This window comes from Cnephaeus nilssonii (genome assembly GCF_951640355.1).
Source record: "Cnephaeus nilssonii genome assembly, chromosome: 4".
Lineage (NCBI taxonomy): Eukaryota > Metazoa > Chordata > Mammalia > Chiroptera > Vespertilionidae > Cnephaeus > Cnephaeus nilssonii.
In genome coordinates this window covers 5,816,451-5,960,629 of record NC_137075.1, presented here as the reverse complement: position 1 = coordinate 5,960,629, position 144,179 = coordinate 5,816,451, and the positions used below count along the sequence as shown (strand labels likewise).

At 41.4% G+C, this 144,179-nt stretch overlaps 1 pseudogene across 1 annotated transcript; it reads left to right on the top strand.

Moving 5' to 3' along the window:
• The first annotated feature begins 123,289 nt into the window (after positions 1-123,289).
• LOC307098156 (small nuclear ribonucleoprotein Sm D2-like) lies at positions 123,290-123,636 on the top strand (annotated as a pseudogene). Its single transcript has one exon. The product of its transcript is annotated as a small nuclear ribonucleoprotein Sm D2-like (transcript).
• The last annotated feature ends 20,543 nt before the right edge of the window (positions 123,637-144,179 follow it).

Below are 144,179 nucleotides of genomic sequence, written 5' to 3'. Positions count from 1 at the left end.
GCGTCCCTTGTGCCCTCACATGACACCCCCATGTCATCACAAATGGCTGCCCCCACTTCGTCACAAGATGGCCATTGTCACAAGATGGCTGGCAGGGAGGGCAGTTGTGGGTGATCAGGCTGGCAGGGGAGGGCAGTTGGGAGCAAACAGGCCAGCAGGGGAGGGCAGTTAGGGGTGACCAGGCCAGCAGGAGAGGGCAGTTGGGGGCAAGATCAGGCCGGCAGGGGAGGGCAGTTGGGGGTGATCAGGCTGGCAGGGGAGCAGTTAGGCATCAATTAGGCCATCAGGGGAGTGGTTAGGGGGCAATCAGGCTGCAGGCAGAAGTGGTTGTGGCAATCAGGCAGGCAGGCAGGTGAGTGGTTAGGATCCAGCAGTCCCAGGTTATGAGAGGGATGTCTGACTGCCAGTTTAGGCCTGATCCCTAAACCGGCAGTCAGACATCCCCTGAGGGGTCCCAGATTGGAGAGGGTGTAGGCTGGACTGAGGGACAACCCTCCAGTGCACAAATTTTGTGCACTGGGCCTCTAGTACTGACTATAATAATGTCTGAACTCTGTTGGGAATATATAAGTGAATAAAATACAGTCCTTGCCTTCAAGAAACTTCTAATTTAGGAAAGAGAAAATACACTTATAAAAAGCTAACTGTACCAGGACCATTAGGACCATATAAGTGGTCCAGACAGTCAGTGTGGTTTAAGGGCAATATATGAATACATGCAGTACTGCTGACTATTTTTTCTTTGCTTGTGATCACCAACAGTCTGTGGCCTGAAGCTTCAGTAAAAGTGTTAATCATAAATATCAGATTCCTGCTTATAGCTTATAGTGTAGAATTCTGCACTAATAAAGTATTTTCTTCTTTTTTAAAACATCTTTATTGTTGAAAGTATGACATATGTCCCCTTTTTCCTCCATTGACCTCTCCCAGAACACTGCTGCCTCCAACCCTAGGCCTTCACCACTCTATTGTCTGTGTCCATGGGTTATGTGTATATGCATACAAGTTCACTGGTTGATATCTTCCCATCCGCCCACCCTCCCCTGCCTTCCCTCTGAGGTTTGACTGTCTGTTCGATGCTTCTATGTCTCTGGATCTAGCAAACTATTTTCAAGTTCCAAATGAAATCCCTTGAGGTACTATGTGAAAAGGACCCATATTTGCTAAAGCTGCTTGGAGTGAAACTTAATGTCTGGCAAAAAAAAAAAAAAAAAAAATCCCCTATGGGTGAAGTGTGGGAAGTGCCCTCCCTTTTCCTCACTTCTTTTATTCTCGTTCCCTTTTTTGTCTCAGTTCTCCCTCATTTCTCCTGACCTCTTTGCTCATTTCAATGGATTTACTAGTCTAATTGGGATTCTCTGTAACAGAGGGTCATTAAAGGCTAGAAGAGAAAGGAGGGATATTCTGAGTGAAGGCAGGACCTTATTACAAAAGCAATTTGCCCCTAAATGAAATTTTATATCTAACAAATATACTGCCCTATTTCAAATTCACTGAAATTAAAACTCAACTGCATTACTTAAGTGTACTAAGCTAAATATATTAACTCTTGGGATATAGTTTTGAGGGTAAACATATCCATTAACCCTTGATGAATGAAATACACAGGGTCTCAAAGAATCAAATTCTATTATTCTTCTGGATGATCAATTAATTCATACAAGGGAATAATTGATTGAAATGATTGATTGAGAAATACTTGTGCATAAATGAAAGGGGCTAAAAAGAAAACATAGAAAAAGAACACGGCTGTATGATTGTGGACAATGAATGGGTTCATTTTTATTTTAGAACCCTGAAAACAATATTGTGGGCTAAGAGAAGTAACATTTTGGATAGATACTTACCTGCAGGAAGGGTAGGACATCTTTTAATAAGTAATTATAAAAGGTGGAGTTAAATGTTAGAACTTTGAACTCTAGTTGCAGGGCAAAATATGGGGAAGTGAAATATAAAATGATTATTTTTCACACCATTGAAACCTGTTACAGATAAAATCTGATACTCTTTTTTGTTGGGGATACTATTAATGTTGGTTTTCCTTATACAACTGTTTCCTACACTTTTATTAGTTATGGAATGAATATGATATTTTTTATGTTACAGCATAAACTCTTCCATTTCCATTGTCCTTCCTAAGGTCAAGGTCTCACTAAGCTTGAATTACTACAGAAAAATCTAACAGTTAAATATACTAGCCTTCACATGTCATTATTACAAATGAAAGAATCTAGAGATAGGCCCTTTCATAAAAATATTCCACAATAACAAATAGGAAGTAGTACTGTGCCTACAGTATGCACTCTCAACAGGGCAAAAATTAGTTGTTGGGAGTAGAGCAAAAAAAATTTGATATTCAATGGTGTATGATCCCCCAAAGGGCCTTAGTGCATACACTGATATGTAGTATATCTGTGGTACTAAAATCTTATGGGGTTGTGATTAGAAAAATATATATATCTAAAAGACTCCTTAGGAGGGTGATAGTGAAAGACTAGCTAGGAAACTCTGGTAAAGAATGAGGTATGATCTAAAATGTATAGCATTAAAACATACTTGATGATACTTCTGCATGGAACATGAAAATAATTCATTACTTTTTTCAAAAGAAAATAGAACTCAGGCATTTTTTGATATTAGAAAGAGTTCAATAATTAAAACTGTGACAGAACTACCTTTAAAAAATGGAAGAACCTGGAGAGTATTATGCTAAGCAAAGTAAGCCAGTCAGAGAAAGACAAGTATCACATGATTTCACTCATATGTGGAATCTAATGAACAAAATAAACTGATGAACAAAATAGATACAGAGACATAGAAGCATGGTATGGATTTTCAAATGTCAGAGGGAAGGGGAGGTGGGTTGGTGGGTGGGAAGAGATTAACTAAAGAACTTGTATGCATACTTAACCTAATGATACAGACAATGGTGTGGTAAAAGCTTGGGGAGGGGGGTGGCTGCAGGCCAGAGAGGGTCAATGAGGGGGGAGGGAAACAGGACATTTGTAATACTCTCAACAATAAAATTAAAAAAAATACCTTCTTTGGAGCACAGAAATCTTAGTGGCTCCAAAATTTTCTCTTGATTACATTATGCTAAGTGACATAAGTCAGTCAGAAAAAGCTAAGAACCATATGATTTCACTCATATGTGGGATATAAAAGTGAAACTCATGGACACAAACAGCAATGGTTGCCAGAGGGAAGGGGTTGGGGGAGAAGGTGGTCCTAATATGTGGTGAAAGAAGAAGATTTGACTTTGGATGGTGGGCACATGGTGCGATATACAACTCTAGTAACTTAGAAATCCACACATGAAACCTATATGTTCATGTTGACTAATGTCACCCCAATGAAATTTAATAAAATGCATATATGGGGGACGATGTTCTGTACCAAGAAAATGGACAAGGATAGTGCCTGTAATTCTCAATAATGTGTAGATCCTGAGGAAGAAGGTAAGCCTGACAATCTAGGCATTCATGGGGGGGAAAATAGATGATATGGCAAAAAGGAGTTACTTTTTATGATGACTGGATCAAAATATTTTAAAATGTTATTTGTATTTCCCAGAATTCTTTGGAGTGTTATTTATTTGATAATACCCAAGCTTTCCATATTTTAGAATCTACCATTTTTATTGCCCTGAATAGTAGAATACATTATTTTAAGTATATTAAAAACACTGTCTAGCAATGGCTATATTTTTGTAAGAGGATGTCAAGCCAAGTGTTTTGGTTTACTAGAATAGCCTCCTTTTTTGAGGGAAAATTTTTGATAATGAAACAGAGAATAGTATTAAAAATAAGAAGTTTAGCTCAGCCAGTGTGGCTCAGTGGTTGAGTGTTGACCCATGAATTAGGAGGTCATGGTTCGATTCCCAGTCAAGGCCTGGGTTACAGGCTCCATCCTCAGTAGGGGGCATAAATGAAGTAGCCAATAGATGATTCTCTCTCATCACTGATTTTTTTCTCTCTCTCTCTATCCCTCTCCATTCCTCTTCCTGAAATCAATAAAAACATATTAAAAGTATAGTAAGCTTATGTACTATGAATTTACTATAGGAACTTGAACATTGATACATGAAGAGTTGGCTTTTTAGTCCTTCAGAAATTGTCATATAGGCAATTCTGGCCTAAAGTGAAGGAAAAGGTTAGATTTAAAAGTTGAAAAGCAGAGAGCAGAAAATGGTGGCTGATTAAGTTGAAGCTAAACTGACTCTCCCGGGACCAAACTAGAATTAAAATTAAAATATAGAAAAACCATCCTGAAGACTAGCTGGAGAGAATCTTGGTAACCAAGGATGGAAAGTGGAGACTGCCTAGAGACTGATAGGAAGTGTGGAGTGGGAGGGGGATGGCTGGGCTCCCACAGACAACAGTTGAGGTTCCAGAGGGATATCCCCTGAGAACTCTGGGGTCTAAACCCCAATCTGGGCTCCCCAGCCCATAACATGAGAACTGAGAAAGGTGCCCATATAATATGTGGTTGTGAAAAGAAGCAAGGTTGCTGTCTGCCTGGGAGAGATGGCAGAAAATACATGCATCCTCTCAAAGGGACAATGCACAAAATTTTGTGTACAGCCACTCACCTTGGGAAGAGTGGTCTAGAGCTTTCTGAGGAGAATCCAGTGTTGGGTGCTCTGGGGATAAAACTCAGAAGGCAGCTGCCCCAGTTTCCCACTCTGAGTCATTCCCTCATACTGCAGAGGACTTCTTTCTCAGGCAGACATTTAAAATCCAGGCAGCTTTTGCATAAGGGGTAGCAGGAAGTAATTGTCCCACACTGTTAGAAAACCTCTCACCCCACTGTGCCGTGTCCACTCCATGCTGTGGCCTATAGCCTGGGGCATACAAAGACTGAGAATAACAATCAGACTGCAGGCAAAGGTCATTTTTTGAGGCTTTGAGTCTTTGCCTGATCTCCTTCTGGACCTGAGGTTAGGAGAAGCAGACTTTGGTGCACATCTTGGCCCTTTCCAAAGGCAGCAAGCCCCAGCAGAGGGTGCCACAAGCTGTGGATTGCTCATAGCTCCAAACAGGGTACTCAGGGCCAGTCACAAACAGTGTGTGACATTGTCCTGTGCCAAAGACTTGGAGTTGTAGCAGATCTACCTAATACATAGACACAAACCAAAAGAGGCAGCCAACATAGGGAGACAAAAAAACAAGCCTCAAATGAAAGAATAAGAGAATTCTCCAGAAGAAGAGCTTAATGAAATGGAGATAAGAAAGTTATCATATATGCAATTCAGAATAATGATTACAAGAATACTCAAGAGCTTGAGAAAAGATATAGAAACTATGAAAAATGACCAGTTGGAAATGAAGAATGACATCACACTAATAAAGAACCCACTGGAAGGAATACACAGCAGATTATGGAAAGCCAAGGATTTAATCCATGAATTAGAAGATAGGGTAGAAAAAAATCACTTAATCAGAAAATCAAAAAGAAAAAAAATTAAAAACCAAGAAGACAGCTTAAGGGAGCTGTGGAACAAAATGATATGTAAAAATGTTCACATCATGGGAAAGCCAGAAGGTGAAGAAACTGAGCAAGGGATAGAGAATTTGTTTGAAGAAATAATGGCAAAATAATTCCTTAACCTGGTGAAGAAAAAAGTCACACAAGTTCAGGAGAAACAGAGAGTCCCAAGCAAGAAGAACCCAAAAAGCTCAAGCCCCAACATATAATAATTAAAATGTCAAACATTAAAGACAAAGGGAGAATATTAAAGGTATCAAGAGAAAAAGGAATTTTTTAACTACAAAGAAGTTCCCATAAGGGTGTCAGCTGCATTTTCATCAAAAACACTATAGGCCAGAAGGGAATGGCATGAAGTACTCAAGGTAATGAGAAGCAAGGATCTGAAACCAAAAGTACTATACCCACCAAGGCAAATATTCAAAATAGATTGTGAAATAAAGAGATTCCCAGATGCACACAAAAAAGGCTATAGGAGTTTATCACCACCAAACCAGCATTGCAAGAAATACTAAATAGACTGCTGTAATAAGAAGAAATAGAGAGAGAAACAAAGGCACAAATAAATATTCTAGGACTGACCAGCAGACTCTAAGCGATGGATGAATGGATTACTCTGACACATGTTTCTGTGAAAGAGAGGGCTAAGGGGCTGCTCGGCTATAGGGACCACACAGCCCCATTCACCTGGCTCCTTAGGCTTTTATCATAATAGCTTAAACTAAAATTAACCTCTAGATACAATCAGCAGGTTAAGTATCCTTGAGAAAGCACATGCTTCTATAAGGTCTGGTCTAAAGACTAAACATAGACATTCCAGTAAAACACCTGGGGCCTTGGATTTATTTGGAAAAGTCAAGGCAGGGGCTGCTGCCTTCAGCAAGGTCTCCCTAAAGGCCCCCAACCTTTCAGAGAATCCTCCTTACAGACTTTTCAACCAAGTCCTGTGCTTCCCCACAGAAATAAATAGCAATAAATAAGTATCTATCAATAAAAGCCTTGAATATAAATGGATTAAATGCTCCAATCAAAAGACATAGGTTATCTATAAGGGTAAGAAAACATGACAAATATATGCTGTCTACAAGAGACCCACCTCAAAACAAAAGATTTACATAGGATGAGAGTGAAGGGATGGAAGAATACTTTCAATTAAAATGAAAACAACAACAAAAAAGTTGGGGTATCAATAATCATCAATAACAAAATAGACTTCAAAATTAAGGCCATCACAAGAGACAATAAAGGTCACTACATAAAACTATAGTGATCGATCCAACAAGAAGATATAACCATGGTGTCCCTGGTATACATATATGCACCCAATATAGGAGCACTTAAATATATTTAAAAACTTTTGGAGGACTTTAAGGAGAGATTGAAATCAAAACAGTCATAGGAGGGGACTTTAATACTCTACTGATTTCACTGGATAGTTCTGCCAGACAAAAAATCAACAAGGAAACAGTGACTCTAATTGACACTTGGATGAGATATATTTAATTTACATTTTCAGAATATTTCACACCAAACTTGAAGAATATCCATTCTTCTCAAGTGTACATGGGTTATTCTCAAAGATAGAATACATGTTAGGACACAAAATTAATCTCTGCAAGTTCAAGAAGATTTAAATCATGTCAAGCATCTTCTTGGATCACAATGGCATGAAATTAAAAATCAACTACAGTAAACACATTCACAAACATTCAAACACATGGAGGATAAACAGCATGTCATTAAACAATGAATGGGTTACCAATGAGATCAAGCAAGAAATAAAAAACTTCCTGGGGAAAAAATTAAACTGAACAGAAAACAAACAAAAACTTATGGCACACAGTGAAAGCATTCCTGCAAAGGAAGTTCTTACCACTACAGGCCTACCTAAAGAAATAAGAAAAAGTTATTAATAAAATATTTAACTCTAAAACTTAAAAACTTAGAATGAGAACAACAAGAAAACCCAAGGTAAATAGAAGAAATGAAATAATATAGATTAGAGCAGAAATAAATGACATAGAGACTAAAAAAACAATAGAAAGGATCAATGAGACCAAGAGCTGGTTTTTTGAAAGTTTAACAAGACTGATGAACCTTTAGCCAGACTCATCAAGAAACAAAGAGAGAGGACCCAAATAAATAAAATCAGAAATGAAGCTGTAAAGTAACAACTAACACAACATAAATTAAAGGATTGTAAGAAAGTACTATGAACAACAAGCTGGAAAATGTGGATGAAATGGATAAATTCCACACAAAAAAATACAGTCTTCCAAAATTAGATCAGGAAGAATCAGAAAACCTGAATAGACCAATAACAACTGATGAAATTGAAGCAGTAATAATCCTATATAATAAAGAGGTAATATGCAAATTGACCATCACTCCAACACACAGATGGCTGCTCCCATGTGGACAAAAGATGACCGCCACAAGATGGCCAGCAGGGGAGGGCAGTTGGGAACGATCAGGCTTGAAGGGGAGGGAAGTTGGGGGGGACCAGGCCTGGATGGGAGGGCAGTTGGGGGTGACCAGGCCAAAAGGGGAGGGCAGTTGGGGGCGACCAGGCCAAAAGGGGAGGGCAGTTAGGGACGACCAGGCCAGCAGGAGAGGACAGTAAGGGGCAACTAAGCCGGCAGGGGAGGGCAGTTAGGGGTGACCAAACCGGCAAGGGAGGGCAGTTAGGGGCAATCGGGCTGGCAGGGGAACAGTTAGGCATCAATCAGGCTGGCAAGGGAGTGATTAGGGGGTGATCAGGCTGGCAGGCAGAAGCAGTTAGGGGCAATTAGGCAGGCAGGCAGGTGAGTGGTTGGGAGCCAGCAGTCCTGGATTGTGAGAGGGATGTCCGACTGCCCGTTTAGGCCCGATCCCACTGGGATCCGGCCTAAATGGCAGTCGGACATCCCTCAAGGGGTCCAATATTGGAGAGGGTGCAGGCTGGGCAGAGGGACAACCCCCCCCAGTGCACGAATTTTGTGCACCGGGCCTCCCCAAAATTAAAGCCTTGGTCTATATGGCTTCACAAGGGAGTTTTACCAAACACTCAAATAAGAACTAACACCTATATTCCTGGAGCTATTCCAAAAAATTCAAGAAGAATGAACAATTTCAAGCTTTTTTTATGAAGCCAGCATCACTCTAACTCCAAAACCAGATAAAGACACTACAAAGAAAGAGAATTACAGCCAATATCCCTGATAAACATAGTTTCTAAAATCCTCAACAAAATATTAGCCAATCAGAGCAGGCAATATATTAAAAAGATCATATACCATTACCAAATGGGACTTATTCCAGAGATGCAAGGCAGGTACAATATTTGCAAATCAATAAATGTGAACAAATTGAAAGACAAAATTTACATGACCATATCAATAGATGCAGAGAAAGCACTTGACAGATTCCAACACCCATTTTTATTAAAATTCTCATACTTCAACATAATAAAAGCCATGTATGTGTAACCTACAGCCAACATCATACTCAATGGGCAAAAACTAAAACCATTTTACATAATAAGAGGAATAAGACAGGGATGTCCACTTTCACCACTCTTATTCAACATAACACTGGAAGCCTTACCCACAATGATCAGACAAGAAAAAAAAAAAAACGTAAAAGGCATCCAAATTGGAAAAGTTGATATAAAATGTTATTCTTCACAGATGACATGCTATTGTACATAGAAACCCCTTAAAGATTCCACCAGGAAACTACTAGACTTAATATGAAGTTAGCAATGTAGCAGGATACAAAATTAACATCCATAAATCAATGGCATCTTTATACATCAATAATGTATTCTCAAAAATAGAAACTAAACAACAACAACAAAACAACACAAAAAATCCTGAATACCACTGCAACAAAGCAATTAAGATACTTACGAATAGGGCACCGCGTCCTCGCTGAGCTGTGGCTGCAGTAGCTGGGGGTCGATTGCGTGGAGCGTCCTCTTCGCCTGCAGTGAGTGGCGGTGGTGGCCTCGGGTGAGGTCTGGTAAAGGGCAGCAGGGAAGTCTGGGGCCAGGAGGGCCTGGAAACTCTCTGAGTGGCCATTGGCCACCACTGCCCCTGACCTGAGGATGGCTTTTGCATCCCGACGTCACCACCTGGCCCTCGCCTCATGGGTTGCAGCCCCCACATCACCTCTCCAGACATACCCACATACTTACTGCCTGTGAGGCTGTTTCCTGACACCCACCAGATGCCAAACGCTGTGTGGAGTTACTTAGATTTTTGTAACAGCCCTGCAAGAAGAACAAGTAAAGGTTATTTGAAAATAAAAATAAAGGATGAGGAAAGATGGCGGCGGAATAGATGGACGTGTCCTGAGCCTTGTCCCAGAGCGGGTAGAGGGAGCAGCTGAAACGAGTGGAATTCAGCCTGAATTTGGCGAGGAGATGCAGCTGGTGAGATAGTTTGCACCCGGGAAGGGCAGAAGTCACTGGAAAAAGGTAAAATCAAGGATCTAGGCAGGAGAATCTGCCGAGCCTCTGTGGCCAGAGGGGCAGGGGGAATCTACAGGATGCCGGGCCGCATCCCTGAGGACAGGCAAAGCATCAGTCTGTGGAAAAAAAAAAAAAAAAAGGACCACGGGAATGCGGGAGGTAGGGAATTTTGGACCTTGGAGTCTGGATTTTGGATCTGAGCTGAGGCAGCTCTGAAAGGCTGGCCAGACCACGCAGTGCAAGCAAGAAAGGAGCTTGTGGGGACGTGGTCCCTCCTCACCTGGGGCCTGTGCCTTTCCCCACTGAACCTGGTTCGTGGGACCTTTCGGATACAGACACTTACCCGTGGCTGAGGTGTGGGAGAAGGTGTGGGCTTGTGGAATCTGGGGAGAGTAGGTGGGGGTCCAGGGGAGGTGGTGGCGGGTCTAGTGCTGAGTCATCTAAGCCCCGGTTGCCATTTTCTCCTGAGAGATAGCCCCTCATTCTGTCTCCAGGCAACCAATATAGCCACACCCAGACCACACCTTGAGTAATACCAGGAATCTGAATACACCCTGAGGACATAGGATGGGCCTAAAGAGTAATCTTTAGCCCCAGCAACTGGAAACTGACAAACAGAACAGTACAGACAAATGGAATCATAAGCCAGTCAAAGGAAGGCACTCCACTTATTTTCACTTTTATTTTTATTATCCCTTTTTTCTTTCTTTTTCTTTCTTTCTTTCTTTCTTTCTTCTTTCTTTCTTTCCTTTTCTTCTTTGTTTTCCTGTTTTGGTTTGTTGCTTTTTTTTTTTTTTTCTGTTCACATTATTTTTCATCACTATTTTTTATTTGATATTTTTAATTTTTTATACCATTTTTGAAATCAATTTTTTTGGTAAATTTATTATTTTTTCTTCTCATTCTCCTTTGTCTCACCCACTTATTGCCTCTCTACTTCCTCAATACTAAATTGAGGACCTCCTCATATTCATCCAATTCTTAATCTTATTTTCACTATATAAGCTCAGCCTCTACAGATTCTGCCCCAATCCTCTTATTTGTCTTTTATACCATATCTTTTTCTCTCTCTTCCATAGCATTTGTGCTCTCTTTTCCCTGTCTTATCTCTCTTTTCTCAGGTGGTCACTTATATTGGGGTTATTGGTGTCCTGAGTACATTTGTGCTTAGTTCCCTCGGCGTTGTGTCTTGTTGAGGTGAATTTTATCTGGTCAGACCAAGGGGCTTGAGAGCAAGCCACATAACCAGACACATGGAGAGGAAACTCCATCCACGAAAGGGTCAACAACACCCCAGACCCAACTAGAGAGGCTGGAAGAACGCGGCAGTGAGGGAAAGAGCATGAGTGAGTGAGGGAGTAAAAGAGGAGCGTGTGGTCAGGTGGGGTATGTGTGTGTAAGTGAGTGACTGAGGCACAGTTAGATCCCACAGGACCTTCAAGGGCAGGCTAATCAGGCTTGCCTAACTAGGCAGCTACTGCTACCATTGGAAACAGTTCTGGAAGGCCAGCTTGTCCTAAGGGGCCTAGCCTTTTTGAAGGGGAAAGCTGCTGTGTCCGGGTTCCCAAACTCAAGTCCAACCAGAGTGCCCTCAGATAACACCTGGGACTCTACAGCCACCCCTGCCAGGGACATGCTACCTAGGCTGTGATTCCATGGTCAACGAGGCTCCAGCTGCCCAGGGCGCAGGCTCCTGTGAGTTCGGAAGCAGGTTCCCCTCAGAACAGCCCAACGCTTTAGCCCAGGGCACTGCAACCACGTGAACAGCAGACACGTGAGCAGCCTGCTCCTGTCCAAGGAGCAGGAGACCCGCGAACAACCCACCACAGGCCTAAGAGCAGCAGCTTCACGTGGCCTGCCCCTGTCCAAGGAGCAGCAGCTGTGGGAGCAGCCAAATCCACAGCAATCTCATAATCAGCCCACCCCATCCAAGGAAGAGCAGCTATATGAGCAGCCACCCCCACCAGCCAGAGGAAGCACCACTGCTGCGAACAGCACCCACGAGAAGAACCACTGCCAACTGAGAAGCAGCTGCTACCATAACCACCCAAGTAGCAACTGCATCCAGAGAAGCTACTGCCACCCAAGGAGTAGCGCCTGCACAGCTCGACATCTAGATCAGTTGTTGAGACCAAAAATGGGTAAACAAAGATATCCCCAATGGAAAGGAAAGGAGGCAACACCAGAAAAGCAGCAAAGTGAAACAGGGGCATGCCATATGTCAGTAAAAGAATTCAGAATAAGGGTCAAGAAAAAATGGATGAAAAAATCAACAACTTTTGTAAGAATCAAGAAGAAATGAAGAGTGATATAGCTGCAATAAAAAACACCATGGAAAGTTTCAACAGTAGACTAGGAGAAGCGGAGGACCAAATTAGTGAACTAGAAGACAGGGAAGCAAAACACACCCAAACTGAATTGCAATTGGAGAAAAAAATTAAAAGACAGGAGAAGAGCCTAAGGGAGATATTGGACAATATGAAATGAAGCAACATACGAATAATAGGGGTGCCAGACCAACAGGAAGAAGAACAAGGGTTAGAAGAACTATTCAAAGAAATAATGTCAGAAAATTTCCCTGATGAGGCAAAGAAAAAAGTCACACAAGATCAGAGAGTCCCAAACAGAATGAACCCGAAAAGACCCACACCAAGAAACATCACAATTATGATGGCAAATATTCAGGACACAGAGAGAATCTTAAAGGCTGCAAGAGAAAGACAGAAAGTTACGTACAAGTGAACTCCCATTAGATTATCAAATGATTTCTCAACAGAAACACATCAGGCCAGAAAAGAATGGAAGGAAATCTACAAAGTGATGCAAACCAAGGCACTGAATCCAAGAATAGTCTATTCAGCAAGGTTATCATTCAAAATTGAAGGGAAAATAAGGAGCTTCACAGACAAAAAAAAAAAAAAAAAAATGATAAGGGAGTTTATCACTACCAAGCCAGCAATGCAAGAAATGCTAAAGGGACTGGTGTAAAAAGAAGAGATAAAAAGGTAAGAAGAAACACAGCCTCAAAAAATAAAAATGGCTACAAACAAGTACCTTTCAATAATAACTTTAAATGTAAATGGACTAAATACTCCAATCAAAAGACATTGAGAGGCTGAATGGGTAAAAAAACAAGACCCATATATATGCTGTCTACAAGAGACCCACCTCAGAAAAAAGGACTCATACAGATTGAAAGTGAAGGGATGGAAAAACATCTTTCCGGCAAATTGAAATGAAAAAAAAAGCTGGGGTAGCAGTACTTATTTCTGACAAAATAGACCTCAAAGTAAAGGCCATAACAAAAGATAAGGAAGGCCACTTCATAATAATAAAGGGATCGATACAACAAGAGGATATAACCCTGATAAACATATATGCACCCAATGAAGGAGCACTCAAATACATAAAAAAAAACTCCTGGGAGATATCAAGGGAGAGATCAACAACAATACAATCATAGTAGGAGACTTTAATATACCACTGACATCACTTGATAAATCCTCTAGACAAAAAATCAGCAAAGAAACAGCAATTCTAAATGACTCACTAGATCAGATGGACCTAATTGACATCTTCAGAGCATTTCACCCCAAAGACACAGAATATACATTCTTCTCAAGTGCATATGGGACATTTTCAAAAATAGACCACATATTGGGTTACAAACAGTCTCCCCAAATTCAAAAAGATTGAAAGCATATCAAGCATTTTCTCAGACCACAATGGCATAATATTAGAAATAAACTACAATAAAAACATTCCAAAAAATTCAAACACGTGGAAGCTGAATAGCATGCTATTAAACAATGATTGGGTTTACAATGAGATCAAAGAAGAAATTAAAAACATCCTGGGGACTAATGACAATAAAAACACAACAATGCAAATGCTATGGGACACAATGAAAGCAGTCCTGAGAGGAAAATTTATACCTCTACAGGCCTACCTCAAAAAACAAGAAAAAATGGTAATAAATCATCTAACTCAACAACTCAAAGAATTAGAAAGAGAGCAACAAGAAAAGCCCTCAATGAGCAGAAGGAAGGAAATAATAAAGATCAGAGCAGAAATGAATGACATAGACACAGCTGATCCTCACAGCCAATTGGCCTGGAGGTCAACTCCTCCCACTGATACCAACAACAATCAAGACTTAACTACAACAAGGTTGTACACACAGTCGACAAAGGGGTGCACCAAGAGTGTCCACCTCAGGTAACTTGGGAGGCCGAGCCACTGGCCCATATAGTACACCTAGCACACAAAGCTACCATGCCAACTCAGGGAAACAGCGAAAATGCAGAGACAAAGTAATAGACCAAAAAATAAAAAATGGAGGAAAACGAACGACTGGATATAGAGTTCAAAAACCACGGTTATAAGGTTTTTCAAGAATTTCCTAGAAAAGGCCGATAAATTTAGCAGGACCCTCGAGGATATGAGAGAGACCCTCAAGGATATGGAAAAGGACCAACTAGAAATTAAGCATACACTGACTGAAATAAAAAATATTATCCAGACACCCAACAGCAAACTAGAGGAATGAAAGAATCAAGTCAAAGATTTGAAATACAAAGAAGCAAAAATCACTCAATTGGAAAAGGTAAAAAAAAAAAAGAATTCAAAAATTTGAAGATAATGTAAGAAGCCTCTGGGACAACTTCAAGCATACCAACATCAGAATTATAGGAGTGTCAGAAGAAGAGAGAGAGCAAGATACTGAAACCTATTTGAAGAAATAATGACTGAAAACTTCCCCCACCTGGTGAAAGAAATAAACTTATAAGTCCAGGAAGCACACAGAACCCCAAACAAAAGGAATCCAAAGAGGACCACACCAAGACACATCATAATTAAAATGCCAAGAGCAAAAGACAAAGAGAGAATCTTAAAGCAGCAAGAGAAAAACAGTTAATTACCTACAAGGGAGCGCCCATACGATTGTCAGCTGATTTCTCAATAGAAACTATGCGGGCCAGACGGGAGTGGCAAGAAATAGTCAAAGTGATGAATAGCAAGAACCTACAACCAAGACTACTCTACCCAGCCAAGCTGACATTCAGAATTGAAGGTCAGTTAAAGAGCTTCACAGATAAGAAAAAGCTAAAGGAGTTCATCACCACCAAACCAGTATTATATGAAATGCTGAAAGGTATTCTTTAAGAAGAGGAAGAAGAAGAAAAAGGTAAAGATAAAAATTATGAACAACAAATACATATCTATCAACAAGTGAATCTAAAAATCAAGTGAATTAAAAATCTGATGTACAGCCGAAACCGGTTTGGCTCAGTGGATAGAGCGTCGGCCTGCGGACTCAAGGGTCCCAGGTTCGATTCTGGTCAAGGGCATGTACCTTGGTTGCGGGCACATCCCCAGTAGGGGGTGTGTAAGAGGCAGCTGATCAATGTTTCTCTCTCATCGATGTTTCTAACTCTCTATCCCTATCTCTTCCTCTCTGTAAAAAAAAATCAATAAAATATATTTAAAAAAAAAATCTGATGTACAGAATAAACTGGTGAATATAATAGACTCCGGGGCATAGAAAAGGAGTGGACTGACAGCTCTCTGGGGGAAAAGGGTGTGGAGGGTGCGGGAAGAGACTGGACAAAAATTATACACCTATGGATAAGGACAGTGTGGGGGAGGAAAGGGAAGAGGGTCGGATGGGAACCAGGTGGAGGGGAGCTATGGGAGAAAAAGAGGAACAACTGTAATAATCTGAACAATCAAGATTTATTAAATTAAAAAAAAGAAAAAGAAATGAATGACATAGAGACCAAAAAAACAATACAAAAGATCAATAAAACCAACAGCTGGTTCTTTGAAAGGATAAACCAGATTGATGAACCTCTAGCCAGGCTCACCAAAAAGCAAAGAAAGAGGACACAAATAAACAAAATCAGAAATGAAAGAGGCAAAATAACAAAAAACCCCACAGAAATATAAAGGATTATTAAAAAATACTATGAACAACACTATTCTAACAAACTAGACAACCTGGAGGAAATGGACACATTCCTAGAAAAATACAACCTTCAAAAACTTACTCAGGAAGATACTAAAAATCTCAATAGGCTGATAACTATGGAAAAAATTGAAGCAGTCATCAAAAAGCTTCCAGCAAACAAAAGCTCGGGGACAGATGGCTTCACAGGGGAGTTTTCCGAAACATTCAAGGAAGAACTAAAACCTATCCTCCTCAGACTATTCCAGAAAATTCAAGAGGAAGGAACAATTCCAAGCTCCTTCTATGAAGCCAGCATTACCCTAATACCAAAACCAGATAAAGATAACACAATGAAAGAGAATTACAGGCCAATATCCCTCATGAACATAGATGCCAAAATCCTCAACAAAATTCTAGCAAATTGGATCCAGCAGTACATCAGAAAGATCATACACCATGACCAAGTAGGATTTATCCCGGGGATGCAAGGATGGTACAATATTCTCAAATCAATAAACATGATACATTACATAAACAAATTGAGAGATAAAAATCACATATTCATATCAATTGATGCAGAAAAAGCATTTGACAAAATCCAACACCCTTTCTTGATAAAAACTCTCAGCAAGGTGGGAATAGAAGGATCATACCTCAACACAATAAAAGCCATATATGACAAACCCACAGCCAACATCATACTCAATGGGCAAAAACTAAAACCATTTCCCCTAAGAAAAGAAACAAGACAGGGATGCCCACTCTCACCACTCCTGTTCAACATAGTGCTGGAAATACTAGCCATTGCAATCGACAAGAAGAAGAAATAAAAGGCATCTGAATTGGAAAAGAAGAAGTAAAACTGTCCTTATTTGCAGATGACATGATACTGTACATAGAAAACCCTAAAGACCCATCAAAAAATTATCAGACTTAATAAATGAATTCGGCAGAGTTGCACAATATAAAATTAATGCCAAGAAATCTATGGCATTTCTATACACCAATAATGAACTTACAGAAAGAGAGACTAAAAAAGCAATCCCATTTACCATCACACCAAAAAAATTAAGACACCTAGGAATAAACGTAACTAAGGAAGTAAAAGACCTATACGCGGAAAACTACAAAACACTGAAAAAAGAGAGAGAGGAAGACATAAACAGATGGGAGAACATACCATGTTCATGGATTGGTAGAATCATCATCATCAAAATGTCCATACTACCCAAAGCAATCTATAAATTCAATGCACTTCCCATTAAAATCCCAAAGGCATATTTCACAGACCTACAACGAACTTTCCAAAAACTCATCTGGAATAAAAAAAAGACCCCGAATAGCTGCAGCAATCCTGAGAAAGAAGAACAAAGTAGAAGGGATCTCAATACCAGATATCAAGCTATATTACAAAGCCACTGTTCTCAAAACTGCCTGGTATTGGCACAAGAACAGACATATAGATCAATGGAATAGAATACAGAACCCAGAAATCCATCCAAATTGCTATGCTCAATTAATATTTGACAAAGGAGGCATGAACATACAATGGAGTCAAGACAGTCTCTTCAATAAATGGTGTTGGGTAAATTGGACAGATGCACGCAAAAAAAAATGAAACTAGACCACCAACTTACACCACACACAAAAATAAACTCTAAATGGATCAAGGACTTAAACATAAGATGGGAAACCATAAAAATACTAGAGGAATCTATAGGCAGAATAATCTCTGACATATGCTGAAAGAACTTCTTCACTGATACTGCTCCCAAGGGCACTGGAAGCTAAAGAGAAAATAAACAAATGGGACTACATCAAAATAAAAAGCTTTTGTACAGCAAAGGAAACCATCAATAAAACAACAAGAAAGCCCACTGCATGGGAGAACATATTTGCCAATGATATCAATAATAAGGGTTTAATCCCCAACATTTACAGGGAACTCATGCAGCTTAACAGAAAGAAGATAAATAACCCAATCAAAAAATGGGCAACAAGAGACATACGAAAACTTGCTCAAAGTCACTAATCATCAGAGAGATGCAAATCAAAACAACAATGCGGTACCATCTTACACCTGTCAGAATGGCTATTATCAACAAGTCAACAAATGACAAGTGCTGGTGAGGATGTGGAGAAAAAGGAACCCTCCTGCCCTGCTGGTCGGAATGCAGACTGGTGCAGCCTCTGTGGAGAACAGTATGGTGTTTCCTCAAAAAACTAAAAATGGAACTTCCATTTGACCCAGTGATCCCACATCTAGGAATCTATCCCTAGAAACCTGGAACATCAATCAGAAAGGATATATGCACTCTTATGTTCATAGCAGCACAGTTCATAGCTAAGATTTGGAAACAGCCTAAGTGCTCATCAGCAGATGATAGGGTTAAAAAACTGTGGTACATCTATACAATGGAATACTACACTGCGGTATAAAAGAAGAAGCTCTTACCATTTGCAACAACATGGATGGAGATGGAAAACATTATGCTTAGTGAAATAAGCCAGGCAGAGAAAGATAAATATCACTTGATCTCAATCATTTGTGGAATATAATGAACAACATAAACTGATGGGGAAAAAAATAGATCCAGAGACAGAAAAACATCAATCAGAACGTCAAACCTCAGGGAAGAAATTGTGAGGTAACCAGAAACCCAAGAATGCCTGAGAATGCCTTTCTAGCCATGCTAGCAATCATCAGATATATGGTAAGATTACCTGCGGTAAATGGGGAAGTATTTTGGACTCATGCTCCTGACCCTTCATGGGTAAGACCCCTTAAGTGGGCTGATCCCCCGCCTAATATAGTCACCAATAATACCAAACACCTTGGTCATCCAGGATGACCATGGGTGGGGAAAGAAAGTATAATTTCACAGGGTTCTCCACCCAGCTTCCCTTTTGTATGACACAAAATCAAAACACTGCCCCTTAGTGTGTAAAATTAAAGAGAGGTTTCTGGCTTGTGTGGACACCAAAGAAAGGGTGTCACTACTATCACTACTTGCTCCTGGGAGAGGTGCAGAAAATGTAATTAAGACCTTGTCTATACAAAAAGAAATGGACAGCCAGTTTGAAAGAGAATTGCCATGGCCTAGAGCAAAGAAAATATCCTTACATGATATTATTCCACAATGTCATTAAAATTTTTCCCAGATTTGTGTTATCCCCATTACTTATAATAGTACCTTGCACCCTTGGGGATCAATAAAAAATTATATTTTTGGTGCTTGGAGACAAAGGTAATACATCTCTTGATATTTTAGAATTACAACAGCATAATATACAATTATCCCAAGCAAACTTACAAACTAATTCTTTGAATGTCTGGCAGAAATTTAAAAAGGACATGAAAGGATTTAATCCCTTCCATTGTGTAGAGGGCCCCTTGGGAAGGCACCTGAGCATTCTATATTGGCCCCTCTTCCCCTTTTTGCCAAGAGGGACCCTCTTCTCACAATCCAATTGCCACAGCTGTTGCCTGAGCTTTCTGTTCCTGCTGATGTTGAAGCCTCGTGATGGCTGATACCATGGATCTGTCTCTCGCCCAATGGGGCGAGCTGGGCCCTCCCTGGAGAAGAAACCCGGGTTCCCCAAGATATGTGATCAGTGCTGGGACCCTGCCAGCAGGCGAGGGGATCCCAAGGCAGGTGCTGGGCGTGGAGGCCATAGGGGCATAGGGTACCAAGGAGACAAAACTGAACCTCACGTCACCCTGCTTGGCCCCGGAGGATGGCTGGTTAGCCAGAGACAGGTAAGATTCCTCAGGGAAGGAACAACCTAAGACAGGCACAGTCACAGAGGGGCCATCAGGAGAGAACTTGGGGGTCAACAGAGGTGGGGCACAGACCCTCACCCCCTAACTTTGCAGGGGCCTGAACCCTCACCCCTTCTGAGGGAGGTCTCCTGCCTCCATGGCTGCTTAGCTTCCCATGCCCAGCTCAAATCGGGACCTGGGTAACAGACAGAGACTTGGCCGACAGCAGCTGCCCTCTCACTGCAACAAGACTTGTTTGAGTTGTCTTGTACCCATGGTGAGGGGAAGTGGGTTTTTGATATCTAAATCCAGCCTACCACCAGGAATGCTCAGGGCCTACTCAAGAAGGCAAATAATCCTTTCCACTAATATTTACAGGGTAAAATAAGATTGTTGTTAGAGTAATAAACTTGACAGTAAAATAGTAATCAAGTTTTCAGGTTAATTTAAATGGCTAATTGAAATAAGCGAATATTCTAGAAAAATTAATTGTACTGGACAAAAAGCAGTTCTTAAAGTGTTAACTAAAAATTTTATTGTTAGTTCATCTCATGATAAAATTGTGTAACATGTAATGAACCTAAAGAAGTCATGTTATAGTGCAAAAAAATAAAATTTAAAAGCTATCAAGACTACATTATAAAAATTTCAAAAGCCTCCTAATATTTAAATAAAAAAGGGGGGATAGTAGAAGAATATCATGTAAGGAAAAATATCCTGTAAGTAAATTACATCTAGAAAACTTGTACTTTAGAAAATTAATTGTAAGGCTAAAAGCAAGACACCCATGAAAAACACACATGGTGTCAAAACAAGCCAGAGGAAAATCATTTGGGCAAAAAATGAAAAAGGATCCCAAGTCAAATTTATAGAAAATATTCCTTTATTAACTTTTGGTCGAAAATATGTTTGTATATTTTCAGAAAACAACTCCGAGACCATGTGGATTCCGGCAAAAGAGAGGAATTGACAGGACTACTTCAGCCATGAAGACAGAAGAGAAGCAGTCCAGAGATGGAAGACGCTGACGTCACCTTTCCATACTAGCAGTCAGCAGCTGTGCGTCACTGCAGGTTGCCCAGGACTAAACCAGAGAGGGACGGACCTGCATTACCACCATTTGTCCACCATCCAGAACTGAAATATCATTGCTGACGTGTGCACATAAGGAACTGTTTGACATTGAAATTGGGTCTCAAAAGAACTTTGGCCCAGAAAGAAACTCACTACAGACTGATTCATTTGCCTTTCAGCATAACCATTATTGCTTGTCTCATTTTCGGTTCTTATAGGTGTATTTCCAGTAGGACATGATCTCACTCATCTAGGGGAAATGATGAACAACATGGACTGATGAACAAGAACAGACCCAGAGACAAGGAGGCATGGATAAGACTGTCGGACCTCAGAGGGAGGGTAGGGGAGGGTGGGGATAAAGGGGAGAGATCAACCAAAGGACTTGTGTGCATACATATGAGCCTAACCAGTGGTCAAGGACAACAGGGGGCTGGGGGCATGCGTGGGGAAGGGTTTGGGATGGGAATGGGGAGATGAGGACAAATATGTGATACCTTAATCAATAAAAGAAATTTAAACAAAAAAAAGATACTTATGAATAAACTTAACCAAGGAGGTAACAGATTTGTACTCACAAACTACAAGACATGGAAAAAGAGATAGAAGATATAAACAAGTGGAAGCATATACTAGGTTCATGGTAGAATAACATCATTAACATGTTCATATTACCCAAATCAATCTACAGATTCAATACAATCCCTATTAAAATACCAACAGCACATTTCACCGATCTATAACAAATACTCCAAAATTTTATATGGAATTATAAAAAACCCCAAGATAGCCACAGCAATCTTGAGAAAGAAGAACAAAGTTGGAGGAATCATCATACCAGATATCATGTTATACTACAAAGCCACTGTAATCAAAAGAGCCTAGTAATCATAAAGAATAGGCATATAAATCAATGGAACAGAACCTAGAACCCAGAAATGAACTTATGCAATTATTCTCAATTAATATTTTTCAAAAGGGGAAAGAGCATACAATGGTATAAGACAGGCTCTCAATAAATGGTATTGGGAAAATTAGACAGATACACACAAAAAGATTAAACTAGGACACCAACTTACACCATACACAAGAATAAACTCAAAATTGATAAAATACTTAAATGTAAGTCATGAAACCATAAAAATCTTATAGGAAATCATAGGCAGCAAAATCTGACATTTCTCATATCAGTATGTTTGCTGATACATCTCCACAGTGAAGGGAAAAGAGAAAATAAACAAATGGGTCTACATCAAAATAAATAGCTTCTGCACTTCAAATGGAACCATCAACAAAAATAAAAATGGAGCCCAATATATGGGAGAACATATTTGCCAATGATACATCTGGAAAAATGTTAATATTCAAAATATATAAGTAATTCCTACAACTTAACAAAAGGTAGAAAAAATATCCAATAAAAAATGGTCAAATGAACTAAATAGACAATTCTTCAAGGTGGACATACAGATGGCCAAGAGACATATGAAAAAAATGCTCAAAGTCACTAACCATCAGAGAGATGCATATTAAAATGACAACGAGGTATCACTTCACTCCTTCAGGATGGCTATTATCAACAAATCAACAAATTAAAAGTGGTGACAAGGATGTGGAGAAAAGGGAACCCTGGTACACTGCTGGTGGGAATGCAGACTGGTGCAGCCACTGTGGAAAACAGTATGGAGTTTTCACACAAAAATTAAATACGGAACTGCTATTTGACCCAGTGATCCACCTTCTAGGAATATATCCTAAAAAAACACACACAAAAAAACAAAAAACAAACAAAAAACACAAAAACACAAAAAACACCAATCAGAAAGAATATATTCAACTCTATGTTCAAAGCAGCATAATTTACAATAGCTAAGTGTCCATCAGCAGATAAGTAGATAAAAAAAGCTGTGGTACATTTACACCATGGAATACTATGCAGCATTAAAAAAGGAAGCATCTCTTATCCTTTGAGAGAGCATGGAGGGATCTAGAGCAGTGTTCGGCAAACTCATCAACAGAGCCAAATATCAACAGTACAACGATTGAAATTTCTTTTAAGAGCCAAATTTTTTAAACTTAAACTTCTAATGCCACTTCTTCAAAATAGACTCGCCCAGGCTGTGGTATTTTGTAGAAGAGCCACACTCAAGGGGCCAAAGAGCCGCATGTGGCTCGCGAGCCTCAGTTTGCTGACCACGGATCTAGAGAGTATTATGCTAAGTAAAATAAGCCAGTCAGAGAAAGACATGTATCACATGATCTCACTCATATGTGGTATCTAATGAACAAAATAAACTGATAAACAAAATTGATACAAAGACATTGAAGAATGGAATAGACTGTGTAATCTCAGATGGAAGACAAGAGTGGGTGTATGGGAAGAGATTAACCAACAAACTTTTTTTTTTTTTTTTTGGTTAGTCCTCACCCAAAGATATTTTTCCATTGATTTTTAGGGATAGTGGAAGAGAGAGAGAAAGACAGAGAAACATCTATGTGAGAGAAACACATTGATTGGTTGCCTCCTGCACACACCCTGACCAGGACCCAGGCCAGGAAGGAGCCTGCAACCCAGGTACATGCCCTTGACTGGAATCAGTCCTGGGTCCCTTTGGTCTGTAGGCCGATGCTCTATCCACTGAGCCAAACTGGCAAGGGCTGAACTTTTATGCATATTTATACTAATAAAAGGGTAATATGCAAATTGGTCATGATGCCCTCACAGTAACAACCAAACAGCAGGCTGCGTGGGGTGACAAGGCTGGCAGGGGTGTCAGCGAGGATGACCAAACAACTGACCAGCAAGCTGCGTGGGGTGACCAGGCCGGCAAGGGGGGCAGTTGGGGGCAACCAGGCTGGCAGGGGGGCAGTTAGGGGCAACCAGGCCAGCAGAAGGGGGCAGTTGGGGGTGACCAGGCTGGCAAAGGGGTAGTAAGGGGCGACCAGGCTGGCACGGGGGGCAGTTGGGGGCAACCAAGCCGGTCGGGGGGGCAGTTGGGGGTGACCAGGCCAGCAGGGGGTGCAGTTGGATGCGACCAGGCAGGCAGGGGGGCACTTAGGGGTGATCAGGCTGGCAAGGGGGCAGTTAGGGGCGATCAGGCAGGCAGGCAGGTGAACAGTTAGGAGCCAGCAGTCCCAGATTGTGAGAGGGATGTCCCACTGCATTCGGACATTCCCCAAGGGGTCCCGGATAGGAGAGGGTGCAGGCTGGGCTGAGGGAACATCCTTCCCCCCGCCCCCCCCCCCCCCGTGCACGAATTTCAGGCACCGGGCCTCTAGTATCCTATAATTTAAAACTGAAGGAGAAATAATGAGCTTCAATAAAAGCTAAAGGAGTTCATTACCACCAAACCAGCATGCAACAATGTTAAAGGGTCTTTTTTAAGCATAATTTAAAATTTTTAAAAGAAGAGCAGGGTTATAAAGAACAAAATGGCAATAAATATGTACCTATTAATAATCACTTTAGACAGCTGGTGAGACAATCCGCAACTGAAAAGGGCAGAGGATGCCTGGAGAACGGTAGGATCGGGGATCTGGACTGTAGAGAGATGTGTGGCCACCAGGATGAGAGGGTGAGAAGGAACCTGTGCAGCACCAAGTCTTCATCCCTTGGGGACAGGATTAACACCCAACTGTGAAAGGGCAGTCCACAGGACTGCTGGCAGCTGGGGAATCTAGATCTAAGTCCATAGCTGCCAGAGGCTGCTCTCAGAAAGCTAAAACCAGTTCATAGGACCTTTCAATTACAAACACTCACGGAGCTGCAGTGGTGGAGGTGCAGTTTTGTGGAGGCTGGAGAGAGGCTGTGGAGGGAAGCAGGACAGGGAGAGGTGACCAGGAATGTGGCACTGAGACATTCTGGACCCTCCAAACCTAAGCAGCCATTTTTCTCCTGAAGAGCCAGTCCCTCCCAGCAGCCTCAGGACAGCTCATGCAGCTGTTCAGCCACACCCAGTCTCCAGCTTTGCAGAGGAAATAAAGACTTGGAATAGCCCCATCTAAAGTCCTTGTCAGAAACAGATGCTTGAGTTATTAAGACTGACAGAGGCAGACAGGTAAAGTAGGCAGATTGGTCCCAGCTGCTTGCAACCAAGGCTGCGAAGACAGACACAGAGGAACGGAGGATTGCTTGGAAAGTCAACAGGAAACAGAAGTGGCAGACGGAACAGAAGAGTGGGGTCTTAAACCACCCTCATGGGGCATTAAAACTCGGCTGAAGTGAACGAAACCTCACTGTTTTTATTTTTTATCTTTTATTTAAAATTTTTTTATTTTTTTATCTTTTATTTTTTGTATTATTTTTCTTCATCTTAATTTTTAAAGCATTACTTTATTTTATTTTTTCCACCCTTTTCTTCCTCACTTCTTCCTTTCTCATCCTGTTTTCTCCTGTCCCCACTTTAGCTTTTCTCTCTCCTTTCTTTTTTACCCTTTGTTAGAAATTGATCTTCTTAATCTGCTCTATTGATGCTTTATTATAATTGTAGTCTCTGTTGATTTACTCATATATCTACTAGTAATTTCCTCTCCCCTGCTCCAAGTTCATGCAACTTTCCCTTTCTTTGCTAGCCATTTTTTCTTATGCTTTTGTTTTTCCTCTCCTCTCTTGCTCTCTTCTTCTCCTAATTGTTTATTTAGTTTCACTCATTAAACTCAAGCCAATCTGCTCTCTCTTCTATTCTCCTTTTCCAAAAATCGGTGAATAAATAGATAAATTAAATTTTTTTGTTTTATCTATTTTTTTGTTTTGTTTATTGATTATTATTTTTTTTTTGTTTTCTTCTTATCCACTCAATCTCTTTCTACATCCTCTATACTGAACCATGATCCTTCCCTTATTCATTCAATTTCTTAACTTTACTTTCTGTACAGATTCTGTCCCCCCTGTTTTCATTTTTTGGTTTATTTGTTTGTTCTGTGGTGTTTCTCCATATATATATTCCCTTCTTTATTCTTCTTTTTCTTTTTTCTCTTACCTTATTTCCTTTTTTCAATATCATTTTTGCTCTCTTTTCTCTCTTCTAATTCTCTTTTCTCTGGTCATCACTTTTATTGGGCTTATAGGTGTTGTGAATACATTCATGTTTTGTTCCCTTTGTGTCGTGTCTAGTCGAGTTGTATTTTGTGTTATTCAGTCAACATGATAGACAGTGAGCCACATAACCAGACACCCTGAGAGGAGACTCCATCCACAAACAGGACAATAACACTCAAGACCCAACTACACCAAGAGAACCCAAATATCCCAGGTAGGAGGCATCCCTAGAATACCCAACCCAGAATACCTAAGAGATTGCACCACTGGGTCCCACAAAACATCTACTGTATGAGACAAACTCAAAAATCTCTGAGTGACATAGAAGTTTGCTCTAATACATAAAAATAATCACAAAGGAACAGCAAAAATGGGAGATAAAGAAATAACCCCCACACAAAGGAAAAGGGGGAATCACCAGAAAGGAAATACATAAATGAAATGGAGACAAGCAATTTGTCACAGAAAGAATTCAGAACAATGATTATAAAGACACTGAAAAGGATGTAAGACAAATTCAACAGCACATGTAAGAATCAAGAGGAAATGAAGAAGAATCAAGAGGATATCAAGAATGACATAGTTGCAATAAAGAGCACAATGGAAAGTATCAGGGAAAGGAAGATGGCAGCTGGCAGGAGTGCAGTGAGGGAGAGGGTATGATGAGTGAGGGAGTGAAAGGGGTGTGTGTGAACATGTATGGTATGTATGTGTATGAGTGAAGGACAGTTCGATGCTTCAAGAGTATCAGGCTGGCAGACAAGGCTCTCCTGGATGCGGAGCCCCTACCACTACTGCGAACACTACCAGGGCTGCGGAGCTCAGGCACAGAGCCCATGCCATATTGAAGGGGAGAGCGATCTCCACTAGGAACCCAGCCTCACCACTACCCAGACTTGCCTTGGATGCTGGCCAGGACCCTGCAGCCACTCCAGCCAAAGTCGTGCTGCCTCAACCACAGACCTGCAAACCCCAGGACACCCACCTCCAAGAACTCAGGGTCCCGCAAGAGACACAGCAACTTCACCCTCCTCAGCTGCTGGCTTCTGGATACCACAGTCGCACCACAGCATGCGAGCCCTGTGAGCTCACCATCCCATCAGGCAACTTCTGGGAAACTTGATGAGTCACCACTGGGCTGGCACCTCACCAACAAAGGGTGCATGGCTCCCTCAGCAGAAACCACAACTTAAAGAACACACTGCAATAAAGAAGGAAATGAAAAGTTTCAACAGTACACTAGAAAAAGCTGAGGACTGCATCAGCAAGTTAGAAGACAAGGTAGAAAAATACCCAAGCAGAGCAGCAACTGGAAGAAAAACTTAGAAAGCAGGAGGAGAGCCTAAAGTAGCTTTGGGACAACATGAAACAAAACAACATCTGCATAATAACTATGCCAAAAGGAGAGAAAGCTGAGCAAGGAATAGAAAAAGTGTTTGGCCCTGGCCAGTTTGGCTCAGTGGATAAGTGTCAGCCTGCAGACTCAAGGGTCCCGGGTTCGATTCTGGTCAAGGGCATTTACCTTGGTTGCGGGCACATCCCAAGTAGGGAGTGTGCAGGAGGCAGCTGATCGATGTTTCTCTCTCATGGATGTTTCTAACTCTCTATCCCTCTCCCTTCCTCTCTATAAGAAAACAAATATATATATATATATATATATATATATATATATATATATATATTTTAAAAAAAAAGAAAAAGTGTTTGAAGAAATGATAGAAAGTTTTCCTGATTTTGGGAAGACAGAAATCTATGGCTTTTTAATATACCAACTAAAGGCCTGATGAATGAAATTTGTGCACTGATGGGTGTCCCTCAGCCCACCCTGCACCCTCTCCAATCTGGGATCCCTCTCACAATCCGGGACTGCTGGGTCCTAACCACTCGCCTGCCTGCCTGCCTGATTGCCCCTAACCGCTTCTGCCTGCCAGCCTGATCGCCCCTTAACCACTCCCCTGATGGTCTGATTGATGCGTAACTGCTCCCTTGACAGCTCGATCGCCTCAAACTGCCCTACCCTGCCAGCCCAATTGCCCCCAACTGCCCTCCTGTGCTGGCCATCTTGTGGTGGCCATCTTGTGATGATGTGGGTGTGGCCATCTTGTGATGACATGGGGGTGGCCATCTTGTGATGATGTGAGGGCGCAAGGGCCACCTAGGCTTTTATTAGTATAGATAATAAAGTCACAGAAAGAGAAACTAAAAAAAAAAACAATCCCATTTACGTTGTAACAAAAAATTAAGATACTTAGGTATAGACTTAACTAAGGAGGTAAAATACCTGTACTTGGAAAATTATAGGAAATTGAAAAAAGAGGTAGAGGAAGACATAAACAAATAGAAAAATATATGGTATTTATGGATTGGTAGAATAAACATCATTAAAATGTCCATACTACTCAAAGCAATCTATAGATTCAATGCAACCCACATTCAAATAGCAATGGCATATTTCACAGACCTAGAACAAACTCTCCAAAAATTCATCTGGAATAAAAAAAGATCCCGAATAGCTGCATCAATCTTGAGAAAGAAGAACAACATTGGAGGGATCAGAATACCAGACATCAAGTTATGCTACAAAGCCACTGTTCTCAAAACTGCCTTGTACTGGCACAAGAACAGACATATAGACTATGGAACAGAACAGAGAACCCAGAAATTGACCCAAGCCCACTATGCTCAAGTAATATTTGACAAAGGAGGCAAGAGCATACAATGGAGTCAAGACAATCTCTTCAATAAATGGTGTTGGGAAATTGGACAGCTACATGCAAAAAAATGAGTTAGACCACCAACTTATCCCATACAGAAAAATAAACTCAAAATAGATAAAGGATTTAAATATAAGATGGGAAACCATAAAAATGTTTAAAGAATCCATAGGCAGCAACGTATCAAACATATGTCATAGCAATAGCTTTATTGATACAGCTCCTAGGACAATGGAAACTAAGGAGAAAATATACAAATGGGACTACATCAAAATAAAAACCTTCCGCACTGAAAAACAAGCCATCAAAAAAACAATAAGAGAGTCCACTGCATGGGAGAACATATTTTCCAATATTATATCTGATAAGGTTTAATCTCCAACGTTTATAGGAAACTCATAACGTTGCAGAAGACCAAAGAAGAACCAAGCAACACTTAGAGAGATTGGAGTTCCACTTTATTATAGTTCCACTGGTGGGCCCAGAGAAAGTGTCTTTCAAATTCTGAGCAGCACAACAAGCAGAAGTTTTCTTTTTATTAAAGAGCCAGCCCTATGTGTGCTTAGTGGTTATCTCGCTGGAAGCTTATGACCTTGAAAACAACACAGTTCTATTCAATTAAAAAATACATCTGGCAGAACATGGGAGTATCTAGTCTCTGGCCTACAAGGTCAGACAGCTAAGTTTATCTTCCTTATTATTCAAGCAGGCTAGAAAGCAAAATTACTTTTTCAGAATAAGGGGCTGTCTAAAAATTGCAGAGTTGACTTTACAGAATAAGGAACTATCTAAATAGCAGAGAATTTCAAACAGTAGTTTTACAAAATAGGGGTTAGTCTTCTCATACTCCCCATCCCACTTTGTCCCACAAGCTTTTTAGCCTTGTGGTACAATAACTACAGGATGTTATGGTGAATAGGGATGACAACCACTCTTCAGTTGCTTCCTGCTGAAAAGGGGCGATGACCAAGGGGTCAGCATCCCGTTTCTTCCTCTCAGAGGGGTTTGTAGGGAATTCTTCTGGCTTGTAGGGCCATTTGAAATTTAAAGGCATCTAGACGAGATGAGATAAAGTGAGTTAACAGATTTAGAAGACATGGTCCTAAGGTTACGGCTATGAGTAGCATTAACAGTGGTCCTGTCAATGGAAGGAGCCATTTTCAGATCCCCCTCCCCCATGCAACCCAGGTCTCGGATAACTCCTGTCTTATTTTTGAAGCTCAATCAGATAGTTTCTTAGCCACATCCCTTACAATACCAGACTGGTTAGCATAAAAACAGCACTCTTCCTCAAGGAACAGGCACAACCCTCCTTTCTCCACTGTGAGAAAGTCTAGTCCTCTTTGATTCTGGAGAGTAACGGCTGCCAGTGAGTCAATCTGATCCTGTACTGCAACAATCCTTTGGGCTATTTCTTCTAAGCTGTCAGCAAGGTCTTTGGGTAGGCTCCGATAGTAGGAGAGGGAAGTTGCCAGCCCCCCTATTCCAGTGCTAACCCCTGCTGAAATGCCGAGTGTTATAAGGAGAGGGATTAGCTGGACTGCTCTTTTGTATTGGATATGGTATGTTACAGGGACAGGCAAGGACTAATTATTGGGGGCTATATCTACATTGGGTGAGAGATAGATGAGAGTGCAAGTACCTGCCCAGTTTGTGGGGAGACAGATATACGTGTTTTGTCCACAGAGGAAAAATATTCCCTGATTATGGAGACAAGCTGAAAGATGCAGAGAAAAAAGGTGAGTTGCAGGGTATGGGGGTCTCTGTCCTGATTCTGTGCTTCAAACCGAGAGGGTGGCTGCCATGGCGCTTCTGATGAGGGGTGACAGGTGAGAGGTTGAGACTCTCTTGCAGTGAAAATTGGCAGGAATACTAGTATGAGGTGTCCTGTGATTGGGAGAGAGGAAAAAGCCACTTTAGCAAGAGATTGAACATAGGTACGAAAGAGAAGGGAGGCTTGGTTTGCCTGGGCAGTAGGATAATCACCTAAGAGGGTGTCAGCTATTTCAGAAAATATATTCCCCTTCTCTTTCTTATAAACCAAAGTGATTTTTGCTTGGTTCTATCCCTTAACGGGTGTAGGGATGGCTACATATGCTGAAGAAGAGAGGGAAAGGCAGAGCCAGCACTCCCTGGCTAAGGCTGGGTTGGTCTGATTTAAGAGGGAGAGGGTGAGGTTAAGCATTCGGTAGAGATAGTGAGGATTTAGGAGGCTCTCAAGAGGCAGAGTGTAGATCTGGGAGCTGTCGAGATTAAGAGAGTTCAGTAACAGTAAAAAATTAGCCTTAGCCTCATCTTGTTTCTTTGCTGTGTAGACCGTGGTAATTTTATGGTGCTTTTGTATCACAGCAAGGGCAAAGGAGTTCTCCTCCTGGAACTAGTCTTGGGTTCCCGGCAGCACTCATAAAAAGACAAAATGAAAATTATTAGAAAGATGAAAACAATTATTATCCAGAAATACCAGAGCATATTGCCTTTAGGAGAAGATAAGAAAGAAAGATTAGTGTAAGGAAGAATTCAGCAGGGTGTTTCTGAATTCCTTGGAGCAGGTTGATCAGCCAGGTCCATTGTCTTCTTGAGGGTGATCCGCAGGGGGTGTTTCTGGTCAGAGGTCACCTTGCATTCAGGCTGGGCATCACTCAGCTGGTGGGCTGCTTTTACCTGGGAGTGGTGAATCCAGGTATTCAGTCGTGCAACCTTGAGAGCTGTGGGGGTGGTTAGTATGACTGGATAGGGTCTCTTCCATATTGGCTTAAGGGGCTCTTTTTCCAGTTTTTTACCCAAAACTGGTCTCCAGGTTTATAAGGATGTACAGCTGTTCCTATAGAGATGGGTAGTCAGTCAGTAACCCATCTGTGGACCTCAAAGTCAGGGCCTGTGCCTCAATTGTCTCAAAGTTTGATACTACTGCATACCCAGCTCATCTTTTTTCTTTATATAAGAAGCTGCTGCTGTCTGTGAACAATACCAAATCTGGGTTTTGTAGGGGCTTATCCATTAGATCTGGCCGGCTGGAATAAACCTCCTCTAGGACTTCCAGGCAATCATGCTCAGGGGCCCCCTCAGCAATGGGTAGAAAAGTGGCAGGATTAAGAGTCCTCACTGCTTCTAGTTGTACCCTTGGATTTTCACATAAAAGCCCTTGGTATTGAGCCATCAGAGCATGAGTTAGCCAGTGCTGCCCCCTAGCTTCCATTGGAGTAATAACAGAATGAGGTACTTTTACATTTAAATTTTGTCCTAGGGTAAGCTTATCTGCTTCTTTGACTAACAATGCCATGGCTGCAAGGGCCCTGAGACTCGAGGGCCACCTGGAGGCAACTGGGTCAATCTGCTTGGAGAGATAGGCTAGTGGTCTTCGCCAAGGTCCAAACTCCTGGGTTAGAACTCCTAGGGCTACCCCGCTGTTCTCATGTATGAAGAGATTAAATTCCCACATCACATCTGGTAGCCCTAGTGCTGGGGCCTCAGTGAGCTTTGCCTTTATGCTGATGAAGGCTTTCTCCTGCTTGGGACCCCAGTCAATGGGTGCCTTCTCTTCCCCTTTAAAAGCTTCATAAAGAGGCTTGGCCAGGTCTGAAAACCCTGGGATCCAGATTCAACAGAACCCTGCTGCTCCCAAGAATTCCCGAATCTGCCGCCGGGTGCTAGGGATTGGGATGGCACATACTGCCTGCTTTCTTTCAGTCCCTAGCCTTCGTTTCCCTTGGATGATTCAGACAAATCTTGGCTTTTTTCTGACAAATCTGTGCCTTTTTCTTGGACACCCGATAACCTGTTTCAGTTAACAGTCTCAGGAGGGCTCGCGTCCCCTCCCAGCACTGAGCTCTTGTGGAGCTGGCCAGTAGGAGGTTGTCTACATACTGGAGTAGAACACACCCCAACTCCTGTCCTGGGAACTTAGATCAGATGCTAGTGCGCCACTAAAGAGAGCAGGGGAGTTCTTAAATCCTTGTGGAAGTCTGGTCCAGGTGAACTGCTCCTTGGCCCCCATAGTTGGATTTTCCCCACTCAAAAGCGAAAAGGGGCTGACTTGAGGGGGCTAACTGGAGGCAGAAAAGGGCATCTTTCAGATCTAGACATGTAAATCATTCCGCCTCTGATGGAATGAGTCCTAGAAGTGTGTAGTGGTTAGGCAGTGCTGAATGAAAGGTTATAACAGCCTCATCAACAGCCCGAAGGTCCTGCACCAGGTGGTGATCATTAGTCCCAGGCTTTTTGACAGGCAAGAGAGGAGTGCTTCATGGTGACTGGCATCTTTTAAGGAGTCCGCACTGAAGTAGCTGGTCTAAGTGAATCTGAATTCCTAGTCGTGCCTCCCTTGGAATTGGATATTGGCAGATTTTGACAGGCTGTGCCCCAGGCTTTAAGTCAATTAGTATTGGGGCATGGTCTTTGGCCAGTCCAGGGGGATTTCCTTCTGCCCAGACCAGCGGAAATTCTTCCTCTAATTCAGCCTCTAAAGATGAGGTCTTTAACTGAGGGGTATAAAGTCTCCATTCTTCCTCCCTGGGCACTGTTAAGGACATGATCATTGGAGAAGTCTCCTCACCTAGATGCAGCTGTGCTGAGCCATCTGGGGGAAAAGTGATCTCTGCCCCCATTTTGGCTAAAAGGTCTCTACCCATCAGAGGTACTGGACAGTCTGGCAAGTACAGGAATTCATGAATCACTTGGTGGCCGCCAAATTGGCATCGGCGAGGCCGGCAGAATGGTCTACGGGTCTGGTCCCCAGTAGCTCCAATAATGGTGACTTCCTTTCCTGAGAGAGGTGCTACTTACTGTGTGACTACTGTAGCTCCCATATCAACCATAAAGTCCACAGTCTGGCCCCCAATTTTCATTCTGACCATGGACTCATGGGGGCCCAGCTGAAAAGAGCCTGGTCTGTCCTAGTCAGAGTCAGCTGCCACCAGCCCAATAAGGTGGGCTTCAGGTGGTTCTGGTTGATAGGGACTAGGCAGAAAGGGGGCCCTGTTTTCTTGCTTTGCCATTTGGGACATTCATTTTTCCAGTGCCCTGTTTCCTACCAGATAGGCACACTGGTTTTATCTCAGGCTTGCTCTTCCTCTCCCCCCGATCTGTCTTCTTACTTCCCTTTTTGGGCTGTCTGGGGGCCCAAACCTCTAAAAGCTGCTGATATTACATTGGCCCTTCTTTGTATTCTCTTTTCTTCCTCCTTTCTTGCTGCCCTGTCTCAGTTGATGAAAACCTTGTTTGCTATCTCTAACAACTCAGTAGCATTTTTTCCTGCAAACCCTTCCAGCTTCTGTAATTTTATCCTTATACTAGAAGCCCGGTGCACGAAATTCGTGCACGGCGGGGGGTTGTCCCTCAGCCCAGCCTGTACCCTCTCCAATCTGGGACTCCTGGAGGGATGTCCGACTGACGTTTAGGCCCGATCTTGGTGGGATCGGGCCTAAACGGGCAGTCGGACATCCCTCTCACAATCCAGGACTGCTGGCTCCCAACTGCTTGCCTGCCTGCCTTCCTGATTGCCCCTAACCGCTTCTGCCTGCCAGCCTGATCACCCCCTAACCACTCCGCTGCCAGCCTGGTTGATGCTTAACTGCTCCCCTGCCAGCCTGTTTGCCCCCAACTTCCCTCCTCTGCCAGCCTGGTCACTCCTAACTGCCCTCTCCTGTAGGGTTGATCACCTCCAATTGCCCTCCCTTGCAAGCCTGGTCCCTCTCAACTGCCCTCCCTTGCAGGCCAGGTGCCTCCCAACTGCCCTCTCCTGCTGGCCATCTTGTGGTGGCCATCTTGTGTCCACATGGGGGCAGGATCTTTGACCACATGGGGGCAGCTATATTGTGTGTTGCAGTGATGATCAATCTGTATATTACTCTTTTATTAGATAAGATAGAGGCCTGGTGCACGGGTGGGGGCCAGCTGGTTTGCCCTGAAGGGTGTCCCAGATCAGGGTAGGGTTCCCTTGGGGCGTGGGGTGGCCTGAGCGAGGGGCCTGTGGTGGTTTGCAGGCCGGCCACGCCCCCTGGCAACCTAAGTGGAGGCCCTGGTATCTGGGATTTATTTTCCTTCTACAATTGAAACTTTGTAGCCTGGAGCAGAGCCAAGCCTGCTGTTCCCTCCGGGGCAGCAGCCATCTCTGTGGCAGTTAATTCACCTTCTACAGTTGAAACTTTGTAGCCTTAAGCGGGTGAGCCCGGCCAGGGTGTGCGGAAAGCTTTGCTTCCCCTGTTGCCGCCGGCAACCCTGGCCTGCTCTCTCAAGCTCCATTCTGTTGCCATTTGTTTGAATTTGTTTACCTTCTATAATTGAAACTTTGTAGCTTGAGTGGAGGCTTAGGCCTGCAACGGCTATGGAAAGCTTGGCCTGCTCTGTTACCTGGGAAACCTTGCTCTCTGTGGCTGTAGCCATCTTGGTTTGGGTTAATTTGCATACTCGCCCTGATTGGCTGGTGGGCGTGGCTTGGCTGGTGGGCGTGGTTTATGTAGCGGAGTGATGGTTAATTTGCATATTACCATTTTATTAGAGAAGATCAGGCTGGGCTTGGCCTACAAAAGTGGCATTTGCCATGGTTTGAATGTCTGGGGCCTTAGGGTTAAAGGGGTTGTAGATCCCGTATGCCTTACACAGTCTCTCATAGAAAGCCACTTGACTTTCATTAGGCTTCTGGAAAACCTAGGAAATTTTAGCTATATTGATGGGCTTCTTGGCTCTGGCCCTGACCCGCTGGAGGAAAGCCAGCCAATATCTTTCTAGCCTGGTCCTTCCATCTTCTGAATTCGGGGACCAATTGGGTTCCTCATCAGGGAAGGCCTCCCTTGCCCAACTGTCTGCATCTAATGTCCCTGCCTGCTCTTCCTTTAACTGCTCCTGCCCTGCCTGCCTCTTTACTCCTGCTACTAAAATCTTACTCTGTCCCTTCTTATACAAGCAGAACCGCACCCGAGGCGGCAAGGTTTGAGAAATTTCTAACCAGCTGTCTATGTAGGGAAACTGATCTGGGTGTCCGGGGTCCCCTTCCCCTGTGACTACATTCCACACAGCCCTGACCAATCCTTCATCTAAAGAGCCTTCCGATGACCAGTCGACCCCGAAGGCTGGCCATTCTAATTCACAGAATTTCCTAAGTGTTTCAGTATTCATTTTAATACCATAATCCCCATTGAAACCCTTTTTAAAAATTTTCAACATACAATTGAGAACAGTGGGTTTACTCTGTTCTGACCCCATGATGATCTGTGGCACGAGACAGAAAAGGGAGGGGATGACCTGTTTTCACAGATCCTCACTCAGATGCCCACCTGGCCACGTCCCTTGGGAGCTTAGATTCGTCTTAGCTAAGGTGAACCCGTATAAACCCCGGGCCTGCTCACCTCCACATGGGGGTGAGTCACTGTTATGCCATATGACAAATCACAGAACTGCAGGTGAGGGCCCACTCAGACTCTGTAACCGAGGTCGTGGAGCCACACAAAGGAGAGAAGAGGGCAGGCCCTTTCCTTCCACACTCACACACTTTCAACAGTAATTCATTCAGAGTTTAAACAGTCCACCGGATTCCTGACTAATTGCCTGAGGAAGTCGTCTGATTTCTGGGGAGGTGATCAAGCTCCCCCTTCCACTCACTTGGAGTGGGCCTGACTCACTGGGGCCTTTACCTTACCGATTCTGTTGACAGGTCTAGAAGTGTCCATCCACTTTCTCTAGATGCTGGCTGGGTCCATGGCTGAGATCCGGGAGTGCCTGGAGTCCCACGGTTTAATTCTGCTAAGATCAGCAGTGCGCGCGCCTCCTGGAGGCCTTGTCTGGCGCCCACAGGCCCCAAACCCGGTCCACTCACCGGAGGCCAAAAGACCAGCGTGGTTGGTTTCTAGGTCAGGAAATCAATAATGTTGCAGAAGACCGGAGAAGAACCAAGCAATGCTTAGAGAGATTGGAGTTCCACTTTATTATAGTTCTACTGGTGGGCCCAGAGAAAGTGTCTTTCAAATTCTGAGCAGCACAACAAGCAGAAGTTTTCTTTTTATTAAAGAGCCAACCCTATGTGTGCTTAGTGGTTATCTCGCTGGAAGCTTATGACCTTGAAAACAGTTCTATTCAATTAAAAACTACATCTGGCAGAGCATGGGAGTATCTAGTCTCTGGTCTACAAGGTCAGACAGCTAAGTTTATCTTCCTTATTATTCAAGCAGGCTATAAAGCAAAATTATTTTTTTCAGAATAAGGGGTTGTCTAAAAATTGCAGAGTTGACTTTACAGAATAAGGAACTATCTAAATAGCAGAGAATTTCAAACAGTAGTTTTACAAAATAGGGGTTAGCCTTCTCAATACAACTTAGCAAAAGGAAGATATACAATCCAATAAAAAAAATGGGCAAAGGACCTAACTAGACACTTTTTAAAAGTGGACATACAGAAGACCAAGAGACATATGAAAACATGCTCAAAGTCACTAATAATCTGAGAGATGCAAATCAAAACAACAATGTGGTACTATCTTACACCTGTCAGAATGGCTATCATCAATAAATCAACAAACGACAAGTGCTGGTGAGGTTGTGGAGAAAAAGGAACCCTTGTGCACTGCTGGTGGGAATGCAGACTAGTGCAGCCACTGTGGAAGACAGTATGGAGTTTCCTCAAAAATATTCAAAATGGAACTCCCATTTGACCCAGTAATCCCACTTCTAAGAATATATCCCAAGAAACCAGAAACACCAATCAGAAAAGATATATGCACCACTATTTTCATAGCAGCACAATTTACAATAGCTAACATTTGGAAACAGCCTAAGTGCCCATAAGGAGATGAGTCAATCAAAAAACTGGTGACTTTCAACATGGCAGCTGATAGGATAGCATGGAGAGAGAGAATGTGACAGAGTGAAGATGTGAGAGGGGCATGTGTGGACTTGTATGGTAGTGTGTGGGTAAGCAAGGGACAGATCGATATCTCAGGAGTACCAGGGACTGACAGATCAGGTTCTCCTCGAGGGGGAGCCCTTGCTACCACTACAGGCACCCCAGGCCAGCTCAGCTTTGGCATGTAATACATGCCATCTTATAGAGGGGAGCAACAGAGGCCAGGAGTGCTGCCACATACAGACTGATCTCAGATACACCCCAGGACCTGTGCAAGGAGCTTCTTGCAGCCATAACCCTCATGGAACCACCACCATGTTCCAGCAGTGAGCAGTGTGGTACCACAATGTGGATCCCAGACATCTGCAGTGAGAGGGCACCAGACAGAACTCCTGAGATGTGCCTCCTAGCAGGAGCCCAAACCCAGTGTCGCAGGTTCTCCCACTTCAGGTCCCCACACTGTGAGTGCAACCCACGGGTACTCCATTTCCTGCTCCATTTCCTGTCCCAATACAGAATCATAGCCGGGTGCATGCTACACTCCCTCCACCCACCCTGTGCAGACAGAGCCCTTGCTGGGCTAGTGACCCATCCCCGGCACACACAGAGCAAGCTCCGCCACTAGCACAGACAGACACTTTAGCTGGTGTGCACCACCCCCTCCCACCCAGCACAGATAGAGCCTCAACCCAGTGTGTGCTACACCCCGGCAGAGACAGACCCTTTGGCCGGTGGGTGCTCTGCCACCAGCACAGACAGAGCCTTTGGCTGGTGCACACCCTGCCCTCAGCACAGATAGAGCTGTCACCCGGCATGCCCAACTCTCAGCCCAGGTCAGAGATGCTGGTGCGACCTGGTGTGCCCAACCAGCAGTTACAGGACCATGTTGCAAGTTCACTGCCAGAGGGATAAAGGGAACCATCCCACCTTAGGGGCTGGGGCTGCACAGTGAATTGCATGCCAGAGGGTTCTGTGCCCTCACAGAGAGTCACACACCAAAGGAACTGTGCACCCATCCCCGCCAAACCCAAGAAACAAATAAGTGAGGGACCAGATCTGTGGGAGAAGTGGGTACAACTCAGAGCAGAGACAATAAAGGTGTGAAAATCAAGGCAGACCCAGCCCAGGGGATAGCTAGTCCAAGACAATTGGATTGTGAAGGGCTTTAATCTGTTGGACTCCAAGCAGGGAGCCCAGGGCCAGAAAGAGACAGCAAAAATTGAGAGACAAAGAAACAACCCCCAAAGGAAAGAAAAGGAGGAATCACCAGAAAAAGAATGAAATAAAACAGAGGCATGGAATATGTCAGAAAAAGAATTCTGGGTCAAAAAGTTCATAAATCAGATGGATGAGAAAATCAACAACTTATGTAAGAATTAAGAGGAAAAAATACATATCTAGAATAAAAAACACAATGAAAGGTTTCAAAAGTAGACTAGAAGAAGTGGAGGACTGAATTAGTGAGTTAGAAGATATGGCAGAGAAACAGTGCCAATCTGAACAACAATTGAAGAAAAAAATAAGAAAGCAGGAGGAGAGCCTAAGGGAGCTTTGGAACAACAAAAAACGAAGTAACATACATATAATAGAGATGCCAGAACAACAAGAAGAGGAGGAAAGAATAGAAAACCTATTTGAAGAAATAATGACAGAAAACGTCCCTGGTTTGGGAAGAAAAAAGTCACACAAACACAGAAAGTCCCAAACAAGGTGAACCCCCAAATACTTACACCAAGTCATGTGATAATTATGATCCCAAATGTTAATGACAAAGAGAAAATATTAAAGGCTGCGTTAAAGAGGCAGAGAGTTACCTACAAAGGATCTCCCATTATGTTATCAAATGATTTCTCAACAGAAACGCATCAGGCCAAAGGGAATGGAATGACATATAAGTGATTCAAAGCAAGGGACTGAATCCAGGAATACTCTATTCAGCAAAGCTATCATTCAAAATTCAGCAGCTGTGCATCACTTCAGGTTGCCCAGGACCAAACCAGAGAGGGTTGGACCTGCATTACCACCATTTGTCCACCATCCAGAACTGAAATATCATTGCTGACATGTGCACATAAGGAACTGTTTGACATTGAAATTGGGTCTCAAAAGAACTGTTGGCCCAGAAAGAAGCTCACTACAGACTGATTCATTTGCCTTTCAGCATAACCATTATTGCTTGTCTCATTTTTGGTTCTTATAAGTGTATTTCTAATAGCACATGATCTCACTCATCTAGGGGAAATGATGAACAACATGGACTGATGAACAAGAACAGACCCAGAGACAAGGAGGAATGGATCAGACTGTCGGGCCTCAGAGGGAGGGTAGGGGAGGGTGGGGATATAGGGGAGAGATCAACCAAAGGACTTATGTGCATGCATATGAGCCTAACCAGTGGTTAAGGACAACAGGGGGGTGGGGGCATGCGTGGGGAGGGGTGTGGGATGGGAATGGGGGGATGAGGACAAATATGTGATACCTTAATCAATAAAGAAATTTTAAAAAAATAAATTCAAAAAAAAAATTAAAGGGGAAATCAGAGCTTCACAGACTAAAAAAGGTTAATGGAGTTTATCTCTACCAAGCCAGCAATGTAAGAAATGCTAAAGGGATTGTTGTAAAAAGAGAAATATAAAGTGAAGAAGGAAAACAGTCATAAGGAATAAAAATGGCTACAAACAAGTACCTATCTATAATAAACTTAAAGGTAAATGGATTATATACACCAATCAAAAGATATATAGTGGCTGAATGGATAAGAAAACATGACCCATATATATGCTGTCTACAAGAGACTCACCTTAAAACAAGGGACTTACACAGACTAAAAATGAAGGGATGGAAAAAATTAAGAATGGAAATGAACAAAAGCTTGGGTAGTGATTCTTATATCTGACAAAGTAGATCTCAAAGTGAAGGCCATAATAAGAGATAAGGAAGGCCACTTCATAATACTAAAGGGATACAACAGGAGTATATAACTCTGATAAACATATATGCATCCAATGCTGGAGCACCCAAATACATTAAAAAAAAAACACAAACAAACTTCTGGAAGATATCAAGGGAGAGATCGACAGCAATACAATCATGGTAGGGGAGTCTAATACCCAACTGACATCACTGGAAAAATCATCTCAACAAAAAATCAGCAAAGAAACATCAATCCTAAAAACTCACTAGATCAGATGGACTTAATTGACATCTTCAGAACATTTCACCCCAAAGCTACAGAATATACATTCTTCTCAGGTGTGCATGGGAAATTTTCAACAAAAGGCCACATACTGGGTCACAAACAAAGTTTCTTCAAATTTAAGAAGATTGAAATCATATCAAGCATCTTCTCAGACCACAATGGCATAATATTAGAAATGAACTACAATAAAAAATTTTAAAAATGAAACACTTAGAGGCTAAATAGCATGTTATTAAACAATGATTGGGCTACCAAAGAGATCAAAAAAGAACTAAAAAACATCCTGCAAACAAATGACAATTAAACACAACAATCCAAAATCTATGGAACAAAGTGAAAATAGCCCTGAGAGGAAAGTTCATAGCATTACAGGCCTACCTCAAAAAACAAGAAAAAATGGTGATAAATTATTTAACTTTACAACTTAAAGAATTAGAAAGAAAGCTACAAGAAAAGCCCAGAGTGAGCAGAAGGAAGGAAATAATACAGATCAGAGTGAAAATAAATGACATAGAGACCAAAAACAAAAGACAAACAAACAAAGAAAAAAAAACACAAAAAAGATCAATGAAACCAAGAGCTGGTTATTTGAGACGATAAACAAGATTGATGAACCTCTAGCCAGGCTCACCAAGAAGCAAAGAGAGGACCCAAATAAAGAAATTCAGAAATGAAAGAGACAAAATAACAACAGACCCCACAGAAATACAAAGGATTGTTAAAAAATACTATGAACAACTCTATTCCAACAAACTGGTCAATCTAGAAGAAATGGACATGTTCCTAGAAAAATACAAGCTTCCAAAACTCAATCAGGAAGGATAATAATAATAAAAAAAAACTGAATGTGCCTCTAACTATCAATAAAGTGAACCAGTAATTAAAAAAACTTCCAGCAAACAAAAATCCTGGGCCTGACAAATTCACAGGGGAGTTTTATCAAACATTCAAAGAAGAATTAAAACCTATTTTCCTCAGACTATTCCAAAAAATTAGAGGAACACTTCCAAGCTCCCTCTATAAAGCCATTATTACCCTAATCCCAAAACCAGATAAGGACACTACAAAGAAAGAGAATTACAGGCCAATATATATGATGAACACAGATGCTAAAATCCTCAACAAAATTCTAACAAATAGGGTATAGCATTAAATTAGAAAGATCATACACCACGACCAAGTGGGATTTATTTCAGGGATGCAAGGATGACACAATGTCTGCAAATAAATACACATGATACATCACATAAACCAACTGAGAGATAAAAATCTCATAATCATATCAATCAATGCAGAAAAAGCATTTGATAAAATCCAACACCCTTTCCTGATAAAAAACTCTCAGCAAAGTGGGAATAGAGGAATCATATCTCAACATAATAAAAGCCTTATATGACAAACCTACAGCCAACATCATACTCAATAGGCAAAAACTAAAACCTTTACCCAAAGAACAGGAACAAGACAGAGATGCCCACTTTCACCACTCCTGTTCAACATGGTGCTGGAAGTGCTAGCCATAGTGATCAGACAATAAGAAGAAATAAAAGGCATCTAAATTGGAAAAGAAGAAGTAAAATTGTCACTATTCTCCGATGACATGATATTGTACATAGAAAATCATAAAGACTCCATAAAAAACTATTAGATTTAAAAAATGAATTTGGCAATGTAGCATCATACAAAATCAACACCCAGAAATCTATGGCTTTTTTTATACACCAATAACAAACTCACAGAAAGAGAAACAACAAAAACAATCCCATTTACCATTGCACCAAAAAGTTAAGATACCTAGGAATAAACTTAACTAAGGAGGTAAAAGAGCTGTACTCAGAAAACTACAGACATTGAAAAAAGAAGTAGCGAAAGACATAAACAAATAGAAAAACATATCATATTTATGGATTGGTAGAATCAACATCATTAAAATGTCCATACTACTCAAAGCATTTTATGGATTCAATGCAATCCCTATTCAAATACCAATGGCATATTTCCCTAGAACAAACTCTCCAAAAATTCATGTGGGATAAAAAAAGACCCTGAATAGCTGCATCCATCTTGAGAAAGAACAAAGTTGTACTGGCACAAGAACAGACATATAGACCAATGGAACAGAACATAGAACCCAAAAATCAATCCAAGCCCACTATGCTCAATTAATATTTGATAAAGGTAGCAAGAGCATACAATGGAGTCAAGACAGTATCTTCAATAAACGGTGTTAGGAAAATTGCACAAATACATGAAAAAAAAAAGAAACGACTTACACCATATACAAAAATAAACTCAAAATGGATAAAGGACTTAAATGTAAGACAGGAAACCATAAAAATCTTAGAAGCAAAACATCAGATATATGTCATAGCAATATCTTTACTGATACAGCTCCTAGGGCAATGGAAACTAAGGAGAAAATAAACAAATGGGACTACCTCAAAATAAAAAGCTTCTGCACAGCAAAAGAAACCATCAACAAAACAACAAGAAAGCCCACTGCATGGGAGAATATATTTGCCAATGTTATATCCGATAATGGCCTAAACTCCAAAATTTATAGGGAACGCATACATCTTAACAAAAGGAAGTTAAACAATCCAATAAAAAAATGGGCAACCGACCTCAATAGACACTTTTGGAAAGTGGACATAAAGAGGGCCAAGAGACATATGAAAATATGCTCAAAGTCACTAATCATTTGAGAGATGCAAATCAAAACCACAATGAGATACCATCTCACAACTGTCAGAATAGTTATCATAAACAAATTGAACAAATGACAAGTGCTGGTGAGGATGTGGAGTAAAAGGAACCCTCATGCACTGCTGGTGGGAATGCAGACTGATGCAGCCACTGTGGAAAACAGTATGGAGTTTCCTCAAAAAATTCAACATGGAACTGCCATTTGACCCAGTAATCCCACTTCTAGGGCTATATCCCAAAAAACCAGAAACACCAATCAGAAAAGTACCCCTATGTTCATAGCATCACAATTTACAATAGCTAAGAGTTGGAAAAAGCCTAAGTGCCCATCTGCAGATGAGTGGATTAAAAAATGGTGTTACATCTACAAAATGGGATACTATGCTTCTGTAAAAAAGAAAGAACTTTTATCATTTGCAACAGAATGGTTGGACATGTAGAGCATTATGCCAAGCAAAATAAGCCAATCAGAGCTAGATAAATATCACATGATCTCACTCATTTGTGGAATTTAATGAACAACAGAAATTGATGAACAATAATAGAGCCAGAGACATAGAAGCATGTAACTGACCTTCAAATCTCAGTGGGAATTCAGGGGAGGGTGAGGTGGGGTAAGAGAATTACCAAAGGACTTGTATGCATGCATATACACATATCCAATGGATAAAGATACTTGAGGGGTAAGGGCATGTGCTGGGGTGGGACTGGCCATGGAGAGGTCAATGGGGGAAAAATGAAACATATGTAATACTATATATAATACTTTAAACAGTAAAGAATTTTAAAAAATAAAAAAATTGTGGTACATCTACACAATGGAATACTACACTGCTATAAAAAGAAGGAACTCTTACCATTGGCAACAGCATAGATGGAACTGGATAGTTTTATGCTAAGTGAAATAAGGCAGTTGGAGAAATAAAAATATCACATGATCTCACTCATTTGTGGAATATAATGATCAACATAAACTGATGAACAAAAACAGGTCCAGAGACAGAGCAGCATCAATCAGTCAGTCAAACCTCAGAGGGAAGGTAGGGGAGGGGAGGGGTAAGGGGGAGAGTCCAACCAAAGGACTTGTATGCATGTATATAAGCCTAATCAATGGACACAGACACCAGGGGGGTGAGGGCATGAGTTGGGGTGTGGGGGCAATGGGGTGATAAGGACACATATATAATACCTTAATCAATAAAGAAAAAAAAATAGATCCAGAGACATAGAATCATCAAACAGACCATCAAACCTCAGAGGGAAGGTGGGAGGGGGGTGGTGGTAAGAGAACAACCAAAGGACTTGTATGCATGCATATAAACATAACCCATGGACACAGATAGTAGGGTGGTGAGGGCATGTGTTGGGGGATGGAAACAGCTGGGGAGAGGTCAATGGGATGGGGAGGGAAAGAAGACATAGGTAACACCTTAAACAATAAAGAATAAAAAATAATAAAATATAAAAAAGAAAAAAACACAATTAAAAACAACAAAAATCAAAACACGCACACACACACACACACACACACACACACACAGAAATCACACACACACCTGCACAAAAACCTTTGGGTCTGCTATTTATGGAACTCACTGGATTTTGCTCTGATGTTGTCAAATCTTGTCCCTTGATGTGTCTAACCTGGGCGTTCCAGGAGCTTCTTTGGTGCAGGCCAATATCTCAACATAATAAAAGCCTTATATGACTTGACTGAGGCCCAACAGGTTGGAGCCCTAAGTAATTCAGTGGGTGGGGCCTCCTTAGCCCAGAGGCTGGGTCTGCCTCAGGTCTCACACCTTGAATGTCCCTGTTTTGAGCTGTTCTTCCTTCCCCCACAGAGCTATGCTCAGTGAGGGTAACCTGATCTTGCGTGGGTTGGTTTGATCAGACTCCTGTTGGGGGTGGTTTCAGTAACCTGTAGGAGGAAGGACAGGTACTTCCTTTCCTTCCAATGCCTCAGCTCTGCCTGGCTTGCTAGCACCTCCCCACTGCCACCTGCAATGGTGCAGATTTCCAGCCCTGGGCTGTTTCCTCTTGCATCAGGTCACTGCAAGGTGAGTCAGAAGCAGCTGTTTTGCCAGAGGAAAAGAGGCAACTCCCCTGTTCTCCAGGTAGCAGTCCTGATCTTCCTTCCTGGTCCTATTGTCCAGTCCCTTTTCTGTTCAATGGCACAAGTTCCCCCAAGAAATAAATGGTCCCCCAGATTCCTTCAGACCACTTCATTGGAAGCTGACTCTGAGCCCCACTGCATGGCCCTTCCCAGTGACACAGATTAGGATGAATTTCCCAGGCTGGATGATGGTGGGATGCTAGTGCCACTACATCCAGGGACTTCAGCCCAGGCTACTACTGCTGCAACCACTGTGGTCCCCTCTGAGCCACCTCTCCCAGCACCCTCTGGGCTATCTCTGTCTCAGGAACTCCCATCTCACCCACAGATCTGCAGCCTCTTCAGTCTCTATCACATCTTCAGTTCTAGTAGGCCCAAGTTGGGGAGACTACACTCAGAGCACAAAAAGGAGGCAACCAATCGATGTATCTCTCTTACATCAATGTTTCTCCCTGTCTTTCACTCTCTCTTCCACACTCTCTAAAAAAATCATAGCAGCACAATTCACCATAGCTAAGATTTGGAAACAGCCTAGGTGCCCGTCAGCAGATGACTGGATCAGAAAACTGTGGTACATCTACACAATGGAATACTATGCTGCCATAAAAAAGAAGGAATTCTCATCATTTGCAGCAACCTGGGAGGAATTGGAGAACATTATGTTAAGTGAAATAAGTCAGTCAATGAAAGAAAAATACCACATGATCTCACTCATTTATGGATAATAAAGAACATTATAAACTTGAACAAAAAGATAGATACAGAGACAGTAAAGCATCAAACAGACTGTCAAATTACAAGGGGAAGGTTAGGGAGAGGTGGGGGACATAAGAGATCAATCAAAAGACTTGTATGCATGCATATAAGCATAACCAGTGGATGCAAAACTCTGGAGGGTGGGGGCATATATGGGAGTGGGGTGTGTGGGGGGGGCAATGGTAAGATATGTACACATATAATACCTTAATAAAAAAATTGAAAAAAAAATCAATGGAAAAATATCATTGAGGTGAGGATTAACAACAGCAAAACAAAACAAAACAAAACAAAACAAAAAAACACATCCTTGGGATGGGAGCCAAGATGGCGGCGGAGGTGAACGGCTGATCTGTTGCTTCGCATGGCATTTTCGGATATACAACTAAAAGATGGACTGGTGAGCGAGGCGACTCCTGCTCGCGTCTCCCCAGGCCGGGCGGCTGCTCCTCTCAAACAGCACCGCAGCCAGGGCCATGAGCTCGTGGGCGCCGCGGCAGCTGCTGTGGCGGTGGCCGCGGACTCGGCGCAGCGGCTCTCGGTGAAGGAAGAGACCATCTTTCTGCTGGACGGGCCCATCCGCGTCACCGACCTGGCCCAGCTCCCCACTGAGATCCTCGGGGGGGCCCCGGAGACCGCCAACAACAAATTAGAGGATTCTTAGGACTTCCTGTCTTACACTCAAGTCCTCTAGCCATTTTGAGAGAGGAGAACCAAGAAGGCAGCAAAGTTAAACAAAGGAACTTTGCCGCACACAGAGCGTCTGCCACCCAGAACCACAGGAGAGCTGGCTGAATGGTGGATTTACAGCTAAGAGAGAAGAGGAAAGAGCGAACTCTGGAGGAGCTGAGGTGCGGAGGCGCGTGGGTCGGGCTGGGGGTGGGGGAAGGGACGTGCGGCTTTTGTTCCAACCCTAGGGGAGATTAGCTCCCCAGACGCCTGCGGGAAGAGGCTGGACTCTCGGCCTTCCTGTCGGAGAGTGGGAGTGACTTCCTTGCGGAGGTGCGCCCAGCAATCAGTGTTTGCTGCGCTGGAGTGCGGAACGAGGGGGCTTGGAAACGTGGAAAGCAGAAAAAGCAGACTTGCAGCCAGTGCGGTTCGCCACGCCATGGCATGGTGGCGCCCTGAGGCCCCGCCCCGCCCTGAGACCCGCCCCGCCCTGGGACCCGCCCTGCTCGTTTTGCAGGCCCGCCCCACACGTTTTGCAGGCCCACCTGGGCTCCAAGCAACGGCTTTTGCATGTGGGTGGCCTGCCCTATGGCAGCTTGACCAGATAAACTGCGGTTCTAGTCGGACTGCTCCAGGGACGCTCAGACAGGAGGAGGAAACTGCAGTTTTTGCTGCAATTCCTGCTGAGTGGCCTCAGGCAGTAGCTGACCTACACACCATTGGAGACCCAGAAACGAGGGCATCTAGTGGTCGGTGTGAGATGACACCAGATTTCAACCACTCGCATAAGGGACACATTCAAGAGGCAGACTCAGTGAGCACCAAAGCCTTGCTGCACCAAGACCCGGCCCATAAACGTGTCTCCTACACAGCAACTCTTCCTTTATAGACACAGAGGATCCGCACGGCCAATTGGCCTGGAGGACAATTCCTCCCAGCGACACCAACAACAATCAAGACTTAACTATACAAAGGAGGACCAAGATGGAGGCATAGGGCGGAAGCCTGAGTGTTGCCTACCACAACAATTTTGAGTCTACGACGGGAGAGCAGAGCAGACACCATCCAGAACCACCGGAGGGCTGGCTGAGCAGATGCTCTACAACTAGAATAAAAGAGAGGGGTACTCGGGATGATGCTGATGCCGGTGACCCAAAGATCACACTTTAAGAACTACGGCTCAGGCGACACAATGGCGGCCTGGAACGTGCTCGGCGCAGTTCCCCCGGCGGTCTCTGGCTGAGGGGAAGGCCCCACTCGCTGTCGAGCACGGACAGACAAGCCACTGGGAGACATGGGGTGGGAGACTCCGCGCTTGCTGACCTCCGAGTCCTTCAAGAATCTCAACGCCCAGGAAGCAGCCAGGTGCGCACGCTCGGCGCCCGGCCACCGCTGCAGACCCAAGGGCCGACGCAGCCACCCCGGACCAGCCCGCCGCCGCGCACCGGGCACACCGGAGCTTCGCCAAGCCCGCCGTCCAACGAGTTCTGCGGCGGCTGCCCTGGAGCTCTGAGAAAACGGCCGAAGGAATTGCTGAGAGGGAATTGACCAACAGGAATTGGGATCAAGAAGACGAAACCCCGCTGGGTCCCGGATCCGGGTGAAGCTGCGCACCCCTGGGTCCGGGTGAGGCTGGGAACTGGGTCAGGGTGAGGCTGGGTCCCGGGTCCAGGTGAGGCCATGCTCCCCTGGGTCCGGGTGAGGCCATGCGCCCCTGGGTCCAGGTGAAGCTGAATCCTGGGTCTGGGCGAGGCCGTGTGCCCCTGGATCCAGGTGAGGCTGGGTCCCGGGTCTGGGTGAGGCCGTGGGCCCCTGGATCCGGGTGAGGCCACGTGACCCTGGGTCTGGGAGAGGTCACATGCCCCTGGGTCCGGGGAAAGCTAGATCCCGCGTCCGGGCGAGGCCGTGTGCCCCTGGATCAGGGTGAGGCTGGGTCCCAGGCCCGGGAGAGGCCACGCGCCCCTGGGTCCGGGTGAGGCCATGCGCCCCTGGGTCCAGGTAAAGCTGAATCCTGGGCCTGGGCGAGGCCGTGTGCCCCTGGATCCGGGTGAGGCTGGGTCCCGGGTCCGGGTGAGGCCATGGGCCCCTGGATCCGGGTGAGCCTGGGTCCCGGGTCCGGGTGAGGCCGTGGGCCCCTGGATCCGGGTGAGCCTGGGTCCCGGGTCTGGGTGAGGCCGTGGGCCCCTGAATCCGGGTGAGGCCACGCGACCCTGGGTCTGGGAGAGGTCACGCGCCCCTGGGTCCGGGTGAGGCCACGTGCCCCTGGGTCCGGGGGAAGCTAGATCCCGGGTCCGGGCGAGGCCGTGTGCCCCTGGATCCGGGTGAGACTGGGTCCCAGGACAGGGAGAGGCCACGCGCCCCTGGGTCCGGGTGAGGCCATGCGCCCCTGGGTCCAGGTAAAGCTGAATCCTGGGTCTGGGTGAGGCCATGTGCCCCTGGATCCAGGAGAGGCTGGGTCCCGGGTCCGGGTGAGGCTGTGGGCCCCTGGATCAGGGTGAAGCCGTGCCCCTGGGTCCGGCCGAGACCAAACCAGAGGGAGTCGGACCTGAATTACCACCATTTGTCCACCATCCAGAGCTGAGGGGTCAGTGCCGACATGTACTCATAAGGAACTGGTGGACATTGATATTGGGTCTCAAAAGAACTGTTGGTCCAGAAAAAAACTCACTACAGACTGATTCATTTGCCTGTCAGCATAACTATTATTGCTCGTCTCACATTCAATTCTTATAAGTATATCTCTAGTGACACATGATTTCGCTCATCTAGGGGAAATGATGAACAACATAGACTGATGAACAACAACAGAACCAGAAACAAGGAGGCATCGATTGGACTATCGGGCCTCAGAGGGAGGATGAGGGAGGGTGGGGGGAGGGGGGAGAGATCAACCAAAGGTCTTGTGTGCATGCATATGAGCCTAACCAATGATTAAGTTCAACAGGGGGTTGGGGCATCCATGGGGAGGGGTGTGGGATGGGAATGGGGGGATGAGGACAAATGTGTGACACCTTAATCAATAAAGAAATTAAAAAAAAAACACACATCCTTGCCTTGTACCTAATTTTAGAAAAACTCTCAAGTTTCTCACCATTTAGTATGATATTAGCTGTAGGTTTTTTGTTTTGTTTTGTAGGTAGTCTTTTTCAGGTTGAGAATGTTTCCTTGAATTCCTAGCTTTCTGAGAGTTTTTATCATGAATGGGTACTGGATTTTGTCTAGTGATTTTTCTGCATCTCTTGATTGTATCATGTGATTGTTCTTCTTAGCTTGTTTATGTGATGAATTGTGTTAATTGATTTCAAAATATTAAATAAGCCTTTGCACACCTGAGATAAGTCCCATTAGGTGTGGTATATTATTCTTTTATGTAGTATTGGATTTAATTTACTATATTTTGTTGAGGATTTTTTCATCTATGTTCATAAGAGGTATTTGTCTGTAGTTTCCTTGGCTGGTTTTGATATTATTGTAATGCTAGTTTCATGGAATGTATTAGGAAGTATTACCTCTGCTCTATCTTCTGGAAGAGACTGTTAAGAACTAATATACTTTCTTCTTTCAATAGTTGGTAGGAGGATTAAAAATGGTGGCAGCGTAAGTGGATGCTTCATGGACTTGCTCCCAGGAGCAAACTGGAATTACAACTAAAATACAGGAAAACTTCCTGAATAATCAATGGAAACCTCACAGGAGAGAACCCTGATAACCGAGGACTGAAAATGGAGACCACACAGAGACTGGGAGGAGGGATGGAGGTGAGAAAGGGCTGGCCAGGCACCAACAGACAGTAGCTGAAGTCCTGGAGAGATATCTCAGCTGTGGGGGTTTCCACTGAGAACTCTGGGATCTAATCCCCAAGGTGGGCCCCCCAGCAAAGAGCACCAAAACTGAGGAGGGTACCTACATAACATCTAGCTGTGAAAAGCAACAGGGTGCTCTCTGCCATAGAGTAACAGCTGAAAATTCAGGCACCCTCTTAAAGGGCCAATGCACAAAATTCCCTGTGGAGCCACCCACCTTGTGCTCTGGAAGAGGGAGGGTGAAATGATCTGGAGATATGAGAGCAGAAGCAAGGACTGGGGATTCAAGAGATAGAGCTCAGAAGGAAGACACTCCAAGTTTCCTGGGCCAAGTCATTCCTTCATGCAGCAGAGGACATCTTTCCCACATAGACATTTGACTTGCCTTGGGGAAATACAGCTGATACACCCTATTGGAAAACACCTTGCCCTGAGGCCACTTAAAACATTAAAAATAACAATTAGCCTTCAGGCAGAAGCAACTGCCTCACTCTGTTGAAAAAAAACTCTCCCACACCTGAGGATGATTGCTTGGGAGGCAATTCAAGTCAGAAAACTACCAGTCTGTAAGCAGAGGCCACCTCTGGAGGCTTTGAGCCTTTGCCTGATCTAATTAGTCATAAAAAGCCTTTAACACTGTCCTGCACTAGAGATTGAGAGGTGTAGAGGATCTACCTAATACATAGTCACAAACCCAAACAGACAGCCAAAATGAGGAGACAAAGAAACAACCCCCAAAGGAAAGAGCTAGAGAAATCTCTAGAAGAAGAGATAAATGAAGCAGAGATAAGAAATTTATCTGAAACAAAGTTCAGAGTAATGATGATAAAGATGCTCAATAGCATGAAAAAAGACATAGTAACTATGAAAAAAGAACAGTCTGAGATAAAGAATGACATAACACAAATAAAGAACACATTGAAAGAAATACACAGCAGATTAGGAGAAGCTGAGGATTGAATCAGTGAATTAGAAGACAGAGGTGAAAATATCACTCAATCAAAGAACCAAAAAGAAAAAAAAACTGGAGGATAGGTTAAGGGAGCTGTTAGACAACGTGAAACGTAATGATATTAGAATAGCAGATGTGCCAGAAGAGTCAGAAAGGGGAAAAGGAATAGAAAACGTGTTTGAAGAAATAATGGCAGAAAACTCCCTTAACCCGGTAAAAGAAAAAGTTCAGGAGTCACAGAGAACCCCAAGCAAGAAGAACCCAAACAGGCCCATGCCCAGACACATCATAATTAAAATGTCAAAAATTAAAGACAAAGAGAGAATCTTAAAGGCAGTAAGAGAAAAGAAAACTGTTACCTACAAAGGAGTTTCTAAAAGGCTGACACCTGATTTCTAATCAGAAACTCTACAGGCCAGAAGGGAATTGCATGAAGTACTCAAGGTCATGGAAAGCAAGGATCTGAGACCAAGATAACTATATCCAGCAAGGCTATCATTCAAAATAGACAGTCAAATAAAGAGCTTCCCAGGCAAAAAAAAAGTTAAAGAAGTAAATCACCACCAAGCCAGCATTACAAGAAATGCTAAAAGGACTGCTATAATGAGAAGAAACAGAGAGAGAAACCTAGCCATACAGAATTAAAAAAGCAATAAATAAGTACCTATCAGTAATAACCCTGAATAGAAATGGAATAAATACTCTATTCAAAAGGTGTAGGGTAGCTGAATGGATGCAAAAACATGACCCAACTATATGCTGTCTACAAACCCACCTCAAAACAAAAGACAGACAGAGGATGAGAGTGCAGGTATGGGGAAAAAAAATTTTCCATGCAAATGGAAAAGAAAAAAAAAAGCTGCAGTAGCAATACTCATATCTGACAAAATAGTCTTTAAAATGAAGGCCATCACAAGAGACAACAAAGGACATTACTAATACTAAAGGAATCTATTCAACAAGAGGATATAACCCTGGTAAACATATATGCATCCAATATAGGAGCACCTAAATATATAAAAAAACTTCTAGAGGACTTTAACGAAGAGATCAACAACAATACAGTCATAGTAGGGGAATTTCACAACCCACTGACTTCACTGGATCAATTTCCCAGATAAAAATTTAAGAAGGAAACAGAGACTCTGGATCACACTGGATCAGATGGATTTAATTGACATTTATAGAACATATCACCCCAAATGCAGCAGAATATACATTCTTCTCAAGTGCACATAGATGACTCGCAAAGATAGACCACATGTTAGGAAACAAAACAAGTCTCTACAAGTCCAAGAAGTTTGAAATCATCACAAGCATATTCTCAGATCATAGTGGAATGAAATTAGAAATCAACTACAGTAAAACCACCCAAAAACATTCAAACACAAGGAGGCTAAATAGTATGTTATTAAGCAATAAATGCGTTACCAACGAGATCAAGAAAAAAATCAAAAAATTCTTGGAAACAAATGAAAATGAACACACAACAACCCAAAATCTCTGGGACACCACAAAAGCATTCCTGAGAGGGAAATTCATAGCATGACAGGCATATCTCAAAATAAAAGAAAAATCAGCAATAAAATATTTAACCCTACAACTTAAAAAACTAGAAAAAGAATACCATGAAAAGCCCAGAGTAAGTAGAAGAACAAAGTTGGAGGGATCATAATTCCAGATATCAAGCTATTTTACAAAGCCACTATTCTCAAAGCTTTCTGATACTGGCACAAGAACACACATATAGACCAATGGAACAGAACAGAGAACCCAGAAATCCACCCAAGCCCACTATGCTCAATTAATATTTGACAAAAGAGGCAAGAGCATACAATGGAGTCAACAAGAGAGTCTCTTAAATGGTGTTGGGAAAATTGGACAGATACATAAAAAAAAGAAACTAGACCACCAACTTACACCCATACACAAAAATAAACTCAAAATGGATAAAGGACTTAAATGTAAGATGGGAAACCATAAAAATCTTAGAAGACTCCAAAGACAGCAAAATACCAGACATGCATCATAGAACTATCTTTACAAATACAGCTCCTAGAGCAATGGAAACTAAAGAGATAATAAACAAATGGGACTACATTAAAATAAAAACTTCTGCAGAGTCAGAGAAACTATTAACAACAACAACAACAAAAAAAGAAATCCCACTACGTGGGAGAACATATTTGCCAATATTATCTCTGATAAGGGTTTAATCTCCAAAATTTACAGGGAACTCATACAACTTAACAATAGGAGGATAAACAATTGAATCAAAAATGGGCAATAGACCTAAATAGACACTTTTTGAAAGAGGACATACAGAAGGCCAAGAGACATATGAAAACATGCTAAAAGTCACTAATCATCTGAGAGATGAAAATCAAAATGACAATGACGTACCATCTCACACCTCTCAGAATGGCTAACATCAACAAATCAACAAATGACAAGTGCTGGCAAGGATGCAGAGAAAAAGGAACGCTCCTGCACTGCTGGTGGGAATGCAGGCTGGTTGAGCAACTGTGGAAAATAGTATGGAGTTTCCTCAAAAATTCAAAATGGAACTCCCATTTGACCCAGTAATCCCACTTCTAGGACTATATCCCAAGAAATCAGAAACACCAATCAGAAAGGATATATGCATCCCTATGTTCATAGCAGCACAATTTACAATAGCTAAGATTTGGAAACAGCCTAAGTGCCCATCAGCAGATAAGTGGATTAAAAAACTGTGGTACATCTACACAATGGAATACTACGCTGCGGTAAAAAAGAAGGAGTTCTTACCATTTGCAACAGCATGGATGGAACTGGAGAGCATTATGCTAAGCAAAATAAGTTAGTCAGAGAAAGATAAATATCAGAAGATCTCTCTCATTTGTGGAATATATGAACAACATAAACTGATGAACAAAAATAGAACCAGAGGAAAAAAGTATTTTAGAATATAATAGAAGTAATGCTGTTAATTGTTGATTTTTAATATTTCCTACAACTTTTGTGATGTTATACTATGTTAGTACAGTTTTGGTAATATTATTATCCTACCTAATAAAACGGTAATATGCAAATTGACTGAACCTTTGCTACGCCTAAGCCATGCCCACCAGCCAATCAGGGCAAGTATGCAAATTAACCAAACCAAGATGGCGGCTAATTTGCATACACTGAGGGAGGGAGGAGTGAAGACTGAAGACAACATAGAAGGAAAAGGGAGGGAAAGTAGAAAGCAAGGCGGCTGCTGGAGGGAAAGCGCGGGCGACGCGTGCAGCCACAGAGGCGGGCAGCGGCAGGCGGCAGCAGCAGGCACAGCGGGTCGGGGAGCGGGGGGCGGGGCGCGCCGCGGAGGCAGTGACAGCAGAAGCATGGCGGGGCCACGGAAGCGTCGGTGGTGGCCACGGAAGCGTCGGTGGTGGCCGTGGAAACGGCGGCGGCGGCCGCCTCTGCGGTGGGGTGAGCACAGGTGCGCTCCGCCCGCCCCGCCCACTGCAGCGGGAGAGGTGGGGGGGTGGGAGAGGTGCTGGTGGCGGAAGGGAAGCCTGCAGGAAGTCTTGCAGGAATGTTCCTGCAAAACGGGCCCCTAGTATTTATAATCTTTTTTCCTTGAAATTCTAATGTTTATTGCATGTAATATTATATTTAAAATATTTTTCTTAAAATATCTATGTTTATTGCTTATAAATGACTAATTATTTTGTATTTACAATCTGGTAATAAATTTATTTTGTAAAAAAAAAATTGTTGGGAGAGAAAACCAAGATGGCGGCATAGGTAAACACCTAAACTGCTGCCTCGCACAATTTCCAAATTACAACTAAAAGACAAAACGGACATCATCCAGAACCACAGGAAGGCTGGCTGAGTGGAAATTCTACAACTAGAAGGAAAGAGAAAAGCACACTGAGACTCATAGGAGCTGCAGAAGGCAGAGGTACAGAGACGCGCACACGGAGAGGGCTGGCAACTGAGTACGTGGCTGGCTCTCTCAACCGGGAGGGAGACAAAAGCTCCCAATGGCTCTGAACTCCAGTTCTGGGAGAGACTCTGAGGACACAGACTCATTTGGGGAGAAACTGGACTTTCTGGCAGTAGGCAAAACTCGAGGGCGGCTTTCTCTCAGAGGTGCTTGCAGCGATTACCACGTGACACTGAGACCCAGGGGCCTCGTAGGGCAGGGCTGACGGGAAGCCATTGCTGTCTGCTCTGCCCTGAGACTCTGCCCCATTGAAGCTGAGCACAGAGGCTTTTGCAAGTCTTGTCTCACAAGGGTGTCTCCAGCACAGACGTTCTCCCAGCCTAGATACAGCTGATCCTCACAGCCAATTGGCCTGGAGGTCAATTCCTCCCAGTGATACCAACAACAATCAAGGCTTAACTACAACAAGACTGTGCACACAGCCCACAAAAGGGTGCACCAAGTGTGTCCACCTCAGGTAACTAGGGAGGCTGAGCCACTGGGCCCTATAGGAAACCTAGCACACAAAGCCACTCTATCAACTCAGGAAAGCAGCCAAAATGTGGAGACAAAGAAACATGTCACAAATGAAAGAAATGGAGGAAAGCAAATGACTGGTTGTAGAGTTCAAAATCATGGTTATAAGGTTTTTCAAGAATTTTCTAAAAAAGGCAGATACATTTAGCGAGATCCTTGAGGATATGAAAAAGGACCAACTAGAAATTAAGCATACACTGACTGAAATAAAAAATAATATACAGAGATCCAACAGCAGACTAGAGGACCACAAGAATCAAGTCAAAGATTTGAAATACAAAGAAGTAAAAAAACACCCAACCAGAAAAACAAAAAGAAAAAAGAATCCAAAAATATGAAAGATAGTGTAAGGAGCCTCTGGGACAACTTCAAGCATACCAACATCCGAATTATGGGGGTGCCAGAAGAAGAGAGAGAGCCAGATATTGAAAATCTATTTGAAGAAATAATGACAGAAATCTTCCCCCACCTGGTGAAAGAAATAGACTTATGAGTCCAGGAAGTGCAGAGAACCCCAAACAAAAGGAATGCAAAGAGGACCACACCAAGACACATCATAATTAAAATGCCAAGATCAAAAGACAAAGAGAGAATCTTAAAAGCAGCAAGAGAAAAACAATTATTTACCTACAAGGGAGCACCCATACATCTGTCAGCTGATTTCTCAAAAGAAACTATGCAGGCCAGATGGGAGTGGCAAGAAATATTCAAAGTGATGAATAGCAAGAACCTACAACCAAGATTACTCTACCCAGCAAAGCTATCATTCAGAATTGAAGGTCAGATAAAGAGCTTCACAGATAAGAAAAAGCTAAAGGAGTTCATCACCCCCAAACCAGTATTATATGAAATGCTGAAAGGTATTCTTTAAGAAGAGGAAGAAGAAGAAAAAGGTAAAGATAAAAATTACGAACAACAAATACATATCTATCAACAAGTGAATCTAAAAATCAAGTGAATAAAAAATCTGATGAACAGAATAAACTGGTGAATATAATAGAATCAGGTGCATAGAAAGGGAGTTGACTGACAACTCTCAGGGGGAAGGGGTGTGGGGGGTGCCGGAAGAGACTGGACAAAAATTGTACACCTATGGATGAGGACAGTCTGGCGGGGGGGGGGGGGAAGGCAGAGGGTGGGGTGGGAACCAGATGGAGGGGAGCTATGGGGGGAAAAAAGAGGAACAATTGTAATAATCTGAACAATAAAGATTTATTTAAAAAAATTGTTGGTAGAATTCACCAGTGAATCCACCTGGGACTGGTGCTTTCTTTTTTGGAAGGTTATTAGTTATTGGTTTAATAACTTTAATATATAGGCCTATTTAGATCTTCTATTTCTTCCTCTTTTAAAATGTATTGATAATAGAGAGAGAAAGGAAGGGAGAGAGAGAGATAGAAACAACAATTTGTTGTTTCATTTATTTATGCATTCATTGGTTGGCTCATGTATTATGCCCTGCCCGGGTATTAAAACCACGACCTTGGCAAATCAGGATGACACTAACCAAGTGAGCTACCCTGCCAGGGCAGAGATCTTCTATTTCTTGTGGTATTGGCCAGTTGTGTCTTGCCAATAATTGGTCCACTTCATGTTAATTTCCATGGGGTCTTTAGCGATGTCTCCTCTTTCATTTCTGATAATTTGTATTTCTCCCTTTCTTTTCTTAACATGTCTAGAGGCTTTTTTATTTTATTGATTTTTCCAAAGAACTAATTTTTGGCTTCTATGATTTTCTGTAATTATTTTATGTTTTTACTTTTATTGAGCTCTGCTTTAATACTTATTATTTTCTTATTATTATTTTAAACTTTATTTGCGTGTAATTTGACTTTTTTATCTCTGGTTGCAACTAAGTATTTCTCATTATTACTGTTTATTTTTTATTTTATTTTATTTTTTATTTCTTTATTGATTAAGGTATCACATATTTGTCCTCATCCCCCCATCCCCATCCCACACCCCTCCCCACACATGCCCCCACACCCCTGTTGCCCTTAACTGCTGGTTAGGCTCATATGCTTGCACACAAATCCTTTGGTTGATTTCTCCCCTTTACCCCCACCCTCTCCTACCCTCCCTATGAGGCCCGACAGTCTGATCCATGCCTCCTTGTTTCTGGGTCTGTTCTTGTTCATCAGTGTATGTTGTTCATTATTTCCCCTAGATGAGTGAGATCATGTGCTATTAGAAATACACTTATAAGAACCGAAAATGAGACAAGCAATAATGGTTATGGTGACTGGCAAATGAATCAGTCTGTAGTGAGTTTCTTTCTGGGCCAACAGTTCTTTTGAGACCCAATTTCAATGTCCAACAGTTCCTTATGTGTACATGTCAGCACTAACATTACAGTTCTGGATGGTGGACAAATGGTGGTAATGCAGGTCCGACTCTCTCTGGTTTGGTCCTGGGCAACCTGCAGTGATGCACAGCTGCTACCTGCTAGTATGGGAAGGCCACATCAGCGTCTTCCATCTCTGGACTGCTTCTCTTCTGTCTTCATGGCTGGAGTAGTCCTGTAGATTCCTTTCTGTTGCTGGAATCCACATGGCCTCTGAGTTGTTTTCTGAAAATATACAAACATATTCTCGACCAAAAGTTAATAAAGGAATATTTTCTATAAATTTGACTTGGGATCCTATTGCATTTTTTGCCCAAATAATTTTCCTCTGGCTTGTTTTGACAACTTGTGTGTTTTTCATGGGTGTCTTGCTTTTAGCCTTACAATTAATTTTCTAAATTATTAATTTTCTAGATGTAATTTACTTACAGGATATTTTTCCTTACATAATATTCTTCTACTATCCCCTCCTTTTTTGATTTAAATGTTAGGAGGCTTTTGAAAATTTTATAATGTAGTCTTGATGGCTTTTAAATTTTAATTTTTTGCACTATAATATTACTGTTTTAGGTTCATTACATGGTGCACAATTTTTTCATGAGATGAAGTACCAATGAAAATTTTAGTTAACACTTTAGGAACACCTTTTTGTCCAGTACAATTAATTTTTCTAGAATATTCGCTTGTTTCAACTAGCCAATTTAAATTTGCCTGAAAACTTGACTACTATTTTATTGTCAGATTTATTACTCTAACAACAATCTTATTTTACCCTGTAAATATTAGTGGAAGGGATTATTTGCCTTCTTGAGTAGGTCCTGAGTATTCCTGGTGGTAGGCTGGATTTAGATATCGTAAACCCACTTCCCCACACCATGGGTACAAGACCACTCAAATAATTCTTGTTGGAGTGAGAGGGCAGCTGCTGTCAGCCAAGTCTCTGTCAGTCACCTGGGCATGGGAAGCATGAAGCAGCCATGGGGGCAGGAGACCTCCCTCAGAAGGGGCTAGGGTTCAGGCCCCTGCAATGTTGGGGGTGTGAGGGTCTGTGCCCCACCTCTGTTGATCCCCAAATTCTCTCCTGATGGCCCCTCTGCGACTGTGCCTGTCTTAGGTTGTTCCTTCCTTGAGGAATCTTACCCATCTCTGGCTAACCAGCCATCCTCCGGGGCCAAGCAGGGTGACGTGAGGTTCAGTTTTGTCTCCTTGGTAGCCTATGCCCCCGTGGCCTCCATGCCCAGCACCTGCCTTGGGATCCCCTCGTCTGCTGGCAGGGCCCCAGCACTGATCACATATCTTGTGGAACCCGGGTTTCTTCTCCAGGAGGGCTCAGTTCGCCCCACTGGGTGAGAGACAGATCAATGGCACCAGTCATCACGAGACTTCAACCTCGACATGAACAGAGAGCTCATGCAACAGCTGTGAGCAATTGAATTGTGAGAAGAGGGTCTCTCTTGGCCTGAAGGGTAAGAGGGACCAATATAGAATGCTCAGGTGCCTTCCCAGGAGGCCCTCTACACAGTGAAAAGGATTAAATCCTTACATGTCCTTTTTAAATTGCTGCCAAACATTCAAAGAATTAGTTTGTAAGTTTGCTTGGGATAATTGTATATTATGCTGTTATAATTCTAAAGTATCAAGAGATGTGTTAAGTTTGTCTCCAAGCACCAAACAGATGATTTTTTTTTCCCCAGGGGTGCAAGGAACTATTATAAGTACTGGGGGTGATCCAAATCTGGGAAAAATTTTAATGACAGTGTAGAATAATATCATGTAAGGATATTCTTTGTTCTAGTCCATGGCAATTCCCTTTCAAACTGGCTGTTCATTTCTTTTTATATAGACAAGGTCTTAGTTACATTTTCTGCACCTCTACTGGGGGAAAGAAGTGATAGTAGTGACACCCTTTCTTTGGTGTCCACACAAGCCAGAAACCTCTCTTTAATTGTACACACAAAGGGGCATTGTTTTGATTTTGTGTCATACAAAAGGGAAGCTGGGTGGAGACCCCTGTGTATTTATACTTTCTTGCCCCACCCATGGACCTCCTGGCTGACAAAGGTGTTTGGTATTATTGGTAACTACATTAGTTAAGGGATCAGCCCACGTAAGGGGTCTTACCCATGAAGGGTCAGGAGCATAAGGCCAAAATACTTACCCTCTTATCCCAGTTAAATTACTGTACATCTGATGATTGCTAGCGTGGCTAGAAAGGTGTTCTCAGGCATTCTTGGGTTTCTGGTTACCTCACAAAGTCTTCCCTGAGGTTTGACGTTCTGATTGATGTTTCTCTGTTTCTGGATCTATTTTTTTGTATTTCTCATTATTACTGTTTATTTTTTAAAAATTTGATTATAACGTGCTTTGGTGTCCTTTTTACATTTTTCTACTCGAGTACACTTTTTTAAATTAAATTCTGGGATTACATTTTTTCATCAAATTTTTAAAATTGTATTTTATTTCCTGATTTCTTCACCTTTCCTTAGGAATGCAATTACACATATATGAGGCCAGTTGATATTGTTCTAAATATTACTAATGCTCTGTTCTTATATTTCCACTTTTTTCTGTATTTTATTTTGGATACTTTGCTTTCTTATGTCTTTCAGTTCACTGTTCTTTTATTCTGCATTATTTAATATATTGTTGCTGTCAGCCAATATTTTTCAATAAAAATATTTTAGTTTTCATCACTAAAAGTTCCATTTGTATATTTTTACATTGTCCATTTTCCTCCTTATCGTGTATTCTTTCTTCTACCTTTTTGAGCATATGGAATATATTTTAACAGTTATGCTATTGTATTTGCCTACAAATCTATCGTGTGTCACCTCTGGTCAATGTCTACTATCTATTTCTTTTTGTTTCTTTGAATGGCTGATTATTTTTGTTTGGAGGCTGTTGGGTGTTGGCTATTTTTTGTACTTCTTTAAATATTTGGGACTTGGTTTTGATACTTGGAATCAACTTTATTCTTTTAAAGATTATTACTGCTTTTAGGTGAGCCTGGAATAGCCTTTGTCTGGGCTAATTTGTCCCCATTACTAAGGTAATACATTTCACAGGATCTACTTGATAGCTCATATATTATATAACTTTTGGCTATGACTATGCAAATATGAACTATTTCTGGATTCATGTGTGTTCTAGGGATTGTTCTATTTACTATTTCCACCTCCCCCCCCCCCCCCAAATCACCACTAATACATTTATTTGAGGAAGAAAGGTTCAAATCTTATCAGGATCTTTTAAACTGGGTAGGGCTAGAGACAATGTCTGCCTAACTTCTGGGTGTTCACAACAGCACAGGTAACCAGATCTGGAACATGAGGCATCACCATTAAACCTGTGAGCACTTAATGAGGAGACACATTCTGTGTAGTCATATGATTTTCTACTCAGAAGTTTCTGCCTTCATATTAAAAATAGTGTTGAGAAAAATAAAGGCAGAACCTAGCAATAACTTCCTAGCACAGGCCTGGACATGATGGTGGTCTCATGAAAAAGGATCACATCCTACTTACAAGCAACAGAGTGGTGCTCCCAGTTGAGTTGCAGGATGAGTAATAGGACTGACTTGGGAATGAGTGGGAGTGGGATCTGACATTATTAGCCTTTTCCCATACAACCTGGTACTCCACACGCCATTCTCTGGCCCCATGTGCAAAGCAGACTCAAAAATTCTATGAGATAAAGGGATTCTATTCCATTTCTCTAGCCTTGGCCCACCTTTTCCAGGTCTAACAGGTGACTGACAAATCCACTGGTTATGGCTTCACCTCCACCCATCTCCTACTATGGACAAACATGGACACGAAGACCATCAGGGCTGGGGCACATCTAGGTGTTGCTGGGTTGGAGTTGTCTCACCTACAGCAGCCAGGCTGAGATGGCTTGTTTTAGGACATCCAAGGCAAAGCTTGATCCTCAAGATACCCAAAGTAAAAGGAGGCTGGAGCAACAAAAGAGCTAAATCCACACACTCAGGTACTTCCATCCTTGGATCCAGGATTTGAACATTGGGGAGTAGTGGGGAGCTCAGCCTACAGCCCACAGTTGTTGGGATCAACAACCAGCAGATCATCAACCAGTAGGAAAAGGTAGGTCAGCAAACTCACTGCAATTACCATAAAAAATTGGTTTAGCTCCAGATGGCCAGGGCCTGGCTAAACTTGAAACCTTGGTTCTGGGTGTTTCCCAGCCGCCTGCCCACCCTGAGGTTTCACTTATGTGGTCATCCACCAGTTAGGCATTAATGAAGTAGGCCAACAGGTTACAGCCCCACAAGAAAACCACAATTCCCAGAAGGTGAGGGATGAAGCTGATAATGTGTTCCAGCAGCCCATCCTTTTTGAAAATGTTCCCAGTGAAGCTCAGCATACCACTGTACTTGGCCTCGTATCATACAGATAGGACCATAAAGCACATTGAGAATGTGAGTGTGAGGACAAGAAAAAAGCCTCTTTTTCCTTGCCGTAGCCTTCCACAATTTATGAAAAGCACCTGGTAATTAAATCCCAAGATTGTTAACTCCTCTTATTCAAACAGCCCATTTGTTCAAAATGCAAGACAAATTATTTTCAAGGCTACATTCTTTTAAAAATTTATTTATTTATTGAAATCTTTATTGTTGAGAGTATTATATATGTCCCTCTTTCCCCCCGCATTGACCTCTTCTAGCCTACCTCGCCCCAACTCCAGACCTTCACCACCCTATTGTCTGTATCCATGGGTTATGCACATATGCATACAAGTTCTTCAGTTCATCTCTTCCCATGTACCCACCCTCTCCTGCCTTCCCTCTGAGGTTCAAAGTCTGTTCCATGTTTATATGTCTCTGGATCTATTTTGTTTGTCAGTTAATTTTGTTCATTAGATTCCACATATAGTGAAATCATGTGATACTTATCTTTCTCTGACTAGCTTATTTTGTTTAGCATAATACTCTCCAGGTCCACCCATGATCTTGAAAATGGTAAGAGTTCTTTTTTTATAGCTGCATAGTATTCCGTGTGTAAATATACCACAGCTTTTTTATCCACTCATCTGCTGATGGGCACATAGGCTGTTTCTAAAACTTAGCTGTTTTAAATTGCACTGTTATGAACATAGGGGTGCATGTATTCTTTATGATTTCTTAGGATATATTCCTAGACGTGGGATCACTGGGTCAAATGGGAGTTCCATTTTGAATTTTTTGAGGAAACTCCATACTGTGTTCCACAGTGGCTGCACCAGTTTGCATTCCCACCAGCAGTATACTAGGGTTCCCTTTTTTCCACGTCCTTGTCCACACTTGTCATTTGTTGATTTGTTGATGATAGCCATTCTGACAGGTGTGAGTTGGTACCTCATTGTTGTTTGATTTGCATCTCTTTGATTAATGACTTTGAACATTTTTTCATATGCCTCTTAGTGTTTTGTATTTCCATTTTAGAGAAGTGTCTATTTAGGTCCTTTGCTTGTTTTTTTAATTGGATTGGTTGTCTTCCTTTTGTTAACTTGTATGAGTTTCCTATGTGTTTTGGAAATTAACCCCTTATTGAATGTGTCATAAATATGTTCTCCCATGCAGTGGGATCTCTTGTTATTTTGTTTATAGTTTCTTTTGTTGTGCAGAAGCTTTTTATTTTGTTGTGGTCTCATTTGTTTATTTTCTCCATAGTTCCCATTTTCCTAGGAGATGTATGGGTAAATATATTGCTATGAGAGATGTCTGAGATTTTACTGTCTATGGGTTCTTCTAAGATTTTTATGGTCTAAGATTTTCATGTCTTACATTTAAGTCTTTTACCCATTTTGAGTTCATTCTTTTGTATGGTGTAAGATGATGGTCTAGTTTCTTTTTTTTTTTGCATGTACCTCTCCAATTTTTCCAACACCATTTATTGAATAGACTGTCTTTACTCCATTGTATGCTCTTGCCTCTTTTGTCAAATATTAATTGAGCATAATGGCATGGTTCTACTTCTGGGTCCTCTCTTCTGTTACATTGATTTATATGCTTGTTCTGTGCCATTACCAGGCTATTGTGAGTACAATTGCTTTGTAGTATAACTTGATATCTGGTATTGTGATTCCTCCAACTTTGTTCTTCTTTCTCAAGATTGCTGCAGCTATTCAAAGTGCTTTTTTGATTCCATAAAAAATTTGTCTCTGAAATGTTCTGTTGGTATTTTAATAGGGATTGCACTGAATCTATAGATTGCTTTGGGTAGTGTGAACATTTTAATGATGTTGATTCTACCAATCCATGAATACAGTATATTATTTGAAAGGATAAACAAGATTGATGAAGCTCTATCCAGACTCACCAAGAAGCAAAGAGAGGACCTAAATAAACAAAAGCAGAAATGAAAGAGGTGAAATAACAACTGACCCCACAGAAATACAAAAGATCATAAAAATACTATAAATGATTTTATTCCAACAATCTGAAAAACCTGGACGAAATGGACATATTTTTAGGAAAATATAATCTTCTAAAACTCAATCAGGAAGAATCAGAAATCCTGAATAGGCTTATAACTACTGATGAAATTGAAGCAGTAATAAAACTCCCCGCAATAAAAAATCCTGCTCTGGAAGGCTTCACAGGGGAGTTTATCAAACATTCCAAGAATACCTACCCTCCTCAAACTATTCCAAAAAATTCAAGAGGAAAAAATACTTCCAAGCTCTTTCTATGAGACCAGCATTACCCTAATTCTAAAACCAGATAAAGACACTACAAAGAAAGAGAATTACAGGCCAATATCCCTGATGAACATTGATGCTAAAATCCTCAACCAAATATTAGCAAATCAGATCCAGCAATACATTAAAAAGATCATACACCATGACCAAGTGGGATTTATTCCAGGGATGCAAGGCTGTTATAATATTTTCAAATCAATAAACGTGATACATCATATAAACATATTGCAAGATTAAAATCAATGCTACATTCTTGTATACCTCTCCTCTTTGCTATTTTTACAACTCAGGAGTAATTTGTATCAAGGAGTCTCTAGTTAGTAGAAACTCCCCCTTCCTCCCTCCCAATAAGCCTCTTTTGAACTCTTCATAACTTTTACTATAAGCATGTTTTACAGGCTTGTGAAAAATACTGATAAAACACTTCCCTAGGACATCTGCAGGACTGTTTCAAACCCAAATTCCCTTCCTTTCCCTGTCACATAGCAACAGTAGCCATTACCCTTTAAAAGATTAGGCCACTGTTTATTACTTGTCCTTGAAATTATTAGTAATGCATTAGCCCTTTGCCTTCAGGGAAAGTAAAATAAATTTTCTCTCTGCATCTATTTCTTCTCTCAGTTGTGAATTCTTTTACAGACTGCATCATCATCTCCTAGGAGGTCTGCTTCACCACTTTCCTCAGAAAAGTCTTCATGTCACCCTTGTTGGAAATCTGCATGATCTCTTCTGGAGGAAAAACGTTTTCATGTTTCATGTTTTCATGTTTCCCCATGTCACAGTGGAGAGGACATCAACTGGGGGCTCAGGTCTGGAACAGCCCTATCTTTCCATCCATTTGAACAATGTCCTTGGCAAGGTAAAGAAGTTCAGTGGATAGAGGAACTTCCTCCCCAACACATTGGTCCCAAATGGTGGGAGGCATCGTGTCATGACCTACCTGGATGAGCAGTTTCATGTAGAGCAGTAAATGACTGAGCACTGTCATAACCATGCCCAGCACCAAAAGAGCCATGGTGGCCGGGCTGCCTGGCAGGTCAAGGATGGCACAGGTGTATGGCAGATGGTGAGCCAGACCTTGCCACTGTTGGGCAGGGAGATCCAGCTCTGCCTTCAGCCATCCCTAGGGCACTGCCCAAGTTCAGTACCTGTTCTGTATGCTTGTTCATGGCTCTTTCTCTGGTCTGGGTAATTTTCCTATGTGCATTTGTACATAGTACTGAGCCAATAATTTAAGGTGTGAACTCTGAGAAAAAAGACACCTACTAATAAGGGTGTTTAGTGTTTAACCTGGCTCAAATAAAAAAATTCTTGCAGCCATTTCTACATAGGGCCTCTCGTACAAATCACACTTTAGGTAGAGGCCTGCAGTAAATCATCTGTCTGCCTGTGCACTGAGCTGCCTGCCTGCACTGTGTTTCTGCCACCTGAGCCAGCTATTGTAGATGAGTTCCTGGAATCCTATTTCAACCAATAGGACTGAGGCTTTCCCCATCCAATCAGAGCTGTGCAGCTCTGACCAACCAGAGCAGCTCTATTCTGACTAATCAGAACAATGCCTCTTGGACCAGTCAAACTGCAAGAATTTGGAATCCTCATTTGCATAAGGACAGAGCAATCAGGGACCAGGTGTGGGCACTTCAGTCCATATTAGCCAGCTCTCCCCCCCTCTCCCCCCAGCTCTGGAAGTACACTTTCCTTTTCTACCCAAGCTCCTCCCTGGTTGAGCTGAAACATCTAAGAAGATGTCTCACTACAGTAGAGCACACCAGTGCAGGCCAGAGCAGACTGGCACAGAATGAAGCATGCCAGCTTGGAATTGAACAGATCTTGGAGGAGCAGAGCAGAGCTGTCTAGCAAGAGAGGGGCCTGGCCACAGGGTCAGGAGACTCATGGCTGTGCTGTTTTTGCAGCCATGCTGTGTCACAATTTAGCTGTTTTGTACTTAATTAAGTTTCCTCCTTCAACACATACCAAATTCGGGGTTCCTGTTGGGGTTGAATTGGTTCCCACAACCATCTGTTGACAAGGGGGTCCCTTTTTCATATCTCTGTAGTTTTCATTTAATGTAGCTCCTACCTTTTCATTACTCTGCCCTATAAATTCTGTCTACCTTAGTCCCCCTAAATTCTAAGCTCTGTCACCTCCAATAAGTAAGAATGCTAGACTATATTTTGCTTCCTCTTTTTTTTTTTTTTTTAACATTGATACTTGGCAACTCTTCAGGTATTGATCTGGGGGCATTTACAGAACTAACCTCATTTGTTTTTCTTTTTTTTAAAGGGATCCTTTTTTTGCACGGCCTATTTTCCAATGTTTGAAAACAGTTTTTTTGTTTTGTTTGTTTGTTTGTTTGTTAGTTTGTTGGTCTAGTTTCTAATTAGTTAAGGCAGCAGAGTAAAGTCTGGTCCTGTTATTCCATCATGGCTTAAAGTGAAATACCATCACATAGCAATCACCTAGTGCACATTATTCCATTTGTCCAGGCTTACAGTATTCTATGTGTTCTTTCACATTGGGATAATATTGTACAGGTTTTTATTATTTAGACATTAATGTATTATGGACATTTATACATGTTACTACACATTCTTACAGAATTTATCCTTCTTGTGACTCTCCCTCTATGTTATAGTAATAGTGATAAGAATAATATAGAATAAATATTAAAGTGTAAAATTACAGTGTGATATTAAAGTGTGATGTTAAAAAGTATTGAATGTAATGTAAACAGGTTGATAAACACCCCTGAGTGGCCTGTATGTAAAAAATAGATAAAGTGATCTGTTCCCCATATATAAAACCAGATATGCAAGGTTCTTGGGATTTGCTGATAAGACACACTGAAGACACCTATCTAGGTACATAAAAAGAGAAAGTACCAGAGAAAGATCAGAGAGGCATGCTCTGCTCCTCTACAGATGGTCACTCTCTACCTCTCCTCCTGCAATCTGCCTAAGTTCTGCTGTGGATTGTGAGTCTAAATAGTGAGCCGGAAACTGAGGCCTCAAAAAAAACACTGAGCCGCAGTTACAACGTTCAACGTCCAGTGTGTGTGTTTGTCGGTGCAGATTCCCAGGTGGTTTGCCGAGGTCTAGAAACTACCAAGACTCTGGTAAATAAACAGTGTGTGATTCGTGTATTGCATGTCTGTCTTCTGTGTAATTTATGCTCGGTCAATATTAAATAAGTACCTTGGGTAGTATGTGTTAGTATCTATTTAGAGACTGGCTGAGGTACCCTTGGTCACCTGTACTTACGTCCCTAAAAAAAAAATTAAAACACTCTAGCTGTGACTCTTTAGATTCTCTGGAATACACAGAGAATGTGTATATTTTATTAATCCTGCACTCTCTTTTCTTCTTTCTCTCGCTTTTCTCCTTCCTCTCTCACAACTCTATTGTTACAACAAAGAGTGTAGATTTGATCAGGAATTTCTGCTAGCCAACACAATGAATATTGTTATGCTAAAGATCTGGATATCAATATTGCCCTATATCTTTGTAACTCAATTCCTTATCAAAATAATTTCAAATGTTGGCCCCAGAACAAGGAGGTAGGTGGTATTTTTGTTACATCAAATTTGAGGAGCTTGAGATTCAATAAACTTAAATTGAGAGACAATGTAATGAGAGTGTGGGCTCTTGTAGTCTGACTCTTCCTTGGTTTGAATACCACTTCTTCACCACATTGTGCTGTAGTTTCTTGATCTATAAAATGGGCTAATAATAATATTTACTTCATAGGGTTATAAAAAACATAAAGTTAAAAATAAAAAATAATAATAAATAGTACTGATGACTTTACACATATAAAATCATCATGGCAGTGCCTGGAATATAAATCCTCAATAAGTGTTTGTTATTAATTGTCACTTATATAGTCAAGCATGGAGTACACATCAATTTAAGTTTAACTTTAGCTATTCTAACTGAAAGTACATAATTTTTTTTCTTTATATGAAATTATGTGACTCTATAAATTATGATTATTAAAAACCTTGATGAATTATTTTCTATTTCCTCCTTGGTTGCTAAGCTCATAAATTTATTTTGAGGTTCAGCTTAGTCGGTATGGTTCTGAGTTGTTCTCTAATGACTGTTTCCTTGCATATCACTCCATCAAAAGTTAGTGAAATAATTTATATCTTTGTTGTTCTAGGGGCATTCCTTTCAATGGTTTGATACCAAATTTATTCCTTTTTTCTCATTATGGCTGAGAAACTTATTGCATATCACTAAAAATACTAATTTCACACTTCCTGATAGAAATTAATGTTTAGTGTATGGGCTTGTATATATAAAAGAAATGATATCAAGACAGTTAAAATGGATTTCAGAATTTTATATCTCTGGGTTTTCATGATACTTCTCTTGCTTTTTTTATTAAGTTAGGGAAGTAGAACTATTTATACTGTGTTCTATATCTAGACAAAAATCTAATTAGCTAAATCATAAGTTTAACTTTGCTGGGACCCAAACTTAGCTTAGTTTTTGGTTGCTGATATATTTAGAAACTGTATTCACTTATTTTAATTGTATTTAAATTAAGAAAAAGGAGATCAATATCTTCCATATTAAAGGAAGTTGAATGTGGGCTTCATAATCTATATACATTATCTCTTTAAAAATTCCTTGATTTTTTTCTCTTCCTTGGGAATTTGAAAATAGTTTTTGATTTTAGAAAATACCACCCTGCTAAATTTATGGTAACAGAAAATCTTATCAATCCTCTCTCTTCTTTAGCAAACAATGGAATGCCTCTCTTCTACTTTTGTTTCAGAATAGGCTCTTTATCTGTTAGGATAAGGAGCTCTTGGAGATCTGTTTCTTTTCTTTTTTTTCTTTCTAGTTTAACAATTGCACCAGCATGTGCAGAAAAAGAAGACCCTTTGATTACCATTGTCTGCTCTTCCTTTGTCCTCTCTAGGAACTGAGCTACATTTTTTCCTAGTTGTTGGCAATTGCACTTCTGTAGTGATACGGGGAAGCATTCTAAAGCCCTCTAAGTTGTCAAAGTGCAAAGTAAGTACTGCAAATATACTGGGAATATCCTCAGGATGTGCAATGGCTTCATTCACTTTCCTGATAAGTTGTCTCAGGAATGATCATTATTGCTTGGGCTCATGCACAGCCTTAGGTATATAGCAAGCTATATGGAAATATATAGTATTGCAACTACACAAGTACACCTCTACTAAGAAAGGACTTATTAGCTTACACTCTGAAACTGGTATTATCTATCTGGCTTATTGTCAATGAGATCATCATAAATCCTTGAGTCAGTTAAAACCATGAAAACAGAGATGTAACAACAGTTTGAAAATGCATTTTTAAAGATGACCTTGGGTTGCTTGGTGAAACCAATCTCTGAAAGCAAATCTCCAGAAAACCTGGGATCAATACTCTTTCTCAGGCTTAGGAAGCATATAATCCATTTAAGATTTATTAATTAAAACTAGTAGCCCGGTGCACGAAATTCGTGCACATTGAAAGGGAATTAATTAGATGAAATATTTTAATATTGCTATTTGCCCTTTCTCTATAATAAAAGTGTGAGAGATAAAAGGAAATGAGTACAATGTATAGGAAAATAATACATAATTTTATTAATAACTAAACAATAACAAAATGATATAACAACAATAACAAACTCGTAATAAAAAAACAACATTGATGCAAATAATGACTGATAAAGTGATTAAACTTATTCTAATATCTCCCTGTATACCACATTAAGAGTAAAAACACTTTCAGAGTGCTTGACTAATTTCCCTTGAGATAAAGTATTTACAACTTTAACTTTAACATAACATGCTCTTTGAACTCAAGAGAAAGCAACAGCCGTAACTGGTTTGGCTCAGTGGATAGAGCGTCGCCCTGTGGACTGAAAGGTCCCAGGTTCGATTCCAGTCAAGGGCATGTACCTTGGTTGTGGGCACATCCCCCGTAGGAGGTGTGTAGGAGGCAGCTGATTGATGTTTCTCTCTCATCGATGTTTCTAACTCTCTGTCCCTCTCCCTTCTTCTCTGTAAAAAAATCAATAAAATATTTTTTAAAAATACTTAAAAAAAAAAAAGAGAGAGAGAGAGAGAAAGCAACATTAACTGACCATGTCCAAAAACGGGTTCAGGTAGGAATATTCCTACTCTGTCTAGAGTTTGTCCTTGTGATTTATTAATGGTCATCACAAATGCTGGCATAACGGGAAACTATCTTTGAATTAATTTAAATGGGTGGCCAGTGGGGACAAATCAATTCTTGGAATCAGAACAATCTCTCCCTCTGCAGATCCTGTTAATATTTCAGCTTTGATAATGTTAGGTTGCAATCTTTTGATAATAAATCTGGTACCATTACAAAGACCCCATTTACTATTAAGATTTCTCAATAGCATGATGATTGCACCCACTTTCAATTTTAATTTATGACACGGTATTCCAGAAGGAGTAATACTATTAAGAAATTCAATAGGAAAATTTTCCTTTTCAGCATCATCTACTGAGTCAATGGAATCATCACTCAAATAGGTGTGAAAATCTCCATCAAGTATATCCAAAATTTCTTCATTTAATTTTTGAACGTGCTCATTTTTTGAACAAAGAATTGCACGTTTAGATATATTTTTAATATTATCTATAGATATACTATTTCCAAAGGTGGCTTTAATAATAGATCCATTAAAAATCATTTCATGGGGAATTTCAATAATATCCATTCCTAAATGAAAACTGCTATCAAGTTTGCCATCTCCAAGTTTTACTAACCATTCACTATAAGCAGAATCCTCTGATCTTATATTTGTTTTAAGAGACAACTATCTGAAACATCCCCAAACACTACAGTACTTTAAACTTATTTGTACTATGGCCAATCGTATAGCATAGTGGCACAAAAATCCCCTCTGAAAAGAACTTTCCCACCAAATGCAACATTCAAAGTAGCGCCAGCGAGAGCTTTATATGTATGGCACATGTGCGAGTCAAAGTTTATTTTTAAATTTCCAGTGTGTGTCATATGTACTGGTTGGTCAGATGGATGGACAAATGTCGGTCACTTAGCCTTTTATCTATACAGATTATGAGTCATGATTTTACCTTTTTAAAAAATTATCCTTTAATACCTCCAAAGCACAATGAGTAAGAATCTGAAGGTTTATGTGGCTTCTATTTGGTTTCTAGGACAAAGTTCTTTCCTTTACCCATCACTCGCTTCTCTCCTTTTATTCTTGAATGTTAATTCCAACATAATTTTTGTAACACCTCTTGAAAAGGATCCCACCAAGTTTTTGATAGTCCACATGATAAAACTTACAGAAAAACTACAGCATGAGACTTTCATTCTATCACTAACTTTTTCCTATAACTGTAATTCCTCAGTCTCTATAGAATGAAAAAGGAAAATAACAGTGCCTTCTCTCATTCCAAGGCCTTTCTCAGTCAGGCAACCATAAAAAGAATGAGCCTACAATTCATGCCATGTAATCTCTATCAGGCATAATTCAAATCAAATCCCATCAGGCAAAGTCTGGGATAATTAAAATGTATAAGAGAACAGTGGTGACCTGGGGGAGAACTTATGAAACCTTGTCTCCTGCTTTTGCTGAATATTATTTTTGTTATGCTAGACTCCAAGTCCCTATCGGGGACCTGGTCAGGCGGCTGCAGGCTCTAACCCATGCTGCCTGCCCTGGTTCGTGATCCGTGATGGCGGACCTGGGCAGGCGGCTATGGGCGCTAACCCACGCTGCCTGCCCTGGTCCGTGATCCGTGATCACGCCGCCTGCCCAGGTCCGTGATCCATGATGGCAGACCTGGGCAGGCGGCTGCCTGTGCTAACCCACGCCTCCTGCCCTGGTCCGTGATCCCTATCCAGGACCTGGTCAGGCAGCTGTCGGCACTAACCCACGCTGCCTGCCCTGGTCCGTGATCCCTGATCGGGGCTTCAAGTCCCTATCCAGAACCTTGTCAGCCGACTGCCTGCACTAACAGCCTGCCCCAGTCTACCATCATGGCTTGGATTCCACCGGCAGCGGGCGCTGCCCCCTCCCCCCGCCATCTTTGCTGGTTTAATGTGTATATTTGCTCCTGATTGGCTGGTGGGCGTGGCTTATGGGTATAGCGAAGGTGCGGTCAATTTGCATATTACTGTTTTATTAGGTAGGATAAGACACCTGCCCATACTGCTAATTTGTACTTTTCAATCCCTTTTCCTGTTTCATTGAGTCCCCAACTCTCCTTGCTAGTTAGTTACTGAAAATATTAGGGGGAACACTTTGTAAAGCATGTGATTATCTAATCATAATGCTGTACACCTGAAACTAATACAAAATAATGTTGAATGTGAACTGTAATTGAAAAATCTATAATAATAAAAGCATAATATGCTAATTAGACCAGACATCTGAATGACCTTCCAGACATTATTCCAGATGTCCTTCTGGATGAAACCACCATGGCGGGTGCTGAGGCAGAGGCAGTTAGTGGCAATCAGGCAGGCAGGCAGACTGGTTAGGGGTGATCAGGCAGGCAGGCAGACAGGCGAGCAGTTAGGAGCCAGCGGTCCCGGATTGTGAGAAGGATGTCTGACTGCCAGGATCAGGCCTAAACTGGCAGTCGGACATCCCTCGAGGGGTCCCGGATTATGAGAGGGTGCAGGCCGGGCTGAAGGACCCCCTCTCCCCCATGATGAATTTTGTGTACTGGGCCTCTAATAAATAAATAAAATCAGACACCTCTATAGAAAATCAGAAACCATTTACTAGAACCCATTATGTGTTAGGTGCCAGAGCCTCCTCAGCATTCTGTGATATGTGAATATAAATTAAGACCTGGACTATATTCTCATGAACTTGGTAGTGTGTACCTCCAGAAGGAATGGGTCTGTCACGAAGAACTTCTTGTGGGCATCAATTCATAACCAGATTCTAACAACCATTGCTGACAGAGGCCTCCCACACTGCATTTCAAGGAAAAGCTACTGAATGGGCTTCTGCACTGAGTTCCTGCCACCTGAGTTGACTCTTATAAAAGAGTTCCTGAAATCATATTTTAACCAATGGGACTAAGACCTGCCCCATCCAATTGGAGCACTGCAGCAATATATCTTCATTTGCATCTTTACTGACCAATCAAAGAGGTTCCATAGCTGATCATTTCTGACCAATCAGGACAGTGCTATTTGGACCAATCAGACTGTGCATATTTGAATTCCCTATTTGCATAAAAATGAACCAATTAGGGACCTGGGCAGATACTTTATATATGTGGGCCTCCTCTCTGTCTTGGGGAAGCTACATTTCCCTGGCTTATAATCTATTTACCTGATTAAAGTTTCTCTTTTACATCATCCCAGATTGGGGATTTCTGTTGGCATTAGATCAGTGGTAGCGACCTTTTGTTGACAGCAGTGGTGGGAGAGAAAGGTGCAGTGAGAACTGAGTTCCTTACCCTTCTGGAAGTGGAGGGCCTGATCTGACATGCTTCTGGGACACTTGCTAGGCTATGGAGCTTCACTGGGGTGCTCTGAACACTCATCAAGCCTTGGCCCACATCTCTGTGAAATCAATGGTGGGCAAGAGTGCTAGTTGGTGGGCACAGTTCTGATCAGTAAGCTCTCCTGCTGTATGCAAGGGATTGCAGCTATGACTCATTTGGAGATGTGAGTCAAGATAACTTATTTGGTTTACTCCCTTCTGATCCAAATATTATATTTTGCTATGGTCATAAAAAGCCCCTAACCATGCTCTGGATAGATGGTTCAGTCGGTTGGAATATCATCCTCTATACCAAAAATATTTTGGATTCTATTCCTGGTCAGGACAGGCAACTGATTGATATTTCTCTCTCACATAGATGTTTCTATCTCTCTTTCTTCCTTCCTCTCTTTCTAAAAAGAAATAAATATATAAATAAATAAGTAAAAACATATCCCCAAGTGAGGATTTTTAAAAAGCCATCAACCTTCTGAGACAGTGACTGGTTCATCTGAGAGGTTTCCAAATATTATGTATTTCACATTGCCAGAAGAATTATATGGAAGAATATGAAACTATATCCTCTATCCTATAGTTTTATTGCTACACAAATGATTTGGGGTTAGGTATTTTACCTCTTTATAAAGTTTGAGTACTTTGAAAGACAAAAATTCTAAATTAAGGTGGAAATATTTTCCATTATTCGAAATTAGTCAAAGCACAATAAAAATGTGTCTTGCTTGTGGAAACATTTGCAAACCTTCACTCAGTCAAAACTACATCTTTGCTTAGAGATAAAGCCAGCAAATTTAAATTTGCCTGTGTCTCCCCACATTGGGAATTTTTGAGCACTGAACTCTCACTCACTGCCTGTGTCCTTTTTCCCTCTGGGGCTATAATTAGACCAACAGGGGTGAATATTTTATCAGATACCCAAAGACTGAGGATGATAAATACCCCAGAATTTCACTTATCTAAATCTAGAATCAATTCTTACTTCACTGCCTTCCTTTTTCCAACTTTATTACATTTTAAAAGTATGAAATTATTGGTAGACTTAAAAACTAGCACCTACTGAACTCTGAACACAAAGATAATTTGAGCACTTGGGTAATGTGGGGTGATTTCTCTAAGAATCAACAAAGCAAAGAAAGTATTAGTATAATTTGAAGCAAATATGACAAAAATAGCTTATATTTCATTTGTATCATTTGAAGTAAACATTACATTGAAAACAAATCATTTGTATTGTGGAATTATTTTCTAGCAATAATTAGTGCTTTTTAAAAGTAGCTTGCATGGCTATAGAAATTTAAAAAAATTTTTTTTTCAGGCCCATCAGTTGTCTGTTGAAAACAGGCTCTTCGACAGGATTGAGAGAAAGAGAGATGGTGATGTAGCAAGGTGGTTTATTGGTTATGGCTGCCCCTGCCCCTGGGCTTTCAATGTCCCATTTCCCTCTGTTTCACCATGGAAAAAGTCCACCTATGTCTTCAGCAGGGCCAAAATATAAACCAGTGTCCAGGATTTCTGCTTCATAGTCCTTGGAAGCCTACAAGGTATGTGGACCCCAGGTGGCCATTAGACCTGCATGGTACAGTGTTTCCAGGTGGGATAGAACAGAAACAAAGTGGTGAGGGGACGCAACTGGGATCTCAAGCAAGAGAGAGAAAAGGGCTTTGTTCTCTTGAGGTTTTAACCAAAAGCAATTTCAAAATGACCAATTAACTTCCTAAGATTTCCTGGTCTTGCACTGGAATCCACCCCCTAGCCAATGACAGGCCTCTATGGTCCAACACCTCCTCCTGAGCCATTTTGACTTTACTGAACAAGTCCTTATCTTAGCCTGCTGCCCCTTTCTACACACACAATCAGGTACTGAAGTGGGGAAGGAAGGGAGCTAATCCCCTGGGAGGGACAATGCTGTAACTCCCTGGGGTATGAAGCCATAACTTCCTGGTTAAGAAAACAGTCCTATGCTTGCCAGCTGAATATGCTCAACAATTTCTGACTCCGTCTTTTTGCTTTCTTTCCCTCATTAATACCTACCTAATGACAGTAGCACATCAACAAAAGATCCTACATGTAGTTAAGAGTACTGGATGTTTGGAGATTATTGTGTTCTTTGACATGACATGAAGAAATGATCAACACATACTGTGGTGACACTGTTCCTTTCTTGGTAACTGCTCATTTGGAAGGTTTTTTTCTAAGTCTAATACTAACTTCAGGTATTGTTCATATTATAACTAAAGGAAAATTACAGAAGCTTGATCATTTTTATTATTATTATTATTGATTTTAGAGAAGAAGGGAGAAATAAAAAGAGAGACGAGAGAGAGACCAAGAGAGAGAGAGAGAGAGAGAGAGAGAGAGAGAGAGAGAGAGAGAGGAAGAGGAGAGAAGAGAGAGAGAGAGACATCAATGTGAGGGAGAAACATCAATTTGTTGCCTCCCCCACGTGCACCGACCGGGGATTGAATCTGCCACCTTTTGGTGTACAGGATGATGCTCCAACCAACTGAGTAACCCAGCCAGGGTGATCATTGATTTTTGCTATTTCAGTTAATTGAGGTGATTTTTAGAATGGTATGTGTATGTATGGTATGTGTGAGTGTATGTACGTGTTCGTGTGTGCAGGGTAGGTATCACCACATTCTCTGTGATGGTTTTAGTCCAATATTGCTGTTTTTGGAATCTCCCACTTTTTAAAAGAACTTTATTTATGTAGTCTCTCCACTACTTCTGCCAAGTTTTCTATCCTTAAAGATCAATATCCTTAAAAAGACAATTTCTTATGACTGAATATTTTCAGGAATATTTTTTGTGTATATCTAAAAAGTAAACTGTTGCTGAATCCTTTAAAAGATCTTATATTTAAATTAATTTTGAAGTAAAACCCAGATTTTTTTTTACCATGAAAGATGTTTGTTCATCTAATCTCTTTCTTACCTTTTTTGTATTAATTACTGAGATTCTTATTAGCCTCTGTTTCCAGCCAGAAACTTCCCCTCTTGAGATTAGAATCAATTGAAAATTAAGAATCAGGAAACAGAGAGCTAAAGTAATCTTTATTACTGAAAAAGCCAGTTGAAGAATGTGGCTCTTGATTTGTGGGCAAAAAGGCTGTTTAAGCATCCCATGTGAATTAGATGGACTTATACCCTTGGTCATTGACGGCCCCCAGCATCTCCAGGCTACCCAATGGGGCAAGCCTTGACTGCAAGACAGAGAAAGGACCAGCATGGTGCTCTTTGCGGGCAGGCTCACTTCCAGGAGGGCAAGCAGAAAACACTGAGATCAGTTCCCTCTATTGACTCATCTGTTAGAAAGTCACTTGTTCCTGATGTTGAATGAGGTGTCAGGGAAGTGGGGCAGGGAGGGCAAGTCCCATTCAAGTGCCTCCCCATGAAAACTCAAGAGGCAGGGAATACATGTTCCTCTCTAACAGCAAGTATAATGGATTAATCCTCTGAACCACAAATGCAGTAAGACAAGTCATTTGTGCTGAGATTCAGTTCTGCAGTTTATATTTACCCCTGGTGGTATATGTTCTTTTTCCCCCCCCCCAAGACTGTCTTATTTGTGCCTGTTGGCCTGGAGTTATTAATAAAGTTCCTTTTGTTTTCAAACCTATCAAAGTGTAGATGATAAATTATATGGTCTGTAGTTTCTGGGGATGAAGTGGTCAATAGATGGAATCTCTTCATATAGCCTGACAGTAAACTCACATGTGTTATTCTTGGATCTTGAGATTGTTTTCCAGGATATTTATTTGGTGGAATTTCTATTAGAATTGAAATTATTCATGAGTGTGAACAATAACAACAGTGTCCTCAGCAATCTGAAAACACCACTTTCCATGGGAGTTTGGCAAAGACCTCTCCAGACTGCATATAATGACCTGCAACAGACGTTTTTTCATTTCAGAGATTGTTATTTTTTTAGAGTGAATTTTCTCCTTTTTCAAAACCATAGTTGCAGCACTTATTAATATGTTATGTCTTTTATGACATGAGGATTATGATTATATTAAGTCTCCAGAGAGCAAGGCATTCCTTGTGGGGGTGGGGGAGAACAAGAAACAAACTGAGAAATGGGACATAGAGGTAGAACCTAGGAATTTGTATTGGAGAAGCAATATTTATAGCAAGTTATAGAAAATGAATCCAGATCCCTAGCATGGGAAGAGATGTTTGTGTGACTGGAATCAAAGGCAAACTATTTGCTATTCTCTGGGTTAAGCTATAAGAGGGCAAATTATTATTAGCAAGATGGCAGATGCTCACATATATTTATTGCCCCTTGTGTCTAGAGGAAAATTTTAAAATGTTTATTAATCAAGGCACAGGGAGACAAAATGGTGGTGGAATAGATGGACTTGTCCTGAGCCTTGTCCCGGAGCAAATAGAGTGAGCGGCTGAAACGAGTGGAATTCAGCCCTAACTGGCGAAGGAGACGCAGCTGGTGAGACAGTTTGCAGCCGGGAAGGGCAGAGGTCCCCTGCATAAAGGTAAAATCAAGGATCTAAGCAGGAGAGTCTGCCGGACCTCTGAGCCCAGAGGGTCAGGGAGAAACCACACGGCGCCAAGCCGCGTCCCTGAGGAGAGGCAAAGCATCTGACTGTGAAAAAAGGGTCCACAGGACTGTGGGAGGTAGGGGATTTGGGACCTTGGATTCTGGATTTTGGATCTGAGCTCAGAGGAAGCCCTGAAGGGCTGGCAGGACCACGCAGTGCCGGCAAGAGAGGAGCTTGTGGAGACGCAGTCCTTCCCCGCTCTGGGGCCTGTGCCTTTCTTCACTGAACCTGGTCTGTAGGACCTTTCGGATACAGACACTTACCCGTGGCTGAGGTGCGGGAGAAGGTGTGGACTTGTGGAATCTGGGGAGAGTAGGCAGTCCAGGAGAGGTGGTAGCGAGTCTGGTGCTGAGTCATACCTGAGCCCGGGCTGCCATTTTCTCCTGAGAGATAGCCTCTCCCTCCAGTCTCCAGGCAAACAATACAGCCACACCCAGATCCCACCCTGAATGACACAAAGGAACCTGAACACTCCCTGAGAGGTCACAGGAACTGGCCTAAAGAGAAATCTTCAGCCCCAGCAATGGGAAACCGAGAAACAGTACAGTACAGACAACTGGGATTATAAGCCAGCCAAAGGAACGACACTTCACTTTTTCACTTTTATTTTTATTTTTTTATTATTTTGTTATCCCTTTTTTTTTTCCTTTTTTTCTTCTTTTTTCTTTGTTTTCCTGTTTTTGTTTGTTGCTTTATTTTCTATTTCTTTTCACATTATTTTTAAATCACTATATTCTATTTTTATTTTTAATTTTTATACCATTTTTGAAATCAATTTTTTTTTTGGTAAATTTATTATTATTTTCTTCTCATTTTCTTTCTTCTTATCCACTTATTCCCTTTATAATTCCTCAATACTAAATTGAGGTCCTCCCCATATTCATCCAATTCTTAATCTTATTTTCAGTATATAAGCTCAGCCTCTACAGATTCTGCTCCAACCCTCTTTGCTGGGTATTTGGTGTTTGTATTTTTTTGGTTTATCTATTGGTTCTGTGGTTATATATATTATATATATATATATATTCCTTTTTCTTCCTTTGTCTTTTCTCTCTTATCTTTTTCTCTCTCTTTGATATCATTTGTGCTCTCTTTTCTCTCCCCTAACTCTCTTTTCTCAGGTGGTCACTTATATTGGGGTTATTGGTGTTGTGAGTACATTTGTGCTTAGTTCCTTTTGTGTGTGTCTTGTTGAGGTGAATTTTATCCTGTCTGGCCAAGGGGCTTGAGAGCAAGCCACATAACCAGACACCTGGAGAGGAAACTACATCCACAAAAGGGTCAATAACACCCCAGACCCAACTTCAGAGGCAGGAAGAATGCGGCAGTGAGGGAGAGAGCATGAGTGAGTGAGGGAGGGAGTAAAAGAGGAGTGTGTGGTCAGGTGGGGTGTGTGTGTGTGTGTGTGAGTGAGTGAAGCACAGTTAGATCCCACAGGACCTTCAGGGGCAGGCTAATTGGGCTCACCTAACTAGGCAACTTCTGCTACCATTGCAAACAGTACCAGGAGGCCAGCTTGTCCTCAGAGGCTTAGCCTTTTTGAAGGGGAGAGCTGCTGTAACCGGGTGCCCAGCCTCCACTCCACCCAGAGTGCCCTCAGATAACACCTGGGACTCTACAGCCACCCCTGCCAGGGTCCTGCTACCTAGGCTGTAATCCCACGGTCAACGAGGCTCCAGCCACCCTAGCACAGGCTCCTGTGAATTCTGAAGCACACTCCCCTCTGACCGGCCCAACGCTTTAGCCCAGGGCACTGCAACCACATGAACAGCAGACACGTGAGCAGCCCGCTCCTGTCCAAGGAGCAGCAGCCCCTCGAGTAGCCCACCCCAGGCCTAAGAGCAGCAGATTCACGTGGCCTGCCCCTGTCCAAGGAGCAGCAGGGGTGGGAGTGGCCAGTTCCCCCGTCTGAGAAGCAGCAACCACGTGAGCAGCTTGCCCCATCTGAGGAGCAGCAGCCGCTCGAGCAGCTCACCCACAATTGAGGAGCAGCAGCCCCACGCAGCCGTCCCCTGTCTGAGGAGCAGCAGCTGCACACAGCCCGCACCCTGCACCTGTCCAAAGAGCATCAGCTATGCAAGCAATCTGCCCCCATCCAAGGAGTAGCAGCCATGCGAGCAGCCACATGACCAGCCAGCCCCCATCCAAGGAGCAAAAACTATGTGAGCAGCCTGCCCCCTTCTGAGGAACAGCAGCCACAACAAGCTGCCTGCCCCCATCCGAGGAGTAGCAGCCACACAAGCAGGCAGCCCACGTCCAAGGAGCAGCAGCCCCTGTGCAGTCAGCACTGGTCCAAGGAGCAGCACCCACATGCAGCCTGCACCTGTCTGACGAGAAGGAGCCGGGTGAGTGGCCTGCTCCTGTCTGAGGAGCAGCAACAGCACGTGCAGCTCACTCCTACCCAAGGAGCAGCAACCGCGCAAGCAGCCTGTACCTCATCCACGAAGCAGCAGCTGCACAAGCAGACTGCCCCCCATCTGAGGAGAAGCAGCTGCATGAGCAACCCGCACCTGTACAAGGATCAATAGCCCTGCAAGCAACCTGCCACTGTCCAAGGAGCAGCAGCATCACGAGAAGCCCTCCCCATCTGAGGAACAGCAGCAGCATGCAGCCAGCCCCCATCTAAACAGCAGCAGCCACACGAGCAGTCCGCCCCTGTCCGAGGAGCAGCAGCCACGTGAGCAGCCGGCCCCCGTCCAAGGAGCAGTGGCCATGTGCAACCTGTCCCCATCCCAGGAGCAGCAACCTCATAATCAGCCCACCCCTGTCCAAGGAACAGCCGCTCTATGAGCAGCCTCCACCACCAGCCAGAGGAGACACCACTGCTGTGAACAGCACCCACCAGAGGAGCCTCTGCCAACTGAGAAACAACTGCTACCGTGACCGTCCGAGGAGCAAACGCAGCCGGAGAAGCCACTGCCACCTAAGGAGAGGCCTCTGCACGACTTGACATCTAGATCAGTTGGTGAGACCAAAAATGGGTAGACAAAGATACCCCAAAGGAAATAAAAGGAAGAAATGCCAGAAAAAACAGCTAAGTGTAACAGAGGCATGCAATATGTCAGAAAAAGAATTCAGAATAAGGGTCATAGAGTTTATAAACCTGATGGAAGAAAAAATCAACACCTTATGTAAGAATCAAGAAGAAATGAAGAGTGATATGGCTGCAATAAAAAAACACCATGGAACATTTCAACAGTAGACTAGGAGAAGCGGAGGACCGAATTAGTGAATTAGAAGACAGGGAAGCAAAACACTGCCAAACTGAATTGCAACTGGAGAAAAAAATTAAGACAGGAGGAGAGCATAAGGGAGCTATAGGACAACATGAAACAAAGCAACATACAAATAAAAGGGGTGCCAGAACAACAGGAAGAGGAACAAGGGTTAGAAGACCTATTTGAAGAAATAATGTCAGAAAACTTCCCTGATGTGGTGAAGAAAAAAGTCACACCAGCTCAGAGAGTCCTAAACAGGATGAACTCGAAAAGACCCACACCAAGACACATCATAATTATGATGGCAAATATTCAGGACAAAGAGAGAATCTTAAAGGCGGCAAGAGAGAGACAGAAAGTTACATACAAGGAAACTCCCATTAGATTATCAAATGATTTCTCAAAAGAAACACATCAGGCCAGAAAAGAATGGAAGGAATCTACAAAGTGAGGCAAACCAAGGGACTGAATCCAAGAATACTCTATCCAGCAAGGTTATCATTCAAAATTGAAAGAAAAATAAGGAGCTTCACAAAAAAATGCTAAGGGAGTTTATCACTACCAAGCCAGCAAAGCAAGAAATGCTAGAGGGACTGGTGTAAAAAGAAGAGATGAAAAGGTAAGAAGAAACACAGTCTCAAAAAATAAATATGGCTACAAACAAGTACCTTTCAATAATAACTTTAAATGTAAACGGACTAAATGCTCCAATCAAAAGACATCGAGTGGCTGAATGGGTAAAAAAACACGACCCATATATATGCTGTCTATAAGAGACCCACCTCAGAAAAAAGGACTCATACAGATTGAAAGTGAAGGGATGGAAAAACATCTTTCAGACAAATTGAAATGAAAAAGAAAAGCAGGGGTAGCAGTACTTATTTCTGACAAAATAGACCTCAAAGTAAAGGCCACAACAAAAGATAAGGAAGGCCACTTCATAATAATAAAGGGATAAATACAACAAGAGGATATAACCCTGATAAACATATATGCACCCAATGCAGGAGCACCCAAATACATAAAAAAACTCCTTGAAGATATCAAGGGAGAGATCGACAACAATACAATCATAGTAGGAGACTTTAATACACCGCTGACATCACTTGATAAATCATATAGACAAAAAAATCAGCAAAGAAACAGCAATTCTTAATGACACACTAGATCAGATGGACATAATTGACATCTTCAGAGCATTTCACCCCAAAGCCACGGAATATACATTCTTCTCAAGTGCACATGGGACATTTTCAAAAATAGACCACATATTGGGTCACAAACAAAGTCTCCCCAATTCAAAAAGATTGAAATCATATCAAGCATTTTCTCAGACCACAATGGCACAATATTAGAAATAAACTACAATAAAAACATTCCAAAAAAATTCAAACACTTGGAAGCTGAATAGCATGCTATTAAACAATGACTGGGTTAACAATGAGATCAAAGAATAAATTAAAAACATCCTGGAGACTAATGACAATAAAAACACAACAATGCAATATTATGGGACACAATGAAAGCAGTCCTGAGAGGAAAATTTATACCTCTACAGGCCTACCTCAAAAAACAAGAAAAAAATGGTAATAAATCATCTAACTCAAAAACTCAAAGAATTAGAAAGAGAGCAACAAGAAAAGCCCACAGTGAGCAGAAGGAAGGAAATAATAAAGATCAGAGCAGAAATGAATGACAGAGACCAAAAAAAAACACAAAAAAAACACACACACACACAAAGAAGAGATCAATAAAACCAAGAGCTGGTTCTTTGAAAGGATAAACAAGATTGATGAACCTCTAGCCAGGCTCACCAAGAAGCAAAGAGAGTGAACCCACATAAACAAAATCAGAAATGAAAGAGGTGGAATAACAACAGACCCCACCGAAATACAAAGGATTGTTAAAAAATACTATGAACAAGTCTATTCCAACAAACTGGCCAACCTGGAGGAAATGGACATATTCCTAGAAACATAACCTTCCAAAACTTAATCAGGAAGAATCTAAACATCTCAGTAGGCCAATAACTATGGAAGAAATTGAAGCAGTCAGAAAAAAGCTTCCGGAATACAAAAGCCCGGTTCCAGATGGCTTCACAGGGGAGTTTCACCAAACATTCAAGGAAGAACTAAAACCTATCCTCCTCAGACTATTCCAAAAAATTCAAGAGGAAGGAACACTTCCAAGCTCCTTCTATGAAGCCAGCATCACCCTAATACCAAAACCAGATAAAGACAACACAATGAATGAGAATTACAGGCCAATATCGCTCATGAACATAGATGCCAATATCCTCAACAAAATTCTAGCAATTCGGATCCAGTAGTACATCAGAAAGATCATACACCATGACCAAGTAGGATTTATCCCAGGAATGCAAGGATGGTACAATATCCGCAAATGAATAAACGTGATACATCACATAAACTAATTGAGAGATAAAAATCACATAGTCATATCAATTGATGCAGAAAAAGCATTTGACAAAATCCAACACACTTTCTTGGTAAAAACTCTCAGCAAGGTGGGAATAGAAGGATCATACCTCAACATAATAAAAGCTATATATGATAAACCCACAGGTAACATCATACTCAATGGGCAAAAACTAAAACCATTTCCCCTAAGAACAGAAACAAGACAGGGATGCCCACTCTCACCACTCCTGTTCTACATAGTACTGGAAGTATTAGCCATTGGTATCAGACAAGAAGAAGAAATAAAAGGCATCCATATTGGAAAAAATAAGTAAAGTTGTCCTTTTTTGCAGATGACATGATATTGTACGTAAAAAACCCGAAAGACTCCATCATAAAACTAATAGACTTAATAAATGAATTCGGCAATGTAGCTGAATTAACGCCAAGAAATCTATGGCATTTCTATACACCAATAGTGAACATACAGAAAGAGAGACTAAAAAAGCAATCCCATTTACCATCGCACCAAAAAAATTAAGATACCTAGGAATAAACTTAACTAAGGTGGTAAAAGACCTATACACGGAAAACTACAGGACACTGAAAAAAGAGATAGAGGAAGACGTAAACAGATGGAAGAACATACCATGTTTATGGATTGGTAGAATCAACATCATTAAAATGTCCATACTACCCAAAGCAATCAATAGATTCAATGCACTCCCCATTAAAATATCAACGGAATATTTCACAGACCTATCAAGAACTCTCCAAAAATTCATCTGAAATAAAAAAAGATTCCGAATAGCCACAGCAATCCTGAGAAAGAAGAATAAAGTAGGTGGGATCTCAATGCCAGATTTCAATCCGTATTACAAAGCCACTGTTCTCAAAACAGCCTTGTACTGGCGCAAGAACAGACATATAGACCAATGGAATAGAATAGAGAATCTAGATATTGACCCAAACCACTATTCCCAATTAATATTTGACTAACGTTGCATGAACATACAATGGAGTCAAGACAGTCTCTTCAAAAAATGGTGTTGGGAAAATTGGACAGATACATGCAAAAAAATGAAACTAGACCTCCAACTTACACCATACACAAAAATAAACTTAAAATGAATACAGAACTTAAACATAAGATGGGAAACCATGAAAATACTAGAGGAATCCATAGGCAGAGTAATCTCAGACATATGCCGAAAGAACTTCTTCACTGAAACTGCTCCTAGGGCAATGGAAGCTAAAGAGAAAATAAACAAATGGGACTACATCAAAATAAAAAGCTTTTTCACAGCAAAAGAAACCATCAACAAAACAAAAAGAAAGCCCACTACATGGGAGAACATATTTTCAAATGTTATCACTGATAAAGGTTTAATCTCCAACATCTACAGGCAACTTATACAACTTAATAAAGGGAAGATAAATGATCCAATAAAAAAAATGGGCAGTGGACCTAAACCGAATCTTCTCAAAGAAGACCGAAGGAAGACCAAGAGACACATGAAAACATGCTCAAAGTCACTAATTATCCAAGAGATGCAAATCAAAACGACCATGCAGTACCATCTCACACCTGTCAGAATAGCTATCATCAACAAATCAACAAATGACAAGTGTTGGCGAGGATGCGGAGGAAAAGGAACCCTTGTGCATTGCTGGTGGGAATGCAGACTGGTGCAGCCACTGTGGAGAACAGTATGGAGTTTCCTCAAAAAACTAAAATTGGAACTCCCATTTGACCTAGTAATCCCACTCCTAGGGATATATCCTAAGAAACTAGAAACACCAATCAGAAAGGATATATGCACCCCTATGTTCATAGCAGCACAATTTACAATAGTTAACAATTGGAAACAGCCTAGGTGCCTGTCAGCAGATGACTGGATCAGAAAACTATGGTCATCTACTCAATGGAATACTATGCTGCCATAAAAAGGAATTCTTACCATTTGCAGCAACCTGGGTGGAACTGGAGAGCATTATGCTAAGTGAAATAAGCCAGTCAATGAAAGAAAAATACCACATGATCTCACTCATTTGTGGATAATGAAGAACATTATAAACTGATAAAAAAGATAGATACAGAGGCAGTACAGCATCAATCAGACTGTCAAATTACAGAGGGAAGGTTAGGGAGAGGTGGTGGAGATAAGAGATCAACCAAAGGACTTGTATGCATGCATATAAGCATAACCAATGAACGCAAAACACTGGGGGGTTACAGCATGTATGGGAGTGGGGTAGGGGGGGCAATGGTAAGATATGTACACATATAATCCTACCTAATAAAAGAGTAATATGCAAATTCAACCTAACTCTGCTACACCCTCAAGCCACACCCACAATCCACGCCCACAAGCCAATCAGAATGAGTATGCAAATTAACCCAACCAAGATGGCTACAGCCACTGAGAAAGTAGGAGGGAGGCTTGGGTTTCCAAGGCAATAGAAGAAGCCAAGCTTTTCTCCTGCCCTGGCTGGCCTAAGCCTCCACTCAAGGCTACAAAGTTTCAATTATAGAAGGTAAACAAATCCAAACAGAAATGGCTGCCGGCCACAGAGCAAGCAGGAGGCTTGCCTCCACTCCAGGATACAAAGTTTCAATTGTAGAAGGTAAATAAATTCCAGATACCAGGGCCTCCGCTTGGGTTGCCAGGGGGCGTGGCTGGCCTGCAAACCACCACAGGCCCCTCGGCTCAGGCTGCCCCACGCCCCAAGGGAACCCCCACCCTCATCCGGGACAACCTTCAGGGCAAACCAGCTGGCCCCCACCCGTGCACCAGGCCTCTATCCTATCTAATAAAAGAGTAATATGCAGATTGACAATCACTCCAACACACAATATAGCTGCCCCATGTGGTCAAAGATCCTGCCCCCATGTGGACACAAGATGGCCACCACAAGATGGCCAGCAGGGTATGGCAGTTGGGAGGCACCCGGCCTGCAAGGGAGGGCAGTTGGAGGTGATCAACCCTGCAGGGGAGGGCAGTTAGAGGTGACCAGGCTGGCAGAGGAGGGAAGTTGGGGGCAAACAGGCTGGCAGGGGAGCAGTTAGACATCAATCAGGCTGGCATGGGAGTGGTTAGGGGGTTATCAGGCTGGCAGGCAGAAGCGGTTAGGGGCAATCAGGCAGGCAGGCAGGCGAGCAGTTGCGAGCCAGCAGTCCTGGATTGTGAGAGGGATGTCCAACTGCCCGTTTAGGCCCGATCCCAGTGGGGCAGTCGAACATCCCTTGAGGGGTCCCAGATTGGAGAGGGTACAGGCTGGGCTGAGGGACACCCCCCACCCCCATGCACGAATTTTGTGCACTGGGCCTCTAGTACCTTAATAAAAAAATGGAAAGAAAAGAAACGCTTAACTTTTAGCTTTTTCCTCCCATCCTCATCTTTTCAAGCCCTAAGCTGTCTCAGATCTACTTTTTCTCTATATATATTTTCCTATTCTAGAAATTTCATATTAGTGGAATTATATGAAATGATTACTATGTAATCTTTTGTAAATAGCTTCATTTACTTAGAATAATGTTTTTAAGGTTCATCCATATTGTAGCATATAGTACTTCACTCCTTTTCATGGTCAAATAATAAATATACCATGTATGGCTACACCATTTTTGTTTATCCATTAATTGGTAGACATTTGGATTGTTTTCATTTTTAGCTGTTAGAATAATGCTATTATGAACATTTGTGTAGAAGTTTTTGTGTGGACATACTGTTATTTATTCTGGGTATATATCTAGGAGTAGAATTTTTAGGTTATATGGTAACTCTAAGTTTAATCACTTGAGGAACTACCAGAGCATTTTTTAAAGTGACTCCATTACCACCAGCAGTGTTGGGAAGATTTCTTCACATCTTTTTCAACACTTATTATTTGATGTTTTGATTATAGCTATATTAGTGAATAGGAAGTGGTAGATTATTATTGTTTTGATTTGTATTTCTTTGATGACTAATGATGTTGAGCTTTCTTCCATGTACTTATTGGTCAGTGTATCTTCTTTGGAGAAATGTCTATTTAGATACTTTGCCCATTGTATTTGAGTTATTTGTATTTCTATTATCTTAATATATAAAAATCCAGGGGCCGTCACGACCAAAACAATCAGGCAGACAACCGGACAACAGGCTGTGTGGGGCCACCAGGCCGGCAGGGGGGTTAGTGAGGGACAACCAAATGACTGAACAGCAGGCTATGTGGGGCAACCAGGCTTGGGGGGAGTTGGGGGTGACCAGGCCAGCGGGGGGCAGTTAGGGGTGACCATGCTGGCAGGCAGAGGAAGTTAGTGGTGATCAGGCTGGCAGGGGGGACAGTTAGAGACGATCAGGCAGGCAGGCAGGTGATCAGTTAGGAGCCAGTGTGTGCAGGCTGGACTGAGGGGACCCTCCCCCGTCCCCCCCCCCCCCCCCACTGCAGAATTTTGTGTACTGGGCCTATAGTTTAGTTATAAAAGTGCTTTATATACTCTATATGCAAATCCCTTACCAGATACCTTATTTGCAAATATTTTCTCTTTCTGAGGATTGTGCTTTTACTTTGTTATTGTGTCATTTGATGCACAAATGTTTTTAATTTTTGAAGTCCAACTTGTCTATTTTGTTTGTTTGTTGCCTATGCTTTTTGGTGGCATAACAAAGGATTTATTGCCAAATCTGAGGAGATGAAGATTTACCTCTGTTTTCTTCTAAAAGTTTTGTAATTTTAGCTCTTACATTTAGTTCTCATCTATTTTGAGTTATTTTTATGTGGTATGAGATAAAGCATTCAACTTCATTCTTTTCATATGACTACTCAATTATCCATCATCATTTGTTGAAAATACTGTATTTTCCCTCATTGAACAATCTTGTATTCTTTCTCAAACCAGTTCATCATAGGTACAGGGGTTTATTTTTGTACTTTCAATTTTATTCCATTGATCTATGTGTCTACCCTTATATCAGTATTACACTATCTTGATTACTATTCCTATGTAGTAGGTTTTAAAATTAAGATAGGTGAGTCCTCCAACATTATTCTTTATTTTCAAGATTGTTTTGCCAAGGGAGGACCAAGATGGCGGCATAGGGCGGACTCCTGAGTGTTGCCTACCACAACAATTTTGAAACTACAACTGGAAAACAGAGCAGACACCATCCAGAAGCACTGGAGGGCTGGCTGAGCAGATGCTCTACAACTAGAATAAAAGAGAGGGGGACGCGGGATGATGCTGATGCCGGTGACCCAAAGATCACACTTTAAGAACTACGGCTCTGGCGACACAATGGCGGCCTGGAACGTGCTTGGCGCGGTTCCCCCAGTGGTCTCCGGCTGAGCTGATGGCTCCGCTCGCTGCCGAGCATGGACAGACGAGCCCCTGGGGGACATGGGGTGGGAGACTCCGCGCTTGCTGACCTCCGAGTCCTTCAAGAATCTCTGCGCCCCAGAAGCGGCCAGGTGCGCACGCCCGGCGACTGGCCGCCGCTGCAGACCCAAGCACTGTCGCAGCGACCTCGGACCAGCCCACTGCCACACACCAGGTGCACCGGAGCTTCGCCAAGCCCGCCACCCAGCGAGTTCCGCGGCAGCCGCCCTGGAGCTTTGAGAAAATGGCCGAAGGAATTGCTGAGAGTGAATTGACTGACAGGAATTGGGATCAAGAAGACAAAGCCCCGCTGGGTCCCCGGTCTGGGTGAGGTCGCGTGCCCCTGGGTCCGGGTGAGGCCGCTCACCCCTGGGTCTGGGTGAGGACGCGCGCCCTTGGGACCGGGTGAGGCCATGCGCCCCCGGGTCCGGGTGAGGCCACGCGCCCCTGGGTCTGGGGGAGGCCGTGCGCCCCCGGGTTCGGGTGAGGCCACGCGCCCCTGGGTCTGGGGGAGGCCACGTGCCCCTGGGTCTGGGTGAGGCCACGCACCCTGGGGCACGGGTGATGCTGGGTCCGGGTCCAGGTGAGGCCGCGCGCCCCTGAGTCCGGGTGAGGCCGCGCCCCTGGGTCCAGGCGAGACCAAACCAGAGGGAGTTGGACCTGCATTACCACCATTTGTCCACCATCCAGAACTGAAAAGTCAGTGCTGACATGTACACATAAGGAACTGGTGGACATTGAAATTGGGTCTCAAAAGAACTGTTGGTCCAGAAAGAAACTCACTACAGTCTGATTCATTTGCCTGTCAGCATAACTATTATTGCTCGTCTCACATTCGGTTCTTAAAGTATATTTCTAGTAACACATGATCTCACTAATATAGGGGAAATGGTGAACAACATAGACTGATGAACAAGAACAGACCCAGAAACAAGGAGGCATCGATCAGACTGTTGGGCCTCAGAGGGAGGGGAGGGGAGGGTGGGGGTAGCGGGGAGAGATCAACCAAAGGACTTGTGTGCATGCATACGAGCCTAACCAATGGTTAAGGACAACAGAGGGCTGGGGGCATCTGTGGGGAGGGGTGTGGGATGGGAATAGGGGGATGAGGACAAATATGTGACACCTTAATCAATAAATAAATTTTTTAAAAAAAGATTGTTTTGCCTATTTTAGTTCACCTGCAATTCCATATGAATTTTAGAATTAACTTTTCATTTTTTTTTACATGGAAGCCAGCTAGGATTCTGATTGGGATTGCATTGAACATGCAGGTTAATTTTGAGAATATTGCCATCTTAAAATTAAATCTTCCAATCTATGAATATGAGATGATATTCTCATTTATTTAGATCTTTTAAAATTTTTCTCAATATATTATACCTAAAATGTTACATTACATTGTTTTAATTATTACTTTATATAGGTTTATGTCTTTTAAAGAAACTAAGAGAAGAACAAGTACATATTTATAGCCTTTGTTATATTAACCTTCTTACTTATCATTATTGGATCTTTTTATTTGTTCCTGTAAATTTAAATAACCATCTAGAGTGATTTCCTTAGCCCAGTGCAATGTTGCTACTGCCTATCTCCTCTGTGGTCTTATTTACAAATATATTTCTATGTATTATATTATAGGCTTTTAAAAGTATATTATATGCATTTTGTTTTATAGAATTGACTAAAATTAGTTGAGAAAAGAAAAGAGAAGGCATATGCATTTATGCTGTCTTTCATAATCACACAGTAACCTTCTTACCCAGTTTTTTAATATCTTTACCCTCTGGATCACTTGCTTTCAGTCTGAAGAACTTTTTTTACTATTTTTTTGTAAGGGAAATATGCTAGCTATAAATTCTCTAAGTTGTGTTTAGCTTCATATTTGAAACATACATTTGCTACATATAGGGTTGCTGGCTCACAATTTTTTGAGTGTTTTAAATATGTTACACTACTCCTCTGGTCCTCATTGATTTTGATGAGAATTCTGCTATTACTCCTATTGGTTCCCTTGTTAGTTATGAGTCACTTTTCTCTGACTATGTTCAGAATTTTTTTCTTGTCTTTGGTTTTGAGCATATTTACTCAATATGTTAGGTCTGATCAAATAATTGAATCTATACTCCCTCCCCTGGGAACTGACCTTTAGGCCACTTCACAATGGACATTTCGTTTTGCTTAGATCACATTCCATTTTGCTAAGATCATTATCCTTCCCCTCTGGACATTCCTAGGATCCAGACCTGCCCAAAGAATGCTCCACCCAGAAAAAGCCCACCTAGAATCCTTTAAAAATCTCTGACTCTTCATCCCTGGGGGATGGCACCATTTTGAGGCTCAGTCCATCTGGTATCCAGATGACCTAATCCTAATACATATAAAAAGCCAGGGCCCTCACGACTAGACAGGGCAACCAAACAGTAACAGTAACAACCACACAGTAGCTGCGTGGGGCGACCAGGATGGCATGGGGTTTAGTGAGGGATGACTGAACAGTAACAGTAACAACCACGCAGCAGCTTCGTGGGGCGACCAGGCCAGCAGGGTGTTTAGTGAGGGACAACCAAAGGACTGACCAGCATGCTTCATGGGGCGACCAGGTTGGTGAGGGGGGCAGTTGGGGGCAACCAGGCCAGCAAGGGAGGCAGTTGGGGGCAATCAGGCCAGCATGCAGTGGCAGTTAGGGGTGATCAGGCTGGTGGGGGCCAGTTAGGAGCTATCAGTTAGGCAGGCAGGTGAGCGGTTAGGATCCAGCAGTCCTGGATTGTGAGAGGGGCGCCTAAACTGGCAGTCAGACATCCCCTAAAAGGTCCCGGATTGGAGAGGGTGCAGGCTGAGCTGAGGGGACCCCCCTTCCCTGTGCACAAATTTCATGCACCAGGCCTCTAGTAAATGTATAATCCCTTACCACTTTGACTTTGTGTATTCCTCCTTCAGTGACCCTAACATTTGGTGCCGAAACCCAGGAGGGTTCCACGAGGAAGGGGAGCCATTACCCCGAGTTCCATCACCCTGAGTTTGCTACTAGGAGAGCAATAGGCAGCTGGATGCTCATCCTGGGCTAACCTCCAAATCCTACTTGGGTGACTCGATTGCTGGCCTCAATTAGGCCTCCCTCCCTTGTGGAACCTCCTAAACCAGTCAGGTGGACGCCAGATGGGGAAATCTCTCCTTCTCCATTGCTGACCCTCCATCCCAAACTTCTCTAGGTGAGTGGTGTTCCACAATTCCCCTCATCTGAGTCTTCTGCCCACTCTCACTGACTTATTGAAAGTTTCTCATCTCAGAAGTCCTAGAGCTAGGCCAGAAGACTCCTAAGCCATTTGGCTTTGGGTCTTTCTGGATTGAGAACCCCTAGTCCAGAGGGTCACCCCCTCATTTCTCATGGTGATTTGTTTAGCAGTGGGGATGCCTGCACTAAACAGCAACATTTGGATTTGTGGTCTTTCACTCACCCTTCTTCTCTCATGGGCCACTCAAGGGGAAGATCAGGCCCAAGCACCTAATTTTCTTTTGTAACAATGTTTGGTCACAATATAAACTAGATTATAAGTCTCAATGGCCTGAAAATGGCACTTTCTATTTTAACACATTGTGCAATTTAGATAATTACTGTCACCACAATGAGAGAGTCCCCACGTCTAAGTCTTTTTACCCTTCAGTCCCAACCTTTTCTCTGTCAGTCCTGCTCTACCCATCAGATCCTTCTCCTTCACACAAAACATCATACCCCTAACACTTCTGATTCTGAATCTACTTTTGACCCAGCAGACCACTAGCTTCCACCCCCTTATGTGCCTCTTCCCTCATATGCAGTAGATTCCCTAAACCCAGACCCTCCTAACCAGCAACCAAAAATCTATATTGGAGATCTTGTTCTTGAGATTTGGGCTGAGAGCCCCTGAGAGCCCAAATCTCAAGAACAAGATCTCCAATATAGACTTTCCCCACCTAACACTTGCTCTCGGGCCACCCAAAGACCCCCCTCCTCAACAGCCTCTTTTATTCCTGCGCCCATTCTACCCATGAGGGAGGTAGCAAGAACTGAGGGAATAGTCTGAGTCCACGTCCCATTTTCTATGTCCAACCTCACACAGCTAGAGAGGCATCTTGGGTCTTTTCCCACTGACTCCACCACCTTTACTAAGGAATTTGAGTACCTGACCCAGTGCTATATGACCTGATCTGGCATGACATCTATGTCATCCTGTCCTCCTTTCTCACCCCAGAAGAGAAGGAGCACACTTGGCTAGTAGATCAAGACCATGCTGATGCCTTCCATGGACAGGACATAGCAGCCAACCCAGTTGGTGCTGATGCAGTCCCTGGAACTGATCCCAGATGGGACTATCAGGTCAATTCTCCAGGGTGCCGGCTCCATAGCCATATAATCACCTGTCACATTGCCAGACTGAAAAAGCTGCCCATACGGTGGTCAACTATGACAAACTTAATGAAATCACTCAGGGCCCTGACAAAAGCCCAGTTCTCTTTCTTTCCTGCCTCACAGAGGCCTTACAGAAATTTACCACCTTAGACTGCATCTAACCAGAGGGAACCCTCCTCCTGAACACCCATTTTATATCCCAATCAACCCCCAACATATGCCGCAAATTTCAAAAAATAGACACAGGTCCACAAACCCCTCAAAAAGACCATGTTAACCTGTCCTTTAAGGGCTTTAATAATAGAGATGAGGAGATCCAAATCCAGAAACAAAGGCGAGATCAGGCCAAGGCTGAGGCCCAGAAGGCAGCCTTCCAGCTCCTAGCCATTGCTCTCATAAGCACCAAACGAAGTGCCGGTCCACCAACTAAGGGTAAGGCAGGGGCTAAGCCTCCTCCAGGTCCATGCTTCAAGTGCAACAAGGAAGGACACTGGGCCAAGTCCTGCCCAAACCGAGACCCACACCTGGGCCTTTACCCATTAGCCACCTCACCTCTATACTGCATCTTACTAGACACCCTTTTATCCACTCTTTTCTCTTTCTACCTCTGTGCCCAACTAGGGCTACTATGCATCCCCTCATAAAGCCCAGTTGTCCCAAACCACAGTCACCTACCTCAGTTTCTTTCTCACCCCACTAAGCCAAGCCATTACTGTGGACCGTAAACACCTTATCTCCTCTATGACTGTTCCCTCCTCTAGATAAGAAATACTCTCCTTTATCAGGCTTCCTGGGTACTTTCACCTTTGGATTCCCAACTTTAGTCTTCTCACAAAGCCCCTCTATGACACGGCAAAGGGACCCCTCACTGAGCCTTTAGATCCCAAGGCAAGGGGTCTCACCCCCTTTCATGCTCTGAAAATTGTTCTCACCTCAGTGCCTTCCCCCCAACCCCTTTCCAAAAAACAACTTTCTTTACTGCAAAACAGAAAACATGCAATTAACAGTCCTGCTGCTATCAGAAGCTGAACTCATTATCACCCAAATGTTAGAATGTTATTTCCAAGGAAAAATATGGCTTTATTTATTTATTTATGTATTTATTTATTTATTCATTCATTCATTTATTTATTTTTAAAATTCTTTACTGTTTAAAGTATTACATATGTCTCCTTTTCCCCCTATTTACCTCTCCCAGGCTCTTCCCACCCCTCCCACCCCCCACCCCAGCACATGCCCTCAATCCCTAGTGTCTCTGTCCATTGGTTATGCTCATATGCCTACAAGTCCTTTGGTTGATATCTTACCTACCTCCAACCTCTCCTGCCTTCCCTCTGAGGTTTGGTGGTCTGTTTGATGCTTCCCTGTCTCTGGATCTATTTTTGTTCATCAGTTTATGTTTTTCATTATATTCCAGAAATGAGTGAGATCATGTGATATTTATCTTCCTCCGACTCGCTTATTTCACTTAACATAATGCTCTCCAGATCCATCCATGCTGTTGTGAGTGGTAAGAGTTCTTTCTTTTTTACAGCAGTGTAGTATTCCACTGTGTAGATATACCACTATTTTTTAATCCACTTATCTGCTGATGGGCACTTAGGCTGTTTCCAAATCTTAGCTATTGTAAATTGTGCTGCTATGAACATAGGGGTGCATATATCCTTTCTGATTGGTGTTTCTGATTCTTAGGGATATATTCCTAGATGTGGGATTACTGGGTCGAATGGGGTTCCATTTTTAATTTTTTGAGGAAACTCCACAGTAGCTGCACCAGTCTGCATTCCCACAAGCAGTGCATGAGGGTTCATTTTTCTCCGCCTCCTCTCCAGCATGTATCATTGTTTGATTTATTGATGATAGCCATTCTGACAGGTGTGAGATGGTACCTCCTTGTTGTTTTGCATCTCTTGGATGATTAGTGACCATGTTTTCATATGTCTCTTGGCCTTCTGTATGTCCACTTTTGAAAAGTGTCTATTTAGGTCCTTTGCCCATTTTTTTTATTGGATTGTTTATCTTCCTTTTGTTAAGATGTATGAGTTCCTTATAAATTTTGGAGATTAGAACCTTATCAAATATAACATTGGCAAATATGTTCTCCCATGCAGTGGGCTTTCTTGTTGTTTTGTTGATGGTTTCTTTTGCTGTGCAGAAGCTTTTTATTTTGATGTAGTCCCATTTGTTTATTTTCTTCTTAGTTTCCATTGTCCTAGGAGCTCTATCAGTTAAGACATTGCTAGGACATATGTCTGGTATTTTGCTGCCTGTGGATTCTTCTAAGATTTTTATGGCTTCCCATCTTATGTTTAAGTCCTTTATTCATTTTGAGGTTATTTTTGTGTATGGCGTAATTTGGTGGGCTAGTTTCATTTAAAAATATGGCAGTTTTAAATACAAGTGGATGGACACCTGGAAACTGCAGTCCTAGAAAAAGCTGCAGGGCCTTCTCCCTCATCCCCCGCCTTTTCTCCAGCCTCATATGCCTATACATAATTTTCTAAAGTCTTTAGTAAATTAAAGGCTTTGGAGCATTGCTTGGTTAAATGATAAACATCTAAATATTTTAAAATAACATAAAATACTGAAAAATTGATTGCTAGACAAGTTTTAATTTGCCTGCTCTTAACTTTTATTACATATGGTCCCTTGTACTTTATTGAAGGTATATTTTCTTGAAAGTACTAGTAAAAGTGTGTTTTATAAATGTAAATGTGGGTTGTTTACTTTTTTACTTCAGCTGGTTATTTTTGTAAATGGATAGAAGGTTTGTGAAAATTGCAGGAACGTTTGTCCAGTGAGTCAGGACCTGATCTCCTCTGATATCTGACGGGACCCCTTCTCTTCTAGTAAGCTAAAGAAACCCCACCCAGCCTCTCTCTTGTTACTTACATCCTTAAGTTGAAGCCTAGACTTTCTTTATTTCCATGGCTCATTCACGGTCCTTGACATTATCATCAAAAGCCTCAACAGATCTTCCTGCTTGATATTTAGGAACTTCTCTCCCCTTTTCTAGCCTTCTTAAAAGTCATATACTGTAAAGGACACAAACTAGGGAAAGGTCCCATAATACAGGGAAATAACAAAACAGACCAAGAGGCCAAGGCAGTGGCTCAGAGGAAGCCTCCATCTCCCCAACTCTTAGCTATACCTCATATAACCCAAATACACTCCAGAGGAACTTCAGTCTCTATTAGCTCTTGAGGCCACTCAGGAAGATCCATGGTTAAAATTTCAGGGAAAGGGTATCCTTCAAGCCCAGGAACAGGCCTTTATGAGCTATTCACAATCCCCTACATATAAGATACAGACCACTTTTACAACTCCTAAAACCTCTCATCACACGTCCTAGCCTAGACTCCCTAATGCAAGATATCACAAAAACCTGTTCTACTTGTCACTCAGTATCTCCCCAAGGACAGGTTAGACCTCTTCCTTTCCTTACTCATTTGGCAAGGGGCCAAATCTCTGGACAAGACTGGCAAATTGACTTCACTTACATGCCTCCTATTAAAAGAACCAAATAGCTCTTAAGCCTTGTAGATACCTCTCTGGTTGGGTAGAAACATTCCCTACTATGTCTGGGAAGTCCTCTGAGGTCATACAAGCTCTCGTTCAGCATATCATTCCTACATTTGGTCTACCCACCTAATTACAATCAGATAATGGACCTGCTTTCATATCTCAGATAACTCAACAGGTCTCCACTCTGAACCTCCAGTGGAACTTACTACCCCTCCCCATCACCGGCCCCAACCTTCAGACAAGGTGGAAAATACAAATTCGTTAATTAAGTCTCACCTAACTAAATTAACTCTCAAAACTAAAGAACCTTAAACCACTCCCCTACCTCTAGCCCTTATGCACATCAGGGCAACACCTTGTGCACCCTCCTTCCTTAGTCCCTTTGAAGTCATGTATGGAAGACCCTTCTTATTAGGAAGTTTCCCTTCCACAGAGACCTTTCTAGGAGACTACATCCCCATTTTAAACCTCATCTGTGACCTTGTAAAGGTTATGGGAGACATCCCCACTACTCCTCTACAGCCAGGGGACTGGGTCCTCCTAAGGAAATCCATCCATCAAATAATTTATAGCCCCAAAGGCAAGACCATTATACCTACTCCAACTGCAGCTAAAATGTCAGGCATACCCCATGGTTCCACCTTTCCATATTAAAACCCATCCCAGGAACACCACCATCACATAAGCTGGAGTCCCCTAAGTATCACAGCTACCAGATCAGGCCCATCAGACTCTGCCTTACCCGCATCCCAGAAGAAGAGGATGAATGGGTGACCATCTCTGCATGTGCCCCTTATGTATTGACCTTATCAACCCTGACCCCCCTGAAAGCCCACCTCCTCTCCCAATACAAACCCTTCAGGTCCTATGTCCTGGCCCCCTCTCCTTTCACATCAGGATTCTCACCTTTCTGTGGTACTCCTTTCTACAAGGGGACTTCGATTACCCATGGATTGAGATTTCCTTCTTTCTAGATCCTGAACATATTTTTTCCCCACCTTGGGACAATCCCAAGCCTGGAAGTAGAGATTAGCTCTCCTCATTTTATTCCAACCCTCCTCTCCTACACCCATAAGGAACCTGTACTCTTCTTGAATGAACGCTTAACCTTACCACTTTCCTCTTCAACCAGACCAATCTGACCTTTGCCAAGAATTGCTGGCTCTGCCTTTCCCTGTCCTTTTCAGTGTATACCATCATCCCTATACCAATCAAGAGAGAGAATCAGGCAAAAGTCACTCTAGCTTATAAAAAGGAAAAGGGAATTGTATTTCTCAAAAAGGCAGACACCCTTCTAGGTAATTATCCTCAGCCCAGACAAATCAAACCTCCCTTATTTTCTGTACTTATATTCTATCTCTTACTAAGATAGCTTCTTACTCCATCCTGGTCACAGGCCTTATCACTCTATACACCCCACTAATCACCCAAGCCCCTTTATGCTTTACAAGGTCACAGGACAATATATCAACAGGCCATCCCCCCCCATCATCAGCTTGCAACACCACAGTTAACCTAAAATTACGGAATGGCTATTGGTCCCAATGGGTTGACTACCAGGTCTCCCTGGAAGCCAATGGTTATTTCCTACAGCTGGTTCATTTTATTTCTTATCCAACCATCCAGGCCTGAATTTTCAACTGCTCCTTTCCTTCCCTTTTGTTTTTCCCTTGGATAACAGCCTATTTTAGTATTCTGGCCCACTTTCACTACAATACAATCTTAACCACTTACTGTCACCCCTTATTGGTAGCACCATGGTGACTACCCTCTCAGCTTGGAGTGTGGAACTGGGAAAAGGAGCCTTATAAATTTTAGTTCACCTCTTCTATCTACACCTTTCAGCTTGTCTCCATGATCAGGGATTCTTCTTCCTCTGTGGGGAGAACATATACATCTGTCTCCTCACCAGCTGGACAGGATCCTGTATTCTCATCTATCTCTCACCCAATGTAGATGTAGCCCCCAATAATCAGTCTTTACCTGTCCCTGTAACCCATTTTATCCAACACAAAAGGGCAGTCCAGATAATTCCTCTCCCCATAACCCTTAGCATCACAGCAGGTGATGGGACTGGCATAGGGGGCTTAACCACTGCTCTACCATATTTTGAAATACTATCTCAGGATCTATAAGAAAGCTCTGGATGCCTAGCAAGGGGCAAAACTGGGAAAACAGGAACCTCACCCCCAGGGTAACTTATCCTCCCCTTTCATATCACTAGTCAGACAACTTAGACCCCTGATATTTTCCTCCCTTAAAAAACATCTAGGTCTCAGTTGCATTTCAGCTCCAGGCCCCAAAAAGCAGCAAAACTAGACAAGTGGCAGCCTCAGAACCAGCTTTTACCAAGTCACTCAACAGGATCGCTTTTGTGCCTTCACCAACGAGTTTCTCAGGGAAATCATATTGCTGAAACCCCTCACTCCAACCAGAAGGAATTTATACAGTGTTCCAGCTGACTATAATCAAAGTCCATCCTTCTGTGATCTCGACATCCCCCTTCAGCAGGAAGTAACTACAGATGATATGACCTTCACCCCTGTTCCATTAAACAAAAAGGCTGGAATGTTAACAAAAAAGTCTGACCAAATAATTGAATCGATAACCTCTCCCCTGGGAACTGACCTTTAGGCCACTTCACAACAGACTTCTCCTTTTGCTTAGACCACATTCCCTTTTGCTAAGACCACATTTCACTTGCTAATACTATTACCCTTCCCTTCTGGACCTTTCTAGAATACAGACCTGCCCAAAGAATGCTCCACCCAGAAAAAGCTAATCTAGAGTCCTTTAAAATCTCTGACTTCCCATCCTTGTGGTCTGGTGCCATTTTAGGGCTCAGCCCATTTGGTATCCAGATGACCTAATAAATTTATAATCCCTTACCACTTTGGCCTCGTGTGTTCCTCCTTCAGTGATATTAACATTTACTATGGTATTTATGCATGTGAAACTCTTTTGTTTATCCTATTTGGAGTTTGTTGAGCTTCCCACATGTTTTTCAATAAATTTGGGAGCTTTTCAACCATATTCCTTTGAATGCAGGTGTGGGCAGAAATAGGTTTACAGTTGCACTACAAATAAATAATACAATAAGTAATGAATAACAATACAAGAATAAACTCTGTGTTCCACATAATCACAATGTAAACCTACTTTTGCCCACTACTGTAATTTTTTTCCTGTTTCTTTCTCTCTCTCTTCTCTTTCTGATACTCTCATCAAATACATGTTGATATGATTAATAATGATCTACATTGTCCTAAACTCCTCATTCATTATTTTTTTACTCCCTTTTCTCTCTGTCCTTAGATTACATAATCTTCATAAATCTATATTCAAGTTTGTGAATTGTTTCTTCTGCTAATTCAAGTATACTGCAAAGTTCTCCTAGTAATTTTTTTATTTAGTTATATTTTTCAACTTCAGAATTTCCATTTGGTACTTTTTAAATGTTTTTTTTAATATATTTATTGATATTTTGAATTTGAGTTATCATTTGTCACCAAACTTTCTTTTACTTCTCTAATAATGGTATCTTTTAATTATTTGGACATGTTTATAATGGCTACTTTGAAATAGTCAAATCTGACATTGGCATCTGGTTACTCTCATAGATCGTTTCTGCTGCCTGCTTCCCTTTCTTCCTCCTGGATTTGCAGGTTATATTTATCAGTTTCTTATCACATCTGGACATTTTAGATATTATATTGTAGCAACTCTTGGCACTAGTTACCCCCTCCCTTGAGGCTTTGTGTAATGCCACTGGTCTTGATCCGGCATCTAGAAGGGTTCAGCAAGTCCCTGTTCAGGCGCTATTTAATGCCGGTGGTTTTTTAGAAATTACAGATTTTCTATCCTCAATACAAATTAGGTATTTTATGATTTGAACAAGAAACCACATTAAAGATGACCATGGCACTCTTTTTTCAGCCTGATTTTAAAAAGTACCTTTTAATATTCCAATTTCTTTATAATTTTGCCTATTAATTAATTTTTCCCCATTATAATCTGACTTAAACAAAAGGTATCACCCACACACTTATGGATCCGAGGGCTTCCAAAGCTGACATGGGCTTTATGTATAGTTAATCTTACCACCATCACTGGTGCTGTTTTATCCACTCAGGCGAATACTTTTCCTCCAAATTTCCATCCTTGTCTTGAGCGCCATTTAACGCCGATGGCCTTGATCTGGCATCTAGAAGGGTTCAGCAATCTGGAGAAGGGGCTGTGCATAAATTAATTAAGAGTCCAGAAACAAAACATAATTTTGGAAGGCATTATAGGGAGTCAGAGAAGACTTAGCTAAAGGAACTAAGTTCTCTTTGTCTCAGGACCCCTTGCTTTTTATTAACACAATTTGTCCTAAGGCGAGGTAAATATACACATCAAAGGCCAGGGTTTCATACACAAATCTATTGTCAAATTGGTGGAGTTACCTCTGGCTGTTCAGGTGTTTGGCCAGGAGGAGACAATAACATGTAGATTATGATACCCTCAGCTGTCTGGCATCAAGCAATCAAGTTATGTATCCTTTTCAGGTTTGGATAATTGCCTTTTAGCTATTCCCAGAGGATTCAGCCCTGCTGACATGCTGGAATTGGCTTCCGGCATTTGTGGACTTTTTAACTTAATTTTCCTGTTCATTAGTTTAGTACCTGGATCGATTACTATGGTAAAATCTTTGTCCTGTCCCATCTCCACAGTGTGAAGCTGCTGATTTTGCTTTCCAGTGGGCACAGCCTTAGGTATGTCCACAGTCATGTTGGGATGACAATGCGTTTAGCAGGGCTTTCTTTGACTGTCTTTTATCATGACCACACTGCACTGTCTGGTCAGTATTTGAGATATACTCTGATTTTTATGAAGGCTCCTCCCCACTCTTTCTTTCCCCAGTTTGCTCCTGCAAACTACTCAGTCTATCGTTAAATCTCTATTTCCAATAAATCTCTTTACCTCCTTCCAATTGCCTCTCCACCACAACCTTCACTGTTTTTGAGGGTGTCCTTAAGCTTGAACTTCTCTGCATTCTATTGCAAATGATATTAGTTCTTTGGGGAAATAACAGAAACTTTTATAACTTGCTTCTCCTCTCTGGTAAACACCTCTGAGCCATGGCTCAGGAGCTGGGAATGATACAGTGCTATGCTTTTTGCATGACACCACTGTTTAAGAGCTTAGTGCTCAGTGAGAGAGGAGGGCAGTAGCCACAAGTCTTCTTGACAGGACAATTGGGTATCCTCCTGGAGACTGAGTCTGCAGAACTCTGCATGCTGTCATACCAGAAGTAGAATCTCATTTTTATAGTAACTTTGTCTTCAGATGGGTTATTAGTCCTATACTTCAATGCTGAAGATATTCTATATATGAACTATATGATTGAGAAATACAATTGCAGATTTATTATATAGACTGAATGTAAAGTTTTCAAAATATTAATGACTTCTCAGAGAAAAGGCAGATAGTTTCCTAAGAGCAGCTGGTGGCCTATTTTGGGGGTAAGAAGTTATAGTTGAACATGAATCTCAGTGATCTATAGTTTGTCTGTCCAACTTCTGTCCCGTCTCTGACTCTGCATCCTTGACTTACATCTCTTTGCTTATGCCCACCTTACAGGTTGGAGGTTTGAAACAGGTAAGGCTCAAGAACAGGATGTCTTTGCATATAAGTTGTTTGTATAAAAGTTTGTCTTATAATATTTTATTTTTTTAAGGTTGTGTCAAAATGGTGAGGGTAAAAGTAGCCCATAACAGTGTCAAAGAGCCCCTGGCATTGAAATGGCAGCAGTTGAACCACTAGGTTAACAATATTACAAATATGTTCCAGAGAGAGGATATTTTTGGCAGCCTTTAAGTTTTGGTGGCTTGGATAAGGGAGGGGGAGGATTGAGAGATGTATACTAATGACATATTCAGCACATCTTGTGAAAGAATCAATTTCAGGAATTCAGGAGTGTCTGGGAAAATAAGGAAACCGAGGCATATGTCACCAGCATCACACAACTCAGAGCACATATGTGGGGAAGTGGATGATTTTTGTGAGATATTGTCATCCAGTAATTCTCAGTGATTTTTGCAGTCCACACTAAATATTAGAAAATGGTGGTATCTTGGATATTCTGTGAATAAAACCTTTTATATGTAACATTTTACAAATTTTAAATATTTATAAGAGGGCTAGAAAAGGAGAATACAGCCTTTACTATGTCTATAGTCTATGGAACTACTTGCTATAAAAAATATAATGGAGTGAAATAATATTACTCATTTTATTTCAAAAAAAATAAAAATACAATTGCCCATGTCAAGTTAGAATGTAACTGATATTACCACTTGAGAATTGTTGAATACACTCAGGGATATAAGGCCTTGAGTTTGGCACATATTGCTTAAGCCATTTGTATTTTCTCACACATGTAGACTGCTGTTTGAGAGTCAGGACCCCTGAAGAAACTGAGAAAGTACAGGGATTGTATCATTCCTACTCATTAAATTCAAGTGAACTTCACCTATGTTGTTGGATACTTCAATAACGTTTTACTAACTTAGGTGTTCACAGTCTCTCACCTTCCAGCAAGAAGCAAATATAAATATTTATAATTAGATAAATGTTTTCTTAAATGTTCTAGCTGTACACAATAGAGAAAGTAGATACATAGTATTCTTATAGCTATAGTTAGAGATGCATCAGTCTTTGTTTGAAGAAATTTGTTCTTCTCAAACATCACCCATAAATTAAAATAGAAAGATTCCTAGCTTACTATTCAATATATACAGAAACATTTGTATGCATACACTTATGTACACATATGCATATGTGTACATGTTTGGTAGCAAAAAGCCAACAGTATCTATTAAGTAACTATTGGTTGATTTATAGCTAAACTATTCCCATAATTTTTTGTTATGTTTTGTAACTCTTAGTAACCACAAGATAGGTCTTGTATATAAAAAATAATATTTTTCTAGACCTGGCTGGTGTGGTTCAGTTGGTTGAGTGTAATCCCATACACTGAGAAGTTGTTGGTTCTTGATTGGAGCACATGCCCAGGTTTTAGGCTTGATCCCCAACAGAGAGCGTCAGGAGGCAGGCAATTGATGTTTCTCTCTCTCATAGATGTTTCTCTCTTTCCCTCTCCCTTGTTCTCTCTCTAAAAGTAATAAAAACATGTTTTTAAAAAAGTTATTCTGCACTTTACACTCTGCATTTATAACAGTGGTACTATAAAGTTAAAGGACAAAATGTGAGAATAAAAGAAAGAGGTAAAAATGGCTTCAATACATTCAAAATTCATTTGTCAAAATGAAATTCCTTGAGTTGGATAATATAATAGGATAATTTTAGAAATGATGTTAATGATTAACTCATGATAATAGTATGTTAAAAATTCTATTCATTGTTCTCTTAGTGTTCATTTGTTAATCTATTTTTACTTTAAAATAATGTATGTGAAACATATACTTCATTAGAAAGGACATTCAGCGAGGTTTTGGATGAGAATAAAGTGAATTAAGGCATTTATTCAGAAGAGACCAGATGTTTTCTCAGGAGTCCTGAATTCCTAACCACAGGCTAGTGTCTGCCAATTTTGCGTGTTAGGTCTCAAAAAATAAACACACTGAGATTAGTGCAAATTAAATTAGAAAGAAAAAAGTAATTATCCAGGACTTATAATGGCTAAATGAAGAAACAATATGACTGTCCTTTATACAAGAAATACTGTTGATCTGCTATGAACAAGGTAAGTTCCTTTGAGGTATTATTATTAATTATTACTAGAGGCGCGATGCATGGAATTCGTACAAGAGTAGGCCTTCCTTCCCCCAGCTGCCACCACCAGCTTCCCTCTGGCACCCGGGACCCAGGCTTCCCTGGCAGCCCTGGCTTCATCCAGAAGGGCATCTGGTCTAATTAGCACATTACACTTTTATTATTATAGATTTGTAGCTCTGAGAAGTAGTGCTGAGTTAGCTATGTCTTCTCAGACTTCCTGTCCCCTATTCCTAAAGGTACACTTGAAAAAACAGCTGGATGTGCTTAAGGAATAACTTCTTTAAAACAAACACACAAAACACTGCCTAACAGAAGATGTGGCTTAATACATCTACAAAAATAAGCATTGGCCTATGTGCTGAAAATAGTTCTGCCAGGTGGGAAGGCAGGTGAAGGCCATGCTGATAAAATGGAGGTCAATCTTGGTTAAACAAATAATGGCATGGGCTGAAAATATTTTGGGCTCTCCTTTCTCTCCTGACATTTTTGTTTGTTTGTTTCCATAGGAATTTGGCTGGGAAGGGAGACTGAGGAAAGATGATGATTTGCTGCATTTCTTCACATTGATTCATTTATTTATCCAAGCAAGCACCGATTTCACATGCTGAAGATTTACTGCAGAGTTGAACAGAGTAGAGGATAAATTAGGGCACACTAGGGAACTCACAATAATGCTGAAATCTGAGGCTAAACCTAATTCCCATGTAAATCAAGCTTATTCTTGACATTGTTTTTGTGCTGTCGGGAATGAAATTTTGTTTGGGTTAATTTAAACTGCACTGAATGGCAATAGCAAGCCAGTCTATGTCACTATTAAACATTATCTGCAAAAAGAAGTAAAAATTAGTAGTTACGAAATAGTCATGGAGATGTAAGTGTAGCAATGGAATGCAGTCAATAATATTGTGGTAAGTGTGTATGGTGCTAGTTGGGGTACTGGAAACACTGAGGGGAACACTATGTAAAGAATATGATTGTCTGGCCACTGTGCTGTACACCCAAATGCAATACAAAGTAAAAATGAAGAAAAGAAGAAAAATAAAGCATTAATTTTTAGAGGTATAGAATTTTAGATCTGGAAAAGATATCTGGTTTAAGTTTCTGATTTCATAAATAAAAAATTGACTGTCCAAGGTCACACATACTGTTATCTCTCCCAAGATAACAAAACAGCTTTTAATATTTTGGGAGACATTAGTATTTTGGGAGATATGTACTTTTAAACAAAAAGTACAAAGTATGAGTTCAGGAATAGCTAAAATTTCATTGGCTTCAGTTTTGATTTGGACAGTTTAATGCATGTGTTTTCTTCAGCAACCATAAACTAAACATTAAGTGTTCTTGAGTCTTTTAGCCATACCTAACAGTAAGTGCATTTGTGGCAATTGCAAATATCAAAGTATATAGCTACATAACTCATTTTCTGATAGTGCAAAAATCATGATATAATTTTTTTAAAAATCTGATCAGCTGCAAACATGGTATACAAGCCATCTGAGTTCATTGTGGGAGGTGTACATTACTGAAATGTGAATTTATAGCTGAATAGTTAAGGAGTCCTAAGAAAACCAATTCTATATATTTATACATCCCCTCTGAAATCTTCTGCTCTTTATCAGTCCTTTTAATGAATTTGAGCACAATAGAATATGGTGGGAATCTCGGCTCCATTTGTTCTATTTGTGGCTCCATTTGTGGTAAAAATGAGTGTCATTTTTACACAAGAGATTATTGAGACTCAAAGCTGAAATAAGAGGAATTTATTTCCCAATGCAACAGAATTTTAGAGCAGAACTACACAATAAAGATAATTTTACCTCTATTTTTTTTAAAAGAATTAAGTGCTAATCATCTGAGAGATGCAAATCAAAACAACAATGAGCTACCACCTCACACGTGTCAGAATGGCTATCATCAACAGATCAACAAACAACAAGTGCTGGAGAGGATGTGGAGAAAAAGGAACCCTCCTTCACTGCTGGTGGGAATGCAGACTGCTGCAGCCACTGTGGAAAACAGTATGGCGTCTAATTAAAAAATTAAAAATGGAACTCCCATTTGACCCAGTAATTCCACTTCTGGGAATATATCCCAATAAATGAGAAACACCAATCAGAAAGAACATGTGCACCCCTATGTTCATAGCAGCACAATTTATAATAGCTAAGATTTGGAAATAGCCTAAATGCCCATTAGCAGATGAGTGGATTAGAAAACTGTGGTACATCTACACAATGGAATACTACACTGCTGTAAAAAAGAAGGAACTCTTACCATTTGCAACAGCATGGATGGAACTGGAAAGCATTATGCTAAGTGAAATAAGCCAGTCAGCGAAAGAAAAATACCACATGATCTCACTCATTTATGGATAATAAAGAACATTATAAACTGATGAACAAAAATAGATACAGAGGCAGATAAGCATCGAACAGACTGTCAAATGACAGTGGGAAGGCTGGGGAGGGTTGGAGGGCGAGGGGGAGGTAAGAGATCAACAGAAGGACTTGCATGCATGCATATAAGCATAACCAATGGACACAAGACACTGGGAGGTGGGGTGAGGGCATGTGCCGGGGTGTTGGGGAGGCTGGGGGAAGGTCAATTGGGGGGAAAAAAAGGAAACATATGTACTACTATATGTACTACTATTTGTAAAACTTTAAACAATAAATAAAAATAAATAAAATAAAATTCAGCTGGGCAAAAAAAAAAATTAAGTGGTATTAGATTTTATTATGTGATCAGAGATCACTAATTAGGAGACACATATGTCAAAGCATACCATGATTATTATTGACATTCATAGAATATAAAATACTAACTATAATTTAATTTTATAGCAAAGGAGACTTTAATCAGAGGATCAAAATCTTGTGTTTTTTTAAATTTATCTTTATTGTTGAAGTATTACAGATGTCCTCTTTGTATATTTGTTTTTCCCATTGACCTTCTCCAACCCGCACAGGCCCCTCCCATGCATTTATCACTTTACTGTCTGTGTCCATGCATATCCTATCTAATAAAGAGGCAATATGCAAATTGACCGTCACAGCATCACAAAGATAGTGGCACCCATAGCCACAAGATGGCGGCACCCAGTCTCCTCAGCCCCGCCGGAGTCCCCCAGTCCTTTCAGCCCCTCCAGGGATGGCAAGCACGCAGTGCGGCTGGACCCACTTGAGGGTGGGTCTGGCTGCTCCTTGCACCTGCCACCGGAATCCCACAGTCACTTCAGCCCAGCCAGGGGGGCGGCAGGTGCACAGTGTGGCAGGACCAGCCCTAAGCCCCCCAGCTGCCCAGGGCCAGCCCGAGGCGCAGGCAAGCCTTGGATGGCAGCTGCCCAGCCGCCCAGGGCCGCCTGAGGCTCAGGTAACCAGGGCCAGCCGAGGCTTGCTCTGCCGGCAGTGGCAGCAGCAGAGGTGTGATGGGGGCATCGCCTCCCCCTGATCGCCGGGTCACCTCCCACCCTGAGGGTTCCTAGACTGTGAGGGGGGCAGGCCAGGCTGAGGGATTCCCCCTCCAGTGCATGAATTTTCATGCACTGGGCCTCTAGTATTCACATACGTTCCCCTATTAATCACTCACCTCTAATTCCCTACCCCTACCTTCCCTCAGAAATTTGTCAGTCTGTTCCATGCTTCTGTTTCTGGATCTATTCTGTTAATCAATTCATTTTGTTCATTAGATTCTCTGACTGGCTTATTTCACTGATCATAATACCTCCAGGTCTATCCATTCTGTTGCAAATGGTAAGAGTTATTTCTTTTTTACAGCTGCATACTATTCCATTGTGTACCATGGCTTTTTTTTACCTCTTCTTCTGCAGATGGACACTTTGGCTGTTTCCAAATCTTAGCTATTATAAATTGCACTGTTATGAAATAGGGGTACAGATATTCTTTCTGATTGATGTTCTAAAAGTGGGATCACTGAGAATTCCATTTTGAATATTTTGAGGAAACTCCATACTGTTTTACCCAGTGGCTGCACCAGTCTACATTCCCACCAGCAGTGTATTAGGATTCCCTTTTATCCACATCCTCACCAATACTTGTCTTTTGTTGATTTGTTGATAGTAGTTATTCTGACAGGTGTGAGGTGATAACTCACTATATTTTTAAATTGCAACTCTTGGACGATTGTTAATTTTGAGCATTTTTTTCATATGTCTATTGGCCTTTTGTATTTCCACTTTGGAGAATTGTCTATTTAGGACGTTTTCCAATTTTTTTTAATTGGATTGTTTGTCTTCCTTTTTTTAAGTTGCATGGGTTCCTTATATATTTTGAAAATTCACCCCTTCTTGGATGTACCATTATGTCCTCCCATGCAGTGGGCTCTCTTTTCATTTTGTTGATGGTTTCTTTTGCTGTGCAAAAACTTTTTATTTTAATGCAGTCCCATTTGTTTATTTTCTTTTTAGTTTCTTTTGCCCTAGAGATGCATCAGTAAACATATTGCTTCCAGATATGTTTGAGATTTTGCTGCCTATGGTTTCTTCTAAGATTTTTATGGCTTCATGACTTATATTTAAGTCTTTTATGCATTTGAAATTTATTATTGTGTATAGTGTAAGTTGGTTGTCTAGTTTCATTTTTTTTTTGCATGTACTTCTCAAATTTTCCTAACACCATTTATTAAAGAGACTATCTTTATTCTATTGTATGCTTTGCCTCCTTTGTCAAATATTAATTGATCATAATAGCTTGGGGTGATTTCTGAGTTCTCTGTTCTATTCCATTGATTGATATGCTTGTTCTTGTGCCAGTACCAGGCTGTTTGAGCACAGTAGTTTTGTAATATAATGTGATATCTAGTATTTTTATTCCTCCAACATTGTTCTTCTTTCTCAAGATTTCTGAGGCTTTTGGGGATCTTTTTTGGTTCCACATAAATTTTTGTAGTGTTTGTTCTAGATCTGTGAAATATGCTGTTGGTATTTTAATAGGGATTGCATTGAATCTACAGATTGCGTTGGGTAGTATGGACATATTGATGTTGATTCTACCAATCCATGTACATTCTTCCACTTGTTTATATCTTTCTTTATCACCTTTATCAATGTACTGTAATATTCCAAGTAAAGGTCTTTTACATCCTTGGTTAAGTTTATTACTAAGTATGGTAATTTTTTTGTTGCAATGGTAAATGAGGCTTTTTATTGTTTCTCATTCTGAGAGATCAATACTGATATATAAAAATGTCGATTTCTGTATATTGCTACAATACTAAATTAATTTATTAAATCTAGTAGTGTTTTTGTTGAGTCTGTAGGGTTCTCTATGTAGGATATTTTGTCACTGGCAAATAATGAGTTTTACATCCTTATTTCCAAATTTTCTTCTTCTCTGATCACTGTGACTAGGACTTCAAGTACTATGTTGAATAAGAGTGGTAAAAGTGGGCATGTCTGTCTTTTTCCTGTTGTTAGGAGAAATGGTTTAAGTTTTTGCCCATTGAGTATGATGTTGGCTGTAGGTTTGCAATATATGGCCTTAATTATGTTGAGATATGATCTCTCTATTCCCACTTCGCTGAGAGTTTTTATCAAAAAAGAGTGTTAGATTTTGTTAAATTCTTTTTCTGTGTCAATTAATATGATCATGTGATTTTTATCTTCCAAATGATTTTTTAAACTATATTTCTTCATTGATTTCAGAGAGGAAGAGAGAATAAGAGAGAGATAGAAACATCAATGATGAGAGAGAATCATTGATCGGCTGCCTCCTGCACGCCCCCTAATGGAGATGGAGCCCGCAACCCAGGCATGTGTCCTTGGCTGGAATTGAACCTGGGACCCTTCAGTCCGCAGGCTAATGCTCTATCCACTGAGCCAAGCCGGCTAGGGCCCAAATTCTTTATTTAATTTATAGTATTCATTGATTTGCGAATATTGTACCAGCCTTGCATTCCCAGAATAAATCCCACTTGGTCATGGTGTATGATATTTTTAAAGTATTGCTGGATGTGATTTGCTAATATTTTGTTGAGGATTTTAACATTTATGTTCATAGGGATATTGGCCTATAATTTTCTTTGTTATAATGGCATTATCAGGTTTTGGAATTAGGGTAATGCTGGTCTCTTCAAAAGAGCTTTGGAAGTCTTTCTTTCCTATTGTAATTTTTAGAATAGTTTGAGGAGGATAGGTGTTTCTTTTTTCTTTTCTTTTTCTTTTGTTTAAAGTATTACAAATAGTTACAAATAGTCATACATATGTCTCCTTTTCCCCTCATTGACCTCCCCCGGGTCTCCCTTACCCCCCGGCACATGCCTTCACCCCCGCCACCCAGTGTCTGTGTCCATTGGTTATCCTTGTATGCATGCATGCAAGTCCTTCGGTTGATCTCTTAGCAACTCCCCCCAACCCCCACCCCGAACCCTCTCTTGCCTTCCAGCTGTAGTTTGACAGTCTGTGCTATGCTTCTTTGTCTCTGTATCTATTTTTGTTCATCAGTTTATGATGTTCATTATATTCAACAAATGAGTGAGATCATGTGATATTTATCTTTCTCTGACTGGCTTATTTCACTTAGCATAATACTCTCCAGTTCCATCCATGCTGTTGTGAATGGTAAGAATTCCTTCCTTTTTTACAGGAGCATAGTATTCCATTGTGTAGATGTACCACAGTTTTCTAATTCACTCATCTGCTGGTGGGAATTTAGGCTGTTTCCAAATCTTACCTATTGTAACTGGGGCTGCTATGAACATAGGGGTGCATATATTCTTTCTGATTGGTGTTTCTGTTTTCTTGGGACATATACCTAGAAGTGGTATTACTGGGTCAAATGGCAGTTCCATTTTTAATTTTTTGAGGAGACGCCATACTGTTCTCCACAGTGGCTGCACCAGTCTTCATTGCCACCAGCAGTGAAGGAGGGTTCCTTTTTCTCCACATCCTCTCCAGCACTTGTTGTCGATTTGTTGATGATAGCCATTCTGACAGGAGTGAGATGGTACCTCATTGTTGCTTTGATTTGTATCTCTAGGATGATTAGTGACTTTGAGAATGTTTTCACAGCTCTCCTGTCCTTCTGTATGTCTTCTTTCAAAAAGTGTCTATTTAGGTCCTTCACCCATTTTGTTGTTTGGATTATCTTCCTTTGGCAAGTTGAATGAGTTCCCTATAAATTTTGGAGATTAAACCCAATGGAGATAACATTGGCAAATATATTCTCCCATGCAGTGGGATTTCTTGTTATTTTGTTGATGGTTTCTTTTGCTGTGCAGACATTTTATTTTGATGTAGTCCCATTTGTTTTATTTTTTTCCTTAGTTTCTATTACCCTAGGGGTTGTGACAGTAAAGATATTGCTACGACTAATGTCTGCTATTTTGCTGCCTATGACTTCTTCTAAGATTTTTGTGGTTTCCCTTCTTATGTTTAAGTCCTTTATCCATTTTGAGTTTATTTTTTGTGTATGGTGTAAGTTGGTGGTCTAGTTTCATTTATTTTGCATGTATCTGTCCAATTTTCCCAACATCATTTATTGAAGAGACTGTCTTGACTCCATTGTATGCTCTTACCTCCTTTGTCAAATATTAATTGAGCATAATGGCTTGTGTTGATTTCTGGGTTTTCTGTTCTGTTCCACTGGTCTACCTGTCTGTTCTTATGCTAGTACCAGGTAGATTTGAGAACAGTGGCTTTGCAGTATAACTTGATATCTGGTATTGTGATCCCTCCAACTTTTTTCTTCTTTCTCAGGATTGCTGCAGCTATTCGGGGTCTTTTTTATTCCAGATGAATTTTTGGAGTGTTTATTCTAGTGCTTTGAAGTATGCTATTGGTATTCAATGGGGATTGCATTGAATTTATAGATTGCTTTGGGTAGTATGGGCATTTTTTTTTCAATTTTTTTATTGATTAAGGTATTACATATGTGTCCTTATCCTCCCATTACCCCCGCATGCCCCCCACTCTTGCCCTCACCCTCATGTTGTCTGTGTCCATTGGTTAAGCTTATATGCATGCACACAAGTCCTTTTGTTGATCTCTCTCCCTTACCCCCACCTGCCTCTACCTTCTCTCAGAGGTTTGACAGTCTGATTGATGCTTCTCTGTCTCTAGATCTTTGAAAAATGCTGTTGGTATTTTAATGGGGAGTGCATTGAATCTATAGATTGCTTTGGGTAGTATGGACATTTTGATGATGTTGATTCTACCAATCCATGAACACAGTATGTTCTTCCATCTGTTTATGTCTTCCTCTATCTCTTTTTTCAATGTCCTGTAGTTTTCCATGTATAGGTCTTTTACCTCTTTAGTTAAGTTTATTCCTAGGATCTTAATTTTTTTTGGTGCAATGGTAAATGGGATTGCTTTTATAGTCTCTTTCTGTAAGTTCATTATTAGTTTATAGAAATGCCATAGATTTTTTGGCGTTAATTTTGTATCCTGCTACATTGCCAAATTCATTTATTAAGTCTAATAATTTTTTATGGATTCTTTAGGGTTTTCTATGTACAGTATCATGTCATCTGCGAATAAGGACTGTTTCACTTCTTCTTTTTCAATTTGGATGCCTTTTATTTCTTCTTCTTGTCTGATCACAATGGCTAGTATTTCCAGTACTATGTCAAACAGGAGTGGTGAAAGTGGGCATCCCTGTCTTGTTCCTGTTCTTAGGGGAAATTATTTTAGTTTATGCCCATTGAGTATGATGTTAGCTGTGGGTTTGTCATATATGGTTTTTATTATGTTGAGGTATGATCCTTCTATTCCCACCTTGCTGAGAGTTTTTATCAAGAAAGGGTGTTGGATTTTGTCAAATAATTTTTCTGCGTCAATTTATATCACTATGTGATTTTTATCTCTCAATTTGTTTATGTGATGGATCACCTTTATTGAGTTGTCTATATTGTACCATCCTTGCATCCCCAGGATAAATCCTACTTGGTCATGGTGTATGATCTTTCTGATGTACTGCTGGATCCGATTTGCTAAAATTTGTTGAGGATTTTGGCATCTATGTTCATGAGGGATATTGGCCTGTAGTTCTCTTTCATTGTGTTGTCTTTATCTGGTTTTGGTATTAGGGTGATGCTGGCTTTATAGAAGGAGCTTAGAAGTGTTCCTTCCTGTTGAATTTTTTGTAATAGTCTGAGGAGCATAGGTTTTAGTTCTTCCTTGAATGATTGGTAAATCTCCCTTGTGAAGCCATCTGGCCCTGGGTTTTTGTTTGTTGGAAGCTTTTTGATGACTGCTTCAATTTTTTCCATAGTTATCAGCCTATTGAGATTTTTAGAATCTTCCTGATTGAGTTTTGGAAGGTTTTATTTTTTCTAGGAATATGTCCATTTTGTCCAGGTTGTTCATTTTGTTGGAATATAGTTATCCTATATAATAAAGAGGTAATATGCAAATTGACCATCACTCCAGCACACAAGATGGCCGCCTGTATGTGGTCAAAGATGGCTGCCACCATGTGGACACAAGATGGCCGCCACAAGATGGCAAGCATGAGAAGGCAGTTGTGGGCGATCAGGCCAGCAGAGGAGGGCAGTTGGGAAAGATCAGGCCTGCAGGGGAGGGCAGTTGGGGGGGACCAGGCCTGCAGGGGGGGACCAAGCCTGCAGGGGAGGGCAGTTGTGGGGGACCAGGCCTGCAGGGGAGGGAAGTTAGGGATGACCTGGCCAGCAGAGGAGGGAAGTTGTGGGTGACCAGGTCTTTAGGGGAGAGCATTTGGGGATACCAGGCCTACAGGGGAAGGCAGTTATGGGGGACCAGGCCTGCAGGGGAGGGCAGTTGGGGGTGACCAGGACAGCATGGGAGGGCAGTAAGGATTGACCAGGCCTGCATGGGAAGGCAGTTGGGGGCAACCAGGCTAGCAAGGAAGGGCAGTTAGGGGTGACTGAGCCAGCAAGGGAAGGCAGTTGGCGCAATCGGGCTGGCAGGGGAGGGCAGTTAGGGGCAACCAGGCTGGCAAGGGCAGGAAGTTAGGGTTGACTAGGCAAGCAGGGGAGGGCAGTTATGGGCGACCAGGCTGGCAAGGGAGGACAGTTAGGCGTGAACGGGCCAGCAGTGGAGGGCAGTTGGGGGCAACCAGGTCTGCAGGGGAGGGCAATTAGGAGTGACTAGGCCTGCAGGGGAGGGCACTTGGGAGGGACAAGGCCTGTAGGGGAGGGCAGTTGGGAAGGACCAGGCCGGCAGGGGAGGGCAGTTGGGAACAATCAGGCCTGCAGGGGTGGACAGTTGGGGGGTACCCAGGTCTGCAGGGGAGGGCACTTAGGGGCAATCAGGCCTGCAGAGGAAGGCTGTTGTGGGGGGACCAGGCCTGCAGGGGAGGGCAGTAAGGAGTGACCAGGCCTGCAGGGGAAGGCCATTGGGAGCAACCAGGTATGCAGGGGAGGGCCATTGGGGGCAACCAGGCATGCAGGGGAGGGCAGTTAGGGGCAACCAGGTTGGCAGGGGAGGACAGTTAGGGGCAATCAGGCTGGCAGGGGAGTGGTTAGGTGGTGATCAGGCTGGCAGGGAAGGGCAGTTGGGGGTGACCAGGGCAGCAGGGGAGGACAGTTAGGGGCAATCGGGCTGGAGGAGAGCAGTTAGGCGTTGATCAGGCTGGCAGGGGAGTGGTTAGGGAGTGATCAGGCTGGCAGGCAGAAGCGGTTAGGGGCAATCAGGCAGGCGAGCAGTTGGGAGCCAGCAGTCCTGGATTGTGAGAGAGATGTTTGATTGCCCTCGAGGGTTCCCAGATTGGAGAGAGTGCAGGCTGGGCTGAGGGACACACACCCCCGGGCCAAATTTTGTACACCTGGCCTCTAGTTTATAATATTTTTTTACAATGCTTTGTACTTTTGTGAGTTCGGTTGTTACTTCACCACTTTCATTTCTGATTTTGTTTATTTGGGTTCTCTCTCTTTGTTTCTTGATGAGCCTTGCTAGAGGTTCTTCAATCTTGTTTTATCTTTTCAAAGAACCAGCTCTTGGTTTTTATCTTTTGTGTTATTCTTTTAGGCTCTGTCTTTTATTTCTGCTCTGATTTTTATTGTTTCCTTCCTTCTACTTACTCTGGGCTTTTTTGTTGTTTCTTTCTAACTTTTAAATTGTAGGGTTTGATACCTTCTTAAAAGGTTTTTCTTGTTTGTTTGTTTTTTAGGTAGCCCTATAATACTATAAACTTCCCTTTCGGGGCTGCTTTCACTGTGTCCCATAGACTTTGAGTTGTTGTGTGTTCATTTCCATTTGTCTCTGGAATGTTTTTTATTTCTTCTTTGATATCTTTGGTAACCCATTCATTGTTTAATAACATGTTATTTAGCTTCCATATGTTGAATGTTTTTAATTTTTTTATTTTAGATGATTTCATGCCATTGTGATCTGAGAAGATGCTTGGTATGATTTCAATATTCTTGAACTTGTAGAGATTTAGTTTGTGTCCTAACATGTGGTCTACCTTTGAAAATGTCCCATGTGCACTTGAGAACAATGTGTATTCTGTACCTTTGGAGTGAAATATTCTGAAAATATCAGTTCCATCTGATCTAGCATGTCATTTAGGATCAATTTTTCGTTATCAATTTATTTGTCTAGAAGATGTATCAAGTGATGTCAGCAGGGTGGTAAAGTCCCCTACTATGATGGTATTTCTGTCAATATCTCTCTTAAAATACTACATACATACTTTTAAAAAACATATTAGGATGCCGCTGTATTGGATGCATATATGTTTACCTGAGTTATATCCTCTTGCTGGATCAATCCTTTTAGTATTATGATTTGGCCCTCATTGTCTCTTGTTATGGCCTTTACTTTGAAGAATATTTTGTCAGATACAAGTATTGCCACCCCATCTTTTTTTTTTCATTTTCAATTGCCTGTAAAAATATTTTTTCCATCCCTTCATTTTCAGTCTGTGTGAGTCTTTTGTTCTGAGGTAGGTCTCCTGAAGACAGCATATTTGTGGGTCATGTTTTGTTATCCATTTAGCTACACTTTGTCTTTTGATTGGAGCATTTAAGCCATTTACATTTAAGGTTATTATTGAAAGGTACTCATTTCTTTCCATTCTTATTCCTTATGCCTGTGTTCTTCTCTTTCTCTCTATTTATTCTTCTTACAACAGTCTTTTAGCATTTCTTGAAGTGCTGGTTTTGTGGAAATAAACTCTTTTAGGCCCTTTTGGTCTGCAAAGCTTTTTATTTCACCTTCAGTTTGGAATGATAGCCTTGCTGGATAGAGTAGCCTTGTGTTCAGTTCCTTGGTTTTTATTACTTTGTATGCTTCATGCCATTCCCTTCTGGCCTTAAGTTTTTCTGTTGAGAAGTCAACTGACAGTTTAATAGGAGCTCCCTTGTAGATAAGTTTCTGTCTCTATCTTGCAGCCTTTAAAATTATTTCTTTGTCTTTAATATTTGCCATTTTAATTATTGTGGGCCTAGGTTTGGGTCTTTTAGGGTTCATTTTTATTGGATCTCTCTGTGTTTCTTAAACTTGAGTGACTTTTTTCTTTACCCGGTTAGGGAAATTTTCTACCTATTATTATTTGTTCAAGCAGTTTCTCTACTCCTTTCTCAGATTCTGCTCCTTCTGGTACCCCTATAATGGAAATGTTACATTTCATGTTGTCACAAAACTATCTCAGATTCTCCTGCTTTTTTTATTTAGCTTTTCCATTTACTGCTTTGAATGGGTGTGTTTTTTTACCTTGTCTTCTAATTTGCTGTTTTGATACTCAGCTTCTTCTAGTCTACTGTTGAATCCTTCTAGGTTGTTCTTTATTTCAGTTACGTAATTCTTCATTTCCAATGGATTCTTGTTTATTGTTTCAAGCTCTCTTTTCATGTTGGTGTAGTTCTCATTAAATCCCTTATAATTCTCATTAAGGTGCTTGTAGTACTCCCTTATTGTTTGTGCACCCTTATTACCATTACTCTAAATTCTTTATCTGATAAATTGCTTGCCTCCATTTCATATAGTTCCTTTTCTGGCTATTTCTCCTTTTGTTTCATTTAGGGGTTGTTTCTCTGTCTCCCCATTTTGCTGTCCCTTTATATTTGTTTCTGTGTGTTAGATCAAACTTCTATGCCTCCTAGGCTTTGTGGGGTGGTCTTATGTAGTAGGTGTTTTGTAGGACCCAGTGCTACAGTCTTTTAGATTTCCTGAGCTGGGTGCCCTAGGAAAGCACCTTACTTGAGATATTTGCATTCTCCTGTTGTAGTTAGCTCTTGAATCTTATTGTCCCATTTGTGGATGGAGTCTCCTTTCAGGCTGACTAAGTGCCTTATGCCTAACCTTGTTATGTGAGCTGTTGTGGAGGAGCTGGCCAAACAGAACAAAATACAACAACAAAACATGAAACAAAATAATAATAACAATAATAATAATAATAACAGACACAATACCCCTACAGCACTGACAAAAGCAACCACCAGTGAAGAGAGAATTAGGAAAGAGAAAAGACAGCAAGAATGATAGAAAAAAGAGAGAGAAAAACAAATATAAGGAGAAAACAAAAGAAACAAAGAAACAAAATCATAAACAAAAAAACAACAAAAATTCATCATATGTAGATGAATAGGTGAAGTAAAGAAAATTAGAATGAAGAATTAGGGGTATCGGGGAAGGAAAACAGTATAAAATAAAGGAGGAAGAAAGTAAAAAAAAAAAAGAAATTGAAAAGGAAATAGAGGAGAAAGTAGATAAACCTAAATTAAGAAAAGGTAAAAAGATGAAAAATTAGGAGAAAAAGAAAAGAGCAAGAAAGGAGAAAAAATGAGTACTGAAAAAAAGAAAAAATACAAAGAAAATTGAAGGAGAAAATCAAATGCATGAATGATACAACAGAGACTATAATAATAAAAATCACTAAAATGGATAGTAAAAAAGAAACATTTAAAAAGCAAAAAAAAATAGAAGAAAACAAAAATGGGCAAAAAAAAAAAAAAGGAGAAAGGAAAAAAAAGGGAAGTGGTGTTCATTTCAGCGGATTTAGGACCCCATGGGAGCTCCCTTTGGATCCTATCGTTCTGTTCTGGATGCCAATTATGAGCTTTCTCTTAGATACTGAGGTGCTAACCACTGTCATGAACTGTCCTTTGGCTTTCAGCAACCTTCTTTTTAAAAAATTTTTAAATATATTTTTATTGATTTCAGAGAGGAAGGGAAGGGGAGAGAGAGATAGAAACATCAATGATGAGAGATAATCATTGATTGGCTGCCTCCTGCACACCCCAAACTGGGGATCGAGCCTGCAACCCAGGCTGGGAATCGAACTGTGACCTCTTGGTTCATAGGTCGATGCTCAACCACTGAGCCACACCAGCAACCTTCTTGATGCTCTAAGAAATCCACTGATACACCATTTCTGTCTATCTCCACAGTGCTTGGTTCCAAGCAGGAGAGGGTAATATGTACTCTAAAGCAGGATTGTTAGCAACATGGGCCCAGGGCTGTGTTGGCAAACTTCCCCTGGTTCCCTAGGCTTTGATTCTGCCCACCTTTGCCTGCTAGCCACCTGTCAATCTTAATCACTCAAAAGTCTGTTTCTGAAAGGGCTTTAGGCAGAGTTGATGCTGTTTAGTTTAAAGGGAATATGGTGGGTGTATTTCTCTTTCCTGAAGCTACTCCTCTGTGAGTGACCCAAAATATTACTCTGCTCTTGGCTGGAAAACGGTTCTTGTATGGAGACCAGTGGGGTCAGCTGGAAACCTGAAGTTTTTAATCATCTCTCCTATGAAGGGAAAGTACCAGTCTGGTTTCCAGGATAGTGGGGTGGACGGCTCCTTACCCATTCTACTCACTGATGCTCCTGAGACTGTTGAAACCTGTAGGCTTGGCCTCTGCTTTTTATCCTCTGAAAAGGTCAAAATGCAGGGTATGGCATGCAGGGCTCCTGAGGGTGGTACAGACTATATCAGGTTTTTTTGTTTTGTTTTGTTTTTCTGTTTTTTGTTTTTTTTTCTTGCCCTGAGGCTACTGGGAGTGGCTATCTCCTCTCAGGAAAAAATGGCTATTTCAGTTTGGCGGCCTACAACCAAATACTCCTGGCTGCTGTCTTTCACCCAAGCCTCTCCTTAGGCACTCTGAGTCTGTATCTCCCTCCTTGCACAAAAGTCTCAGGCGAGCAGCTTCAAATTAAAACTCCTGTCCTCTGGGTTTAAAACAAAACAAAACGGAAACTGTGGCTTTTTCTCTGACCAGCTCTAGTCTACTGGCTCCAATTCCACTGTGGCCAGCAGCCCTGCCACATTTCATGGCTGGATATTACATGAGCCCCTGGTCTTGTGTCTGATGCTCCAGGCTGTGGTGCCCAGCCTGGGTTCTGAGCCTCTATTTTTGGAGGGAACTGACCCTCCCATAGCTAGGAGATCCCTCCTCACTTGGCCTGCTATCCTGTCCTGCTGTTCCTGGAAGCTGGGTCAGCTCTTCTCACGACTTCACTCTTCCTAGCAGTCTCCAGGTGTTTTCTGTCCTCCTTTGATATAAGTCTCCTCCTCAGCTGGACCTCAGTTGGTAATTCCAGGTGAATAGTCTTCAATTTAGTTATATTTCCAGTCTGGTCCTGGGAGGAGGTGCATGACAGGTCTGCCTATTTGGTCGCCATTTTCCCCACTGTTTTGTTTGTTTGTACTTGTTTTTTTGTTTTTTAACCAAGGAACAACTAAGTTACACTAAGCTAAACTGACTTACAGAGATCAAAGGAGCTAAAAGTGATAAAATAAAATCCATAAGTAAAAACTTGTCCTGACCTTTTACTGGATGATGCTCCAACCAACTCTACCTCTCTGTTTATTATTGAGAAGTTGGGTAACACCAAACACAATGTTACATTTGCAGGATATAGAACTGGGTTTGATTTTCTAGTGTTTAACCTGTGATCCTTCTACCATATTAGTGTCTTCCTTATTTGATGTTTTCCTATGTGAAACAGCAAAGGTTTCATAAGTTTTAAAAAAAATGTTTAGGGCAAGTTCTATTGACTTGGTTGAAAGAAATTTTGTTTTTGATAACTTAGTAAGTTTATATTCAGATATGACCTATAGACATGTTTTTAAACCTGAAAATCTGTTACTATACTTATAAATGGGAAAACATGACATAATTTATATTAATTTGTTATTAAAATAGGGAAAATAGTAGAATCTTATAAATATACTTTCAAATAGAGTGAAAAAACAGAACCAGCAGTATGAGCCGTGTTCACTCGGAGAGTTAAATTTAGATTCTGATTCTTCAGAACTTGCCAAATGGGCTTGGCCACTGAATGTATGTCAAAAAGCCTTCCAATATGGGAGCATAGAGAACGCTTCATAGTCATATTGCCCTAACACTAATTTCATAGATAACAATTAGTGCTACAAGATTTGTGACTTGCTCAAGATCACACAACCATTTTAGTGGTTTAGTGGCAAAGTTCATTGATTCAAGCTTCTGATGTTCACTCCACTGTCTGCCATGTACTACAATCAAGGATCAACTACAATAAGACTGTGAACACAGCCCACACAGGGGTGTACATAGAGTGCCCTGCTCAGGTGACTGGGGAGGCTGAGCCACTGGGCCCTATAGGACATTTACAACACAAGGTCACTCTACCAATTCTACCAGAAAAACAAACACAAGTAACCAGCCAAAAATGCAGAGACAAAGTAACACCTCACAAATGAAAGCATAGAAGAAATCTCCAGAAAAATAACTAAATGAAATGGAAGCAAGCAAAGTACTAGATACAGAGTTCAAAACAATGGTTATAAGATTGCACAAGGAACTTAATGAGAACTTCATGGGACTTAGTAAGACTTTCAAGGATCTTAGTGAGAACTTCAAGAATCTTAGTGAGAATATCAAGACATGAAAAAAGACCAGTCAGAAATTAAGCATATACTAACTGAAATAAAGATCTATTCACAGGGAGTCAGCCATAGATTAGAGGATTCTGATAATCAACTCAATGATTTGCAATATGAGGAAGCCAAAACACCCAATCATGTACCTCAGTTGCGGGCACATTCCCAGTAGGGGGTGTGCGGGAGGCAGCTGACCAATGTTTCTCTCTCATCGATGTTTCTAGCTCTCTATCCCTCTCCCTTCTTCTCTGTAAAAAATCAATAAAATATATTTAAAAAAAGAAAAAGAAAAGAAAGGGGGAAAAAAGAAAATAAATAAATTAAACACCAATGAGCCCGAAAAGAGGGCAGGCAGGCATTTAGAACTGGTGTGTCCTTTCCTTGCTGCCACCTGTGCCATTCTACAACAAAATGGTTTAAATCAACCCGCTTTCTTTTTCTCTCCATAGTCCTGAACATCTAATCTATATGGTCCTGAATGACCTTGAACCACTAAGCAAGCATTTTACTCCAATGCCGCTCAAGGCTGGCGGCTAGCTTGGGCAACAGGCCACACCCACACCAATGGATGAGTGGATGAGTTTGCGCAGGCGCCCACAGAAGTGGGCTGTAGGAAGCGGAAGTCCTGTCTTTCTCAATCTTTCTCTTCAGAGGCTGATGCCATGTGGAGGACAGGAGTGTTCTGAGAGGCAACCACGGCCACCATGAGCCTTCTCAACAAGCCCAAGAGTGAGATGACCATGGAGGAGCTGCAGAAGCGGGAGGAGGAAGAGTTCAACACGAGCCCACTCTCCGTGCTTACATAGTCAGTAAGAACAACACCCTGGTGCTCATCAACTGTGGTAACAAGAGGCTCCTGGGCCATGTGAAGGCTTTTGACAGGCACTGGAACATGGAGAATGTGAAGGAGCTGTGGACTGAGGTCTCCAATAGAGTCAAGTGCAAGAAAAAGTCCAAGTCAGTCAACAAGAACAGCTACATCTCCAAGTTGTTCCTGAGCAGGGATTCGGTCACTGTGGTCCTGCAGAACCCTCTCAGCTATGGCAAGTAGAGGCTAACTTCCTGCTGTGAAAACTCACTCCACCATTCTGCAAAGACCGGCCCTTTGATATGAGAACAATAAAATCCTGGATTTTTTTTCTAAATATAAATAAATAGAAATGAAACACCAATGGAAAATATAAATGGAAAGATATCCTGTGTTTATATATTAGAAAAATTAATATTGTTAAAATGTTCATACTACCTAAAGTGAACTACAGATTCAATTCAATACCTATTAAAATACCAATAACATTTTTTACAAGTATAAAAATCATCCTAAAATATGTATGGAGCTACAAAAGACCCCAAATAGCCAAGCTGAGGAAGAAAAAAAAAAAAGCTGGTACTGGTATAAAAACAGAAACATATACTCATGTTACAGAATAAAGAGTCCAGAATTAAACATAGTCAATGACATTTGACAAGAGTGGCAAGAATACATTATGTAGAAAGGACAGTTTCTTCAATAATAGTTTTGGAAAAACTGAATAGCCACATGTAGACAAATCAAATTTGACCATCATCTCATACCATACACAAAAATCAACTCAAATTGTTTAAAGATTTAAACATTGGACCTAAACCATAAAACTCTTAGAAGAAAACAAGAAAAAAATCTTCTGGACATTTGCTTTGGCAATAATTTCTTGGATCTGACACCAAAAGCACAACAACAAAACTAAATATACAAAATAGTGACTATCAAACTAAAACGCTTTTGCACAGAAAAGGAAATAACAATAACAAAGAGGCAATGCACAAAATAAAATATTTGCAAACTATATATCTGACAAAGGGTTTATATCCAAAATATATGAGACACATACATATCAATAGCTTTAAAACAATTGAGCTATTTAAAGAATGGAAAATGGAACTAAATGGGCATTTCTCCAAAGAAGACATGCAAAGACAGATATAAGAAAAAATGCGCGACATTACCAATCATCAGGGAAATGTAAATTCACACCATAATGAGATGTGTCAACTGATGGTTATTACTGCCAATTTCACACCAATAGAAATCCCTAATTTGGAGTTCAGTAAAAACAGCCCAATTGTGAAACAGCTCAGCTGTGGAAAAGCATGGCTCTGGAATAGCAAAGCTGTGAAACAGGATGGCTGTGAAACAGTTCAGGTGTGAAACATCTTGGGAATAAAACAGCTCAAGCAAGGCAACTAGGGTGAGAAAGCTAGGGCAAGGAGCTTCAGGCAAGGAAGCCCGGTTGAGGAATCTTGGGCTAAGTGGCTCTAGTGCAGTGTCTCTCAACCTTCCTAATGCCACGACCCTTTAATACAGTTCCTCATGTTGTGGTGACCCCAAACCATAAAATTATTTTCGTTTGAGAGAAACCAAGATGGTGGCATAGATAAACACCTAAACTGCTACCTTGCACAAAAATTTCAAAACTACAACTAAAAGACAAAACGGACATTATCCAGAACCACAGGAAAGCTGGCTGAGTGGAAATTCTACAACTAGAAGGAAAGAGAAAAGCACACTGAGACTCAGAGGAGCTGCAGAAGGCAGAGGTACAGAGGTGCACGTGAGGAGAGGACTGGCAACTGAGTGCGCAGCTGGCTTTCGCAAGCTGGAGAGAGACAAAAGCTTCTGACTGCGCTCAACTCCAGTTACGTTACAGGCGAGACTCTGGGGACCCAGACTCATTCAGGGAGAAACTGGACTGTCTGGCAGTAGGCAAAACTTCAGGGCGGCTTTCTCTCAGAGGTACTTGCAGTGATTACCGCGGGACACTGAGACCCGGGGGCCTCTTAGGGCAGGGCTGACGGGAAACCAGTGCTGTCTGCTCTGTCCTGAGACTCCGCCCCATCCAAGCTGAGCACAGAGGCTTTTGCAAGTCTTGTCTCATAAGGGTGTCTCCAGCACAGAAGTTCTCCCAGCGTAGACACAGCTGATCCTCACAGCCAATTGGCCTGGAGGTCAATTCCTCCCAGTGATACCAACAACAATCAAGGCTTAACTACAAGACTGTGCACATAGCCCACAAAGGGGTGCACCAAGAGTGTCCACCTCAGGTAACTAGGGAGGCTGAGCCACTGGGCCCTATAGGAAACCTAGCACACAAAGCTACTCTATCAACTCAGGGAAGCAGCCAAAATGTGGAGACAAAGAAACAGGTCACAAATGAAAGAAATGGAGGAAAGCCAATGACTGGATATAGAGTTCAAAACCACGGTTATAAGGTGTTTCAAGAATTTCCTAGAAAAGGCTGATAAATTTAGCAAAACCCTCGAGGATATGAAAAAGGACCTACTAGAAATTAAACATACACTGACTGAAATAAAAAATAATATACAGAGATCTAACAGCAGACTAGAGGATCATAAGAATCAAGTCAAAGATTTGAAATACGAAGAAGCAAAGAGCACCCAACCGGAAAAGCAAAAAGAAAAAAGAATCCAAAAATATGAAGATATTGTAAGGAGCCTCTGGGAAAACTTCAAGCATACCAACATCCGAATTATGGGGGTGCCAGAAGAAGAGAGAGAGCAAGATACTGAAAACCTGTTTGAAGAAATAATGACAGATAACTTCTCCCACCTGGTGAAAGAAATAGACTTACAAGCCCAGGAAGCACAGAGAACCCCAAACAAAAGGAATCCAAAGAGGACCACACCAAGACACATCATAATTAAAATGCCAAGAGCAAAAAACAAAGAGAGAATCTTAAAAGCAACAAGAGAAAAACAGTTAGTTACCTACAAGGGAGCACCCATACGATTGTCAGCTGATTTCTGAACAGAAACTATGCAGGCTAGACGGGAGTGGCAAGAAATATTCAAAGTGATGAATAGCAAGAACCTACAACCAAGATTATGCTACCCAGCAAAGCTATCATTCAGAATTGAAGGTCAGATAAAGAGCTTCACAGATAAGAAAAAGCTAAAGGAGTTCATCACCACCAAACCAGTATTATATGAAATGCTGAAAGGTATTCTTTAAGAAGAGGAAGAAGAAAAAAAAAGGTAAAGATAAAAATTATGAACAACAAATACATATCTATCACGTGAATCTAAAAATCAAGTGAATAAAAAATCTTATGAACAGAATAAACTGGTGAATATAATAGAATCAGGGGCATAGAAAGGGAGTGGACTGACAATTCTCAGGGGAAAAGAGGTGTGGGGAGTGCGGGAAGAGACTGGACAAAAATCATACACCTATGGATGAGGACAGTTGGAAGGGGGTAAGGGCAGAGGGTGGGGTGGGAACCGGGTGGAGGGGAGCTATGGGGGGAAAAAAGAGGAACAATTGCAATAATCTGAACAATAAAGATTTATTAAATTAAAAAATTATTTTCATCGCTACTTCATAACTATAATTTTCTTACTGTTATGAATCGTAATGTAAATATCTGTGCCTTCCGGTGGTCTTAGGCGACCCTGCTAGTGGTCATAACCCACAGGTTGAGAACCGCTATTTAGAGCCTAAGACCATCAGAAAACACAGATATTTACATTATGATTCTTTAACAGTAGCAAAATTACAGTTATGAAGTAGTAACGAAAATAAGTTTATGGTTGGGGGTCACCACAACATGAGGAACTATATTAAAGGGTCACGGCATTAGGAAGGTTGAGAACCACTGCTCTAGTGCTATAGCTCTGGTGTTACAGTTCTTCTGTCATGGCTCAGTTCTAGCAAGACAGCTCCAGTGTGCCCAGCTGGTGTAGCTCAGTGGTTGAGCATTGACTCATGAATCAGGAGATCAGGATTTGATTCCTGGTCAGGACCCACGCCTGGGTTGCAGACTCAATTTCCAGTGTGGGGCATGCATGAGGCAGCCAATCAATGATTCGCTCTCATCATTGATGTTTCTATTTCTCTTCCTCTCCCTTCTTCTCTGAAATCAATAAAAATATATTTTAAAAAAATACAGCTCTGGTGTTATAGCTCTGGTTTTATAGCTCAGCACTGGTGAGACAGCTGCATGTTATAGCTTCAGAGAGAGAAACTCTGATGTTACTGCTCTAGCTGAGGCAGCGTAGTTGTCAGTAGAAGCTAAAAATGTGCTCTCTAAGACTGAGAGGAAGTTAGCTTATATAGAGAAGAGTTCCTAACACGGTCTCTGATTGGCCCATTTATATGCATATGTGGGCTCCAAAATTTTACAGTTTGATTGATCCAAATAGCATCATCCTGATTTATCAGAATAGAGCTATTCTGATTGGTTGCTGAATATGCAAATGAGGATGTAACTGAACAACTCTCATTGGATGGGGAAAACAACAGTCCTATTAGTTGAATTTCAACCCTAAGAATTTATGAATAAGGGTTGGCTAAGATGGTAGGGACACATTGCAGGAGCCAGGAAATTCATTGAGGCTTTTTCCTAGAAGTGTGATGTGCATGAGATGTCCCTATTTAGCAATGGCTGTTAGACTCTGTTTATAAATTTTAGCCTAGTTAGCCACCAGGAGCCTTTTTTAACAAGCAGATTTATTCTTGGGGTTGACATTTCCCCCTTTCAAACAAAACTTGTTGATAGAAAGCATTAATGATCCATCAGGTTAGTTTGTTCTATGTCTGTTCCTGAGTGGGTTACTGCTCTGATTCCATTTAGTCCCTAAGTGGGACTTCTATGTCAGGACAATAGCCAATAGAACAACTAGAGCTATTTGATTACAAAAGTTCTCACAGGCACTTGCCAAACTCAAAAAACCTTTCAATGGTCAAAACAGTTCAGAAGAGTTTAAACTACAAACAAAGGAATTCAATTTGTAACATTATAGGAGATTGAGAATAATTGGAAAAAGGGTATTCAATATCATGGATTACAAAAGAGGATGGAGTACAGTGGCTTCATGGATCATTCTTATCCTTTGCACAACTATTGCATAAGTTTTTATAAAGAGTTTTTAACATTTTGTTATACAGAACATCAATAGCTTAACAGTGAAGAACATATAACAAATTAGGACAATAATGAATAGAACAATTTGTAGTCCAGACTTCAACACAGCTCTGAGCCCAGTTGGGAATCAACTGCAATGTCAGGAAATTTAAATTCTAACAAGCCAGTGGCACTAGAAACAAAAGTGGAATGTCCATTAAGGGATTTGGCAAGATTAAAGAGTTCTGTTGTTTCTAATTTTACCTATAAATCCAGGTATAGCAGGAGGCATTGTCCATGGCATGAACTCCACATTGGGTTGTGAGTAAATAATCAAGGGTGATTAAGTTGTCAATGAATGCTACTTGTGCTAAGAAATTTTGGATGTTTAAAGTGCTTAAATCATTCTGGCAGTTGAGCAAACAACTTGATGGATGGTTATAGTTAGATTTTGCATCATTATGTTCAATTGAGTAGTACCAAGGCCATCCCACGAAAATGCAATTATGAGAAAATGATTACCATCACCTTTGGAAAAAAACCTGCCAACAAGTCACATCCCACAGAAAGGTCAGAAGATTTATCTTCATAAATAGAAGGATTCTTATCAGGGTAGTTGTCTACTATTGAAAAAGCCCTCTTTTTTTTCTGATGGAAATTTTGAATGGTAACATTATTTGTTTGAAGATGGTAAAAATAAAGGGGATGTCAGGTGACCCAAAAGGGATTGCCCAGTAAGCCTCCAGCTATTTAGACAATCAAAATCATATGATTTTTGTATACACAGATAAATTTATGCCCTGTGGGGGCCTAAAGACTTCCTGTGAAAGTTTGTTCATTTTTTGATTGATTAACAGGAAGGAAGGTGAGAACATTTTCCAACCAGGGCTCAGTCTGGTTTAAAGATCCCTCTGAACGTTCTTCCCAGAAGACCAGCCCATGTGGCTTAGTGGTTGAGCATTGACCCATGCACCAATAGGTCACTGGTTCAATTCCAGGTCAGGGCATATGCTGGGGTCTGGGGCTCAATCCTCAGTATGGGGCAGGCATACAGAAGGCAGTTTCTCTCTTGTTTCTCTCTCATTAACGTTTCTATCTGTCTCTCCCTCCCCCTTCCTTTCTCTCTAAAAAATCAATTAAAAACATTTGTTTAAGTCCTTCTTTGTAGAATGTTTAAACATTTAGGTTTGTGACAGTGTGGACTACTTTCTCTCATGAGGATCTTACAAAAGGTAGTTCAACAGTGGTAAGGGTTGAAATACGGCGCAACCATATTTAAGGCATTTAAAGTGATAGGTACCGGTGTGTGCTGCCAGACTCTGTGTTGGCTGCACACCCTTTTGCAGAAGTAAAGATATTTGCCTTTCTGTCTGGCTCCTGAGTATTCTTTGTGTTCTACTAGGACCCTTGGTTTTGGGGCTCACCTTATATCTGACAAATTTTGGGACTCATCTGGGATTCTATTGGTCAATACGGGGGGCCATTGAACCTGAGGAGGCGTGTCCTCAGTAAGGAGGGATGGCTATTACCCACCGGGCGGACAACGAGCTCAAGATGGGGAGTCAGCCAGGAACGTGAGAAGGGCCCAAGCAAGCATTGTGGCAACCAGGTAACCCCATGCATATGCCAAGGTGGAAAATTGGATTATAATATAAGTACTTACTTTGGTGGTTGGGTATCCACAGAGGTTGGATATATGTGACTGGGATGTGTCTGGGACAAAAAGAGAGTGCGGAGTTCTGATCTGTGGTTCTATTCTCCTGTGAGGTAAATGGCCAGAGAGGGACAAAGCAGATCTTGGAGAGTGCAAGAAATCTCCAGTATGGGGGATTGAGCACATAGGACACATATAATAGTCACAAGGGACTTTCTGAGGATGGGAAACAAAAACCCTAGGCCTAGGGAATGCATTCCCCTGGATAGTCCATCAGGGAGAATGCTGAGGTTTGGGGGTGGGGGGGACAGTCCCTGAACCAGAAGCAGGAGACATTATTCTGCTTTGGAGATTTTTTATGCAGGTGTGAGATGCACAGGTCCCTCTCTGCTAGGAACTAGACCTTCATGGATGCTGGGTAGTAGACATAAGAAGTTATCTATATATATAAAAACCTAAGTGACTGAATGACTGAAAACTGACTGATTGGTTGACCAGTCACTATGACACACACTGACCACCAGGGGGCAGATGTTCAACACAGGAGCTGCACCCTAGTTGTCAGTGTACTCCCACAGCCAAGCTCCTGCGGCCAGCCAACTGCTCGCAGCCCCTCCCCCCGGCCGGCCTGGCCCCAATTGGCCCCAATCAGGGGCAGGCTGGCTGGACCCCCCTCCCGTGCACGAATTCCTGCACCAGGCCTCTAGTGCTATCTAATAAAACAGTAATATGCAAATTGACTGTCACTTCAACACACAAGATGGCTGCCCTCATGTGGTCAAAGATGGCTTCCCCGATGTGGACACAAGATGGCCACCACAAGATGGCCAGCAGTGGAGGGCAGTTGGGAGAAACCAAGTCTGCAAGGGAGGGCAGTTGTGGACGATCAGGCTAGCAGGGGAGGGCAGTTGGGAGGGACCAGGCCTGCAAGGGAGGGCAGTTGGAGGCGATCAACCCTGCAGGGGAGGGCAGTTAGGGGTGACAAGGCCTGCAGGGGAGGGCAGTTAGGGGCAAACAGGCTGGCAGGGGAGCAGTTAGGCATCAATCAGGCTGGCAGGGGAGTGGTTAGGGGGTGATCAGGCTGGCAGGCAGAAGCGGTTAGGGGCAATCAGGAAGGCAGGCAGGCAAGCAGTTGGGAGCCAGCAGTCCTGGATTATGAGAGGGATGTCCGACTGCCTGTTTAGGCCCGATCCCAGCAGGAAATCCCTCAAGGGGTCCCAGATTGAAGAGGGTGCAGGCTGGGCTGAGGGACAACCCCCCCTCCCAGTGCATAAATTTCATGCACCGGGCCTCTAGTACACCTATAACAAGGAATCATCAGACAAAACAGTTCTTCAAAGTAGCCTTACAAAGTAGCCATTTCACACACAGTAGCCCTTGCTAATGCAGTAGCAAACACAGGAGCCATTCCAAGCAGCCCAGCCCTACGTAAAAGCAGCCTCGCCTCTGTTGGTAAGTAACATATTTTTATACCAACTTAGACAAAGGAGGCTGCTTGCCAAATAAATATTTGGGTTATAGAAAAGTACACCTACACAGTGCATAAAATATAATCGTTGTATCCTTTCTCAGATTGGCCTTGAACATCCCATGTACTCTTGACAGGGCTCCCACACCAGGACATTTTGTGGTGTCTGTAGCTGGACAGAAAAGGAGCATGGTGTGAAGCTTTACCTGTGGGTTGTGTGTGCCTGTAAATAGTGTATATAAGAGTGTTTTTGTTGATGTTTTGTGTCTCTTTGTTGTTTGGTTTAATTTGTTTAAAGATGGGGCACATCTTGCTTGGGGTGGGGGACAGTTATTTGTGGCCAGGCTGAATACATGTCAGAGATATCAGGAACATCCCAGCAGCTTCCAAGAATTCTTAATCTTGGGGACTCTTCCTGCTTTACCTCTCAGGGTGTCAGTGCCAGAAAATCAGCTAGTGAGAGTTGTCTGTGTGTCTGTAATGTAATTTTGATTCCGGATTTACTTTTCTTGCTTTCTATCTTTTGGGGACTTAGTTTGCTCTTCTCTGGTTTATGAACATAGGAACAAAGATTACATGGGGAAGTAGAAATTACAGGCATGGGGAAATAGGCAATGCAGGCTGAAGTGGGATTCCATTGTTTGGGCAACAAGGTTAATGTTTCCATTTAAATTGGCAGTTCTTGAATGAGAATGCAAGGTTGACTTCCAGGTACAAGGTTGTCTCCCAGTTGACTCCCAGTTGACTCCCAGGTTCTGGGGGCATACAATTCCCAGATTTTTGCCCCCTAACACTGGGAGGAACAAATCTTGCAGAAGTGCCCTCCAGCAAGTTGCAGAAATAGCAGTGTGTGTGTGTGTGGGGGGGGCACTCCCATTTTTATAAAGAAAAAATTAAATAAAATAGTACTTTTACATTAAAGCCACTGAAGGCCAGTGAATTGTGTGTGTGTTACAAAATTGCCAATAAAATGCCTTGTGTAATAATTAACTTTAATATCTCAAAGTTGTTGTAAATATAACAAAAATAAAGGGTATATGATAAAGTTTTTTTAGTGGTAGTTATATATGCCTAAACATAGTTTTCCAAAGTCTTTAGTAACTTAAAACTTTGAGTTTGCTGGGTTAAGTGGTAAAAATTATTAAATATCCAGGTATTTTGAATAACAGGATACTGAACTATTAGTCTGAGTTTGCCTCATATGGACAATCTAGAGGATGGATTTGAATCCTTTAATGAATAAAAAGTCTTGTATTTTATTTAAAATAACTCTTGCTCTAGCTGGTTTGGCTCAGTGGATAAAGCATCAACCTATGGACTGAAGGGTCCCAGGTTCAATTCTGGTCAAGGGCACAAACATGGCTTGTGGGCTCAATCTTCAGTAGGGGGCATTCAGGAGGCAGCTGATCAATGATTCTCTCTCATCATTGATGTTTCTATCTCTCTCTCCCTTTCCTTCCTCTTTGAAATCAATAAAAATATATTTAATAAATAAATAAATAAAATATATCTTAATGAATGTATTGCTAATCTGAAAAATGTTAATTACATATATGTCACCTAAAAATTAAGGTTTCTAAGGGTTAAGAATGCTAACTAATGGGAAAGAAATTAAAGTTTTTGTGTCATTTTGAAGGAAAAAGAAAGTGGGTTCTGAAAGTTGTAAGGTTTGTGTGGAAATGTTTGTGAAAGTTGTGGAATGTCTATAAGGAGAAATTTTGAAAGGAAGTTATATAAATGACACAGGCCAGTAAGCCAAGACAAGTGGAATAGGGAAACTGAGATGGTTAAACAGCAATTTGGAGCTATCTAGTAAATTCCATCTTCCCTAAACCAAGGACACTTAAGAGTAAATGATTTGCATTTTGCCTCCCTAACAAGAGGGTAAATAGCTTATATCAACGTACTCAGGAAGACAGATAGCAGAAATTCAATTAGTGTCATTTGCTGATCACACCCAAGGACAAATGAAGTTAGAGAATAAACTCATTTTGGTTAGTCCTTATCTACTCTGTTATTGCATAATAATAATGATGATATATGATATTTTGGTAAAATAAGTTTGACAACCTTCCCAGGGTTTGAATGTTAAGAAACTTTTTCTTGTATTCCAATAGGCCCCAGAATGCCTCAAGATCTTCCTGCAATGGAAACTAAAGATCAATTTCTTAAGAACTATGCACTGGGTGCCTCGTCTACTCTAATCTCTGTTAAGTTAAAAGGCATTCTAGCTCGAAGCCCTCCTCTTGTGTTTCTGGTTCATTGCCATTGACTGGGAGACTACGTTCTAATCAAGACTTGGAAGGAAAAAAAGTTGGAACTCTCCTGGGAAGGACACTATCTTGTCTTGCTTAACACTGAGAATGCTGTTTGGACTGCAGGATGAGATTGGACACATCACACACAGGTTAAGGATGGACCTCCCTGCCCCCGGCCGCTTAGCGCCTGTGTATGCAAATTAACCCGCCATCTTTGTTGGGTTAATTTGCATACTCACTTCTGATTGGCTGGTGTGCATCATGAAGGTATGGTCAATTTGCATCTTATTATTTTATTAGTGTAGATATTTCTATTCAAACTTAACACGATAACAGCAGCAAATCTCACTGATTTTAAACCTACTAATATATGCACCATCCTTCATTCTTTTCTTAATAATATTCATTTTGGGCTTTATTAGCCTTACTGTGTTGCTCTAAATATTTTTACTATGATCTTTGAAATAGTATTGGTTCACAAATAATAAATGGCTAAATATTTTCAAAGGGAAACTTGGCTGTCTTTCTGCCCCACAGTTACAAAATTTCCTTCCAAAGTGTTAAGACTGGAGGGTACAATGGAGTTGAACTTCTGCCTTTATCTTGTCTTTTCTCCACAATGATATGTGAGATTATATCTCTTTCATTTCTTCCCTTTTTACTTTCCCCAAAATATGCATGGACTTTCATTTCAGTCCATAATTTCCTTAACATTATATCTGGGTAGCTAAAGTCAGATCTGTTATCACCAAAGGTTTTCAAATATGGTGCAAAGTTGTAGAGAGCATTTATTTAGTCATTAAATTAACAAATGTTGGTTAAGTACTTATTATATGCCAATCACCATTTTATTCACTAGTGATATAAGAGAAAATGAGACAAAGTCCCTGCCTCGTTGATATAACACTAACCAAGGTGGCTGATAATAGAGCATCATAATGAAAAGCTATTCATTTATATTTGTTCATAAAATTCAATCATTAGATTGCATTTCAATCACTCAAATACATTCTATTGATTTAAAATTCTTACTGCATTTTTCTGTTGGTACCTGGGATCATTTTTCTTCTACAAGAAGAATAAACTTTATATATTTTTTTTTTAGTTTCAGTCTACTGGCAGCATATTTTTCTTTTTTAAAAAAAGATATTTATTTCATTACATAACTAATCAATTAATTTTTATTGATTAAAGTATTACATATGTCTCTTTTTTCCCCAATTGACACCCCCCCATGGCCATTCACACCCTCGTGGGCAAGCACCCACTGCCCCAGGGTCTGTGTCCATTCGTTATGCTAATATGCATACAAGTCCATTGGGTAATCTCCACCCCCACCCCCTTACCTGTCCCTTGTCTCTGGATCTATTTTTGTTCATCAGTTTATGTTGATCATTATATCCCACATATAAGTTAGATCATGTGATATTTATTTTTCTCTGATTGGCTTATTTCGCTTAGCATAATGCTCTCCAGTTCCATCCATGCTGTTGCAAATGGTAAGAATTCCTTCTTTTTTACCGGAGCCAAGTATTCCATTGTGTAGATGTACCACAGTTTTTTAATCCACTCATCTGCTGGTGGGAATTTAGGCTGTTACCAAATATTAGCTATTGTAAATTGTGATGCTATGAACATAGGGGTGCATATATCCTTTCTGATCGGTGTTTCTGGTTTCTTGGTATATAGTCCTAGAAGTGGGATTACTGGGTCACATGGGAGTTCCATTTTTAACTTTTTGAGGAAACTCCATACTGTTCTCCACAGTGGCTGCACCAGTCTACATTTCCACCAGCAGTGCAGGAGGGTTCCTTTTTCTCCACATCCTTGCCAGCACTTGTCCTTTGTTGATTTGTTGATGATACACAATCTGGCAGGTGTGAGATGGTACCTCATTGTTGTTTTGATTTGCATCTCTCAGATGATTAGTGACTTTGAGCATGTTTTTATATGTCTCTTGGCTTTCTGTATGCCCTCTTTCAAAAAGTGTCTATTTAGGTCCTTTGCACATTTTTTGATTGGATTGTTTATCTTCCTTTTGTTAAGTTGTATTGAGTTCTCTGTATATTTGGGAGATTAAACCCTTACTGGAGATAGCATTAGAAAATATGTTCTCCCATGTAGTGGGCTTTCTTGTTGTTTTGTTGATTGTTTCTTTTGCTGTTCAGAAGCTTTTTATTTTGATGTAGTCCCATTTGTTTATTTTCTCCTTAGTTTCCATTGCCCTAGGAGCTGTATCACTACAGATATTGCTATGACATATGTCTGCTATTTTGCTGCCAGTAGAGTCTTCTAAAATTTTTATGGTTTCTGGTCTTACAGTTAAGTCCTTTAACCATTTTGAGTTTGTTTTTGTGTACGGTATAATTTGATGATCTAGTTTCATTTCTTTTTTGCAAGTATCTAACCAAATTTCCCAACACCATTTATTGAAGAGACTCCATTTTATGCTCTTGCATCCTTTGACAAACATTAATTGAGCATAATGGCTTGGGTCTATTTCTGGGTTCTCTGTTCTGTTCCATTGGTCTATATGTCTGTTCCTGTGCCAATTCTAGGCAGTTCTGAGAACTGTGGCTTTGTGATATAGCTTGATATCTGGCAGTGTGATCCCTCCAATTTTACTTTTCTTTCTCAGGATAGCTATGGCTATTCTGGTTCTTTTTTTTATTCCAGATGAATTTTTGGAGAGTATTGTAGGTCTGTGAAATATGCCGTTGGTATTTTAATGGGGAGTGCATTGAATCTATAGATTGCTTTGGGTAGTATAGACATTTTGATGATGTTGATACTACCAATCCATGAACATGGTATGTTCCTCCATTTGTTTATGTCTTCCTCTATCACTTTTTTCAATGTCCTGTAGTTTTCTGAGTATAGGTGTTTTACCTCCTTAGTTATGTTTATTACTGGGCATCTTAATTTTTTTGGTGCAATGGTAAACGGGAATGTTTTTTTAGTTTCTCTTTCTGTGAGTTCATTATAGGTGTATAAAAAAGCCATAGATTTCTGGGTGCTAATAATGTATCCTGCTACATTGCTGAATTCATTTATTAGGTCTAGTAGTTTTTTTTATGGAGTCTTTGGAGTTTTCTATGTACAGTATTATGTCATCTGTGAATAATGAGAGTTTTACTTCTATTCCAATTTGTATGCCTTTTATTTATTCTTCTTGTCTGATCACTATGGTTAGCCCTCCTAGTACTATATCAAACAGGAGTGGTGAAAGTGGGCATCCCTGTCTTGTTCCTGTTCTTAGGTGAAATTGTTGTAGTTTTTGCCCATTGAGTATGATGTTGACTGTAGGTTTGTCATATAAGGCTTTTATTATGTTGAGATATGATCCCTCTATTTCCACTTTGCTGAGAGTTTTTATCAAGAAAGGGTGTTGGACTTTGTCAAATGTTTTTTCTGCATTAATTGATATAATTATGTGATTTTTGTCTCTCAATTTGTTTATGTGGTGTATCACATTTATTGATTTTCGGTGTTGTATCTTCCTTGCATCCCCAGTAAATCCCACTTGGTCATGGTATATGAGATTTCTAATGTATTGCTGGATCCGATTTGCTAGAATTTTGTTGAGGATTTTAGCATCTATGTTCATCAAGGATATTGGCCTATAGTTCTCTTTCTTTGTGGTGTCTTTATCTGGTTTTGTAATTAGGGTAATGCTGGCTTCATAGAAAGAGCTGGAAGTGTGCCTGCCTCTTGAATTTTTTTGGAATAGTCTTAGGAAAATAAGTTTTAATTCTTCTTTGAATTTTTGGTAGAACTCACCTGGAAAGCCATCCAGACGCTTTGCTGGATTTTCTTTGCTGGAATATTTTTGATTACTGCTTCAATTTCTTTGGTAGTTATCAGTCTATTCATGTTTTTTTATTCTTCCTGACTGAGTTTTGGGAGCTTTTATTTTTCTAAGAATATGTTCATTACATCTAGGTTATGCAGTTTGTTGGAATAGAGTTGTTCATAGTATTTTTTCATAATCATTTGTATTTCTGTGGGGTTGGTTGTTACTTCATCTCTTTCATTTCTGATTTTGTTTATTTGAGTCCTCTTTCTTTGCTTCTTGGTGTGTCTTCCTAGAAATTCATCAATCTTGTTTATCCTTTCAAAGAACCTGCTATTTGTTTTATTGATCTTTTGTATTGTGTGTTTTTTTTTTGTTTGTTTGTTTGTTTTTTGGTCTCTACTAGTATGTCATTTATTTCCGCTCTGATCTTTATTATTTCCTTCCTTCTGCTTACTCTGGGCTTTTCTTGTTGGTCTCTTTCTAATTCTTAGAGTTGTAGGATTAGATAATTTATTACCTTTTTTTTTTTTTTAGGTAAGCCTGTAGATCTATGAACTTCCCTCTCAAGATTGCTTTCACTGTGTCCCATAGATTTTGGATTATTGTGTTTTCATTGTCATTTCTTACCAGGATGCTTTTTATTTCTTCTTTGATCTCTTTGGTAACCCAATCACTGTTTAATAGCATGCTATTTAGCCTCCAAGTATTTTATTTTTTTCATTGTTTTATTGTATTTTAGTTATAATTTATGCCCTTGTGGTCCAAGAAGATGTTTGATATGATTTATATCTTCTTAAATTTGAACGACTTTGTCTGTATCTCAATATGTGGTCTACCTTTGAAAATAACCCATGTGCACTTGAGAAGAATGTATATTCTATAGCTTTGTGGTGAAATGTTCTGAAGATGTCAATTAAGTCCATATGATCTAGTGAGTCAGTAGGATTGATGTTTCTTTGCTGATTTTTTTAGAGGATTTATCCAGTAGTGTCAATGGAGTATTAAAGTCTCTACTATTACTGTGTTTCTATTGATCTCTCCCTTGATATCTTCCAGAAGGTTTTTTTTTTATATATATTTGGGTCCTCCTGTATTGATTGCATATATATTTACCAGAGTTATATCCTCTTGTTGAATTTCTCCCTTTGGTATTATAAAGTGGCCTTCCTTATCTCTTGCTCTGGCCTTCATTTTGAGATCTAATTCGTCAGATATAAGTATTGTGACCCCAGATTTTTTGTTTGTTTGATTCAGTTTGCCTGAAACATTTTTTTTTCTATCTCTTCACTATCCCTCTGTGTGAATCCTTTGTTCTTAGGTGGGTCTCTTATTGATAGCAGATATATGAGTTGTGTTTTCTTATCCATTCAGCTACCCTATTTTTTTTGATTGGAGCATTTAATCTATTTACATTTAAAGTTATTAATGATAGGTACTTGTTTGTTGCCATATTTATGCCTGTGTTTCTTCTTCCCTTCTTATTTATTCCTTTTATAACAGTCCCATTAGTATTTCTTGCTTTGCTGCTTTGGTGGTAATAAACTCTCTTAACCCTTTTTTGTCTGTGAAGCTCCTGATTTCACCTTAAATTTTGAATGATATCCTTGCTGGGTATATATTCTTGGATCCACTCCCTTGTTTGCATAATGTTGTATATTTCATTCCATTCCCTTCTGGCCTGATGTGTTTCTATTGAGAAATCAGTTGATAGTCTAATGAGATGTCCCTTGTAGGTAACTTTCTGTCTCTCTCTGGTAGCTTTTAAGATTCTTACTTTGTCATTGGTGTTTGCCAATTTAATTATGATGTGTCTTATTGTTGGCTTTTTTTGGGTTCATCTTTTTTTCGGACTCTAGGAGCTTCTTGGACTTTTGTATTTTGTTTTGTTTTTCTTCCCAATATCAGGGAAGTTTTCTGTCATTATTTCTACAAACAAGTTTTCTATTCCTTGCCCAATTTCCTCTCTTTCTGGCACCCCTATTATATAGATGTTGTTTCGTTTCATTTGGTTCCTAAGCTCCCTTAGGCTCTCCTCCTGTTTTCTAAGTTTCTTTTTCAGTTGCTGCTTTCCTTGTGTGTTTTTTCCTACCTTGTCTTTTAGCTCACTGATGCGGTCCTCAGCATCTTCTAGCCTACAGTTGATGCTTTCTATTGTGTTCTTTATTGAAGCTATGTAACTCTTCATTTCTCCGTGGTTCTTCCACATTTCCTCTTGATTCTTACACATATTGTTGAATTTGTCTTTTAACCTTTTCAGAGTTCTTATGACCATTGCTCTGAATTCTTTCTCTGACAAATTGCTTGCCTCCATTTAGTTTACCTCATTTTACAGTGATTCCTCCTTTTTTTTTTTGTATGGGGGCTATCTCTTTGTCCTTCCATTTTTGTTTCTCTTGGAGTGAGTGGTTATGTGGCTCACTCTCAGCCACGTTGACCAAATGGACAAAATACAACTTGACAAGACATGACCCAGAGGGAACAAAACACAAGTGTATTCACAACACCAATAACACCAAATAAAGGTGACCACCAGAGAAAAGAGACTTATGGAAGAGAAAAGAGTGCAAAAATGATATTGAGAAAAGGATAAAAACTTAAGAGAGAAAAGAAAAAGAAGAAAAAAGAAGGGAGAAAATTAAATGTATACGGGAGGAAACTTCATAAAACCAACAACTAAACCAAAAAATGCAAACAAAAACACCCAGAAAAAAAGGAGAAGAGATGGATCTGAAGAGGCAGAGCTTATTTCCAGAAGGTAAGGTCAAGGAATTGAATGAATGGGGGAATGGCCATGATTCAGTATATAGGAGTAGAAAGAGAATGAGTGTGTAAGAAGAAAAGTAAAAAACAAAATACTAAAAAAAATTTCCCCTTTCTTTTATCTATCTATCATCTATCTATCTATCTATCTATCTATCTATCTATCTATCTATCTATCTATCTATCATGTATTCATCTTTTTTTGGAAAAGGAGAATGTAGTAGGGTGCAGATAGGCCTGCGTTTGGTGAGTGAATCTAATTAAGCTATTAGCAGAAGAAGAGAACAAGCAAGGAGAGAAAAACAAAAGCATAAAATAAAAAGCAAAAACAAAAACAAAACTAACAAACAATCAAACAAACTATAACAAAAAGAAAAAATTGGCTAGCAAAGAAAGAGAAAAGAGAGGGGTGCATGGACTTGGAGCAGGGGAAAGCATATTAGCTGTATGAGTAAGCCAACAGAGACTACTAAAGTAGTTATGCATCAATAGAGCAGATAAAGAAGATCAATTTTATCAAGGAGTAAAAAAAGAAAAGAGAGAGAAAAACTAAAGCAGGAATAGGAGAAGAGAAACAGGGTGAAAAAGGGGGAAGTGAGGAAGTGTTGGCATAAAGGAAAAAATGAGATAGAGTAAAATAATGATAAAAATAATAATAAAATAAAAATAGAATGTAGAACACTAATAAAAAAATAAAAATAATAATCTATATAAAAGTCTAAGCGACAATTTGATGGGCCAACGGACTTGTAGCTATGATGCTCAATGACCACCAGGGGGTAGATGCTCAATGCAGGAGCTGCTGAGCAACAGCAACTTTGCAGAGTGCCCTCTCGCACTCTGGGACCCCTCGGGGGCTGTCGGACTGTGGTCCTCAGCCCAATCCCTGCAGGCCAGGCTGAGGGTTCCCACCAATGCACAAATCTGTGCACCAGGCCTCTAGTAATAATAATAATCTACACTAATAAAAGAGAAAGATGCTAATTGACCGTACCTCCACTATGCCCACAGCTAATCATGAGTGATATGCAAATTAACCCAAAAATATGTTGGGTAAATTTGCATACGCAGGCAGAGCAGGCAGCTCCTGATGCTGCCAGCAGGGTCCTGGCCACTATCGGGACCGGGCAGGCGGAGCAGGCAAGGCCAGACACCACTCGCGGGGTCCAGGCCTCAATTGGGGACCAGGCAGGTGAGGCAGGCAGCACCAGATGCCGCCCGCAGGGTCCAGGCCACAATCAGGACCAGGCAGGCCAGGCAGACAGTGCCTTACGCTGCCTGCATGGGGCCCGGGCCCAATCGGGGACCCAGGCAGGTGGGGGTGGCCAGCGTCTCCAGGATCACTGTCTGCCCTGGGCTGCCTGAGGACACCGGGGGATCAGGCCTGGGTTGAACATTTTAATGAAAATGGGATGCCTGTGCCCCGCCCCACAGCGCCCCATCCCTGGCGAGGAGAGGGCAGTGGACAGTTAAGAGGCACCGGGGCTCAGAAGGGACTGGGAGCAACCTGCAGGTGCACTACCAGGAAGACGTGCTGAACCATGAGGACATCGAGGGCTGGCTGATGGAGGCGTGCAAAGGTGCAGATGAGGTGGCTCTCGCTGGCGCTGAACTCGAAAAGCACATCAACAGCCTTATGGTCGAAATTGCCTTTCTGAAGAAGGTGCACGAAGAAGAGATCGCCGAGCTGCAGGCGCAGATCCAGTAAGCTCAGATCTCCATGGAGATGGACGTGTTCTCCAAGTCTGACCTCTCTGCTGAGCTCAAGGATATCCGCGCCCAGTAGGAGAAGCTGGCTGCCAAGATCATACAGAATGCCGAAGAATGGTACAAGAGCTGCTTCACCGTGCTGACTGAGAGCACTGCCAAGAACACCCATGCGGTGCGCGCTGCCAAGGAAGAAGTGTCTGAGAGCTGCTGCCTGCTCAAGGCCAAGTCCCTGGAGATCAAAGCAAGCCGGGGCATGAACGAAGCGCTGGGAAAGCAGCTGCAAGAGCTGGAGGATAAGCAGAACACTGACATTAGTGCTATGCAGGACACAATCAACAAATTAGAAAATGAGTTGAGAACTACAAAGAGTGAAGTGGCATGATATTTAAAAGAATACCAGGGCCTCCTCAAAGTGAAGATGGCTTTGGACATTGACATTGCAGCTAACAGGAAACGCTTGGAAGGTGAGGAAACCCAGCTCAGTTTCACCAGCATGGGAAGCATAGCCAGCGGCTACTCCCAGAGTTCCCAGGTCTTTGGTCCATCTGCCTATGGTGGTTTACAGAATACCTCCTACTTGATGTCCGCTCGTTCCTTCCCTTCTAAATACACCAGCCATGTCCAGGAGGAGCAGATCAAGGTGGGGGAGACCATTGAGGCTGCAAAAGCCGAGGAAGCTAAGGATGAACCCCCTTCTGAAGGAGAAGCTGAAGAGGAGGAAAAGGAGAAGGAAGAGGCTGAGGAAGAGGAAGGAGAGGAAGAGGAAGGAGAGGAAGAGGAAGAAGGTGCCAAGGAAGAATTTGAAGACACAAAGGAGGAAGATGCCCAAGAAGCTGAGGACGAGAAGAAAGATGAAGGTGCTGGGGAGGAGCAAGCAACCAAGAAGAAATATTGAGCCCCCCTTTGCTTAATTATTTCAGGAATAATCCTCCTGAAACCAGGTCAACCCCGTCACCAACCAAGCAGTTGAGTTCCCGATACTATATGAATTAAGAAGTCAATATATATAACATTCTGAGGTGACTCAGGTTGGACATTAAATGTTGTGTTATGACTTTTCTCCTTATGCAGAGTATCTGTTTGCTTGCAGAGTGGCTTCCTGGCTTGCTGCCAGCCTGTGCATGGTCCACGCTTATGAGTTCAGGATCTATGACAATGTGAATAATTCAGATGTTTACAATAAAAACACATAGATACGTGAATTCACTAATGTTAATGTTAAACTTCATGGAAAAAATAGTCCTTTGAATCTTTGGTGGTTAGAAATTAAAGACCTCAAATCATGTGCAATAAACAGTAAATAAAGTTACACTGAATGACAAAAAAAAAAAAATACCTTAGGGGCCAGGAAACGTTCAAAGAACTGGGGAACCATTCCCAAATCAGGAAGGGAAGTCACAAGGTGTATATTATTGCTATGAATACAGTATTTCCTACTACTTACAACATATACAATGTAATGTATTAGATGCCTTCCTATCACATGAAGTATGTATTCTCATAGAGTAATACTGGTAGATATGTTATAGTTATGGCAGTATGTCATATCCTATCTATATTAATAAAAGGGTAATATGCTAATTAGACCATGAGACCTTCCATACATCCTTCCGGACAAAGCCATGGTGGCAGAGCCAAGGCAGAGGCGGTTAGGGGTGATCAGACCAGGAGAGGAGGGCAGTTGGGGGTGATCAGGCTAGCGGGGGGGGGGGGGCAGTTGGGGGTGAGCAGGCTGGCAGAGGGGACCAGTTGGGGATGAGCAGGCTGTCAGGGGGGTGCAGTTGGGGCAAGCAGGCAGAGTGGTTAGGGGCAATCAAGCAGGCGGGCAGGTGAGCGGTTAGGAGCCAGCAGTCCCGGATTGTAAGGGGGTTGTCTGACTACTGGTTTAGGCCCGATCCCACAGGGGTCCCAGATTGGAGAGGATGCAGGCTGGGCTGAGGGACACTCCCCCTCCCCCATGCACGAATTTCATGTACTGGGCCACTAGTCTATATATATAAAAGGCTAAACGACCATCACATCTGAAACAACCTAATGGATGACCGAAC